The sequence below is a fragment of the Ailuropoda melanoleuca genome, chromosome 14, assembly GCF_002007445.2.
Source record: "Ailuropoda melanoleuca isolate Jingjing chromosome 14, ASM200744v2, whole genome shotgun sequence".
NCBI lineage: Eukaryota > Metazoa > Chordata > Mammalia > Carnivora > Ursidae > Ailuropoda > Ailuropoda melanoleuca.
The window spans coordinates 106,332,015-106,474,064 of NC_048231.1; the positions used below are offsets into that span (position 1 = coordinate 106,332,015).

General features: G+C 48.5%; 5 protein-coding genes and 1 non-coding gene across 20 annotated transcripts in view; 3 read left to right on the forward strand and 3 right to left on the reverse strand.

Moving 5' to 3' along the window:
• LOC117795922 overlaps positions 1-3,253 on the reverse strand; it is a 10,908-nt gene extending 7,655 nt beyond the window's left edge. Inside the window, exon 1 of the mRNA XM_034642120.1 lies at positions 1-3,253. This exon is cut by the window's left edge and continues 2,024 nt beyond it. The gene's annotated coding sequence lies outside the window, so the exon portion shown is untranslated.
• SLC66A2 (solute carrier family 66 member 2) overlaps positions 1-31,725 on the reverse strand; it is a 75,746-nt gene extending 44,021 nt beyond the window's left edge. For 3 of the 10 annotated variants that reach the window (XM_002920367.4, XM_034642127.1, XM_034642123.1), the window contains exons 1-3: positions 31,593-31,724; positions 30,758-31,102; positions 23,745-23,878 (exon numbers count right to left, since the gene is read on the reverse strand). In XM_002920367.4, the coding sequence (XP_002920413.1) occupies positions 23,745-23,878; positions 30,758-30,960 (337 nt within the window). In that variant the 5' untranslated portion in view covers positions 30,961-31,102; positions 31,593-31,724. Of the gene's footprint in view, positions 1-14,942; positions 14,997-23,744; positions 23,879-30,757; positions 31,103-31,384; positions 31,570-31,592 lie in introns of those variants that run through there. The other 7 variants (XM_034642126.1, XM_002920366.4, XM_034642124.1 and 4 more) reach the window with 5 other exon arrangements.
• Positions 31,726-42,377: 10,652 nt separating this feature from the next.
• Positions 42,378-56,338, forward strand: LOC105238129 (collagen alpha-1(I) chain). The gene is made up of 3 exons (XM_034643032.1): positions 42,378-44,399; positions 44,807-45,290; positions 56,240-56,338. Exons 1-3 carry the CDS (start codon positions 44,264-44,266, stop codon positions 56,280-56,282), a joined length of 663 nt encoding a protein of 220 aa, XP_034498923.1. The 5' UTR covers positions 42,378-44,263; the 3' UTR covers positions 56,283-56,338.
• A 1,137-nt stretch (positions 56,339-57,475) lies between these two features.
• TXNL4A (thioredoxin like 4A) lies at positions 57,476-72,258 on the reverse strand. Of its 6 annotated transcripts, none has more exons than XM_019800875.2 (4): positions 71,389-71,527; positions 69,148-69,217; positions 60,896-60,999; positions 57,476-57,894 (listed from the first exon to the last, which is right to left on the reverse strand). In XM_019800875.2, exons 3-4 carry the CDS (start codon positions 60,937-60,939, stop codon positions 57,723-57,725), a joined length of 216 nt encoding a protein of 71 aa, XP_019656434.1. In that variant the 5' UTR covers positions 60,940-60,999; positions 69,148-69,217; positions 71,389-71,527; the 3' UTR covers positions 57,476-57,722. The 6 variants fall into 6 exon arrangements, with proteins under 6 accessions (XP_019656434.1, XP_034497846.1, XP_002920414.1 ...); XM_034641952.1 differs by lacking the exon at positions 69,148-69,217 and adding an exon at positions 72,173-72,258 and having other exon boundaries at positions 57,723-57,894; positions 71,389-71,574; XM_034641953.1 differs by lacking the exon at positions 69,148-69,217 and adding an exon at positions 72,173-72,225 and having other exon boundaries at positions 57,723-57,894; positions 71,389-71,604.
• Positions 72,259-72,284: 26 nt separating this feature from the next.
• RBFA (ribosome binding factor A) lies at positions 72,285-110,132 on the forward strand. Its single transcript, XM_034641956.1, has 11 exons — positions 72,285-72,350; positions 88,120-88,504; positions 89,318-89,489; positions 90,905-91,083; positions 93,517-93,613; positions 100,260-100,302; positions 101,135-101,317; positions 101,860-101,972; positions 103,729-103,813; positions 108,142-108,215; positions 109,340-110,132. Exons 2-11 carry the CDS (start codon positions 88,123-88,125, stop codon positions 109,737-109,739), a joined length of 1,728 nt encoding a protein of 575 aa, XP_034497847.1. The 5' UTR covers positions 72,285-72,350; positions 88,120-88,122; the 3' UTR covers positions 109,740-110,132.
• A 30,645-nt stretch (positions 110,133-140,777) lies between these two features.
• Positions 140,778-140,884, forward strand: LOC117796242. Its single transcript, XR_004620608.1, has one exon. It is a non-coding gene; the product is annotated as a U6 spliceosomal RNA (small nuclear RNA).
• The last annotated feature ends 1,166 nt before the right edge of the window (positions 140,885-142,050 follow it).

A 142,050-nucleotide genomic window follows, 5' to 3' on the forward strand; every position in this document is an offset into this window, starting at 1 on the left:
TACCCAAGAATTTATGACAAATATTCTTTTGAAGATCAAGCCTGAAAGAACCCTAAAAATCCCCCACATGGAAGCCGTGATGAGGACAGCAGCCCCATGTACCTGTGTGGTCGGCCTCTGCACCAGCATTCCAGGCACAACGCACGCACTCCAGCCTGACCGCCCTACTGCCTGCAGGATGAGGCTGCCCAGTCCGAGTCCAAGACCAGCTTCTCATCACAGCCTCACCTGCCCGCAAACCCACAAACTGCACAGTGGTAAAGGGCTCCCCCGACCTGAGCCGCGATCGTGGGCATGCGGCACAGCCCCACAGCGCCAACCTGACGGTCAGGCTGCCGCTATGTCGCAGGCTGAAGCTCCAGCAACACGCAAAGGGAGTGGGGCACGCACCAGCATGCCAAGCTCTGGAGCTCAGCTCCCCGATGAGGGACCTGAGGTCAGAGGGCTCCCTCCAGGCCCCCTCCTCCACCGCCTCTGCCTTCTGCGCTCTGGAAGTCAAGCAAACCCCCCCTCTGGGGCATGTCCTCAGCACCTCTTCAGTGTGATGGCCAGAACCAGGGGACCCCAGAGAGTAGCCCCTGAGGGGTCCTGAGGACCTGGCTGGTCTCCACTACCTGCCCCCACACACACCAAGCCAGTCCCGAGACAGTTATCCTGAGGCCACTGCTGGGAAGAAGACACACGTCCAGGTCCATCTCCTAAGACATCAGTGCCAGGAAAAACTGAAACAACACTAACTTTTAATGCTCTACAAAATAAGCATCATTTCGAACTCCTAGGACAGTTGTAGAAGCAATATTCCTTTTGAATATATACGATTTACAATAAAATGACAATGCAATTAAAAAATGGGCAAGGGACCTGAAGAGACCCTTTTCCAAAGATGCACAAATGACCAAGAAGCACGAGAAAAGATGCTCAACGTCACTGGTCACTAGGGAGACACAAACCACACCACATGGGTCCTGCTTCACAGCCATGATGGTGGTAAAAAGACAGTGAGGATACAGAAAACTGGAAATTGGCTGTGCAGCTGGCAGGAATGCAGAATGCTGCACTTGGGAAAACAGTCTGGAAGTTCCTCAACGATTTACGTGGACTTACTACACGGCCAGCGATCCCATTCCCACGTATGTCCCCAAAAACTGAAAACATATGTCGTATAAAAACTTGTACATGAATATTCACAGCTATGTTATCCACAAAGGTAGAAACTATCCAAATGTCCATCGATGGATGAATGGATTAGCAAAACGTGGTCCAGTCATATCCGGAGTATCACGTGGCCTTGGAAAGGAATGAGGCACTGATGCCCACTACGGCACAGACAAATCTGAAAACGTTATACTGAGTAGGAGCCAGTCACACGAGACCACATACTGATCACTCCCTCACGGGAAATGTCCAGAATCGGCAAATCCAGAGACAGAACATGGACAAGTGGTTTCCCAGGGCTGGAGTCACGGAGACGTTGGGAGATACAGGGTTTCTATCTGGGGTGATGGAAATGTTCTGTAATTAAGCATTTTTTTAAATGTAAATAATCTCTACACCCAACGTGGGGCTTGAACTCACAACTCCAAGAGTCTCACGCTCTTCTAAGCCAGCAAGGTGCCCCAAGAATGTTCTGTAATTAGATAGTGGTGATGATTATACAACATTGTGAATGTACTGAAAACCACAGAATTGTATACTTTAAGGTGACCAAAATGGTGAACTTAATGCAAATTTTATCGCAAAAACGTTTCAAGGGTAAATTTTATGGTATGTGAATTACACCTCAAAAAACAAATTTTAATATGTAATAAAATAGTTTCAATGTGTACGATGTTTTATATAGAGAGATACAGGTATAAATATCCACTTCACTAAGCATATTTTCTAATGCTGAAGTTAAAAATACTTCCCTTAAACTTCAAGTATAAGGTGCTGTCATTGTTTCCTGGGCAATTAGAATAAATTCAGCAACCCATCCACCCATCACCTGTATGTGGCACACTGCATTAAATTAAGCAGCAGGGAAAGGAAAGTGGGAATTATATACAGAAAATGTCAGCTGAGGATAATACTGGATAAACACAGAAGGCACGAAATGAGATCTGCAGTTTAGTCAGAAAAAGAGGACCACAGAAGATGCTTAATAAAAAGTACAGATCCCTGAGCATTATCAGATAGGACCAAACTTCTGCACATCTGAGAGATCCCTACATCAGAAGATCTTTCATTAGTAATTTTGTAAAATAAACTAAGAGAGAAGAGAGTCTGGCTGCCCTCTCAGGAACACTGGCACGATACCCGGGCACAGGGGAGGGCAGCCCCACTCTTCCAGAGCCCCCAAGGGGACACCTGCCCCACCAGGAGTGCCCCGGAGAGGTGCAGCTGGGTGTGGAAGGAGGTGACGGACGCTCCAGGGACTGGAAGGGCTCCAGGGACTGGAAGGGCAAGGACACGAGAGCGATGCCCGAGGTAACCTACGGTGCCAACCAAACCTGCGTCTCCTCGATATTTTCACAACCCGCACACCAAACTCAGACGTGCCGTGTTTTCCAGACAAGGCTTGAAAACAAGACATTTAGCCCCAAACAGATGTTTCCAGGACTGGGGTACTGACCAGATCCCTCTCGGCTACTCTCAGCTCCTCCTGCTCCTTAACTGCCTCTTAGAGAACAGACGCTAGGAGCAACCCCCTCAGCTGCCTCGTCATGTAAAGGCCCCAAAACCCCCCGATTTGCAAACTCCTTCCCCTGCCACCAGCTCCCCAGGGCTTCCTACTCAGTCCCCTCCCTCCTGGGCTAAGAAGCAATTTTACCATCTGGGGAATGTGTGCAGGGAATCTGCACCAGGAGACTGTCCCCAGTGGGCAAGAGAGACCCAATTTCTGATCAGATGGCACTTCCAGGCTCCAAGGGTTAGAGATTCGGTCCTTCCAAGAGGATGCTGAACAGCCCCCCATGAAAAGCACCGGGACTCTGGGGGAGTTTATGAGTGAGGAGTGAGAGTGCTAGCTTCAGGCGTGAACACACAGCCCACCGCCAACGTGCACTCCGCCTGGGAGACGGGAGCAGCGGAGCCCCGAGGGGCCACGATGACTCTAACTGCTTCACAAACCCCAGTGCACCCCACCCACAAAGCAGGTCTGTGAGCTGAGTGGTACAACCCTCCCCTTAACTGTCTAGCCTCACCCCCACCCCACATCCCCCACCAACTACATGCTTCGGCCACACCAGACCTCCCTATCCTCAACAGGCAGCCCCTCCCCAAAGGCCAGCTCAGACCTGAGCCCCCCCCACCTGTCTCCCCACTTCTCTCTTCACTTCCCCCCAACCCCAGCCCTCTATCCCCTAGGTCCCCCTCTGTCCCCTGGTCCCTTCTGTCTCTGTCCCCTCCCTCTGTCCCCCAGCCACCTCAACCCCAGCAACCCTGCCCCCCAGACCCCCCCTCCCTCACACCCCTCCCTGTCCCCCAGCCCCATCTCTCTGAGGCAGGAGGTCAGGTTAGAGAAGGCTTCTCAGGGACTGACTCTAACCACCATCCCTCAAGTGTAGTGTGAGAAAGCACAGAAGCTATTTTCTGCAGCTGAGGGCTCGAAATTGGGGCCAGTTCTGTCCGACTGAAGCTCAGATGGTCACACGGATAATGGAAGCATGCCGGCAGGTGACCACGGCTGGCCCAGAGTCACTGCAGGAACCTGCCCTGTGAGGAGCCACACCACTGCTGACAGTCTAAGAGGTGGAAGGGAAACCCCAGACTCCCTTTTCCTTCTGCGGGCTCCTGAACCCATGACGTTTTCCAAAGAGCAAACTCTAGTCCTTTCTACTGCCTTCCTAACCCTTCCTCGCCAGGGAAGTCCTCTTACACCTGTGCCCTCTCCTCACCATAGCCCCCCACAGGCCCACAGACATGGCCGTGCCCTCAAGGGACAGCCAGGGTCCCCCCCGAGCCAGCCCCGCATGAACAGGTGGTCTGGGAAAGAGCCCCTGCTGCTGGGGTCATGGCCAGTCCCTCACAAGTGCTGGCCCCATGCCCCTTTCTCAAGGAAGAGGGCCCCCCCCACACCACGGTGTCTTCTGGGGATCATCACTGACCACCTTCATTCTAAAGCACCAAGCGGCTATGCAGCAGGGCTGACCATGCCTGATGCCCCTGGGGTGCCGAGACCCAGGACGGCCTCATGCCCACGAAGGCTCTTAATCACCCCGCTGGCTGACCGGGGCTGACGATGCATCACGGCCCCCTCACCCCCAGCTCTCTGGCTGGAGCCCTTCATGTCTCTCCCTGCGTCCAGGAGGCACATCTGTAGATGCCTGGCCCCTCTCCAGAGAGCCCTTTAGGTCAGCACCCAACGCCCCCAACCCAAATACCGGGGATACCGAGGCAGAGCCACCGGCTGGAAGCCCATCGTGCACAGCTGTCTCCACAGGTCCAAGGCTGGGAGTCCCGGGGACAGGCCACCCTCCCCAGCTGTGGGAGCCTCCCCAAGCCTCAGGGCAGCAGTGCCCACACCGCCCCCGCAGGCCCTGTGAGGTCAACCGTGGGAACAGACCAACGCGCCGACCCTCCCCAGCCCTCGTGCTGAAAATGTGGGTTCACACCCACACACCTGTCTCTGAGGAGACGCACAGACGGGCGCTCGGCCACCAGGCAGCACACTGACCCACAGTCCGGGGGCCCACGGCGCAGGCGGATGTCCCTTACCACAGGGTCCCGAGGGTCTCAGGCAAGGATGAGGAGGGCGGTCCGGGCCTCTGCGTCTCTGCAGGGAAGACAGCCACCGTCCAGGCTGTAAGTCTGGCCGCCTCGGGCCTTCTGCTGCCATGCGAGAATTACAGTCCCACCCTGGACGGCACCCCAGAACCTTGAGTCCCAACTCTTCACCGGCAGATGAAAAAGAGGGGCCGCCCTGATGCTTTTCTTCTGCGGGGTATCATCAAGCCACGCCCCTGGCTTGGTGCTGCCTGGGTCTCCACTCCCCACGAGGGGACCGGGTCGTGGGCACACGTGAGCAGCAGGCACCCCCTTCTAGCGCCCCAGGGACTACCCTCAGAGAGCACGCCCACCTAAATGGCGCACTTTGTTGTAGGTAAACTATACATCCACGGCCCCGGGGCGCCTGGGGGCTCAGTGAAGCGTCCAAATCTTGACTTCAGCTCAGGTCGTGATCTCAGGGTCGTGGGATCGAGCCTCGTGGGGGGCTCTATGCTCCGTGGGGAATCTGCAGAAGATTCTCTCTCTCTCTCCCTCTCCCCGCACACACACCCCCTTTCTCAAATAAATCTTTTTTAAAAAAGACAGCCTTCCATCGATCTCCATGACGAACGTCTTCACTCTCAGATCGTGAGGTCACGTTTCAAGGAGAAAAGGCATTTGTTGGCCGCTGCCACAGGGAGTTGCCCCTGACGAGCCTGGGGGAGGTGGCAGGACCCCCCCCCAGAGCCCCCGCCTGGGCAGGGGGCAGCTGCCAGCCTCCACACGCACGGCTGAGGGAGTCGAGGGCCCGGAGGTCTACGTGCTGCCACGGGGTTCTGCTGACTTGGTTTCACTTCTCGTCTCTTTGTGGAGAGCTGCAGAAGGCCAGCGTGCCCCCGAGGGGGCCCGGGCACCACTCCACACAGCCCCTGGGCCTCGTGGGGCTGCAGAGGGCCTGCCCGGGCAGGGAGAGAGGCCGAGTCCAGCCCCAGCTCTGTCCCAGCCTCTGCGGGGGGAACGGCAGCCCCCCAGCTCTGCAGCCTGACCCCTAGAGCAGCAGCGGTCCACTTTCCACCCCAAGGAGCAAGAGCAACAGAGACCCTGGCCCTCCCCGAGGAGGACACCCTGGACCTCACAGGTCACTTCCCGGCTGGTGAGTCCTTATTAGGGCTACACTGCAGACCCCATTCGTGATGAACAGTTACGTAACCTGGGGCGGGTCCTGCTCCTGCAATTTACACACAACTCCCAGACCTCGACCGCGAGCACCCCGTGTGGTCCGTTCCCGCCAGTTCAGGCAAGTCCTTCCTGCTGGAAAAAAGCTGCAAAAGAAAGCGGCCCCACGGTCCAGGCCTGGGCCCTGCAGGTGGAGAGCAGGGGGCCAGCTGTGTTCCCTCTGCCGTGGCCACAATGACAACCAGAAGGTACTGGAGAAAGCGATGGGAACCCCAGGGCTCACCACACAGCCACGGGCTCTCCACACGCACCATGTTCAAAAGCACCCCAGGTGCCCCGAGAAGCACAGAGTGCTGGGGACTTGGGCCACTGTAGCTGTTCCCGTCCCTCAGAAGCTACAGGTCCTGGACCACAGCTCCCGGCCTCCACCAGCCCCTGCCCCAGAGCCGGGGGCAGGCTGTGAGCTGAGGGCTGCCCTCCGGAGGGTAGAGGGGCTCCCAGGGTCCACGGCGCACACACTGCCACGTGACGAGGACAGCCAGGGCCGCGCTGTCGGAGAAGCGGGGCTCTCAGGACTGGGACTGCTAGCTCTGTCCCGCGGGACAGGACCCCCAGATTCCATGTGGCAAGCAGCTCCTGGTGAAGCCTGGCCACTCCCCAGGGACGAGGAGAAATGCAGGTTCCAAGAGGGCCTCCCACAGCAGCCACGGCAACATCATGCCTTACGTGGTGGCCGTGTGGTGGCCACGGCGGCGGCGTCAGCAGAGAGGGAGGCCCCGCCCCTCCACGAGAAGCCGAGCACCACCCCGCCAGCCTCCGTCACACTGCGGCCCCTCACACTGCCTGTCCCAGTGGGCGCCCCTACCACCGCGGGGCCAGGTAGGGACAGCAAGCCTAGTATCTGGTGGTCAGCCCCAGGCCCCACGGCCAACAGGTTGGCTGGGAGGCTCAGATGCTCCCACAGGCTGGGGTCCCCATGGGAGAGGATGGGGGGTGGGGAGGCACAGCCAGGCCTGTGGTGAGAGCCCATCCATTGGAGGGCCCAGCCCGCCTCGTACTGCTGCGTGCTTCCTGCCCAACGACCCAGCCTCTCTGTCCCTGTCTCCGTATCTATTAAATGGGGGAAGTCTCAGTACACTCCACATGGGCCGGCATGAAAATTAACCAAATTCACATAAAAGACTCAAAACAGCGTCTGGCAGGTACTGAGCACTCCGTGTCAGCTACGTCAACGACAAGGCCTATTGAACGAAGTCCATGTGGCTAGGGGTCCATGTCCATCTCCTTCCTGGCCACCCCACAGCTGGACTCCAGCCGCAGCTGCTCCGTCGGACTCTCACTGTGCTGCTCCCTAAGAAGCCCACCAGCCCCCAAGCCCAGCAGCGGACCTGCACCACCACCAGCTTCTGACGCAGAGAACTGCACAGCGGAGCTCGTGACCCGCCAGGCTCCTCCCCTGCACTCAGGTCCCAGCTCACGCCCAGCCAGGGGCTCACATCTGCAAAGGCACTCCCTTCCCCGGGGGCTGGGTGCAGGCCGCAGGGTGGAGGCCGCACCACACACCCCTGGACCATCCAAGGTGGCGGGATGCAAGGAGGCCCCCCAAGAATCACAGCAGGATGCAGGGACCCACAGCAGGCCAACCAGATGTGGGTGCAGTGATTGAACGAGGCAGGAAGCCATGCATCCCTGCCATTGCCATCAACGTGGGAAAGCGATCAAAGTCTGAGGACGAACAGAGTGTCTCCCAGAAACAGGTACAAACCACAGGCAGAGGCGTGGGGGCCGGGTCAACAGCCAGGAATGGCGCCACGCGGCCCCTGGCGGAGGCACTGCAAGCACAGGGGACTGTGAGACGAGCTACCCCAGGACCCCAGGACCCCAAGACCCCAGGACCCCCAAGACCCCCAGGACCCCACAGGACCCCCAAGACGAAGGTCTGGAACTGACCCTTGCGAGCGCCGGACCAGGAATGGCTCCCGACAGGAGGAGCCTGGGACGGCTGACTGCACAGGCGACTCCAACGGGACCCTTCCGCACCACGGAGCAAACAGGTGAGGCCGGTGGGCGGCAGGCGCCAGGCTAGTCTGATGGGGACACAGCAGTGTGGCTGCGGAGGCTCAAATCCCGCTTTCCAGAGGCAACACTGGAGGGTCTGGGCGTCCCCAAGCAGCAAGTCAGCAACTTACTCTCAAATAGCTCAAGAAAAAAAAGTGTACTTCTGCCTTCACTCTGTGGTCTTTCAAAAAAATTCTAAATGTTTAAACATCAACTCTCCATGAAAACAGAACAACCCTCAGTCCTTCCTTCAAAACCCTGGATCAAACTAAAATCTGGCTCTTGTCCCTCGGCTCCTCTGGACGCACCAACCCTCCCCCCCCACGCAAGGCATGCCTGCTCACTTATGAGACTCCGCTAAGAGCCCGTTCACTCTGGGGACACAGCCCAGATCCCCCACCACGCGTCCCTGGGCTCATGCTCCAAGAAGGCGGGGATGCCAGGCCCCATGAGGGAGCACGTGGTGCCTCGGGGGCCACCAGAGAAAGCCCGGGGCAGCAGCCTGCAGGGCTCCTGGTGTGAGGGAGGGGTTGGTCGGGAGGCAGCCAGCCCTCCAAGGTGGGGTACGGCCACTCCAGCTTTAACTCTGCTCCGACAGGGACACAGAGGGTTAGCAAAGACAGCAACGCAATGCGATCTGCTGTAGGGCTGTAAACGCCCTTCTCAGCCTTCAGAGCCGGGGCTCACCGTACTGACCCACCTTTCCCTGTCCACCTACACCACCACCCTTGCCAGGCAGGCCAGCAGACCAGCAGGCCACTGCGATGAGGGAGAGACCCAGGGATCCGCAGGCCCCATTCCACCCCAGGAAGCTGAGTATGACTAACCAGTAGGCAGGCACACCAGCCCTTGCTCAACAATGCTGTCACGGAGGGAGCCCACCATGTCCCCGTGGCTGACCCCCCAGCAGACGTGAGCCCATCGTGGGCTCTGTGATGGGCTGACCTTTGGCACCCCTAAACTGCAGAAGCCTTTTCCTTTTATCCTCTTGGATTTCTGGGCCTTTTTTTTTGCTGATAATTTTTGCTCAGTGGGGTACCCTACACTGCACAATGAGCAGTCCCGGGCTAAGGCCACACATGCCCTGCACCGCCCACCCACAAGCAGGCTGCTCACTTGGGCCCACGGCACTGCAGACAGGTGTTTGCTGACTCACGACACAAGATCCCGGGTTGTCCTCAGCAGAAAGAACACCAGAAAGGCCTAGACCCAGATGGACTGTGAAACACGGTTTTTCCCCAAATCAAAACAGCACCTTCAGTTAAAGTTTTAAGGCTACTTCTAAAAACTTAATGGAGGACATGACCTTCCATTCAGGTGAATACCCTACCCCCGGAACATTAAATGAACTGTGAACGGGCAAGGCCCCAAGTCCACCCTCCAGGCAGCTATAAATAAAAACAGAAAAGTGACTTGCTCTCCCAGCCTGAAACTTCCTCTGTTAACTCTGGCCACCAGAGACCCCGTCAGTTAAAAACTGAATGGGATGGCAGTCCCCCTCCCCAGCAAAACAACACAACGGCTGTGTCTTCTAAAAATCAATCATGTAACATCTCTGTAAAGTGTCCTAAGGCTATACAGCAATGGAGCAACATCTATTTAAGAAGAGTGTTTGAGACATGGCCTGTTGCCCCCCCCAAGTCCTGTGCGGTGAAGGTACTACTCCAGATGGGCCGGCCAGGAAACCCTCACCCACAGAGCTCCCAGCAGAGGGCCGTGGCTTCTTCCCATGAGCAGCAGGCCACCAGCGCTTCTCATCCCCCAGCTCAGCTCCTAGTCTATTCCAGGCAAGAAGGGCAGAGAAATCAGGGCGCTCTGCACCCACCCAGCCCCCACCCCCACAACAGAGGCTCCACCCCAGGCCCACCCACCAGGGAACACTGTTCTACCTCAGTTTGCTCACGGGATAGGGGTCCCACACTGGCAAGGGCAAACCGAGAAGACCTGGGGTTACGATCCCCTCGCTGCATTCACGTAGAGCAGGGGGCATCACTCCATCGAAGCCAGTGCTGCCCCAGCCACCGGCTCCAGAGCAGGGGTTCAGAGGGGCTGTCCTAGAAGTGGGGCGCGTAAGAACAGACAGCTCTGTAGCTCTCCCCAAAGGGAGTACCTTTGCTTAGAACAGAACAAGTTCAAGCTTAAGGCACTGATAAAAACAGTGGGGAACCTGGTAGTGGAGCAATTAAGAGGAAGCCGGCAGCTCCCCAATTAAGAGGAAGCTGGCAGCTCCCCAATTAAGAGGAAGCTGGCAGCTCCCCAATTAAGAGGAAGTTGGCAGCACTGTTATAGCAAAAAGTGAACAGCAGACCTGCTCAAAGTTTATGAGACAGAAACAGCCACAGAGAGCCCTCCTGGGGACACAGCAACGAGATCCCCCTGCCTGGCTCCACCTGCATCAGACCCAAAAGCACTGCACGCCCCAGGGTGTTATCAAAACCAACAGAGCCATCTACCAGGCATTCGTGGAGGCTAACAGGGGAGTGTGATTCCAACGGAGGCAGACCACCCAGAAGCTGCACAGGAGACCCAGGAGAGTCAAAGACTGCCAGACCCACAGCCTTGCCTGGGGGAGGAGAGGGTTGGAGATGACACTAGTCAAGCCAACTCCCGCAACACATAAGCAAACAAGCCCCCCCCCGCAAACCAGGGTGGGGGATCCAGTATCCAGAGTTGCTACAATATTTTACAATACACAGTTTTCAACAAAATATTTGAGAAATGCAAAGAAATGGGAAAGTGGCCCATACACAGAAGAAAATAAAAAGAAACAAGATTGTTTTTGAAGAAGCACAGCCACTGGGCTGAGCAGAAGTGACTTCAAAACGGTTACTATAAATATGTTCAGAGAACTAAAGGAAATCATAAGGTAAAGGAGGGCATGACGACAATGTCTCGTCACACAGAAAATCAGAGAGCCAAATGAAAATTCAGAAATTGAAAAGTACAACAATTAACTAAAAATTTCACTATGGAGGCTCAACACTAGATTTGAGCTGGCAGAAGACCAAAGGGGGCCTGGGTGGCTCAGTTGGTTGGGCGTCAGCCTTCCACTCACGTCACGTTCCCAGAGTCCTGGGATCGAGTCCCACATGGGGCTCCCTGCTCAGCGGGGAGCCTGCTTCTCCCTCTGCCTCTGCCCCTCCCTCCTGCTTGTGTGTACCCATCCTCTCTCTCTCTCTCTTTCTCACAAAAATAAATAAAATCTTTTTTAAAAACGTATAGTGAACTTGAAGACAGATCAATAAAGATTATGCAATCTGAAGAACAAAGAGAAAATAGAATTGAGAAAAATGAACAGACCCTCAGAGAAATGTAAAACAACATTAAGCAAACCAACATATACAAAATGGATGGACTGAAGGTGAGGAGAGAGAGGAGTAAGAAAAATATTCACAGAAGCAATTATTGAAAACTTCCCAAACTTTATGAAAATATCAATCTACGCACCCAAGAAACTCAAAACACTCCAAGTAGGATAAATACAAAGAGGTCCACATCCTCACATGTCGTAGTCTAAACGTGGAAAAGAAAAAGGTAAAATCTTGAGATCAACAAGAAAAAAATGACTAACATATTTGAAACATTAGAAAGAAAAAAAACCTGTCAGCCAAGATCCTTACATCTAGCAAAACTTTTTTTTTCAAAACAAAAGCAAAATAAAGACATTCCCAGATAAATAAGAACTGAGAGAATTCGTTGTTAGCAAACCCGTCGTACAGGAAATACTAAGAATACGCTCTTCATGTTGAAAGCAAGTGACATCAGACAGTAATGCTGACCTACATGAAAAACAGAGTGTAAGTAAGGGGAATTATGTAGGTAATTATAAAAGACAATATAAGTGCATATTTCTTCTGCTTTCCTCTCTTACATGATTAAAAATTAATTAGTAGAAATTAAGTTAGTAGAAATAGACACTGGTAAGAAGCACATTATAAGCCTTAAAGCAACCACTAAGAGAATAAAAATACATGCATAGTTTAAAAGATCACTAAAAGGGGCACCTGGCAGCTCAGTCGGTTGGGCGTCTGCCTACAGCTCAGGTCATGATCTCAGGGTCCTGGGATCGAGTCCTGCATCGGGCTCCCTGCTCAGCGGGGAGCCTGCTTCTCCCTCTTCCTCCCCCTTGCTTGTGCTCTCTCAAATAAATAAAATCTTTTAAAAAAAATAAGAGATTACTAAAAGAATTAAAACATTACACTAGGAAACATTTGCTTAATCCAAAAGAAAGCAGTAAAGGAACAGTTGGAGGGGGAAGACATAAGGACATACAGAAAACAAAAAAAACAGTAGACACATATCCAAGTGCATCAAAATAACATTAAATATGAATGAATTAAAGAACCCAAATCAAAGGGCACAATTGCCAGAATGAATTTTTTTTAAGTTCCACTATATGCTGTCTACAGATAACACACTTTAGATTCAAGGATACAAGTAGGTAAAAAGTAAAAGAATGGAGGTCGTCTGGGTGCCTCAGTCGGCTGAGCGTCTGCCTTCGGCTCAGGTCACGATCTCAGGGTCCTGGGACCGAGTCCCGCGTGGGGCTCCCTGCTCAGCGGTGGGCCTGCTTCTCCCTCTGCCTCTGCCCCTCGCCCCACTCATGTATGATGTATGCTCTCTCTCTCTCTTAAATAAACAAATAAAAATATTTTTTTTAAAAAGTAAAAGAATAGAAAAAATTATCATACTACAGCAATCATAGGAGGTCTGCGGTAGCTATACTAAGATCAGAAAAAAAGAGACTTTAGGGGTGCCTGGGTGGCACAGCGGTTAAGCGTCTGCCTTCGGCTCAGGGCGTGATCCCGGCGTTATGGGATCGGAGCCCCACATCAGGCTCTTTCACTATGAGCCTGCTTCTTCCTCTCCCACTCCCCCTGCTTGTTCCTTCTCTCGCTGGCTGTCTCTATCTCTGTCAAATAAATAAATAAAATCTTTAAAAAAAAAAAAAAAGAAAAAAGAGACTTTAAAACTAAACAAGAATTCCTAGAAATAGGGGGACAATTCATAACAATAAAGGGCCAATCCATCAGTCAGATAAAACTATAAACTTATAAACACAGATGCACCTAACAACAGTCCCCCAAAACAGAGCAGGCAAAACCTGACAGAAGGGTAAAGAAAACCAAATAATTCAAATATAGTGTGAGATTTCAATACATGCTCTTAGTATGCGTGTAACAACCAGGAAGAGGACTAAGGATCTGAACTCTGTGAAACTAACAGACTCTCTCCACTTTCACCAGCAACAGATGTTGTGCACATGGGACATTTCCAGGACAGACCTTCCGTGAGGCCACGAAACAAGCCTCAATGTAAAATGACTGGCACAAGACAAAGCATATTCTCCAACTACAATGAATTAAGTTAGAAATCAGTAACAGATGGAAATCTGGGCATTTCACAAATATGTGCAAATGAAACAACATAAATAAAAACAGGTCAAAGAAGTCATCTCAAAGGCAGTTAGAAAATACTTGTCAGACAGAAAACCACAAATACCATATGATTGCATTTATGTGTGGAATCTAAAGAAACAAAACAAAACAAGCCCACAGATACAGAGAACAGACTGGTGGTTACCAGAGGTAGGGGATTCAGGCTGGGTAACATGGGTGAATACGGTCAAAGGTACAAGCTTTCAGTTACAAAATAAATAAGTCACATCATGGAGACCGCAGCTGACAATACTGTGTTGCATGTTTGAAAGTTGTTTAGTGAGAGTAGATCTTAGAAGTCCTCATCATAAAAAAAATTTTTTTGTAACCATGACTGATGTTAATTAGAATTACTTACACTTGAAGCTGATGTTATCTGTCAATTACACCTCAATAAAAAAAAATTTTAATTAATAAAGAATTGATACCAATCCTTCACAAACTTAAAACAAAACAGAAAAGGAGGGAACACTTCCCATTCCCAGCCTGACTTATAAGACCAGTGCTATCCTGATACTAAAACCAAAATCATCACAAGAATTAAAAAAAAAGAAAAAGGGAGACCAATAGCTCTTATGAATATGGGCACAAAAATCCTTAACATGATGCTAGCAAACGGAATCCAGCAACTTATAAAAAGGATTACATGTCACGATCAGATGGGATTTATCCCAAGAACACGACGTTGGTTCAACACACAGATATCAGTCAACGTAGAATAAAGGACAAAACCATATGATCAACTCGACAGACACAGAAAAGCGCAACACAAACGCCAACATCGTTTCACGATTAAAATAAAGACAACAACACTAATAAACTCCAAGCAGAAAGGTTCTTGCTTCACCTAATATGAGGCATCTATGGAAACTTGCTTGATGCTGACAGAATGCCTTCTCATTAAGACCAGGAACAAGACAAGTGTATCCATGCTCACCATCCGAGCCATTTCTAATTCTAGGGTAATTAGGCAAGAAAAAGAAAAAGCCCCAGATTGGAACAGAAAAAGTAAAATTATATTTGCAGATGATGTAATCTTTTATAGAGAAATCCTAAAGCATACACTAAAAAACCATTAGAACTAATGAATGAGACCAGCAAAGCTGCAGGATACAAGATCAATATGTGAAAAACAATTTTATTTCTACAAGATAGCAATGAGCAATCCAAAATGAAATTAAGAAAACAATTCCATTTACCATAGCATCAAAAAGAACAGAACATTTTGTAATACACTTAACAAAAGAATTCCAAAACTTGTACTCTGATCTTCTCTGTTACCACCTCCATCTCCCTCCCTTCCTCCTCCCGTCCCTCCCTCCCTCTCTCTCTCTCTCTCTCTCTCTCTCTCTCTCTCTCTCTCACACACACACACACGCACACGCACGCACAACGGGCAGGTTTCTAGGAACTAGTTCATGCTTAAACACAGCAGGCTGGGGTTGGTTAGTTTGCTGGAGACACGGCCGCACTTAGTAAAAGGAACCACACACAGCAGGACAGTGAGGGCGGACCAGGGGACAGAGCTGCACAGAACTAAAGAAGCGAAGGGTCCAGGGAGCAGCCTCGCGCTGTGGTACGTACCCAGATACGACCGCCTGGGGGGGAACTTGACTTCTTCATCCTTATTATCTGCAGCTACATTTAAAGAAACAGAAAAACAGAAAAGAGGAAGAGACAGAAACAGACTGGTTTTAACACCGATAAGCAGCTATGGCTCCCAGCCCTCTTTGCATTTGTTTTAAAATCAAAAACAAAAAACACTGGAACAGAAGGACAAGATCTTGGTTTCTGTGTATTACGAAATTTACTTTCTGAACTATTTTTTCCCAAACCTACCCTCTTCCAGCAGAAGTGCCTGGGGCAGGAGGAGGAAATCTTGGGCAAAAATTGAAAAATGACGTTTCCTAAGGTCAGAGGTGGCATAAAGCCCATTACATGTCTGCTGTGCTGAGAGAGAAAGCGGATACAACTTGTTTTCCCCTAAAAACTCATCTCTGTGCAAGCTCTGATTGCAACAGTCGTCCCAGGGTCTAAGTCCTCCCAAGGCTGCTGCATAAAGCTGTTTTCAGAGTACACTCGACGAAATGCTCGCTGGGAACAGGGAGCAAGTTCAGCACGTGAACTTGACAAGCATGTGGCCTAGAGACAACGCCACGTTCCATCCCGTCAGGGAGTGCGAGGCCAGCTGTCTCCTCCCCGGCCCGTGCAGCAGCACATGACATAACATGCGATGACTGCACTCTGGGGGACCTCGCTCCTGCAGCAGCCCCGCGCCCACCCAAGCCCCCGACTCTGTGCTGCCCAGGACGGCAGCCCACCTCCCTTGAAGATACGCCAGAGTGCCTGCAGGCTGGAGCCCGGGATCTGGAAGATGGAGGGAGGGTCACTGGACTCAGTTACGTGCCGTCTGCCCTGGGGAATGAAGCTCTCCCCACAGAAGGACAGACTGCAAGCAAACAGCTAAAAGAAAACGCCCGACTGGCTCCGTGTTGGCAGCCAGCAGATGCCCACAGACCCTGCTTACAAGGAGTGGCTGCCCGGCCCATGTGACGGCTCCCCGAACCAGAGCACCAGAGAGCAAGCAGTGGCCTCATCTCCTCACCCAGCCCCTCCCCAGCTCCACCTCCTGGAACTGCTGGGCTGGAATACCCAGACTAAACCGGATTTCCTCAGCTTTTTGCTTCTATTTCTTGCTTGAGACCAATTTCACTGCTCATTGACACTTCTTCTAATGATCAGGTCCCAAAGTGGAATGGGGAGGAAACAGAGGGGACGCAGGACAGACTGCTCACAGGACAGACGGCTCGATGTGGTTCCAAGTGCAGGTCAGACACCCACACACCGTCTCCCCTCTCATCCAAGGCCTTATCATGCCCAGCAGACAACAGAGCTTGGAAGCAGGCCAAGGCAGCAGGGTGAGGCCAGGGCGAGGCCAGGGAGTGAAAAAACGTGGCCCATGGCGCTCTCCTGGCAGCACAATGGGGGAGGAAAAGCAGCAGCTGGTAGGCAGGCAAGGTCAGGGTGGGGAGACTCAAGTCCCTGTCGGACTCTTTCCGAAGGACAGCAACAAGCCACCTAAGGTCTCCTGGCTCGAAGGTAGAGAAACATCTCTGTGCAGGACAGACTGGAAGTGAGCCGGTGCTGAGGCTGGGAGCCCAGTCAGGAACACACAGTCCACAATCACACGCTTTCACGCGTCTGTGCGGAGCATGTAGCCCAGGCCAGGCACAACAGATCAGAACTAGCCTCAGCAATGTGTCCACACTCACGTCAGATCCTCACCGCTCCCCGCTGGACACGGCATCTGTGTCCTCGCCCCCCGATTCCAGGGAACTGTGACCGCTCCAGTCTGCAGAGACAATGCTGCATGACTTCCAAGACCAGATCATAAGAAAGACACAGCTCCCGCCTGGTCTCTCTCAGACACTCCCCTGGAAACCTGGATGCCATGTCATAAGGGAGCGGAGGCCACGTGAGGAGGCCACGTGAGGATGTGCCAGCAGACTCCCCAGACACATGAGCAAGGGAGAGAAAAGGAGGGAGGGAGGGACACGAGAGTGAAAGAGACCCAAGGCACCAGGTTTTGGGGTTACTTGTCGAGCCGCCAGAGAGACTGGAACGGAACACGACAAGACCGGAGTTCCAGCGTGAGCTCAGACAGAACTGGCCATCCTGAGTGCCAGAGGCCTGCTCGGGGACAACAGGAGGAAGGGCTCGTAAGCTGACGAGGGCCAGATCATCAGCAGCTTCCAGGGGCTTCTGGTCCTCGTCACGGTGTGAGATCCACTACTGTAGGCACGTGGAGACCACCTCGGAGGGGCAGGGCATGAGGGCCATAGAGGGGCGATGGTTACCGTTACAGACCGGGGGACCAGAAGGAGGTCCAGGCAAAATGCAGACAAGACCTACATCGGAGTCAGGGCTGTGGGCAGGACAGATACAGGGTTCCTAACCTAGTGTCCAAGGACACTGATTAACCCTTAGAAATGCAGACTGGCTTATAGATAAACATCTTCCAGGGGCTTGGCGGGGGTGGTCCTCAGCTTTCATTCTCAGGATGGTATGTGACCCTCCCCATTGAACACTTTTTTAGTTTTATTGAGACAGAACCACAGATAATAAAAGTTCAGCCGTTAAAGTGAGTGGTGTTCAGCATGTTCAGAGTTGTGCAACCACAGCCAGTCTAATTTTAGAACACTTTCATCACCTACGAAGGAACCCTGTCCCCACAGCAGTCACTCCCCATTCCCCCGCCCACCTCCCCAGCCAATTCCATCCTGTAGCGTGGAGTGCTGAGATTTGGGGAAAAGTCAAATGAAGGCAACACCTGATTTTGAGCCACAGACAATTTTCTTTCTTGAATAAAAAGGAACAAACAAGCCTGCTGTGTGTGCAGCTGGGGCCCCCCCCCATAAGGAGCCACTATTCCCAGGGACTCTGAACAAGGTAATCGATGGTAAGAATGCATCGTCCTGGGACCCCCAAGAAAACAAAGACCACCGTGAGCAGAGGGGGAAGTAAGTCCTGACATTCCTTCATCCTTGGGTCCTTGAGAAGCCCGTGGAAGAGCAGAGACGCGACTGAAGGGCTCCACGGAGTCAACCCGAGGTGTCAGCTCACCTGAACTCTTTCATCTGCCACAAAACCTCCCATCTCCCGAACGAGCCAAAAACAGCCCCCAATTTCACGGCTGTCCCAGTGACCAGAGTGTGGTCTCCAAACGCCACACCCAGCTACCACAAGGGCTCCTTGGAGAAACGGCCGGCTCCAGGTCTCAGGCAGGAAAAGATGATGATGACACACGCAGAGTGTCCTGTCCCACCAAGATCAGGGGTCTGAGGGGCCACTCGTCTACACCAGAAGGTCGGGAGCAACTGAAGAGGCTCCCGGGGCAGACAGGCGTCAACGGGGCCGTCAACAAACACAACAATGGCACTCAAGAGAAACACATCAAATAAGGATCTTAAATCCATACACTCAGAATAGGAAAACAGCATGAGCACTGTTGCAAGACGCTAGGGAACCAGTTTTGAAAACTGGCAAATAAAGAGAAAGAAGCAATTACCTGCCTTGAGTTCATAAATTATACCACTGGATTCCTGAACAGCATTTACAGGGGAGGTTTCCCTTCAGAGAAGCCCTCCAGTGAACAGGTGAGCAAAGACAGACCCTCAACGCTCCGCATCCTCACCACAAGCGGGTTTAGGCCCCGGGCACCCACCACCACCACCATCCGGAAAGAGACAAGCCGACAAGATGTGCGTCCTTGCGGAAGAACACAACAGTCGGCAAAAAATAAAAAGAACCGAACCTAGACTTGACCAGACCTCTGGATCCAATGATCTTTTTCCAACGTTCTTTCACAGAGACAGGAAGATGTGACCAGCAGAAGCCAGGCTGGGACCACCTCCGTGCAGGCCTCTCAGACGTCCCTGCTTTAGCAGGAACCTTGTCCACAAGCAGATGTGGCTGAGGTCTCGATTCGGTGTTCCCCACAGCGGAGTGCTGGGGACACGGCACGCACAGCACACACAGCAAGCTACCTGATGTAACAGCGGACAAGCTTCACGGGACAAGGGGACTTTGGGAGAACCTGCAATCAGCAGGTGCCTTGGTCTTGCTTCAGCTCAGGTCGGGCTCTCAGGGTCCTGGAATCGAGTCCTGCCTCAGGCTTCCTGCTCAGCAGGGAGTCTGCTGCTCCCTCTCCCTCTGCCTCTCCCCCTGCTCATGCTCTCTCTCTCAAACAAATCGAAAAAATCTTAAGAAAAAAAAAAAGACAAGCAGCTGATCACCGTGTGCAGCCTGTAACTGGACCCCGGCTCGAGGAGATAAAGCTGGGAGAAATGAGGAAGTGACGAGGCCACTAGAAACTTACACGTCAGCTGCGTACTTGATAATTAAGGAATTCATCTTTTATGGCTGATAATGGTAGGATGGTTTTGTTTTTTTTTTAAAGATGTTATTTATTTATTCGACAGAGATAGAGACAGCCAGCGAGAGAGGGAACACGAGCAGGGGGAGTGGGAGGAGGAAGAAGCAGGCTCATAGCAGAGGAGCCTGATGTGGGGCTCGATCCCATAACGCCGAGCCGAAGGCAGATGCTCAACCGCTGTGCCACCCAGGCGCCCCATGGATGGTATTTTTTTTAAGTCCTTCTCTTTTAGAGAGACATTATGAACTGTTTACAGACAGGGCATGGATGGAATTTGCTCCAAAATCGCAGGCGGGCGATGTGAACAAGCCTAGGGGAGCAGCGGGAGGTGGGCACAATTACACGGGGAGCTCATACACTCTCGCGATTCTGCACGTGCTTGAATTTCTCCACAATAAAAAGTGACAGACGGAAAGGAGAAACACCGCACATATAAGACACGTCAAGCTTCACTCCCAATCCGTAGTGACTCAGTGGGTCCACAGAGCGTCTCCAAAAGATTTCTTCCTGAAACACGTGAGCCGGGCCGTCCTCACAGGCAGAAGCCACTCTGGGACCCACGCCCCAGGCCAGCCTCCACGGTGTCTGAACAAGGACACAGAAAGAACCCCCGGTGCAAGGAGACATTCTTAAGAATTTGAGCCTCATTTTGAAATAATCCCCATTTTGTGACAGGAGACAGACTGCAAAAGTGTCCCCAACGTCCACAGACCCCACCTCCAGGTGGAAGTGCTTCTATACTCCTTTTATACTCCTTGCTTTTATACTCCTCTCTCTTCCCCAAAACGTCAACAATGAGAATGTACTGGTCTTTATACTCCTCTCTCTTCCCCAAAACGTCAACAATGAGAACGTACTGGTCTTTATAATCAGATAAGAAATTATATATTTAATTTTGTAAGTAACCTGCTTTCTCTCCTTTGAATCCACTTATTTCTTTAATTTTTTTTTAAGATTTTATTTATTTATTTGACAGAGAGAGAGGNTGGTCTTTATAATCAGATAAGAAATTATATATTTAATTTTGTAAGTAACCTGCTTTCTCTCCTTTGAATCCATTTATTTCTTTAATTTTTTTTTAAGATTTTATTTATTTATTTGACAGAGAGAGAGACAGCCAGTGAGAGAGGGAGCACAAGCAGGAGGAGTGCGAGAGGAAGAAGCAGGCTCATAGCTGAGGAGCCTGATGTGGGGCTCGATCCCATAACACCGGGATCACACCCTGAGCCGAAGGCAGACACTTAACCGCTTTGCCACCCAGGTGCCCCATATTTCTTTAATCTTAACTTCCAAGCCAAACTGGTGACCTTCAAAATTAAAAACCTCCATAAAAGACAGTTGTAAAACATTTAAGCTTTTATCATTTTTGAGGCTGTCTGACTATCCTATGAGAACACTGAAATACAGCTATTAAAGATTTCCTTCATAAAGTACTTGAAAGTGTGCATGGTCAGCCTGCCTCGGGCAACCTCCCCAACACCCAGCCAAAAACCGCCAGGAAGTGGGGGCCACCTGCCTTCCACAGGGAGCCCCACGGCACCGCGGTCACGGAGCGCAGAGCTTCCAGCCTGCGCTGGTCCACGTTTTCATCCCCCAGCCTCCTACTCCCGGCAGAGGACAAGAAATAAAACCGCGTTTCATTGAAAAGCTGTCCTTAGGGGTGTGCTGTGTGGCTCGTACATGGGAGACGCGAAAGTACGTAAATCTGACCGGATTCGAGAATTAAACAGGAGTCTCACGTGTTCTCAAGCACATTGAGCTGTGTCCCGGCATGCGGAGCTCAGGGGTGTGCTCTCCAGCTGAGGCTGTCTGGGGGCCCAGCAGCGAGCCCGGGGTCACGAAGCCCCGTCCTCCACCCTCCCCCAGAGCCAACTGCAGAGAGGAGGCCAGCTGGGCAGGGACAGGCCCACTCAAAGCCCACAGCAGCCGGGAGGTGGGGCGAGGGGCAGAGGCAGAGGGAGAAGCAGGCACCCCGCGGAGCAGGGAGCCCGACGTGGGGCTCGACCGCAGGACCCTGAGATCATGACCTGAGCGGAAGGCAGAGGCTTCACCAACGGAGCCACCCAGGCGCCCCCCGTCATTCTTTTAACTTCTCTATATCTTTGAACCTAAACTGTGTTTCCTGTAGAAAGCATATAGTGGAACCTAAAAAGAATTCATTCTGGCAGTTATGCCCTTTGATTTCGTTGTTTAATTCATTCAAATTTAATGCTATTTTGATGTGTTTGGATTTGTGTCTGCTGTTTTACTTCTTTGTTTTCTGTATGTCCGAGGCCGAGGTCCCCATGTCCTTACTGGCTGGAAGATGGGGTCGTTCCAGCCTCCAGAGCCTGCTGCGCTTTCGGCGCATGCCCCCACCCCACGTCCAAAGCCAGAACCACTTCTTCCTCCAGTCCATCCCTGACCGTCTCCTCTCTTCTACTGTAAGGTCCTGACCCAGACAGGCCAGGGCAACCCCCACTGGAGGCCTCAGCCCTCGTCCCCTCTGCAGCCCCCGTACCACGTGACGTGGCGCCTCCCAGGTTCCCAGGTGTGGACGTACATGGGCTCCGTTCATCTGCTCATCACAGAGGGGGTCACCTGTTAAAATTCAGATTGCAGCCCTATCCCTGGAAATTGGGATTCACTATTTTAACTCAATCCATTCAAGTTAACCAGAATTAGTAACAGTCCTTATGGAAGAATTTATATATGACACTAGCAGTCAAGACAGAATGAGAGAGGACGCTGGTGCCAAGAGGCTGCGGGAAGAGGCCCCGCTCCCTGCTCACGAGGTCTGCCCTTGCCCTCACCCTCACCCACGTCTCCTGGAGACCTGCCGGTGAGACTCCAAGAAGGGAGACAGCAGGTGCAGGCTGCGGGCCATCTGTCTTTCAACCAGGTCACAGAAAGGTTAAACTCTAAGACTCCTCTGTGGCCTGGAGGCCCACACCCCTGCTGTGTCCGGCACCCCCGTCATCAGAGCCTCACACTGTTGCCAACAAGATCATGAAACCTGGTCTCCCATTTCAGAGTCTGAGGCATAGGGACACCGAGCAACCGTGGGTACCAAGTGTCTCCTCCTGCCTTTCCTTATCCCTGGGGGAGCAGAGACCCTACGGATGAACCCCACGCCCCCCACCCCGCGGGAGCTGGTGCAGACCCCGTGCCATATTGAAGGTGAGGCTCATAGATCACAGACAAAAGGGGCAAAAGTCGCGCCAGCAGAGAAATTAAAGAGCCCAGGCCCTCCTCCTAAGGGCTGGCAGAGAAGCCCTGCTCTCAAGGCGAGACGGGGCCGTACAGAAAGCACCGCCTGGTGTGATTTCCCAAATCACCACGGCGAGAGATGAGAACAGACCACAGAGGAGAAAGCAACGGGGGAGGAAGAACAAAACCACAGCCAAAGCAGGCCGTGTGGTCTTGACGGTGAAAGTGACACGAACTGGTCAAGGCCACCCATCAGAGCTGGAGGCTGACCTACTTTCTACAAAGGCTGAAACCGGCATACCTTCATCTCTAAAAACAGAAGCGACACTGGGGAAAGGATCTGCTCAAACGGAAAGAAAATAACCATCAGGAATGAAAATACAGGAGCAAGACCTCAAGTCCACAGGAGCCCCAGAACTAAACACACGCTAGCAAAAACACTTCCCTAAGCAACATCTGAGATTAAACACACACCACTTCAGACAAAACCAAAGTGAGAGCTGTCGTCTATTTAGTAACTAGAAGAAAACCAGAAGTATGGCATTAACCCTCCTGTGTGTTCACACACAGAACATCAGCCCAGAAGGAGCTTTTTCAAAGGAAAAGGCAAAAACAAGAAGTATTTTCTATTTCCTGAGCCACAAAGTCACAGAGCAGCATGGGTGGAGCGTGCAATTTGTCCTGCCCAAGCGTGCAGACCCTGCCTGCCGGCTGCAGGGGACGACCCACTGGCCCCACAAAAGCGTGACTTTGGGTGAATGTTTAACAAGGTATGTGAGCAAGATCCCAGTTAACTCAGCCGCAGGAAGACGGTAACTGAAGGGAATGTTTACGTACCAGCCACACAAAAAGAAAAAACTGCCACACAAAGAGAAAAAACTGCCACACAAAGAGAAAAAACTGCCACACAAAGAGAAAAAACTGCCTTCTTGGGCAATAACTGTCTCTGACCTGATCATGTCAGAAAAGACACTGACAGAAACATACTCCTACCCCAATCCAGAATCCCCACGTAACCACCAGTGGATGGGAACACATTAAGATCAGCTCATAACCCGCCCAAATTCCAGGGAAGAAATCATCCCGTTTTAAATAAACATTCAGCACACTGAAAACACAAACACCAGTAACACATAACCGTGCGTTTGGTGGAAGGGGAGCTGCTCGGGGGACACCCGAGCGGCTCTTACTTCACCCACGAACACACCATGGGTTTTGCTTGTTGACCGAGTGCTTTATTCGCAAAGCTGCAGATCACCAACCTGCGAAGAAACGGCGTTTTACGTGCAGCTCACCGGCCACGCGGACGTCCGTGCACAGCTTCAACATCAGGAACATGGTCAAGATCATGACTACGCTTTGCCACAGCAGCGGGGACTCAAAATGCCTTCCAAACCTAGGGAGGTAAAGAGACGACGACATCAGGAGGGCCCCGGCCCCAGGGGCCGCGCCGCCTCTCCCTGCCCGGCTCCCAACCAAGGCCCCCACGGCTACCTTCTGAGCAGCCCCCAGATGGCCTCTCACGTCCATCACCGCCCAGGGCCCTGAGAGCCTGGGTCTCCAGCCTCTGCCGGGAGACACAGCTGGGGGGCGGGGGCCGGGAGCACCCCAGGACGCCCAGACCAGGGGCCGCAACACCCCCTCTGCAGGGACACCTCTCAGACTCATATGCAGGCCTTCTCAAAAGCCACACTCCCCTCCCCAGGAACCGCAGATGGGGGTGTGAGTGGGCCCCCAGCATCCCCTCGCCACACAGCCAGGCACCCTTCCGACAGAGGCCCCAGTCGCTGCCAGGCAAGAAGCCCACAGTTTCTAGACCACCTGATTCCCGGGGAATACTCACACTAGAGTCCAGGAATGACAGGAGGTCCTGCCTCAGATGAGTAGGGTCAGTGGGGCAGCCCACAGTGTGAGCAGACCAGCGGGGGCCAGGGCACCCCCCACCAGAGAAGAGGAGAAGGCAGCTGAGGGTACAACCTCCCACCCCAACCTGAGGCCCTGACTCCCTGCCCAGGCCTCCCAGCCCACTCGCTTTGCTAAGCCCCCAACCCTGCCCAGCTCTCACGGCCTTCCTGTTGATGTTTTTCTGGTGGTGAAGTGTCTCACCAACTCAGCCATGAGCTCCTGGAGGTGAGAACCACAATCTAGTGACCAGCACAAGCTGGGCCGGTCAGCAGACCCCAAACCCCAGGGAACAGCAGCACCGCCCTTCAAGCACCAGTTAGGGGTCTCTGCCACGAGAGCCACTGCTGACCCAGGCCCATCTCGAAGGCTAGGCTGGACATGGCACCCTTCAAAGCCCCAACCCTGACTCCAGCCTGGCTCTTGTGGAACAGGAATCCCACTAGGTCTGGCTGCAACATGGCCTGAAGGCGTCTCCAGAACTTGAGCTGGTAGTCAGTGCATCAAGTCAAGAGACCCTGCATGGCAGTCTGATTTCCCAGCTGCTCCTGAAAAGAAGAATCTACAGAGAAAACCACCCGGCCCACCTCCCCACCTCCCTCTCGCTCACTCTGGCTTGAGTCGACACCCTGCTCCCCTCCCCCCAGATGGAGGGTCACTGAGAGCTGACCCAAGGCTCAGCAGGAGCACACCCACGACACGGAGCTGGGGCAGAGCTCCCGGTGCGGCATGGGCCCAGGCACCCAGCACCTGCCAACACCAGATCAAGGAGAAATCAGGGCAAAAACTCAGCCGCCAGGCTTGCTGTGAAGGATAAGACCAGATGCGGCCGGCTCTCCCAGCTGAGGAACGTGTCTTTGAAAAGTGTGCTTCCCCAGTAAGAAAATGCACCTACGTGGTAAAGAAGGAATAATGTTCCTTCACGCGGAGAGATGATGCTTGTACCTGCCCCACGCCCTGAGTCAGCTCCTCCAAGCCCGTGTTTCTGAACGCACTTCACTGCCGGCATTCTAGCCAACCTGAGCGCCTCTCCGGAGAACTCTGCCCATCGGCTGGGCACCTCCGACCAGGATCTGCCTGCCGGGGTAAGCCGGCCCGGCAGGTGACAATGTGCCACCTGGAGGGGAGCCGCAGCCAGGGGAGAATCCCACAGGAGGTCAAGCGACCAGGAAAAGCCAAATATTCCCTGGAAAGTGGGGGACCAAGACACCAGCTCCAGGACCAGCATTCTGCACTGGTTTCAGAGGTCTAGGCCCAGCCCATGTCCTCTGAGCAATGGACAGAGGAGGCCTGAGGTCACAGAGGCCCCGGAAGGGCAGAAGGACCAGGACAGAGAGCAGACAGCTAGCTCCATGACCACCAGATTCCTCCCGCCTCCCCAGGAAATGTCACCTGGGCTCACCTGGGATCCTGCTGCCTCACCTGGGCCTCTCCTGAGCTACGTCAGGAGTGCACCGGAGAGGAGGTGAAATGCTAAATGGGTGGAGCGAGAAAGGGCTGATGAGCCAGATCTGAGTGAAGAGAAGATGCCCCAAGAGAAAGGTGATGGTGCCCTGGGGCTTCCTGAGCCAGCAGCACAGACTGGGGGTGCTTACAGACTCTGCACAGGCCGGCTCCAGGGCTCTCGCACCTGTGACCCACCACCTCGGAGCCTCGTCTCTCCCATAAAGTGCAGCTATTACCCCTAAGGTTATTTAAGGACATTTCTAGTCATTTCTAGGAACTGGATCCCACTGATTACCTAGCTGACCCCAGGGGTCAACTCCTCTACAGGTGAAGGCCAGATAAGGGAGCAGCGCAAGTTCAGTGTCAACCTAAGGAGACTGGAGATGCTTCCCTTCTGAGCAGGCCGGGGAAAAACCACAATAAAATAAGTTACTCTGGGGCTCCTCACACCCAGCTAATTTCCAGTTATAAGGCTGAAGATGTGCAATTTTGGCAGCTATGTGAGAAAGGCCACTTTTGTTCTTTAAATTCTCAACAGAAACAATGACTAGAAAAACTGGACAAAGAAATCAAGGTTTGCACTTCCCCTTAAACCATACACCAAAAACTGAATCCAGATGAACTCAATATTTACAATAAAAACAAGACCATTTAAAGTGAAGGGAGAGGGAGCAGAGGTGAACATTTAACTGATTTTAGAAAGACAGGCTAAACAAGATACAAAATTTCAAAAAGCACAACTTTCCACAAATATACGAGACAAAGTAAACACGAAGCAAGGCTCAGTGTCATTAGTAACTTTTAACAGCTAATTAAAATGGAAAGATACCATTTTTTACTTATCAAATTCATTAAGCTTTTTCTTCCTTTAAAGCTAATAATCTAAACTGACAGAGCTGTCAGCACTTTCTCCTCTCCTGCCCCTGAGAATGTGGGTTGGCACAACTTCTTCTTAGGGCAAATAATGGGACAGCCCACCAGACACGTGAACAGCCTGCTGCTCAGACAAGCCAGTCGAAGAGGGTTTGTCTTTCCCCCAGGAAGATACACATTGCAGAGGATACGCAATGTTTCACCAAGTCTGAGCAAAAGTTTCTACAGGGAACACCCTCTCATGTCTTCAAAGTAACAGAAAAGCTCAAGTAGAAAGAAGCTGTGTATCTACCACCCAGTGTCACACTGACTTCTATACCCTCAGCGGAATGTCACCACGTGCCTGACAGTGTTACATCTCTAAATACAGCGTTACTGCATCTCAGATACAATGTTCCTACATCTCTGACAGAACATCACTGCACCTGACACAAGGTTACCACATCCCTGATACAATGTTACCATATCTGAAATGGTGTTACTACGTCTCTGACATGGTGTTGCCATGTCTGATAGTGTTCCCTGATTTCTGATACAATGTCACTGCATCTCTGATACAATGTTATTAAATATCTGATACAACATTACCATCTCTCTGATAACAGTGTTTTCATCCAATACAAATGGAGCTTGAGAACTATCTCTATCAATGCACAAGGGTCTGGGTTGGAAGGTCTTAGGATACCATCTGTGCACCCTGGCCTCCTCCTTCCCCTTCTCTACAAAATCACAAGTCTTCAAATATTACTTATGAGGCATTATTTAGCCCTTCTCCTGGTTTCTCCTGACGCCACTCTTCTGAGGCAAAATATTATCCATCAGCACTTTACAGAGTATAAATCTGCTGAATGCTAGTTTTGCAAAAGGATGATAAGAATTGTAAGAAATAAAGGCACAAGAGGGGTGCCTGGACGGCTAAGTCTGTTAAGTGTCTGACTTCGGCTCAGGTCATGATCTCAGGGCCCTAGGGTTGAGTCCTGGATGGGGGGTGGTCTCTGCTCAGTGGAGAGTGGGCTTCTCCCTCTCCCTCTGTACTCATGCTCTCTCTCTCTTGCTCACCTTAAAGTTCTTTTTAAAAAATGTTTAGGGACGCCTGGGTGGCTCAGTCAGTTAAACGTCTGCCTTCTGCTCAGGTCATGGTCCCAGGGTCCTGGGATCAAGCCCCACATCAGGCTCCCTGCGCAGCGGGGAGTCTGTTTCTCCCTCTGCCTGCCATTCCCTCTGCTTGTGCTCATGCTCGCTCTCTCCCTGACAAAGAAATAAAATCTTTTATAAAAAGTTTTTTTTAAATTAAAAAAAAAATACAGGCACTAGAGTTCCACAAGTTTCAGACACCCCGGGTTTATGCAGTTCACTCAGCCTCTCCTACGGAAGCACAGAGCCACTCATGAGCCTCACACACAAATCCACAGGGAGCTTTCCAGACTGGAGTTCTGAGGACGGTGGTCTCAGCCAGCTTTGGGAAACACTCTTCAGTTCTAACTCCACCACTGTTCTAGTGTAGACCTAGCTTCCATCCCACCTGGAGCCTGCCAAAACCCATATATGTGTAGACGGGACATTCCATACAAAGCTTCTGCTAAAGTGTAAAACTCACAGCATCTGGACCAGTGTCTGGAACACGGGAGACCCTCAAACACCTATCAAATCAGATGGGCTGCTAGCCCATGAAGCCTGGAGGAGGACCCAGGAGTGGGGGCTTCCAACAGGCTCCAGAGAAGAAATGGAATGGAGGCTCTGCAACGCCGTCAGAGGAGGGGGATTTCGGACTAGGCAGGCAGAGGCGCATTACTTACAAGTCCTGGACGGAGTTCAGCCCACCTGCTGGGCTCCACATGTGAACCCCAAGTACTGCCCTGTGTGAAATGCAGAAAAAGCACATCCCTAGGCCAGAGAGACTCTCGAGGGACTAATGCCCCCTGCCAGCCCTCCCTTCATCCCACACAATGCTGCAGTCTCCTGGAATACTGACTGAGAAAAAGGCAGCCCTGTGTGTTCATGTGGTCACCACAGAACCTCTCAAGTGACCCAGTACAGTTCAGGGTGCTACTCTGGGAAAGGACCAATTGGATGTATAGAAATAGATTCTCCAATGGACGAAGTTTAGAATCCCACAAAAGGCCACTCTTGCTGCATTAGCAGAGACCTCCAGACTCTTTCTCAAAGTCTCAGGCCCTGCAGTGAAGAGACGACTCCTAGTCCAAATGCCAGCTAAATCCAGAGGCCCTGATGACTTGGCATTCAAGAAATTAGTTTAATTTCTGACTTCTCGAAACCAGATATTTAGAATGTAGATTAGATGTTCTATCCTCTTTTTGTGATTGTGAAGGATAAGCATACCTAAGGAAGAGACCTCTCAGTTGATCTTTTTTCCCCATAAGGAAGCCAATGTCAGGTACCTCCCCTCCACTGTGAGAGAAAACTTATTTCACAACCTACACCTGGGAGACTCCTGAACGCCCCTCCAGTGCACTCAGAGTTAACAAAGGTGTCAGATACAATTGTATTTCAGGACCTGCTTCTGTTCAACCTTAGACTTGATTAAAGCCGTTTTAGAAAAAGAAGCCATGTGTCACCCTGAAGCAAGTGATCTCCGCCCCCAGCTAAAGGAAAAGGAAAATCGTCAAAATGTGGGTTTTTAACTTGTGCAAAAGAAACAAATAAGCACCGACCGCCCCCCCCTTCCAAACTAGCCCAGCCCAGACACAAACCTGGTGATGTGACAAATTCTCCTGGGAGGGGCTGACTTACCAGCTCACCTTTGAAAAGCCCCAGACAAGGGCAAAACTACACAGAGTGAAAATGAATCAAAGGTTGCCTGGGGCCTGACACCACTGGATGGGCCCATCCTGGATGGCACACAGAGGAGACAGCAAACCCCTGGACTCAGAAGACTCCTATCTTGGTTGTGATGGTGATGGAAAGGGGATATTGTCAAAACTCATCAAACTGTGAACTTATTTAATCTTAAATCATACCTTAATAAGGTTGACTGAAAATGAATTAGCAAAAAACATGATTAGTCAGTGACCAAAAAGCCCAAAGGAGGAGCCAGAAACAGAGCTCTGGACACCAGCTGCCTGGAGCCCTCATCCCGCCTCCGCAATCAGCTGTCCTGAGCAACCTTCCTCCCTGTCTGTGCTGACAGAGGGTCGGGACCATCAAGAAGAAGGGACAGTCCCAGACCGTTTTGGTCTTAGAACAAGGCTATAATGGGGCGCCTGGGTGGGTCAGTCTGTTACGCATCTGACTGAGCTCAGGTCATGATCTCAGGGCTGTGAGATCAAGCCCCACATCGGGTTCTGTGCTGGGCATGGAGCCTGCTTAAGATTCTCCTTCTCTCTCTGCCCCTCCTCCACCACACCCTTAAAAAAAAAAAAAAAGAATGAGGTTAGAGGACATCATTTCATTTCCTCTAGAAATCCCCTCCCGGACACGCCTGGCTTTAGCGACTATTAAAGTAACTGCAACTTCCTATCAGACTGCAAAGGACAAGAGGAAGCTGGGCTGGGAGCAGCAAGAAAAAATAGTCTCTTAAGTATTTTCCAGAAAGTTGACTTTCCTATTAAAAAAACACAACAACAAAACCCTGCACACACACAGAGAAGGCTGAGGGGGACGGCCTTCCCTGCCCACGGCTCCGGGGCACTCTTTCCTGCCAGGTTCTGGCGTTCCCTCCTGAGGGGCTCGGTGGTCAGCAGTACGCCCTTCCTACAGCTCATCGTTTTTTGTTAGTCTTAATTACTTCTTCATTCCCTGTTTTTTCTCTCCAACTCCCATCCAAATTCTGAGGGCAGGGACCCAGTCCAAGGACTTCCCAGCACCCAGACGTCTGTGGGAAAATATCTGTTGATACACGACTGACATGAAATGAAGATTACAGGTAAGCTTCTCCACGCCAATCCCACCATTTCCCCTGGGAAATAAGCTCAGGCGTTTCACCAGCACCTTCCTAGGAAGTACAGACACTGCCGCCGCCGCCACCACACTCGGAAACCCCAAAAAGAGAAAGCCATCTCTCTGGAAGCACCCCTACAGAAAGCCCCCAACTCACCAGAAGAGGATCCGTAAAATATTAGCCACCAGGAGCACTAGACACACGTAGGTAGAGAAGCCCTCAGCATTCTGAGTCCTCCGGATGTCCCTGTACTGGGGGATATATGGCACCACCCCTCCGAAGACCATGGCCCCAGCTGCCCCCCAGGAAACCAGCTGGTGCAAGGGGACCAAAAGCCAATCCAAGCCTTCTGCTTCCATTCCGAACACCTGTGTCGCCCTGCCAGCCGACGGGCGTCCACCTGGCCCGGGTCCCCTCCGCTCTCACGGGCTCCTGGAACGCGCGCTGACGGTCACCCCCACATTGCCGGGGCTGCCCTGTGCGATCCTGCACCATCGGAGCCTGGCGGGAGAGGAGAAGAGGTAAGAACTCGGCAGCAGGGGCCTCGCGGCGCAGTGACGGTCGCGCTCCCCGGGCGCCGCCGGGGCTCACGGCTGGGGCACGACCCCCCCCCCCGACGCTGGCGTCCCAGGGAGCTCTCCGCGCGCGCGAACCGGCCCCCGCGGGGGGACGGAGGTGCGGGGCGCACGGCGGGGGGGCACGGGACGCGGGCCTGGGGGCACGCTCATTCTGGGGGGTGGCTCGGTCCGGGAGGAAGCCCTCAGCCGGGGGGAGCGCGCTCACAAGGAAGGGAGGTGGGCTGCGCCGGGGGTGGGACGCACGGCCGGACGGGGGAGGGGGGCACACTCGGTCCGGAGCTCGGTCCTGGGGCCCGCCGCCCGCCCGGCACCCCAAGCCCCGAACCCCGAGCCCGGAGCGGGGGGCCCCGCGCGGCGTCCGCGTCCACACACGGCCTGCGGATGCCGGCCCCAGCCCCGGCCCTGGCCCTTACCCGCCGCACCCACGCCCGCGCCCGCGCCGGCCCCGCCCGGTCTGTCCTGCGTCCTCCGTCCGTCTGTCCGTCCGCGCCGCAGCCCCGCCTCCGCGTGACGTCACAATGCATGAGCCCCGCCCACCCGGGCGGCGGGCCGAGCGGCGCTGGGTCCTAGAGCGCTCCGGTCGCCCAGGAAGGGGTCGGGGGTTGGGGGCGCGGTGGCGACGTTGCTCCGCCCGCACGCCCCGCCCGGGTTAGGAAGTACCCGCCTGACGAAGCCGCTCCTCCAGAGCCGGGGACCCACGTGGACGCGTCCGCACCTGTGCCGGGCGAGGGGCCGGTGGGATGGGGGGGCAGTGAGAACCCTCGTGAGAAGCCAGTCAGCCCCCTGTGCCCAGCACCTTTGCAGGCGGGACTCCGGGCAGAGGAGACCAACTGCTGGGCCCCAGGATTCTGTCTGCAGGGAGCTCCCCTCAGGGCTCCCATCTCAACAAGGGCAGACCTGAAACACCCCAACAGGGAAGGCCTGGTGGATGAGAAAGGGTGACCCTGGGGCCACACACCGGGCTGGCCAACTTCCCCACTCCCAGGTGTGGCCTGCCCTCCTGCTTCCTACCAGGCAGGTTTTGTGAGAAATCATGGGAATAGCTGCAACTGCAGAGACTAACTCCCAAACAAGCCTGGTGTGATGAGCAAGGCCTCAATAAAACACAGGCTCATTCTCAATCCCTTCCAACATCTGAGGCTGATGTCAGGTATCTCTGAGTCATGGCTGCTCAGAGTATCCCCAGGAAACAAGCATCAGGAATGTGTGGAGGGGAGAAAAAACAACCACAACCACAAACACAGACAAGGAAGCAGTGGCAGGGCTAGGAGGAAAACGTGGGTGTGCCTACCTAGCCAGTTCCTCCCCTGAGCACTAAAGACCCTAGAATGTTTCACTCTTCTGGAGGTTGGAGTAAGGCTGGAGGCTTCCCTCCTCTCATCGGAGCATCTGCAGTCACAGCTGCTGACCCCATTCCAGGAAAATTGGCCCCCAGCCCACAGCCACCTGGCTTGTTGGACCCATCAGAGTGTGTCAGGTGGGGTGTCCACACCAGACAGCATCTGCAGAGCCCAGCTCAGTGGCTACACTCCTGCATCCTTGGTCCAGGACTTCACCCCACAAACGTCTCCAGTAAGGGAGCTGATGACTGGAGAGTGAACTTGGAGTCCTTTCAGATATCATGGTCTGGGATTGGAGTGGCACTCACTGGTCTAGAACCATCAGTCGGTCACGCGGAAGGGAGGACAGCTCATCTGAGATGCTGCATCTGTTGCATGGCTCCCTGCATTCCCAAATAAAAGTAGCCAGTCCAGCTGTACAAGGCCAGAAAATAGCCCCCAAATGTATCGTCCTCTTCCCCAGGACCTGTGGATGTTATCTAAACAAAAAATCAGGGCACCTGGCTGATTCAGTCAGTGGAACATGCGACTCTTGGTCTGAGGTTGTCAGTGTGAGCCCCATGTTGAGTGTAGACATTACTTAAAAATAAAATCTTCTAAAAAATAAATAAGATAAAAATAAAGTCTTTAAGAAAAATGCAGTGTGATTGAGTTAAGGATCTTGCTATAGGGAGATCATCCTGGATTATCCAGGTGGGCCCTGAGTCTTTATAAGAGGAAGGCAGAAGGAAACTTGACACATAGAGAAGACTGCGTGAAGACGGAGCAGAGAGAGATGTGAAGATGTGGCCTTGAAGACTGGATTGGGGCCACCATAGACCAGAGGCTGGAAGGGACACCAGGGGATTTTTCCCCAGGAGCCTCCAGAAGGAGCGCAGCTCTGCCAACACCCTGATGTGGGCCTGGTGAAACTGATTTTGGACTTCTGGCCTCCAAAACTGTGAGGGAAGGAATTTCAGTGTGTGGTAACTTGTTACAGCCACCAGAAGGAATGCAGGAGTCCCAGTGAGTGACTAACAAGACGGTCAGGGTTGTGCCCAGAGAGGCAGACCCACCCACCACCGCTGCCAGCTTGGCTGGTGAAGACCACGTCGCTCAGTCCAGCCTACATGTGGGAGGTTGTCACTGAAGGCCACCAACTCTGCCAGGAGCCATGTCAGAAGCTGCCTAACCAATCGTGTTTCTAAAATGAAAAGTAAACCAAAGTGACCTTGGTCCTGTGAGTCGGGACATTGCAGGCTGACTGCAGGCGGCTGTCGCCTTGTCTCACGAAGACTGCAAGGAGACCGGTCAGGGGCTTCACTCTAGGACTTGGGTGGCAAAGTGCAGGAATACGGGACTTCCAGAGTCAGCTCCGAAGCACATGGTGGTCATCCGCTGATGACCCTCGTGCCCACATCCACCCCCCCCCAGTCCCGGGCACCAGAGGCTTTCATCATGGACCCAGCCATAGCCTTTGCCTGGTGAAGTGGGTGTAAAGAATGTCTACTTCCGTGCACTCGGAGCTCACGCCTCTCCTTTGGCAAGCTTCCCACCTGCGGCAGAGGCTGGGCACCACTGGCCTCCATTTCCACGCCCTTGCATTGGTGCTGCCATGTGGCTGAGCGCCAGCCAATAAAGGGAAGCAGAATTGATGTCTGCCACTTCCAGGCCTGGCCCCCTTGGGTCTTCGCCCAACCCTTTTTGCTCACTGTCACCTGCTGACCAGGTGCAAACAACACAGTGGAGAATCCACTAGGATGTGGCCAGGGATGTGGTTTCCTCCTGGATGGCCCCTGCGGCTTGCCTGACGTCCTCTGCTTGGCAGCATCAGACTGTGAGATCCACGAGAATGTCACTGGGCTCAACCACCGGGGTGTGGGATTGTTCATTACAGACAAGCATTACTTCCTGCAACATACAATCAAGTTCTCAAATGTCCACCACCTTACCCCTTCCCAAATGGCACTTAGCCACACTCAAACACACTGCACAAATCCCCAAACTGACGACTCCTGAAAATCCAGTGCAACCCATTTCTAATCTTTCAGACCAACACCTGTGTTGTTACCAGTGAAGGAGCCACTGTGAGCCCTCCAGAATTTCCACTCAGCCCAACACAGACCAGACACAGTCTTGACATAAATGGCACCTTCATCAAGACTCCATATAGATTCGCTGGAAACATAGCAGCTCTGCATCATTTTAAGTTTCATAAATGATGGTTCTTAAGATGAAGACCCCTGTAGGGACACCAGAACCATGCTCTAGCACCATGGGCCCACAGCATGTCCCATTTCCCCAGGCCTTAGAAAAGGCAATCATCCTTGCAGACCCTTCTATGGCCTCTTCTGGATGCAGGAAAGGCCTCTGGTATGTCTTCAGAGGTCAAGGATATTACCACCCTGCTCAGCCCTACTTGTGACTTTGAGAGCCTTGAGTGTGGGGGGACCCTGCTCAGCCTTTGGGGCAGGAGTGTCTGTGTGGCCTACAGATCACTGAGACCCTACACAGGAACATTGTTACCACGTTAGATTTTGAATGACAAAAATAGATAAAAGGACAACAAAATGGCGGAAATATTCGGAACCACAGAAAAGAAGAGGGAGTGACCTAAGAGTTCTCCTGTCCAGCTCCTGCTCCTGAGCCCGTGGCTTTTCCTGGTGAGAAGGAGCTGCCAGGGCCCTAAACCCATCCAGGCAGAGCCACCAGCCCCTGCCAAGTACTTCCCGTCTCCCAAAGGCCATGAGGAGAACAGTAAGCAGAAATGGCAAGTCTTCTTGCAATGAAATCAGGAGAGAGCAGAAACTCCAAGCTACAAACAGGTGGGAGGCTGCCACCTGCATCAGCCAAAGCAAAGGAGGATGGTGGGGGGCAAGTCTAGAGAGAGCCAGGACAGCACGTGCTCTGGGACGCCCACATGGCAAAAATGAAACCCCTAACTTGCAACAGGGGAACGAGGTTGACAGGCTGGTGCTAGGAACATTCTAGAACTACTTAAAGCTCCATCGGTCAAGGGGCGCCTGGGCGGCTCAGTCGGTGAAGCGTCTGACTCTTGGTTTGGGCTCAGGTCATGATCTCAGGGTCGTGAGATGGAGTCCCTTGTTGGGCTCTGAGCAGCATGGAGTCTGCTTGTCTCTCTCCCTCTGCCCCTCCCCCCACTCACCTGTGCGTGCGTGCTCTCTAAAATCAATCAATTGATCGATCGATCAACCAAGAGAAAATAGAAAACAACCACATGAGGGAGGCCTGGGTGGCTCAGTCGGTGAAGCGTCTGCCTTTGGCTCAGGTCATGGTCCCAGGGTCCCGGGATCAAGTCCTGCATCAGGCTCCCTGCTCATGGGGAGCCTGCTTCTCCCTCTGCCTCTGTGCTTTCCCTCTCTCTCTCAAACAAATAAAATCAGAAAGAAAGGAAGGGAGGGAGGGAGGGAGGAAGGAAGGAAGGAAAGAAGGAAGGAATAAGAAAGGAAACAACTGCACAAAACAGTGTCAGAGCTTCAGGAATCCTATTTCCAAAGTGTCTTGAAGCCTTACTGGGGAGGGGAGCAGGGAGGTGCCCTGGTGACGCTGCCCACGGATCAGGCCAGAGCCTGTTTTTCACAGAGCACCGGGGAGCTTAGAACCACGACTGCCTTGCTGGGAACCAATTGCTTTGCCGGTTTTCTTCTGGAAACTATCCAGGAAGTGTGAAAGGTATCAGTGACTCAACAACAGAGTGTGTGTTAAGTTTTGAAGCATTTTTAGAGAAATACATGCAATTCTTAAAATTTGTCAGACAATGATAGTATTATGTGAAAGGAGGGAGGGAGGGAAGGAAGCAGGGAAGGAGGAAGACAGACAGAAAGGAAGAAAGACAGCCCAGCTGGGAAAAATGGGTGAAATCTGAAAGAAGTCTGCCGTGTGGCTAGTAGCACTGCACCGCGTCCCTGGTGTTGCCAGCACCTGTGGTCACAAGATGTTACGGGAACTGTATACAAAACCAGGGACTCTCTGAGAAAGAAGAAACTAACCCAAGGCAGTGGGGATCTGCGTCTAAGTCGAGGACTAGAGGAAAGCTACGGGTCTGTGGAACTATTCCAGGTTTTTTCAAGGAATTGTTTGAAAAAACATTCAGAGAGAAAAATAACCCATAATGAAACTAAAATGATTAAAAAGAAGACAAAGTTTGAATTTGACCAAATCTAAAAAGAAAATACCGGAATGAGCATTCAGCTCCTAGCGGAAGCAGAGCCAGTCATGTGCAATATACAGAGGTCAAAGAACGGATGACATCATGCCAGAAGTCCCAAAGACCCTGAAAATATTTTACGTATTTTTTGAAAAGCAAAATGGAAGTTCTGCCTCATTGGTTTGTCCCTGCTGAATGGCAGGCAGATCACTCACAGGAAAGGTAAGAGATTGGAGGAGGCAGGTGAGGCTGTCTCGGGCTCCAAACTCCTCACTAATAATTGGAATAGAGACCATTTCAAATGCAAACTGAGTGATAAAATGCCAGCTGCACATGAGATTAAAAAAAATTGGGACATGACTTGTTTACTCTCCTTGGCTAAAAATCCACTGAAAAATGAATGCAAGATCTTGTGCAAAAAAGAGTAGAAATTTGTAATGAGCTCCATTTAGCAGAAATACATGACTCTGCAAAGGGAACTGTCTCAGGAAGAGTAGGAATGATACCAGAATGAGCTGAAGGCATTAGCAACAAAGGAAATGAGAACGTGGAGACAGAACTCAAGAAATGGAGGAAGGTGTGCAGAAGCAGGCTGATGTGTAGAGACGCCAGGTCACTGTGCAGGAGAAAGCTCACGGCAGCTGGGTTCCCTGCTCGCTCATTCGGCAACAAGGATCTTCCTGGACAGAAAATGCATGCGTGAGGGATACATTGACACCAGTAAAGCAGACCAGGGAGTGCACACAACTGCACACACAGGGCTCTCCGTCTCCAGAAATACACACTCCTGCTTATGAACCTCCCCCTTTTCTTACCTTTTTAAAATTGAAGCAAAATTCCTACAACACAAATTCAGCGCGGGTAAAGGGAAAATTTGATGTCATTTGGTACATTCATGATGCTGTGCCAGCTCCTTTCCTGTCCGGCTCCCAAACATTTCCTCACCCCAGAGTAAAACCCCACCTCCCCTGCTCCCCTCCCTCCGGGCCCTGGAAACCACCAATCTGCTCTCTGCTTTCAGGGGTTTACCTATTCCGGATATTTCCTATACATGGAATCCTACAATGAGGGACCTCGTGTGTCTGGCTCCTTCCACTGGCCTCATGTCAACGCTAAAACTTTAGGAAGCCGAAGGGAGGAACGTTCATTCTCTGCCCCCCAGGAGCTCAGCTCCGGCTCTTAGAGACCCCCCTTCCTACTGGCCTTCCTGGTGGGCTGCTTTTTAAAGGATAATTCATGTGCTCCAGAAATGCTTCAGGCAACTTTACTTTTCTGTTTTTATTCACATTCCTTCAAGTATTTTAAATCTTATGATCTTGACCTGAGTGTGACAGAGCAGCACAATGTTTACATTTGCAAAACCATTTGATAAAAGGAAAATAAATTATACTAAAGAGAATTTTTTAGAAGATTTTATTTATTTGAGATAGAGCGAGAGACAGAGCACAAGCGGGGAGGGGCAGAGGGAGAAGCAGGCTCCCCGCTGAGCAAGGAGCCTGATGCGGGACTTGATCCCAGGACCCTGGCTGGGATCATGACCTGAGCCCAAGGCAGACGCTTCACTGACTGAGCCATGAAGGTGCCCCTGAAGAGAATTTTTTAAAGTGTATTTATTTTGGGGCGCCTGGGTGGCACAGCGGTTAAGCGTCTGCCTTCGGCTCAGGGCGTGATCCCGGCGTTGTGGGATCGAGCCCCACATCAGGCTCGTCTGCTGGGAGCCTGCTTCTTCCTCTCCCACTCCCCCTGCTTGTGTTCCCTCTCTCGCTGGCTGTCTCTATCTCTGTCAAATAAATAAATAAAATCTTTAAAAAAAAATTAAATAAAGTGTATTTATTTTTTTGTAATCTCTACACTCAATGTGGGACTTGAACTCACAACCCTGAGATCAAGAGTCATGTGCTCTCCCAACAGAGCCAGCCAGGCTCCCCAAGAATTTTTAACTACAAAGTGTATATTAACTGGCTACCAAGTCCCCAAGACTCTTTATTCTTATAGGTTTCTCTCCCTCGCTCCCACACACCTCACTGGGGCCTTTCCTGGGGTCCCCATGCTCCAACTAGAAGAAGCCTCCCAGGGATATAACACTTGCCCTCAGTCCCCCAACCCACTGGATTGTTTCCTTGGCTTCTCCTCATTAAGATTGTGACTTGATAAATTGTTCACCTGAAAAAGAAGAAACTTCAGGTTTTCCTCAGATTTCTGGTTCTGTTCCCAAGGCAGTTGTGGGACACAGACAGGAGTCCAGTGCCAGGCTAGGAGGTACCTGAGGGAAGAGGGGCCACCGGCCAAGAGCCAACCCAAAGCTCCAGCGTCCTACCGGGAGACCGGCAGGGGGACACTGAGGTTTCGTAAGCACTGTGTTTGCGATTAGCAAAAAGAGCTGGGCCGATTGTATTTGCACCCACACAGAATGCTACTTTCGTCTATTCTCCTTGGGTGGCTCTGCGGGGAGACTGGGGCCACCCTTGGCGGTTCACGGCACGGAATAAAAACCAGATACAAGGCTGGTCAAGGTGAGAGATGGGGCAACCTTTATTGGGGACATTTGAAAGTATGTATTATAAGCTTTTCAAGGTGCTTGTGATGTGGGAAACAAAAGCAGGAGACAATTATTAAATTTCCTTACTACCTACAGCCCACTGACAAGTCCTTGAAACAGGCAGAGTGACATTCCTCTAGGGACTCAAAGGCCTGGATGTTGACGCTTTGCTAAGGGCAAAAGACAATTCTAGCCCGACCTCCCCACCAGGATCCTGAAAGCCTACTTTAACACATAAAAATTCTTTTGGAAACTTCCTTTATCTCTAAACGCCCCAACACACATGTTGGCAGTCATCCCCCAAGCATATGGCCCAGCGATACACATCTGAAGGGTCTCATGACTAAGGTTTTATTAGATGGTAATAAATGACCTTTACCCAATAATAGCTAAACCACTCCCCCCCCCAAGGTCCTGGAAACCTTGCTTCCAAAATTTCTTAGAGACTTACGCTATCCCAAACCCCCTCCCAACTTGAAAGTTTCTGCCCATGGGTCCTGTCGCCATGCTTCAATAAGACCACCTTCTTGCACCAAAGACATCTCAAGAATTCTTTCTTGGCCATCAGCTTTAAACCCTAACCTCTTCCCAACATCACTTGTAACCTTGAAGAGGATCCTGGGAAGAGGGCAGAGCAGGGAGCTCCAGGAATCTCTCCCCACCTGGGCCACGACGGCACGGGCAGAATCTGTCTGATGGGACTATCTGGGGACCGTGGAGTCTGCTGCAGCCTTGCAACTGTCCAGGGGAAGTAGTCGGTTTGGTCTCTTCTAGCTCTTAGCGCAGTCGCAGCTACCCAGCCATGCGGCAGGCAGCTGTGCACCTGCTTCTGGAGCAGCCCACAGACGCCAGGTGGGCAGAAAGGGCCCCGTCCTCCAAAGAGCAGGAGCCTATGCTCTCATCACTGACGGCTGCTTCTGATCACACAGGTGCAGACACACAGGCTGGCGGCCCGTGCTGTCGCCCCTCCAGCTCCAGCTTGAGTGACTTCAAGGGCATCGAGAGGGCGAGCGCCCCTTTATCCCCCTTTTCTTTTTCACTTTTCCCCTTTTGGGAGCCACACATTAGGACACTCAAAAACAGCTGCATACGTGGAAATTAGGAAGGGACTGTGCGTGCCCAAGGAAAGGCTCAGAGAAGACCTGAGAAGACACTCAGTTTACACCTCAGGCTGATCCTCGGCACAGAGACAGCCCGCAGCAATCACAAGTATGACAACAACAAAACAGCAAACCCTGGGGAAGGGGGAGAATCTGATTTCCAGAGTTACTCCATCATGAGATTCTAATGTCCGGTGGTCAGCCAGAAAATCACGAGGCACACACAGAAACAGGAGAGTCTGTCCGATGAAAGGAAAAATAGAATTCAACAGAATCTGTCCCTAAAAAAAGACCTGATGCCAGATCTGACTAGACAAACTTTAGAGCAACTGTCTTAAAGATTCTCAAAGAAGGGCACCTGGGTGTCTCAGTCAGTTGGGCATCTGACTTCAGCTCAGGTCATGATCCCAGGGTCCTGGGATCGAATCCTGCATCGGGCTCCCTGATCAGTGGGGAGACTGCTTCTCCTTCTGCCTCTGCTCTCCCCCTGCTTGTGCTCTCTGTCTCTCTCTGACAAATAAATAAATAAAATCTTTAAAAAGAAAAAAAGATGCTCAAAGAACTAGAGGAAGTTGTGGATAAAATCATGAAAAAAAGTATGGACAAAATGGAAATATCAGTAATGAGGAAGAAAACCTAACAAGAAACCCCAAAAAAGTTCCAGAGCTGGAAGTGCAGGGATGGAGATGAAACATTTATCGGATAAACAGATTGGCAGATTGGAACAGACAGAAGAAAGAGTATTTTGAAAATCTATCTCGTTTCAAAGTCTAGACAACTCAGAGTGGCACGTTAGTCTATATCCAAATTAGATAGCGGGGGGGGGGTGCTCAGTGTGCAGCCAGATTTGNGGGGGGGGGGGGGGTGCTCAGTGTGCAGCCAGATTTGCCGGCCACTGTTAAAATTGACACGCAGTGCAGATGTCCCTGTGGCTCAGGAAGGTGGCCCCCAGGAGAGAGCACCTGCTATAAAGGGCGCCAGAAGTGCATAGTAAATAATTCGTGGATCAAAAAATAGGGGGTAGTGTTGCATTAAAACATGAAAAAATTATGAAAACTAAAATAATTATAGAAATTTTAAAAATTGTGAAAATGTCGCAACTTTTAGAATAAAAAGAAGCAAAAATTCTATACTCACATCTGTGCACCCAAATCTATACCCCAAAAGAACCCTTCCTTTCTTACAGATTTTTATAAAGATTTTATTTATTTATTTATTTATTTATTTATTTATTTATTTAAGTGGGGAAGGGCCGGGGGAGGGGGAGAGCGAATCCCAAGCAGACTCCCCGCTGAGCACAGAGGCCAACAAGGGATCCCACAACCCTGAGATTGTGACCTGAGCTGAAACCAAGAGTCAGGCACTCAACCGATTTCACCGCCCAGGCACCCAATGTGGTAAAACATATGCGATGTCGAATGTTATTGTTTAAACCATTTTTAAGTGTTCAGGTCGTTGGCAGTAAGGACATCCATGCTGTTGCCCAGCCACCACTGTCTATGGTCTCCAGAAGTTTCTCATCTTCCCAGACTGAAACTCTGTCCACAGGAAACATTAGCTCCCGTCTCTCCCTCTCCCAGCCCCTGGCAGCTGCTGCTCTGCTTTCTGTAGTGTGAATTGGAAAACTCTGTGCTTCATGTAGGGGGACCCCACAGTATCGGTCCCTGGGACGATGGCTCCTTTCACAGAGCATGATGCCCTCCATGTTCATCCACGTGGCAGCCTGTGTTGGAATTTCCTTCCTTTCCACACACATAATAGTCCTGTGTGTGTATCACATTTTATTCGTCCACTCATCCATCCATGGACATGTGGGCTTCTTCCTTGCTCTGGCTGTTGGGAATAATACCTTTTCAAGTCCTTGTTCTGGGGCACCTGGGTGGCACAGCGGTTAAGCGTCTGCCTTCGGCTCAGGGCGTGATCCCGGCGTTATGGGATCGAGACCCACATCAGGCTCTTCTGCTGTGAGCCTGCTTCTTCCTCTCCCACTCCCCCTGCTTGTGTTCCCTCTCTCGCTGGCTGTCTCCATCTCTGTCAAATAAATAAATAAAATCTTTAAAAAAAAAAAGTCCTTGTTCTTACTTTCTGGGGTGTATGTCCAGGGGTGGAATTGCTGATTGATAGTCACGGACAGGAACCTTCGCTAGGACCAGCTATCAGCATCTGAGTCCTCCACCCGGATGGTCACACGGTCTGCCCTGCCCCAGCCTCAGCCAGCCGGCACGGGGTGTCAGAAATGCCCAGCGCCCCCCAGCCCGGCCCCGTGGGAAGGGGCGTCCAGGAGGCTGCTTGGTCGCACGAGGGAACCTGGCTTTGCAAAGAAGATGCGTCCTGTCTTCTGGAATGCTGGGCTGGCCCCTCTGGCCTAGCAGGTTTTCACTGGGTCCTCAGTGGCTGAGAGAGAACACAGATTACCCCGCATGAGGCCTCCTCCTTCTGCAGGTGACGCCCCACCTCTGCCTCCTCCAAGGAGAAACCAGAAGGTACCTGACAGGATTCCTCACCCGGTGCTCAGCCCATGACCCTCCCCGCCCAACCCCCTTCCCCTGAGGAGCCCAGACAGAACGCCCCCTCCCGTCTCCCACTCACCAGTGTTCATACTGCACACCTTTCCTTCTCAGCGCCTCTCGGAGAGAAGATGCTTAAAAAGACATGAAAAGTGGCAAAATGGCCATGCTTCTAAAAAGCTATTATTTTAACAGCTTTATTGAGATATAATTCACATACCATAAAATCCACCCATTTAACGTATACAAGTCAATGAGTTGTAGTTATCCCAAGGGTTGTGCACCCACCACCATAATCTAATTTTAGACTATTTTTGCCCCCCCAAAAGAAACTCCTTAATTCCTGTGCACTGTCTCCCATGCCCCCCCTCTCCAGCCCTCAGCAACCACCAGTCTGCTTTCTCCCTTGGATTTGCCAATTCTGGACATTTCATAGAACTGGAATCCTACAGTGCGTGGCCTTTTGTGACTGGCTCCTGTCACTCAGCATGACGTCCCCAAGCTTCATCCGTGTCGTGGCTCAGCGCATCACTCCTTCTCACGGCTGAGTAATACTCCATCGTATGGATGGGCCACATTTTGTCTGTCCATTCGTTGTCTATTGGTGGACATTTGGGGTGTTTCCACCTTTTTTTTTTAAAGATTTTATTTCTAAATCCCTGCCCTGGATGTGGGGCTTGAACTCACCACCCCGAGATCAAGAGTCTCATGCTCCACGGACTGAGAGAGCCGGGCGCCTGTTTCCACTTTTTAACTATTGTTAATAATGCTGCCGTGAACATTTGTGTTACATATATGTTGCCATTTCTCCTATATATGTATCCAGAGGTAGAATTCAAGTTATATGGTAACTTTGTGTGGAACTCTGTGGAACAGCCAGACAGTGTCCACACCGGGTTTATCCCACCAGCAACCTGTAAGAGCTCGAACTTGGCCACATCCTTGTCAACACCTGTCATTGACTGTGTTTTGATTCTACCCGTCGTAGTGGGCACGAAGTGGGATCTCACTGTGGTTTCGATGTGCATTCTCCTGATGATTAACGACGTTGGGCATCTTGGCATGTGTGGCTGTGTTTCACACACACATTCAACACCCAGGTATCCACCTAGTGTTGCTTGGCTGGGCCCCTGGGACACAGGGGTGACCCAAACAGACACAGTCCTGCCCAACAGAGCTCTGGTCCAGAGGGGTGCAGACATGTAACCAAGACAGGTACCTGCTAAAAACAGGGTCCTGGAGGGTCACCCATGAAGTGACTCACAAGCCACAATCCAGACAGGCCTGAAGAGCGCTGGAAGGAAGGAATGGGTCCTGAGATCTTCCTTCCAGACCTTCCATAAAATCAGAATAGGAACGTGAGTGTTGGCAGTGTGTTAGGACTTGGTCATGTTCTTGGTTTTAAGGTTGACCACAGAACTGGCAGAGATGAAAGAGATGGCGTCCCCTGGATGGGTGACGATGGGGCCAGGACGGGGATGCTCACTTGGGTTGTGTGTGGGCTGCAGCTGAGTTACCCAGCATCTCCGCGATCGCCTTGGAGAGGTGACAACACACATAAAAACCCAGGGAGCGGAAAGACAACAGGTAGGGTGGTGGGTGCCAGGGGCTGGGGAGGGGAGTTCACATTTAATGGTTGAAGGGTTCAGTTTGGGAAGATGAAGGGGCAGAGTGAGCCTCACCATAATCAGAAGGTGGAGCTCACTCTGCCCACCTCTTCCATCTCTGATGCAATGAAAACAAAGCAAACCAGTCTCGCGCAGGGTGAGCTGCCCGACAGGACCAGCTACCTTGTCCCTGCGCAGGGTCGCCCCTCCCTCCCCGGGAAAGGTGACCATCCCGCCTGGAGCGGCCATCCTCACGGAGCCCTCGCCTTCCCCCGCCTCCTCCCAGGGCCTGCCTGCGGGTTTTGTTTGCCGGTCCCGGGCAGCCACGCCCTGCCCCTCAATTCACTTCTGGGGACCTAAGCTGCGGCGCTCTTTCCCCGCGTCCAGGTGTCAGGAGCGCGGTAAGGCTCCTCCAGTATTCCCCTCCGCAGCTTGAGCTTCTGGGCGACCGGCCTCCAGAGCAGCCCTGCAGCCGCTGCCAGGACGTGTGCCGTGCAGCTGACGCACGGGGGCCACCGTGCGCTCCCGGAACCACCCGACCACCGGGACCACCCGGCCCACTGGGACCACCCGACCACCCGGCCCACTGGGACCACCCGGGCCCACCCGGAACCACCCGACCACCCGGCCCAGGGGACCCACCTGGGCCACCCGGCCCACGGAAGCCACCGCACCCACCCGGAACCACCGGGCCCACCGGGAACGACGCGACCACCCGGCCCACCTGGACCACCTGGACCACCAGGCCCACAGGCCCACCCGGAACCACCCGGCTCACTGGGACCCACCGGGCCCACCCGGCCCATGGGACCGACTTGACATGGATGCGCGGGGACCCAAAGCCCCCGGCGGGGACGCGCTGCGGGACGCGGTGAGTGGGGCCCCCTCCCTCCCCTCCTCGGTGTCTCCTCACCTGCGCCGCCTCCGGGACTGGGGCGGGTCGTGGGTGGGCGTGGCTAGGTGGTGGGCGTGGCGGGGGAACTCGGGCAGCCCCCAGCCCTGCAAACCCTTGGCGCCCCCACCCCTTCCCGCTTCGGATCTGCCGGAAGCGCTCGCGCATCAGACGCGGACGCGGCGCATCACGAAGCCACATTTCAAGGCTGGTTGGTTTGTCATCTTGAAAAGAAGTCGTTAGATGTTGTACATACTTGAGTCTACGTTTTCCTGACAACGGTTAAAAAAGCAAAGGATACCCCCCGAGGGGAGACGGCTGCTGGTTGAAGGCGCCGCGGGCTCGGTCTGCAGACGCAGCTCCGAGATCGCTGCCGGCTCCGCGGCGCAGACAAGGCGCGGTTGTGAGCAGTGACCTGCGCGGTGCCCGAAAGCCGCGCACACGCAGGGCTTCCTGTAAGGGCACCCGGTGTCGGCCACCCCCTCCCCAGCTGATGACCCCCCCCGGAGCCCAGGCTGTCGGGCAGGCACGGTGCCCGTCTGCGTGCGCGTCCAGCGCCGCTCGGCACTTCCTGAGGGACCCAAAGTTACAGGACACTGTGCTGTTCCCTCCTGGACGTTTGACAGCTCCGAGCGTATGTTTAGGTGTGTGACCATCCTCATTTTGAGTTAGTGTTTCTGCACGGTGTGAGCAAGGGGTCAGGGCTGCTTATTTCCTGTGTGTTTGGCTATCTCCTTGTGCCAGCACTATGTTGAAAAGATTTTCCCTACCCTTTGAATTGAAAGGCCTTGGCACCTTGCTGAAAACCTAACTAACTAAATAAGGATGGTTCTATTCCATGATGCTAAAACCCCTGCATCAATAGTAAATATTTTTAAAAAGGGGGGGGGCGATAGATCTAATTTAATTAAATCTGAGACATCAAGAGACCAAAAAAAAGTAAATATTACATTCAGTTGTCTTATGGTTCATTTTTCCAGGCAGAAAATCTATTTCAGGAACTTCAAGAACATTTTCAAGCTCTGACTACAACATTAACCCTCAGAAATATCCTTTTTTATCTTATAACAAATACTGTGATGCTTCTGAACTCTGAAATTATCATGGAATATCTCTTTGTCTGCTACTAGTGGGTAATTGTTGACCTAGGATTTCCTGGTGTTTACATGTGTGCCTTTCCATGGTATCCTGATGCAGTAATTACCATTCACAGGCAATTACTTCCTGCGGGACAGGGAGCATTTTGTATGACATTTACAAATACAGGGCAATACAATGCAGGGCATTTTGTATGACAACGAGAAAATACAAGGACACAAAGCACAATACTACCCAGTGGGGCATTTCCACTAAGCCCTAAATAAATCTGGGTAGTCTGCTGAATAACATTTATACTCTACCAAGCAATCAGAAACTTCCAACATAATGTGGAAGGTCTCCAACATACAGTACTACACGTGGCTCTCCCCACCTTTGTTTTTTTTGCAACTTTAGCCTCTCACTGTTTTGTTAAGACATGAATTCAGATAGGATAGGACATTTGTTTCCACTTCAAGCAAATCCAGATAATGGTAACATCTGCCCTAAGACTTGGCAAGCTAGAGCTCACTTTACACAATTAAATTCATTCCTTAGAAATTATATGAAAAGTATTTCCATATGGAACCATTTACTTCAACTTTTGATTCTGTAGATGGGTTCCCATAGGGAAAAAATATTTTTTTTCTTTTCTTTCTTTCTTTTTTTTTTTTTAGATTTTATTTATTTACTTGACAGAGATAGAGACAGCCAGCGAGAGAGGGAACACAAGCCAGTGGGAGTGGGAGAGGAAAAAGCAGGCTCATAGTGGAGGAGCCTGATGTGGGGCTCGATCCCATAACGCCGGGATCACGCCCTGAGCCAAAGGCAGACGCTTAATGACTGCGCCACCCAGGTGCCCCTCTTTTCTTTCTTTTTCTTTTTCTTTTTTTTTTTTGGTTTTCAGCTTTCACACTTTATTTTTTTAATAATAATCTTTTATTATGTTATGTTAGTCACCATACAGTACATCCTTAGTTTTTGATGTAAAGTTCCATGATTCATTACTTGCGTATAACACCCAGTGCACCATGCAATACGTGCCCTCCTTAATACCCATCACTGGCCTATCCTGATCCTCCATCCCCCTCTCTCTGAAGCCTTCAGTTTGTTTCTCAGAGTCCATAGTCTCTCATGGTTCATTCCCCCTTCTGTTCACCCCCCCTCCTTCTTCCCTTTCTTCTCCTACTGATCTTCCTAGTTCTTATGTTCCATAAATGAGTGAAACCATATGATAATTGTCTTTCTCTGGAAAAAATATTCTTTTTTTTTTAATTTTTTTAAAAGATTTTATTTTTATTTATGTGACAGAGAGACAGCCAGCGAGAGAGGGAACACAGCAGAGGAGTGGGAGAGGAAGAAGCAGTCTCCCAGTGGAGGAGCTCAATGTGGGGCTCGATCCCAGAACACCGGGATCACGCCCTGAGCCGAAGGCAGACGCTTAACACTGCGCTACCCAGGCGCCCCTGGAAAAAAATTCTTAAACATGATAAAATTAAACTGCAGGAAAGTTGGTTTTAAACAGAATCAATTTCCATTATATATACATGCTCATTAGAGTTTGGTTAAAACATAGTTAAACATACCAGACCATCTCATGTTCCTGAGTCTGTATCCACACAGGGGGAGCCAAGTGTTCAGAACTGAGCTCACGGTCAAAGGTTAAAGACACAGTACAAAAACCTCAGGGAAGCAGTTTAGTTGCACTGACCCTAAGGTGTTAGTACTTGCCGCGTTTGACTCCCTCATGTTAAAAGTTGCACTGCGGGGTCGTTTGTCAGTCGCCTTGATGAGTAGGTGCTGGTCCAAGTAGGGTCCTTCAGGACCTTCTGGCTGGTGCTCTGGACCCCATGTGCAACTTTCCTTGACGTTGTACTGGAAGAAATGGGAAATCGCATTGAGGATTTACAGAAGAATGTGAATGACCTAATGGCAGAAGCTGGGATTGAAAATCCTATTAAAGAACAAATGGTAAGGTCATCATTAGGAAACTAAATATGTTTGCCTTTTGTATATCTTTTGATTGCTTTCATCTTGAAAACTACAATCCCATATTCATTCACTGGGGATTACTGCCTTTGTACTACATGGAGAACCTTCAGGAATAATAAAAGACATTTACAAAGGCTCTTTTCTAAATAGACTAACTGGGGCATTCCTCATCATAATTCCTTAAAAAGTGTACATTTTAAATGACAAGCTCTATTATTTAAAAATTGGCTTTTATGAAACTACTTTTCACCACTACCTCTCAAGTTGGTCTTCAATCAAGACACAAGATAGGATGAATTAGAGATTGGGGAGTATAACTAGTAGTTTCTGTTTGAGACACTGTCCCATTTAAAGAAGATGCATGTGCATTAAGCCCTCAACCCATTTCATGGTTGTTCCTGAGGGTCCCACCCTGGCCCCCACAATGCAAACATTTCTTTTCCAGTGAAACATCGCACTTAATCTTGAAGAGGCAAATGTATGCTTGGCTTCGGGTCTCAGACTGGATTTATGTCCATGTGACATATGGAGAGACACAACTTTATTTTATGAAGATGCTTACCCATATTTTATTTCCATAATATTCTGATTATATAGGCATATTTTGATTGAACAGTTAGGTGCCTTTGTTTTCCCATTTTCTTTTACAACTGTTATCCTAAATCCACTGGCAAATGATCCATACTTAACCTGCTAAATCGGAGCTGGTTCACCTACCAGCGACTTACAAATGTCTCCATCTGGTCCGGTGAAAAAGGTAACAGGAAGCCGTGTCCTGCAGCTTAGGGTTTGCAAAACACTGCAGGGGGCACTCTGTCTCCAGGGTGCATTCGGGGTTCCAAAAAAAAAAAAAAAAAAAAAAAAAAAACCACAGGGCTGATTTGGTGATAAGATGAGAGCAAGAGGGCAGACACTGCCCACTGCAGGCTGGGGGTGGCAGCCCAGGAGCCGGTCCGTCCCTCCATCACCCAGACCCAGCTGCTGTTTTAAATTTGGTCAGAACCACGAAATATTAGGCATCAAGGTAAATGATTAAGTGGATGTGGAAACCTCCCTGTTTGATGTGCAGGCAGCATGAGAGCTCAGATATCCAAGTTTGTTTAAAAGGGGTCTTGCCTTTCAAATGAATAGAAAGNCCCCCGTCCCGCCTGCCCTGAGGCCTCCTGCCTCTCCAGCCTCCCAGCCACGCCTTCCTCCCACAGGGCTGATTTGGTGATAAGATGAGAGCAAGAGGGCAGACACTGCCCACTGCAGGCTGGGGGTGGCAGCCCAGGAGCCGGTCCGTCCCTCCATCACCCAGACCCAGCTGCTGTTTTAAATTTGGTCAGAACCACGAAATATTAGGCATCAAGGTAAATGATTAAGTGGATGTGGAAACCTCCCTGTTTGATGTGCAGGCAGCATGAGAGCTCAGATATCCAAGTTTGTTTAAAAGGGGTCTTGCCTTTCAAATGAATAGAAAGACCTAAATACATGAGATGTTTGGATAAATCTGTGTCTGTTGGTTGCACGAGGTCGGGGTTCACAGAGGGCTTGTGCCGGGACTTGAGGGGAAAGCCGTGTTCCTGTTGTGGGGAGGGGTAGTGGGAGGAGGGAGAGTCAGTGACCCCAAAATGTTGGAAACGCTCTATGTTTGTCTGTGTCCCCATTAACCGACACTGTGGCCCCTTTCCTGCAGTTAATTCCACGCAGAGAGGCAGCGTGTTGTCCTGGGTGTTCTCTCCCAGTACTCGGGCTGGTTAGTCACAGCGATGGAATGTCGATGCAGGAGTTGTGTTCTGTGGTTTCAGGCGTCCACACTGTTTATTCACCTCCGATTGTGAATCCACACTGACTCCGTCGGTGGAAAAGGAAAAGCATTTAACATTTATGTTCTTTTATATACTGGATTTTTCCTATCCACAGACGTTTTAATAATTATATTTTTATTGAAAGCTTTGGATTCCAGGTTATTTAACTGTGCATTAATTGGTATATAAATCAACCATTTCCTCTTCAAATTTTTTCTTACAGACCTGAGAACAGTAGACCAGTCAATTGAGAATGTGATAAAATCAAAACTGTACTTTTTAAATAATAATTTGCATGAGTTCTGATTTTTACTACTTAAAAATCCATTCTAATAAAATGAAAGATTAAAAGAACAAACATGGGGCGCCTCGGTAGCGCAGTCGTTAAGCGTCTGCCTTCGGCTCAGGGCGTGATCCCGGCGTTCCGGGATCGAGTCCCACATCAGGCTCCTCCACTATGAGCCTGCTTCTTCCTCTCCCACTCCCCCTGCCTGTGTTCCCTCTCTCGCTGGCTGTCTCTCTCTCTCTGTCAAATAAATAAATAAATAAATAATCTTTAAAAAAAATAAAATAAAAGAACAAACAATCCAATAAGACATAATTCAGAAAGTGATTAACAAAGATGGTCGTGAAACTTTTCAATGTATATCTTGTACTTATAAATCATGGGAGAAAAGCGTAAGCTATATTAGGTCAATTTTTTTTTCCTGAATTAAGTTCTATATAAATCTTTTTAAAAAACATCATAAGCTGTTTTCTGATTGAGATTGCTTTTTAAATAACTTCATCCCAACTCAGCTTTTCCAGTCACACAGTGTTTGGGAAGACTCATTTTAATCTGTCTAGTTCAAACAGATTCTTCTCCAAACCAAACAAAACCCAAGAAAACAGCTTATCCAGGAGCTCGGTGCTCAGTTCGGAGGTCAACCTCACCACTTCGCTCCTACAGGGCTAGTTACCAAGGACAAGCACAGAGGTCTCACTTCCCCTTACTTTGTAGGTCGTATAGAGACGATCAGATAATTGATTCACCTATCTAAGCCAAAGTAAAACAGCTGTGATCATCTAAAAAGGGGTTAGTAAGAGGCTCTCATTGTAAAAAATAACATTATTCCTGCATCTGAGATAAATGTTATTCTTCATACAAAAGTCAAAATCACCCAGAATTCTGTAATTTAGAATTAACCACTATAAACATTGTTCTGTGCATACAATTTTATACATGGTTGATCATGTTTATAATCTCATATCCTGTTCTCTTTTCATATCATAAACATTTTTTCCATGTGAGAATTTCATACACTTTTCATATTTTTTATGGCTGACTACTATTCTATCATATGGCTGTAATAATTTAAACTTTCCCGTAACTATCCCTTGGACATCAAGGTTACTTCCCACTTTCTTGCTATTATAAATAATGCTATAAGGAGCATTGTTACCATGAATTCTGTGCACATTTCATTAGGGTCAGAAGTGTAAAGGCCAAGTACGTTTGGTCAAACACATCTCAGAAAGGAAGCATCATTTTATACTCCCAACAGTGGGTGCATGTGTTTCTTTTTTATTTTATTTTTATTTTTTAAGATTGTATTCATTTATTAGAGAGAGAGAGAGAGCACGAGCAGGGGGAGAAGCAGAAGGAGAGGGAGAAGCAGGCTCCCCACTGAGCAGGGAGCCCGATGTGGGATTCGATCCCAGGACCCCGGGATCATGACCTGAGCCGAAGGCAGACGCTTAACTGACTGAGCCACCCAGGCCACCCATGTCTATCTTTTTAATTCAAAGTCTTAAAATGGCATCATTTAAATTCAGTCTTCTCGGTGATTTAAAATCATGATGGTCCCATTGGATTATGTGAAAAATCTTGATGTATCTTAGGTGCTGTTATAATTTCAGCAGAAACTAAAGTGGATATTTGAATTGAAGTAAACCAAACAGATTTGAGTCCTCATTAATAACATAGATCACAATTCAAAAGCCAGGATTTTTAAGAAATTAAATAAGTAGAAAAGAAACCTTCTAGGCATGTGGGTGGCTCAGTCGGTTAAGCGTCTGACTCTTGATTTCAGCTCAGGTCCTGATCTCAGGGTCCTGGGATCGAGCCCTGAGATGGGCTCTGCACTCAGAGGGGAGTCTGCTGGAGATTCTCTCTCCCTCTCCTCCTGCCCCTCCCCCTGCTTGCATTCTCTCTCAGAATAAATAAATAAAATCTTTTTTAAAAAGGGAGGGGAGAAAGCTTCTATTAGTTATTAACAAAAATAAAAACATTAGGGGCTCCTGGCTGGCTCAGTTGGTACAGCATATGATTCTTGATCTCAGAGTCATGAGTTCAAGCCCCACATTGGGCATGGAGCCTACTTAAAAACTGAAATAAAAACATTTATGCTGTCAAAAAAAATACTAACTTCTTTCTAAATGAAGTTCCAAGCTGATACCTTTCCTAGTCTGACATTTAACAACTCAGTTACTCACTCAAACCACAGACACCTACCTTTAGAGGTTATTTGGCATTTGATAATATCATACCTGTTTTAATGCCTTCCGAACAGTTTTATAAAGGATTGCTGTTTTCCAGTAACCTCTTACATATATTTAGAAGAAATCAAAATGCTTCCATAAGGAAAAAGGGGAAAGCAGTAGATGGATTTACATATGCTTAAACACAGTTATTCTAATATAAACTAGATTAATATGAACCTGTAGTAGCAAGCCGTCTACTCAAAGATTAAGTAAAATGTGAATTCAATATCAAATGCTGTATTCATATACTTGTAATTTAAAACTCATTTAACTCAAAATTTGGGAACTTATGAAAACATCAAGTTTAATAATAAAGGGCTAAGGGGCGCCTGGGTGGCACAGCGGTTAAGCGTCTGCCTTCGGCTCAGGGCGTGATCCCGGCGTTCTGGGATCGAGCCCCACATCAGGCTCCTCTGCTAGGAGCCTGCTTCTTCCTCTCCCACTCCCCCTGCTTGTGTTCCCTCTCTCTCTGGCTGTCTCTATCTCTGTCAAATAAATAAATAAAATCTTTAAAAAAAAATAATAAAGGGCTAAATTTGTAAGTCAGCAGTCTGGATGCAATTGTCTGAAGTTTTAAATTCTCACATTTAATTTCCTTTCTTTACAACTGTGGTCTCTTGCCTGATCTATCACCATAGACCTTTAACTCTTTTCCAAATCTCCTTTTAGCTCCTCCAAGGGGACAGAAAGATCTTCTCGGGACTAAAAATCTGATCATGTCACACCTGGTTCCGAGGCAAAGCCTCCCACCCGTGCCCTTTCCATCTAACCACACCACAGTTCCCATACAAGCCCACCTCCCTCCCACTGTGGGTCTTTGCTCCTGCAGGTTCCTTTCTGGAATGCAATTACCCACACACCCACTTAGTTAGCTTTTTAATATCTGACCTCAGCTTGAAAATAATTTCCTCAGAGATTCTTTCCCTGAATCCCCATCTGGGTCAGATCTACTTTTTATATGACCTCCTAGCACTCTAGCTGTTGACTATCACAGTTGTCATTTCACCTTTTACACGATCATTTAGTCATCTTCACAGGGCAGCAAGCAACCAGATTGATTGTGCTCAGCCCTGGGGCCCAGGAGCTACTCAAACTTCTTTAAAAAATAAATTAATGAATGAATTTCAAGAGTTTCGAAATTCTTTGCAATCTTTTATATGGTGCTTTTTGTCCATGGAGATGTGGGAGAGCTTAACCACTCTACTGAACAAGAAAACCCAAGGCCAGATGGAGGACATGGGCTATAGCAGTGGCTGGGGAAGACCAGTGGGGTGTCGCCCCCTACAGTGTGCAAGGCAACACAAATCTCATTAAGACGCTGTTGGTGTTTTTTGTATAGCTTTTGATGATGAGTGTAAAAATGCCACAAAGGAATACTAAAACCAGATGTATTTTAAAAGCCATTAATAAAAATGATGTAGAAAAAACTATTCAAAGTGACAACTATATAAAGTGGGTCCTCCCAAAGTTCCCCATTCTGATTTTCAAAGACATGGAACTTTCCCAACTAGCACCTCAACTTTCAGATAAGAAACCTGGTGAGGCCAGGAACACATCCTATATTTTACCTGAGCAACCTAAGGAACCAAACTCTGGGTGCAGTTTTTGTTAACATCGGTGAGTGGTTTTTAGGGTAGTGTGGCTTTGACTCTGTCAGCGCCCTGAACTCATTTCTTCTCTGCATGGGCTCAGAACAGTAGGAAAGAGGCCATCTACCCTAGCGACCCACACGTAACAATCTATTGCAAACACACATAAAAATCTACTAAAACTGCTGGGTGTTTTAATGTTTCTGATCCTTGTTTTGAAAGTCTGAAAACTGTAAGTAAATGACATCATGCACCGAGCTTCTCCACTCAGTACCCTTCTGCACCGAGCTTCTCCATTCAGTAGTTTGAAATCCGTCTATGTCGATCTGTAGCTCGACTTCAGTCACGACAGCTGTGTAATAACCCTTTGAATTCTGTTTTCCATTTGACTAATATTATTTCCAAATAATGCTGCAATACACACTCTTGCATATCTCCTCTGTGTCCGTTCCTTTCGGGTACTGGATTACTTACTGCATCCCTGAATCTATTCTGTGCCTCTGAGGCTTGTGGCCTCTGTGTCAGCTGCCAAGACTGATTCCTGGACTTTGCACAAAAACCATCCTGGGGAGGATGGGAATCAGAAGTCATCCAGTGCTCTGAGAACCAGGGGTATTGGTGTACTTTCTGCACCAGTTAATTTCAATTTGAATAACGCAGCATGGTGTGGCAATGAGGCAAGCTTCGGGAGCCATGCAGATCTGGGTTTGAATTCATGTCCTCTGAATGAGTTGTAACTCATGGGCAACCTAAGCTTGAGTCTCCTTCTCTGCAAACTATCTACCTGGCAGGTGGTTGGAAGGATTTGAGAAAATGGCTTGTAAATCACTTAGTTCAGGGCAAGGTAGACAGTAGGTACATAATAATAAGATATAAACTTATAAATACAACAAACTTACGGTAACTACAGGGGTAAATTTACAGATGTGGAGTGGTTTTTTTTTGCTTTTTTTTGTTAACAGCTAATAAAGCTTTATCAATAAGATATAATTCACATGCTATACAATTCATCCAATTAATATATACAATTCAATGGTTTTTGGTATAACCACAGTTGTGTACAACCATCACCATAATCAGTCTTACAGCATTTTATCTCAGGAAGAAGCCCCGTTCCCATTAGCTATCACCTCCCTCTCCCCCTCCCCCCGTCTTAAGCAACCACTAATCTCCTTTCTGTCTCTATGAATTTGCTTATTCCGGATATTTCGTAAAAATGCAGTTGTACAAAATGTAGTGCCTAGCCTCTTTCCCTTACCCTAATGTTTTCAAGGTTCACCATGCTGTAGCTGACATCAGTACTTCATTTCTTATGACCAAATAATACTCCGTTGTACGGATGGAACGTGTTCTGTTTATCCCTCCTGCAGCTGATGGACGTGCGCGTTGTTGCCTCATTTTGGCTATTATGAATAATGCTGCCACCGATCTCCTGTCCAAGTTCGTGTGGACAGATGTATTTAGCTCTCTTGGGTATATACTTAGGACTGACATTCGTGGGTCAAATGGTGTTTCCCTATTTTTTGAGGAACCGCCAAACTGTTTTCCAAAGGGTTCCCCATTCCACCTCTCCACCAGCAGTGTATGAGGGTTCCAATTTCTCCACATCCTTGACAACACTTGTAATAATCGGACCAGCGGGTGTGAAGTGACATCTCCAGGTTTTGATTTGCATTTCCTTGATAAGCCATAATAGTGAGTTTTTCATGTGATTCTTGGCTTTCTATCTTGGAGAAACGTCAGAAGTAGAATACTGAATGTCTGTTATATGCCAGGTACTTGGGGTCATGATGATTTTCCCACTAGCCCCTCATTTGATATGGCATTACACTCCCTATTTTGTAAATGGGAAAATTAAGGCTGGAGCAGTAACGCTGAGGATGTGCATTTGAGATTTAAAACCACTTAAGGCACACCTCATTTGTACGTCTGGTTTGTGCTTGTGTTTCCGCCGCAGTCAGTCAATGAGGCCACAACAGGGAGAGCTTTCCCACCACTGAGGGCCCACCAGGCGCTATTCTGAGACACACACGGGACAGCAGACACTAGCACCTGAGAGAAAACGGGGAGTCAACAGCAGAGCCTGTGCACACGAGATGTGCCTGGGTAAGCCCCCAACCACCCACCGGCAGGCTGTGGGGCGAGAGACTCGAGACCGATATGGAAACTAGCTGCACATACCGAAGGGCCATGGTTTCCGCAGGAAGCACAGCTTGCTTGAGTACATGAGATACGGTCTTAGGGGGAATAGGAAACAACTTCTACTCTTTATATTTAAAAGGAAAATTCCAAGAATCATTATTTTATTGCACTGTTTTTATAACCGGAATAAAAGACACTTCTTCCCTGAGTGAGTATTCTTTCTGAACTCAAGACTTTAGATTCTCTTGTGGGTTGAATTGTGCCCCCACCCCCCTGGTAAATTCCTATGCCGGGAGTTTTGCTTTTTGTTTTTTAAAGATTTTATTTTTGCGAGAGAGAGAGAGAGAGAGAGAGAGAGAGAAAGAAAAAAGATGGAAAGAATGAGGGGGGGAGGGGAAGGGCAGAGGGAGAAGCAGGCTCCCCGATGAGCAAAGAGCCCGATGAGGGACTCGATCCCAGGACCCCGAGGCGAAGGCAGACGCTTCACCAACTGAGCCACGCAGGTGCCCCCCTATGTCAGGAGTTCTAATCCCCAGCACAATGTGCCTTATTGGGGATAAGGTCATCACAGATGTAATTAGTTAAGATGAGCTCATACTGCTGCAGGGTGGCCCCCTCCAATGACCAGTGTCCTTGTAAGAGGAAATTTGGACACACACACATACAGGAAGGCCATGTGAAGATGAAGGCCAGGATCGGGGTGAAGCATCAAGCCAAAGGATGCCAAAGACTGCCAGAAACTAGCAGAATCTGGGAGAGGGGTGGGGAACAAATTCTCAGTCACAGCCCCAAAGGAACCACCCTGACCACACCTGGGTCTGGAGTTCTGGCCTTAGATTTGCAGGACAGCTTATGTCCGTTGTCACCCAGTCTGGGCTTCGTTGTTACGGCAGCCCTGGGAAGCTCACACGGGTCCCCACTGCCAGGCAAACCAAACACAGTGTCCCCACAGGACACACACCTGAATTCCACTCCAATGGGAAAGAAGACAAGTAATTTCGGACTGCCAAAATCAGTAATCTGTACGGCAAGTTTCTCAGGAAACAAGCAATTACGATTTTCCACCCCTGCATATTTTATTTATTTCAGCTAGATATTTACAGATATTTGCTAATATAAAAATACAACAGCCGGGCAGGCAGAGAGTTGAGGCCATGCAACCCGCACTGCAAAGACCCTCCAACTCCTTCAGCCTCATGTTCTCTTCCAGATGCTTTCTCTAAGGCTTTAAATAGTTTCCATTATTTCCACATGAAAATGACTCCACACCATTTTTGTGCACGGAGGCTGGGCTGAGCTCAGTATCTGTACTTCGTGGAGTAGTCCTTCGGAGACACGACCAGGCCGCGACCTTTCCGGGCGCCCCGGTACACAGTCTCGATGATGTCGATCATTTCCTGTTTGTCTTCCATGGCCCAGTTGATCTTGTTGTTGTTACCAGTGCCCAGGTCAATCATGATGTGCTTGTTCCTGCAAAGAGGAGACAGGGCTCAATGCTCACAAAAGCTTTCCAAAAAAGAGTTCCATGAAAAAAACGCCTTGTTTCCCACCATCACAAGCTCATATTAAACAGCAGTTAAGAACACACAGTCAAGAGGATCCGCCACTGTTTAGAAGATGGAAACAACCTCAGTACGATTGTAGAAACACACACCACGCATGGTGCAAGCCCTTTCTGCATGCATCGCTGCTCCCTCAGGACGATACCCTGCAGGACACAGTGTTAGTCACCTGGAAAGTGACACTGTTTTCCAGAGGGCTGAACTGACTTACCTGGGAAACACAATATACGACTTTTCCATGGTGCTCTCCCGAGCACCTAGTGTACGACTTTATTAAAGTCCTAATTGTGAAATTAGTGTATTTTGCATTTCTACAATTAGGGAAGTAAATGATACTTTACGAATTTGTTTTTAAGAAGCTACTTTAAAAAATGAATTTATGTGTACTTTACAAAGATATTAACCCTGTTGTCCTTGGTGCACTAGTTTTTCCAAGTTTGTTGAAGATTAGTTTTCATTTATTGAACTTTTCATTCTACAAGAATGAAGTACTCCAGCCTGAAGTCTCCAGCCCGGCCGCCTTTCAACCAGAGTGAGCATCCAAGAGGCAAATTTGATGTCTTTCCTCTGCTGCCAACATTTACTTCCAGGATAACATTCCACGTACTCACTCGGGCCCAGGAATCTGGGGGTCTAGACCCTGCCCCTCCCTGCTACCACTCTCCCTCCATCACCTGTCAGCCACTCCACGTTCCTACAGGGTCCCCGACACGGCCTGACTGTTCATGCCTGTGTGCAACCCCCTGCCCCCCCGCCCCGGAACACACGAGCTCATTCTAAACTTCCTCCAGCTGTCCTTCAGCTCCCCGCTGCCCTGACTCAGTACTTGTGTCTCTATAAATACCCATCCTCTGGCACCTATTTCCCTTTGCTCATTTACTCAGCTGTTGCCAATACGTGAAGTTCGGTGATGGCAGGAACTCGGTCTCATTTGACTTAATGTCCTGGCGCTAGACCACAAAACCTGGCAGGACTCAATATATGCATTTGGTGAAAAAATTAACTCAAGGACTGATGTGCCTTGTCTTAGAATTCTGGGTCACAGGAAGAGTGGAAGGGGGTTCATCTTCTCTTCTGAGAGCAGCGCCAGCCCCAACAAACCAGCATTGCCCCGCCTTCTTCCTGCAGCCTCCTCTTCCTCCACAGCGTCTGCTGTGCGTCTGCTGTGCCTCGGCGGGGCTGGCCACAGGCAGCGGGAGGCTGGACCCAAGATGGCTCTCCCGAGTTGCACCTGAAGGGTTTGGGGAGAATTCTGAGCAGCACGACAGGAAAGAGCTCCAAACCAAGGCATCCGCAGGGCCACACAGCCTGTGAAAGCTTTTAGGGAGAATGCCTCTGTGCATCTTCCCCGCGACTTGGGGAGCATGGCTGGTGGGGCTCCAAAGGAAGCCAGGAATGCGCTGCTGGGGATGGAGGAAAGGGGCCCTTGTTCCTTAGCGGCAGGACATCAGGGACACTGTCCTGCAGTTCTGTGGAAAGCAGAAGTCGTAATGATGCACCTGGATGTGCACCTGAGGAAATGTCCAGCCGAGTCTTGAAGAGGCTGCCTGCTTTCTCCCTGCTGTGGACGGTCACGACAGACAATGTGGCGTAGGAACTGCTAAGAGAAAGAATTAATCTCAGCCCCTCCAGATGGCAGAAGAAGCCACAAGGCAGAAACGGCACAGAGACGTGGAAGAGGCCACAGGACCTTGTGCTGAGCCCAGGAAAGCCCTCAAGGCCGAACATTCAGCCACTAGTGAGGGTGCCTTCTGATCTTCACAGACGAAAGGACAGGGACCTGGGCTGCAGGGGGCCGACGGTGCAGTGAGAGGAGACGACAGAGCCCTGAAATGCTACTGGCTGAGGTAGGCTGAAAAATGGCCCCGCTGCATCCACCTTTCCTGGAAAAGGCAGAAAGCCTGGGCAGGACCCTCCCAGGGCTGGGGCGTGAGCCCCCTTGAGAAACCAGACCTGTTTCCTATGCTGTCCCATGATGTGTGCTGGGAGAGCTGGGGCCACACACGAGGGGTGTCCAGGAGCCTAAGAAGCCTCATCCAGAGCTGATTTTTCATATGGGAAGGATGTGAATCTTTGGGGCCAGAGGGCAGACTGTGGTAGACAAAATCCTCAATCCAACCCCGCGAAGTTCCTGCCCTCATCCCTGGGGCTGTGATGTGATGAGACGCCAACCATCAGTGACATTACAGAGAAATGGAGTCTGGCAGATGTCCCAGACTTTAAAATAAGGAGATAATCCTGGATTATCTGGGCGAGTCTATGCCATTCTCAGCCTCGTAGAAGCAGACAGGAAATTGCGGAGATGGTGCGGGTTGTGGAGACAGAAGGGCCTCCAGGAGCAGGGAGGGCCCAGCACACAGCCAGCAAGGAGTCAGTGACCTCAGACCCATGACCACAGGGAACTGGATTCAGCTAACAACCTAATGAGCCTGGGTTCTTCCCTGACTGACGGCCCCAATAAGGGCCCAGCCCGTGACTGTGGCCTCGTGAAACCCTGAGAGGAAACCCACTGAGCCTGCCTGAACTTCGAGCAACAGAACGTGAGCTCGTGAATGTGCTGTTTTTAGCTACCAAAGCTGTGCGGATTTGTTACACAGAATATAAAGCCAATACACACCTTATACAATCCACCCAGACATTCCTTACCCGTTAGGAACGGGGTATGTCTAATGCTTAAATATTGCTATTTATCAACCTTTGCAGTAACAATAAACAGAAATTTTGACAAGTAAAAACAAAGCCAAATGGTGATTTCTTTCCGAATTAAATCTCCACAACACAACCTTTTTTGACTCATGATGTTACTCAACTTTATTACATAAATTCCATCAAATGTAAAGATATCTTGATTACATCAAACTCCCAGACCAACAATACTCAACTGAAGCGATAACTTTAGGAGAACATACCTGAAGAAAAACATGACAGTACACGGATCGTACAACTCATACATTTTGTTGAAGTCAGGCACTTCTGTAATATCCACAAGATAAATAACTGCAAAATTTTTAACCTAAAAGTAAGAGAGTGAAAAAAACCCTATAAAATAACACATCAATTTTTTATTCTGTAAAAGCACATTAAAAACAAACACAAGACTTTGTGGATAAGAGGACAATTTCAAACCAACTCCCCAGCATTTTTTCCCAGGAGCGCTAACACACCGGAAGGCAATTCAAGCCGTTCAGGGTCCTGACAACTGGCTGTCATACCTGCTCTAATGCTTCCAGAACAGCCAGTTATGCGACTCCCACAGAAATGCCCAGACACATTATTCATGCTGATCTAGTAGTAATCCATACGAACTTTCCCAAATCTGTACTTTTCCAAATACTTAATTGCACACAATCAACAACGGCTTTCAAACATGCCTTTGGAATTCAGCCATACATTCCTCCCACTTAGGTTTAAACACTGCAAATACTAATAGACTAGTACTCCAAGTAATATTGTGTAAAACAAATATTCTTTCATTTTTTTCACTAATTCCAAGTTCATCAGACAGGATTTAGAAAACTCAGAAAACTATTAATAGCATCACCTCCAATCCCAACCACCAGAGCTAATTGCTACAAATATATTTTTAGCAAATTCTTTCCCATTTTTTTTGTTATATATACACACATACACATATAAATCTGTCTATGCTGTTTAAATGTGATCATACCATAGTATTTTATATCCTGCTTTAATTATGGACATTCTCTTATACAAATTATATATTTTCCCCAAACACAATTTTTATGGCTACATAATACTTTATCAAATGGTTATGTCATTACTTTACCATTCTTCCATTATTTTCTGATTTTTCATGAAGATAATTCAGATTTTTCATTAATACCAATTATTCACCTGTAAACACTCTTACCCTTAAATCTGTGTACATATTTCATTATTTCCAAAGATGAATTCCTAAAATAGAATCTTTACAACAAAGGATGTGACATTTTAAAGGCCCTTATTTTATTTTATTTTTTTAAAGATTTTATTTATTTATTTGACAGAGAGATGGCCAGTGAGAGAGGGAACACAAGCAGGGGGAGTGGGAGAGGAAGAAGCAGGCCCCAAGCAGAGGAGCCTGATGCGGGGCTCGATCCCATAACGCTGGGATCACGCCCTGAGGCGAAGACAGACGCTCAATGACTGAGCCACCCAGGTGCCCTTTAAAGGCCCTTATAAACACTGTCTCAATGCCTTCCAGGAAGCTTATACCAATCTGCATGTTGCAGGCTGAGTTGTGTCCCCCATGCAGAGACCTGCTAGAGTCCTAATCCCCAGTCTTCAGAATGTGGCCTTATCTAGAAGAGGGTCCTTGCAGATGTCATCAGCCAGGATGAGACCGGCCATTCGGGACAGTGTCCTTTAGAGAACCGGCCATGGATGACTTTTAGGGAGCGAAATACCTGCAAGCCAAGAGCACCAAATATGGCGGACGACCCCATAGCAGGGAAGATGCACAGAGGCATTCTCCCTAAAAGCTTTCACAGGCTGTGTGGCCCTGCGGATGCCTTGGTTTAGAGCTCTCGGCCCCCAGAATGTGAGATGACAGACTTCAGTTGTTTTCTCTGCCCAGTTTGTGAGGCTCTGTTATTATAGCCCCAGGAAACACATACAAAACTAATTCTAAAATTCTGAATATAATTTGCAGATGAAATAATGTGGTTCCTTGGATTTACTTTAAATACTGCAGCATAAAAAATGTCAGGGGTCAGGTGACACAAGACTGACCAAGTATTGGGAGCTGTTGAAACTGAGCAATAGGCCCAGAGGGGCTCACTCTACCCTCCTCTCTGCTTTTGGGGCTATTAACAAAAACTCAACACAGAAACTTAAGCCACCAACACCAAAAAAAGTTGACTTCTAATGAGAACTCCTTTTGCCCCACAGCACTGGTCAGGGGAAAGCCTCACAAACCCTCAAGCACCAGCTCTCTGCGTGAGGGCGCTGACACCGCCATGTGCCCGCTGTCTACACATTGTTTCCAAAAAGCCTTAATGCAACTTCTTTATACGGTTGTATGGTTGATCCCGATCTCTGAACACATTCCTGAAGCCCTGGTTTCCTGTGCCAACAGTGAGATTGTGGTCACCAAGACCCAGTACTATTTTCATTCTGATTTTATTTAAAAATAAAACAGAGGGGCGCCTGGGTGGCTCAGTCGTTGAGCGTCTGCCTTCGGCTCAGGGCGTGATCCCGGCATTCTGGGATCAAGTCCCACATCGGGCTCCTCTGCTGGGAGCCTGCTTCTTCCTCTCCCACTCCCCCTGCTTGTGTTCCCTCTCTCGCTGGCTGTTTCTCTCTCTGTTGAATGAATAAATAAAATCTTAAAAAAAAACCCAAAAACCAGAAACTGCAGCACAGAAGTTAAGACTATAAAATCGTCAGTGTGTATAAATATACACAAGATGGTCAGGCAGTAACCCTGACTCATGTTTATCCCTTCAATGCCTTGCTCTGCTGACTGATGTACAAAACAAATTCCAATAACAATTATTATATTAAATATTAACTTATGGAATCACTATGTAAATATTCAATTAGTCTAAAAATCAAATGGGCAGGGCTATAAATTTTGTACTTGAGGAAAAAAGTAGAATCACAAATTTGTCCTTTTTATTATATGCAAAAAATTTTATTGTTCTGTTTTTTGGTTTTGCTTTACTGATAATTCTCCAGAAACCAAGAATCGTAAAGGACTAACAATAATTTACAAATTATTACTGCAGTCCACTGCACAGTCCCCAAAACTTTTCCTCCAAGATCTACCTCTGGCACCTTGTGTCCCATGGATTCGCTTTGCCACTTTGCAAATTCAAGCGCCCCTTCCTGCCCCTCCAAGAGGCCTTGAACTGCACTTCCAGGGGACTGTCAGCCTCAGCACACAAGAACCAACCACGGGAGTTTTAGCTACTGCATGGTTCTCACTAACCTCCCAACGTCATTTATTGAACCGAAGCCCTGCCCATGACAAATCGGACACCCCAAGTCACAATGTGAACTACAGCAAATTTCAAAGCACTCTCTACTCACCCATCCCCTCAACAACACTCAGGAAGCATGAAGCGCCAGGCACTGTTTTAGGTGCTTGAGGTAGATCTGTGAGCAACAGCAAACTATTGTATGCAAAAAATTTTAAAGAACATAAGGACTCAAACCGATGGACATTTCATAATCAGAAGGCAATCGAATAAAAGTAACTTGCTTAAAGATACAAGTCTGCATCTCCTTTGCCTTCTCATTCTCTCTGGTCTATCTAACCCCCAATCTGAACTCTAGCAGAAGCAAAGTGTCGTGTCAAGTTCACTTACCCCCAAACTGGAACATGTTCTTCCCTCACCACAGACTGAGAGCCCATTCTGTGCAAGGCACTCCTCACTCCTTAGTTCTGATTCTTTCAACACCCCCAAATAGAGACATTACTAATATTTTTTGCACAATGGAATTAAGGCTCAGAAAGACAAAGTGACTCTGAGCTGCACGGGGAAGCAAGCGGGAAAGCTGAGACTCACCAAGTCTGGCTCCAAAGCCCAACCTCTGGACGGGATTCCCTACCCAGGTGTCGAAGAAATTACTCTGCCCAAGGGGAGCAGGAGGCCCTGGGAGGGTGGGGAGTGTGCCCGGCTACAAGAGCTGCATAGGCAAGGGCAGAGGCAACGCGTGGGACGCGGGGTTAGAGGTGGAATGTGAGCCTGGAAACGCAGACAGAGTCCTTCTAGGCGTAAGTTCTAGTTATTGACTTGTTTGTTTCCACGTAAGGAGGGGCTGGGGACTCGAGAAAACTCAGGAGCATCTGGAGAGAGCATTACAAGTAATGCTGGCATGGCTCTGCTCTGGGCACCACTGCCGTCTGCATCCAACAGTGGCCGGTCCAGCCAGCCCGCTGGAGAGCCACGGGCAGAAAAGGGCTGGCCAGGGAGGCACACTCACAAACCAAGTCAAGGGACTCATCCAAGGAGGGAGTTGGGTCAAGTACCAGAGAGCCCATGTCAGACAAAGCCTGTGGGCATTTGTGATTCTGGCTACTGGAAGGTCATCAGTGACCGTGCAAGACCAACACAAGGCATCAAGTATGGACAGGCCCTGCAAGGAGCCTGGCTATGAAAAGGGGGACACCACTGAGGGTCTCAGCTGTAGAGCAGGGCCTTCCCTGGCCACCCCCAATTCCCTCTCTCCCTGGTGAGAGAAGCGAAAGCAGCTGTGCAGTGACGTGGCCCAAACAGCCTCTGTGCACAGTGTTCCTTTCACGTCACCACAGCCCCTCAGACAGCAGCACGCCCCTCTGGAGGGCTTTCCCGGGAAAAGTGACCCTCGAGTTCTTGACCTTCTGAATTTCACTAAGCACAGATACTTTATTACTTTTTACATATAAAACAAAGATACTGTAATTTAAAATGATAGACATTAACATTATAGTATAACCAAACAAACAGACCTCCTAAACCAGAAGCTGCCAATCCAACGGAAGCCCAAGACACCTTTCTGACTCAGTGCGAATTACTGAGCCACCTGGTTCTGGTTCTTCCACCCCCAAACCTCCAAGTTAAAGCAGAAACTGACACAAGAAACCACATCCTCTGAAAAGTGACCAAAATATATCTCATCTATGTTATACCTGAGGACATTCAACTATCCCAACTCAATGATATCACATAATTTTCACACTATAAATGCTGGTTGTTACAGTGAGACTTTAAGAGCAGGCCCTATTTCCTTTTGCCTCCAAAGATGACAAAGAAAACTGTAGCTCATTCAGGAGTAAGATAAACAGGTGCGCCTGGGCGGCACCATCGGTTTGAGCGTCCAACTCCTGGTTTCGGCCCAGGTTGTGATCTCAGGGTCCTGAGACCGAGCCCCGTGTTGGGCACCCTGTTGGGCACCGTGCTCAGCAGGGAGTCTGCCTGAGAGCCTCCCTGACCCTCTCCCCCTTCCACCTCTAGTGCGCTCTAAAAAGAAAAAAAGAAGTAAACAATCAAGGGACACCCTAGTACTTAACTGTTTCCTTCCCCTCCAAAGGAATTACATTATGGTTCTGCAGACAAACTTGAGGCTCAGAACCACGTCCGTTGTCTTTGCCGATGTGTTCTCAGAGCCAAACAGCACCTGACTCATACAGTACTAGTAAATGTTTACTGAATAAACTTTAACAATAAACTTGTATCTCAAAATGCTAGAAACACATTACTGGCACTAAAAATGTGTTTTTGGACAGCATGAGCTTAATTATGTAATCCTGAGTTCAGAGTTCAAACAGACCGGCCTCCAGAGACGGTCTGGTGCCACTTCTCCCTGACAGAGGTTCTCAAGCTCCTGCAGCTTAAGCGCTCGCAGAGGAAGGGGCCGCGCGTCCGGCCGGGCAGCACCGAGCGGCCTTCCTTCAACTCTGCGCCATCCCGCCAGTCTCTTTCCTCTGGAAAAGCCTCCATTTGCCCAAGCTTCTCCCAACATGGGCTACGTGGCTTCTGCCATGATGCCTTCCACAAGGTCTGAACTATTTTGTCTGAACATTTCACACCCATAAAGGAATCTGTGGTTAACTATAAGCCTGTGTATTTTTTATAAAACTGAAATGAAGCTGGGTGTCTACTATATTTTCTCCATTAAAAAATGTTCACTTCGAAAATATAGAAATGGAATGGAAAAACCATTCCATTCCATTGTCCGGCCCAGTATTTTTTTTTTTAAGTAAACTCTACCCCTAACATGGAGCTTGAACTCATGACCCCAGGATCGAGAGCTGCATCCTCTTCTAACTGAGCCAACCAGGTGCTCCAGCCCAGTATTTTTTAAACAAGTTATATAACTTAAAAATACATGACAGTCAAATAAAATTAATAGAATATGAGTGTCTTACAGTGAAAAGTGTTTCCCCTTCCCTGGACCCATATGTTCACATGTGAGGAAATCACATACGTTCTGCTTTCTCCAGCTGACATCATTAACAAATGCCCATGGTATTTAAAAAGCTTAGAAAATCAGTTTTAACGGCCAAATAATATTCCATCCAGTGAAGAGGACATTCCCAGTTCAAATCCCAACTGTCCATTTCCAAGTCTGGACAAATTACTTGGCATACCTATCTCAGGAGTCGTCATGAGGACCACATGAGGGGTGTTTCCTACACGGCAAGGTGACTGTCTAAGTGCTCAGAAACTAGAGATTACAGCCATCACCACGCTCTCCTACCATTAGACATTGTTGTTGCTTCCAGTTTTGCTAGAAATTATAGCAGAAGTCTTCTGGAGCACACAGCTCTGCCTACTGAAGAGGGGGCTGAGTTCCTAAGGCTTTTCATACAATGCCCAACTGCTTCCTAAAAGGACATCAGTATTAACTTTTCTACACCACAATAAATACCTTTTGATCTCTGATAGACCTGAGACAACAGTGCACTATTTTAATGGGTATGGGTCTGGAAGTTTACTTAACCATTAGAATTTCCTCTTTTTTAAGGTTCTTTGCCTCTCTATCCATGGGAGTCATCTTTTTAAATGGTACTTTAGGGGCGCCTGGGTGGCACAGCGGTTAGGCGTCTGCCTTCGGCTCAGGGCGTGATCCTGGCGTTACGGGATCGAGCCCCACATCAGGCTCCTCCGCTGTGAGCCTGCTTCTTCCTCTCCCACTCCCCCTGCTTGTGTTCCCTCTCTCGCTGGCTGTCTCTATCTCTGTCAATAAATAAATAAAATCTTTAAAAAAAAATAAATGGTACTTTAAACTTACTTGCATAAGTCTTCTATATCTAAAGTAATATTTTCTCTGCTAATTTGCAGTAATTTTAATTGGTTGTTACCAGTATTTTTTAAAAACCAAGAACTCTATGTACAAATTTCATTTCTATTATCAAGTTGTTTCTTAATGTATATATTATTCTGATCATTTGTAATAATAAACACCCTCTCCAGCCCTGTTGCCTACACATTCTATAAGCACGCCCCCTTTTTCTTCAGCAAGTCACTGACTAAGCTGTTCAGCAGTCCTTCTGCATTACATTCCACTAAATCTGTAAGTGAGAGTAACTCATGCGAATCATGAAGACTGAAGACCAGCCCAGGGTACCAACCACCATTCCAACCTTCTGAACAGAGCTCCTCCTCCAGCTAAGAATCCACCTCATATGCTGGAAAAAACATGTTCTGGACTGTTACTTGCTACTACGTATTTTATTTCTGAAGAACCAATTTTTAGGTAATTCATGTCAAAACCATCAAAATACTGCATAACTTTATTTTCCCAAACTATTTGCCTGATTAGCTCCATCGCGACAACTCCTGCAAATTTTGTGATGTGAATGATGCTGGCAACAGTGGCTAATGATTACAGAACATGTGACTTGCTATGTGAGAGAAGCATTCCGGAAGTCTGTTCTATTAACTCCATCCTCACGACTCCCCTACGGGTTAGGCACTACTGTCTCTTTCTTACAGATGAGTAAAAGGAGGCACAGAGACAAGTTATTTACGGTCATATAGGGAGTGAGCAGCCGGAGCTAGCTTGGTCCCCACTGCTAACCAGCGCTCCACATTGCCCCTCATAGCTTGCTGCGAGCTCCAAGGTTGTCATACCCAGAAACACAAATCCAGAGCAAACATATGCATTTCCTTGGCCCTTATGAGATCCCTCATTTGACTGAACATCAACTTCCCTAAGGTTCAATTTACTTTATGCAACGCTTAAGAATGATCCCTTAAAATCATTTCCAAAAGTTCCATACATATATTTGTCTTATATACAACTTTATTAGCATGTGTGATCATGAGTCAATGATAACATTGAGGTTTTGCATATTTTAAACTCTATTTGTATGGGTTTTTTTAACACATAAAAATTAAATGTTGCATTTATTCTTTCCCATCATGGAATGAGCTGTGACAAACTTCCTACAAAACGGCAAGACAGCTCAGAGGTACACAAACATTCTCTCTTTGAGGCTGTGCATAAAATCAGCTGCCGAACAGAACACTTTGTTATTATCACTCTACCAAATTCCAGACATCTGTGAAATCGTCACGCAGATCTCTTACATCTCCAGTGCAGCTCAAAACTAACCCAGCATGAGGTCAGGGTTGAGAGGCTAGCACTGTCAAAGCATCACGTCAACACACCACATTCCAGGAGAAACAATCGAATCAAGTCCAGCCTGAACAGTGGAACTTTTACTCACTTTAAAACAGCTGGGGTATCCAAACAGGGCTCGTAACAAGATGAGGAAGATCCCCCACTATCTGCCATTTCTGCAGAGGGAGATTTTTAAATAGAGAGTTAAGTTGTTCTTTATACTAAAACCTTAAATTTCAAAAATTCGTCTTGAGCTTTCCCAAAAAGGGCTTCCAGAATTTTAAACTCATATTTTGCCTAAGAAGAAAATAAAGCAATAATCTTGTGATGCATTTGAAGTTTGCATTTTTAATAACTATACTATATAATATTTTATTAAGTTTATTGAACAGAAATCCAAATTTTTGGACAAAAGAAAAAATACCTTAAAAAAAAAATCAAAGAAAAATACTCGAAGTGAGCCCAGTTAAGCTGTTCTTATCAACAGGTTCAATACCAAAAAGGAGTGCGTCCACCAACGACAGAGTGATTCAGTCTATAACTGACATAAAGGGATGAGAAAAGAACTGCTGTAAAAGTCCCTAAAAGCTTACGTTAACACACAAAATCTCGTCTCCTAGCGAAGAGCATTTTGCTAGCTTTGCTCAGATATGAAGAGCCAAATGACCCTCCATTTCTAAGCACCCTGACCTTGCGCTGAGGGCAGCAGGAGCTGGTCATCACCTGGTGTTTATGCCACCACCTGCAACGCAGAATTCGGAACACACACCCTAATTTATTTCAAAGGTAACAGAGCAGCAATGTCATTCCCAGAAAAGTGCTCGTAGGCAGTTCTTCACTGACCTTGGCAGTATCTGCCCTTGACCACCATAACCCAAGCAACGCATAAATGATTTCCTGGCACCACTTTATTTATGACTTCTGACCCCAACTGGGAGGATCCCCAGTGTCAGGAAACTGCTGCTCTCCTGAGTTCCCCAGGCACCTCCTCAAACTCCCTGAGGAAGGGAATGACTGGTAACCACAGCATGCCTACTGTGATCCTGACCGCCGCTGAGGGGTTTCTGAAAGTAACATCAGAATTCCCAGGACAGCTTCTTAAAAGGGCTGTTTCTGGACCTCACCCCAGACCAGCAGAATCAGAACCTCGGAGATGCACTTCAGCAAGTATTCCAAGTGATGCTCACAGTAACTGACACAAAGAACGGTCTCTAGTGTCCCCAAGGCCACCACCCCAAACCCTCACCTTGCCTCTCCTACCAAATAGGAGATAGTAAAAATAAGCAATGGACAGTCAAAGAGTTGTTTGTTTTAAGTAAACTAACCCCAATGTGGGGCTCAAACTCATGACCCCAAGACCAAGAGTCTCACGCTCTACTGACTGAGTTGGCCAGATGTCCTGGAAGGTCAGACAGTTTCTCCTTTCCTAAATACAAGATATATCCTTACATCTGTTATTCTACCAAAAGACGTTATTTTAACCCCTTATTCCTCTGAAATGTTCTAACATGGCTTCAATGTTTCCATTACTTTTACTCTTCATTAAAATGGCTTCTCAAATGATTTACGGAATATCAATAAGCTAGATATTTTAACACCCTAACATATTTGCTCTTTGTTCTATTGCTACAATTGCAAAAATCCTAATTAAAGTTACCTTAAAATCACCATGAAAAAACTGCAGAAAAAGCATTAAGCTCTTGGTTATATAAAAGTGCCAAGGACAGCACTTTCCTTATCAGCAAACAAGCACCACTGACAAGCCAGAGTACTGATATTAAATTCTATTTTCTAACATCTCCTGCAACTGAATCACTGGAAGCTATAAATCAAGTGACTTACAAAGAGTATGGTAGGGTGGAGGAGAAAAGACGAGAAGAAAAGGAACAGGGTTCACCATCCGATTAACAGGAATGCTCTGCTTCAAACACAAGAGACAAGAAACCAAACATGGACAGCCCTTTTCAACTAAGCTATTTAAGTAAACTCCATCGTTCTTGCCAAGGTCTCTAAGTGTGTTTTGTTCATGGCAGTGCAGGGGAGGACTCATGAACCTCTTCAAAACCTGAAGATCTACGGAACTCCTCCCAGAAAAAGGCAGAAGCTATTGTGTACAATCTTGGGGACCACATCCTCCCACCGCAAGGTAAGAACGCGTAGATGAACCCCGCTTCTTCTCTTTGCTCAGCGCGCTGCGCGTTAGCAATTAAGGCGCGAGCAAGGAGCGTTGGACGCACTTGCACCTCACTTTCAACTCCCCTGCCGACTGGCCAGGCGGAGGAGACTGACCACAACGAATTCCCAGGCTGATCCCGGAATGCCACGCGCAGCGGCCGAGCTGCGTTACCTTCTCAGCTATACTGTAGAGCACCTCGTCCATCTTCATACAGGTGGGGTCCCAGTCGTGTCCAAAGCGAATGACCACCACGCGGTCCTCCTCCGAAAGGATGGCCTGATCCACCTGCCAGCCGTTGTGCAAGTGTGGGAGCATATACGACATCTCGGGGGCGGATCCGGGGGTCTGCGAGGAGAACTGCGCGCACCGGCTCCTTCCGGCGGATTGCTGGGCAAGGGGGGCGCGGGGCTGCGCGTCACCCCGCCCGCGCACCCCGGTCCCACTGCGGGGAGGGGCCGGGACCAAGGAGACCTAGTCCCCCCGGCCCCTGAGACCTACCCCAGGAAGGGAGACCGGACCGAGAGGACGCCCCGCAGACCCCAGCCCCGGCGCGGAGACCCCTGGGGGTCGACCCTGAACGCTCCCCTCGGTCCCACTGCGGGGAGGGGCCGGGACCATGGGGACCTCGCCTCCCCCCGCAGCCCTACTCCTAAGCCCTACCCCTGGAAGGGGGACGGGACTGAGAGGACGCCCCGCAGACCCCAGGCCCGGCGCGGAGACCCCTGGGGGTCGACCCCGAACGCTCCTCGGTCCCACTGCGGGGAGGGGCCGGGACCATGGGGACCTCGCCTCCCCCCGCAGCCCTACTCCTAAGCCCTACCCCTGGAAGGGGGACGGGACCGAGAGGACGCCCCGCAGACCCCAGCTCCGGCGCAGAGACCCCTGGGCGTCGCCTCTTGCTTCCCGCCCCCTCCCTCCCCGTCCCTCCCAGCCCCCCAACTCCGTTGGCCCGCACCTCTGCCGACTACAGCGTCCCGCGCTGCGGTTCCTCCCGGCGTGGAGGCGTGCTGGACGGCGCGTGCGCGCCGACGTGAGCGTGCGCGTGTCCGCCGACGTGGGGCGCGCGCCCGGCGTTGGGAGGGGCGGGACAGCCGAGGTCCAGGTTTGCAGTCTGCGCCGGCGGTGTGCTTGCGGTAGGTGTTTGGCGGTGCAGCCGCGGTCGCGAGGGGCCCGGCTCTACCCGACTTGTCCGTCCCAGTCAGGCCGGTCGGAGAGACCCAGCTTCCCCGCGGAGCCACGGTGACCCGGGGGCGCGGAGGGGGCCGCTGGCTGAGCGGACCAACGAGGCGGGGTTCGGGTCCGGGCTGAGAGGACCCCTGTGACTGGGGGGAAGGGGGGACTGGACGGAGAGGACCCCTGTGACTGCGGGGAAGGGGGGACTGGACGGAGAGGACCCGTGACTGCGGGGAAGGGGGGACTGGACGGAGAGGACCCCTGTGACTGCGGGGAAGGGGGACTGGACGGAGAGGACCCCTGTGACTGGGGGGAAGGGTGGACTGGACGGAGAGGACCCCTGTGACTGGGGGGAGGCGGGCTGGACGGAGAGGACCCCTGTGACTGGGGGGAAGGGGGGACTGGACGGAGAGGACCCCTGTGACTGGGGGGAAGGGGATTAGACGGAGAGGACCCCTGTGACTGGGGGCGAAGGGCTGAATGGACGGAGAGGACCCCTGTGACTGGGGGGAGGGCGGACTGGACAGAGAGGACCCCTGTGACCTGGGGACAGAGGGGACCGCAGGGCAGAGAGGATGACATGGCTGAAGAAGGACTTGTTCTGTTTACTCCACACCAAGTCCCTGGAAATTAATCGTGGCAGTCATGTTTTCCAGACATATATGCAGTTGATTGTCAAACCAGTTGGAAGAACTCTCCAAGCTAAAGCATAAGTTATTCTATAAAATACGTGTAATATAAAAGTTACTATTCAACCATCACCCGTATCCACCTTGAGATGCATCTTTTTTGTGAACAGGCTTATTTGAGAATCATGTACATACTGTAAGATTCGCTCATTTAAGTGAAGGTGGTTTTTCTTAAGAGTGGCAGAACCACCACTGTAATCTAATTTTAGGAAGTTTTCATCACCCTGGAAAAAATCCTGTGCCCAGTTAGCATCATTCCCAGTTCCCTCTCTTCCCTTCCTCCTCTGGCAACCACTAACCAGACGTTTCATCTAAGTGGAAACATGTACGATGGAGTCTTCTGTGACTGGCTTCATTCAGCATCACGTTCTCAACCCTCATAGTGTAGCAGGCATCAGGATTTAGTTCCTTCTTATTGCTGGCTAATATTCCATTGTATGGATATATGCATTTTATTTATCCATCAGTAATTGACACTCTGTTTCCACTTTCTGGCTATTATGTGAACATCTGGTTAAATCTTTATATGGATTTAAGTTTTCGTTTTTCTGGATCTATGTGAGTGGAATACCTGGGTCAGATGATAACTGTGTTTAACGTTTGTGGAATTGCCAAACTGTTTTTAAAAGTGGCTGCTTTTTTTTTTTTTTAGATTTTATTTATTTATTTGAGAGAGAGAGTGAGCGAGGGAGGGCACAAGTGGTGGGGAGAGGGGCCAAGGAAGAGGGAGAAGCAGACTCCCTGCTGAGCAGGGAGCCTGACGTGGGGCTCAATCCCAGGACCCTAAGATCATGACCTGAGCCGAAGGCAGATGGCCAATCGACTGAACCACCCAGGTGCCCTGTGGCTGCATCTTTTAACATTCCCAACAGCAAAGTGTGAGGGATTTGATTTCTCCACATCTTCGCCTACACTTGTTATTTGTGTATTTTTTATTATGGCCTCGTGGTAGATGTGAAGTGATATTGTCGTTTTGACTTGCATTTCCATAATGGTTAGCGATCTATAGAGCATCTTTTCATATACTTATTCTCCATTTGGAGAAATGTCTGTTCATATCCTTTGCCCATTTAAAAAATTGGATTAGTTATCTTTATTATTGAGTTTTAAGAGTTTCATTAGCTACATGTTTTTTAAATATTTCTTTCTGTTCTGTTGATTGACTTTTCACTTTTTATTGGTATCGTTTGCAGCACAAAAGTTTTAAATTTTCATTAGTTCCAGCTTATCTGTTTTTCCTTTTGTTGCTTGTGCGTTTGGTGTAGTATCTAAGAAACCATTGTCCAACTCAAGGTTGGAACATTTACTTCTGCTTCCTTCTAAGAGTTTTATAGTTTTAACTTCTTTTTTTTTTTTAAGTAGGCTCTAGGCCCAGTGTGGGACTTGAACTCATGACCTGGAGATAAAGAGTTGCATGCTCCACAGACTGAGCAGCCAGGTGCCCCATTTAGTTTTACTTTTAAGTCTATAGCCACTTTGAGTTAACTTTTGTGTATGTTGGTGTTAGGTGTCCAACTTCGTTCTTTTCCATGTAGGTACCCACTTTCCCTATCAAATGGTCTTGGCACCTTTGTTGGAAATCAGTGGACTTTAAATGTAAGGATTGATTTCTGGATTCTCAATTCTATTGCATTGATTTGTAGGTCTAGCCTTATGTCAGTAACACACTGTCTTGATTAGTGTAGTTTCATAGTAAGTCTTGAAATCAGAAGTACAAGCCCCCCAACTTTATTCCTTTCCAAGATTGATTTGGCTCTTCTGGGTCTCTGGAGTTTCCATATGAACTTTAGGATTAGCTTGTCAATTTCTGCAAAAAAGGCAGCTGGGATTTTGATGGGGATTGTGCTGACACCGATTTAGAAAGTACTGTATTGCCATCTTAACAATGTTAAGTCTTCTATGGGTATAGGATGTCTTTCCATTTACTTAGGTCTTTTTTATTTCTATAACTTTTATATTTTCCAATGTTCACATCTTGTCCTTTTTTGGGGGGAGATTAAATTTATTCCTAAGTTTTTTATTTTTTATTTTTGAAGATTCCATTTATTTATTTATTTGTCAGAGAGAGAATGTGCGAGGGGCAGAGGGAGAGGGAGAAGCAGGCTCCCCACCGAGCACGGAGCCCCATGCGGGACTCAATCCCAGGACCCTGGGATCATATCCTGAGCTGAAGGCAGCCGTTCAGCCAACTGAGCCACCCAGGTGCCCTGGGGGTTTCTATACAAGATCATGTCATCTGCAAATAGGGACAGTTTTACGTCTTTTCTAATCTAGATACTCTTCATTATTTTCTTGCCTAACTGCCCTGGCTAAGACATGCAGTACAATGTTGAATAGAAGTGGCAAGAGAGGGGCACCTGGGTGGCTCAGTCGTTAAGCGTCTGCCTTCAGTTCAGGGCATGATCCCAGGGTCCTGGGGTCGAGCCCTGCATCGGGCTCCCTGCTCCACTGGGAGCCTGCTTTTTCCTCTCCCACTCCCCCTGCTTGTATTCCCTCTCTCGCTGGCCATCTCTTTCTCTGTCAAATAAATAAATACAATCTTTAAAAAAAAAAGCAAAAAGAGGTGGCAAGAGAGAGGTGCTTGAGGGGCTCAGTCAGTTGAGCGCCCGACTCTTGATTTCAGCTTAGGGTCGTGAGATTGAGACCCAAGTGGGGCTCCATGCTCAGTGGGGAGTCTGCTTGAGATTCTCTCTCCCTATCCCTCTGCCCCTCCCCCTGCTTGTGCATTCACCTGCTCACTCTCTCTCAAATAAATAAACCTTAAAAAAAAAATGCTTACGTGTTTCAAAGCAAGAAACCAGACTAGCTTTCTCCAGATTATGGAGAGGAAAGAGTAGTTTACACTTTCTTTGTCCATCATTAGGATATATGAGGAAATATGTTGGGGAACAGTGTGACATCATTTCTTTGGAAGAAATTGTGGAGTGCTGTATATTTCCACTTTCATTCTCTTCCCTTTGGAGAAGAAAGAGGTGTTTCCACCTAACCTCAAGCCAAGCAAAGAAGTTCCAAAAGGACCTCTCTGTCTGGGTGGGGTGTGGTCAGGAGGGGAAAGAACCTGTCACCCAGGACTGTAAGTTTGCTTAGCTGCAGAAATCCCTATGTCCAGACCTGCTAAAGGGACCAGAGTTGAACTCTTGGGAGGAACCCTCAGATGTATAGAGTATGGTCTCTGTGAAAGTGACCAATGCTCAACCTTATTTATAGTAAGAGAAATGCAATTATCCAACTGCAGAGCAATAGATAAACTGAGGTATACTTGTAAAGATGAATGACTGAGCCTCCACGTAAAGAGATGAGTCTCACATACTGATGAGCTTAGACAGAAAGCAGGTCACCAAAGACCACATAAGGTATGATTCCTGAGCGTAAAATTCAGAACCATGCCAAGCCAAACCAGATATTGTTTAGGCTAATTCCACCTCTGTCTTTAACTGTAGGCACATCTCATTTTACTGCACTTCACAGATGCTGCGTTTTTTCACAAGTTAAAGGTTTGTGGCAACTCTCAGTGCCACTCTTCCAGCAGCATTTGCTCACTTCCTGTCTCTTGTATTTTGGTAATTCTCGCAGTATTCCAGATGTTTTCATTATTGTGATGTTTGTTGTGGTCTGTGGCTAGTGATCTTCGATGTTAGCTTGTCATTGTGTCACGTCAACAGTAGTAACCAGGCTCAGTGAGACTACCCGCAGCTGTGGACAGTGAGGCACAGTGCGACTTTCCACTCAGACCTTGTTTGTGTGCCTTTAAATCTCTCTGACCCTCCTCCGCGGGGAGGTGGGCGTGAGGGTTTTCCTCCGGCTCCTCCTTTGGCTGCCTCTCACAGGCTTTCCGCTTTCCTTGCCGCATACTTGATAGCTGGGCATTGGGCTGACGAACTTGGATTCAGTTACAGTGTAAGATGGTGAACTTAATTGGTAAATGTGTGTGTTCTGACTGTTCCACCCACTGGTCATTCCCCATTTCTCTCCCTCTCCTCAGACCTCCCTAGTCCTTGAGACACCACAGTATTGAAATTAGGCCTGTTAATAACCCACATGGCCTCTAAGTGTTCAGCTGAAAGGAAGAGTCATACAACTCTCACTTTAAATCCAAAGTTAGAAGTGGGGATGCCTGGGCGGCTCAGTCAGTTAAGTGTCTTCCTTCGGCTCAGGTCATGATCCCAGGGTCCTGGGATGGAGTCCTGTGTCTGGCTCCTTGCTCAGTAGGGAGTCTGCTTCTCCCTCTCCCTCTGCTGCTCTCTCTGCTTGTGCTCTGTGGCTCGCTGTCTCTGTCAAATAAATAAATAAAATCTTTTTAAAAAATTAATTTAAAAAAGAGTTAGAAATAATTAAGCTTATTAAGGAAGGCATGTTGAAAGCTGAGATAGGCCAAAAGCTAGGCCTCTTTGTGCCAGACAGCCTAGTTGTGAATGCAAAGGAAAATTCTCAAAGGCAATTAAAAAGATCTACTCCAGTGGACCCACAAATAACAAGAAAGCAAAATAGCCTTATTGCTGATATAGAGAAAGTTTGATCTGGATAGAAGATGAAACCAGCCATTCTCTTAAGCCAAAGCCTTATCCAGAGCCAGGCCCTAACTCTCTTCAATTCCGTGAAGGCTGAGAGAGGTGAGGAGCTGTGGAAGAGGAATTTGAAGCTGACAGAGGTTGGTTCATGAGGTTTAAGGAGAGAAGTCATCTCCATAGCATACAAATGTAAGAGGAAGCAACAGGTGCTGAAGAAGCTGCAGAAAGTTCTCCAGAAGATCGAGCTGAGACAGTTAACAAAGGTGACTACTAACCAACATATTTTCAACGTACATGAAGCAGTGTTCTGTTGGAAGTGGATGCCATCTAGGACTTTCGTAGCTATAGAAGTCAATGCCTGACTTCAAAGCTTCAAAGGACAGGCTGACTCTCTTGTTAGGGGCTCAAGTACCTGGTGACTTTAAGTGGGAGCCAATGACCATTCTGAAAACCCAGGGCCCTTAAGTGTTATGCTAAATCGACTGGGCCTGTGCTCTAGAAATGCGACAACAAAGCCTGGATGGCAGCACATGTGTTTACAACATGGTTTACTGAGTATTTTAAATCCACTGTTGAAACCTACCCCTCAGATTCCTTTTAAAATACTGTTGCTCATTGGCAATACACCTGATCACCCAGGTGTGGTTGGATGTGTGCAGTGAGATTAGTGTTATTTTCACGACTGCCAACTGAACATCCATCTGTAGACCATGGATCAAGGAGTAATTTCAACCTTCAGATCTTATTAAATACGTATTGTAAGGCTATATCTGCCACAAATAGTGATTCTTCTGATGGATGTGGGCAAAGGAATTTGAAAATCTTCTGGAAAGAACTCAGTATTCTAAAGATTTTATTTATTTTAGAGAGAGAGCATGAGCTGGGGGAGGAGCAGAGGGGGAGCAAGATGGAAAGGGAAAGAATGTCAAGCGGACTCCATGCCAAACCTGGAGCCTGGTGCAGGGCTAAAAATCATGAACTTGAGATCATGACCTGAGCCAAAACCAGGTCGGACACTCAACTGACTGAGCCACCCAGGTACTCCAAGGATTCACTATTCTAGATGCCATCAAGATCATTTGTGATTCCCCAAAATAATAAAATACCTAGGAATAAACTTAACCAAAGACATGAAAGACCTGTAGTCTGAAAACTGTAAAACATTAATAAAAGAAATTGAAGATGACACACAAAAATGGAAAGACATTCCATCTCATGGATTGGAAAAACAAATATTAAATGTCTATACTACCCAAAGCAATCTGCAGATTTAATGCAGTCCTTATCAAAATACCAACAGCATTTTTCACAGAACTAGAACAGACAATCCTAATATTTGTTTGGAGCCACAAAAGACCCCAAATAGCCAAAGCAATCTTGAAAAAGAAAAACAAAACCAGAGGTATCATAATTCCAGACTTCAAGTTATATTACAAAACTGTAGTAATCAAAACAGTATGTTACTAGCGCAAAAATAGACACATAGATCAATGGAACAGAATAAAGTCCAGAAATAAACCCACATTTATATGGTCAATCTTCAACAAAGGAGGAATGAATATGTTGGAGAAACTAGACCACTTTCTTATACTATACACAAAAATGAACTCAAAATGGATTAAGGACCTAAATGTGAGACCTGAAACTATAAAAACCCTAGAAGAAAGCACAGGTAGTAATTTCTCTATTGGTCATAGCAACATCTTTCTAGATACATCTTCTGAGGCAAGAGAAACACAAACAAAAATAAACTATTGGGACTACATAAAAATCAAAAGCTTCAGAAACAAAACAGGATCATAGGGGAAAAGAGGGGAAAAAAATAAGATGAAATTAGGGAGACAAACCATAAGCGTCTCTTAACTATAGGAAACAAATTGAGGGTGGCTGGAGGGGAAAGGGTGGGGACGGGCGTTAAGGAGGGCACATGATGGAATGAGCACTGGGTGTTATATGCAACTGACAAATCACTGAACTCCACCTCTGAAACTAACAATACACTATATGTTAATTAATTGAATTTAAATAAAATTAAATAAAAAGCTTCTGCACAGCAAAAGAAACAACCAACAAAACTAAAAGGCAGCCTACTGAATGGAAGAAAATATTTGCAAATGACATATCCAATAAACGGTTAGTATCCAAAATACATAAAAACTTATAAACTCAATACCAAAAAAACCCAAATAATCCAATTTAAAAATGAGTAGAAGACATGAACAGACATTTCTCCAAAGAAGACATATGGACAACAGACACATGAGCAGATACTCAGCATCACATCATCAGGGAAATGCAAATCAAAACCACAGTGAGGTAAAACCTCACGTGTGTCGGAATGGTTAAACTCAGGAAGACAAGAAACAGCAAGTGTTGACAAGGGTGTGGAGAAAGAGGAGCCCTCATGTGCTGTGGGTGGGAAAGCAAACTGGTGCAGCCCCGGTGGACACAGCATGGAGGTTCCTCAAGAGATTAAAAATAAAAATACCCTACGATCCAGGAATCACACTTCTGGGTATTTACCCAAAGAGTATGAAAACACTAATTCAAAGGGATATATGCACTCCTGTGTTTATTGCAGCATTATCTACGACAGCCAAACTACGGAAGCAGCCCAAGTGTCCATCGATAGGTGAATAAAGATGTGGTGTATATATACAATGGAATGTTATTCAGCCATTAACAAGCCATTAAAATATTGCCATTTGCAACAACATGGATGGATCTAGAGAGTATGATGTTAAGTGAAATAAACCAGAGAAAGACAAATTCCATATAACTTCACTCATATGTAGAACTTAAGAAGCAAAGGGGGAGGGGCACCTGGGTGGCTCAGTTGATGAAGCGTCTGCCTTCGGCTCAGGTCATGATCCCGGGGTCCTGGGATTGAGTCCCACATCGGTTTCTTGCTCAGTGAGGAGTCTGCTTCTCCCTCTCTTTGTCCCTCCCCCCAACTCGTGCTCCTTGTCTCTCTCTCTCTCAAATAAATAAAATCTCAAAAAAAGGGGGGGGGAAGAGACAACCCCAAAACACTCTTTTTTTTAAGTTCATTTATTAGGGATGCCTGGGTGGCTCAGTTGGTTAAGTCTTCGGCCCAGGTCATGATTCCAGGACATTGGGATCCTTGCTCAGCAGGGAGCCTGCTTCTCCCTCTCCCTCTGCCTGCTTTGTGCTTTCTCTCTGACAAATAAATAAAATCTTTTTTAAAAAAGGTTCATTTAGGGGCGCCTGGGTGGCACAGCGGTTAAGCGTCTGCCTTCGGCTCAGGGCGTGATCCCGGCGTTATGGGTTCGGAGCCCCACATCAGGCTCCTCTGCTATGAGCCTGCTTCTTCCTCTCCCACTCCCCCTGCTTGTGTTCCCTCTCTCTCTGGCTGTCTCTATCTCTGTTGAATAAATAAATAAAACCTTTAAAAAAAAAAAAGGTTCATTTAAGTAATCTCTGTACCCAACATGAGGCTCAAACTTATGACCCCGAGATCAAGAGTCATGTGCTTTTTCAACTGAGCCAGTCAGGAGCCCCCAAACATTCTTTTTTTAAAAAATTAATATTATTTTTTTTAATCCCCAAACATTCTTGACTATACCGAACACACTCCAGAGAGAAGGTGGCTGGGGGATGGGTGAAATAGGTGAAGGGTATTAAAAGGACACTCGATGAGCACTGAGTAATATAAAGGACCCTTGAGATCACTATACTGTATACCTGAAACTAACACTGTATGCTAACTACACTGGCATTAACATTTTTAAAAAAGATTTATTAATTTATTTATTTTTAGAGAGAGAGAGAGAGTGTGTCTGTGCTTAGTGGGGGGAAGGGCATAGAGAGAGGGAGGGAGAGAATCTCAAGCAGACTCCCTGCTGAATGAGGAGCCTGACCTGGGGCTTGATCTCATGACGTTGAGATCATGACCTCAGCCAAAACCAAGAGTCAGTGGCTTAACTGACTATGCACCCCTGGAATTAAAATTTGGGGAAGAGGTCCAAATATCAACATTAACAGGAGTGTTGAAGATGTTGATTCCAGCCGTCATGGTTGACTTTGAGGAGTTGAGGACTTCAGTGGAGGAAGTCACTGCAGGTGTGGTGTAAACAGCAAGAGAATGAGAGAAGTGAGCCTGAAGATGGGACTGAGTTGCTGGGGTCTCAGGATAAGACTTGACAGGGTGAGGAGTTGCTGCTGCTGCTGTTTCTTTAGAGAGAGAGCACACGTGCACGAGCGGTTGTAGGGGAAGGGGCAGAGGGAGAGGGAGCACTGAGCGCAGAGCCCAATGTGGGACTCATCCACGAACCCCAGATCATGACCTGAGCCGGAATCAAGAGTTGGATGCTTAACCGAAAGAAAGCCCAGGTGCTCTAGGAAGTTGCTTCTTACAGATGAGCCAAGAAATTTTTAGAGATGGAATCTACTCCTGGTGAAGATGCTGTGAAAATTGTTGAAATGACAACAAAGGATTTAGAATATGACCTACGTTTAGTTGATAAGGCAGTAGCAGGGTCTGAGAGGACTGACTCCAGTTTTGAAAAGTTCTGCTGTGGGTAAAATGCTATCAAATAGCATCGTGTGCTACAAAGGAATTGTTAGTGAAAGGAGGAGCCAGTCGATGTGGCCAACTGCACTGTTGTCTGAAGAAGCTGCCGTGGCCGTCCCAGCCTTCAGCAGGCACCGTGCTGACCCGTCCACAGCCATCAACATCCAGGCAGGACCCTCCAGCCGCAGAAAGATTACGGCTCACAGCCCAGATGGTGGTTCTCATTTTTCTGGAATAAACTATTTTAAAATTAAGGTGTGTACATTTTTTTAGACACAATGCTCTTGCATAGTTAGACACAGTATTGTGTAAACATTTTTACATGCACTGGGAAAGAAAAAAATGACTAGCTTTATTGTCATCATCGCCTTATTGCAGGGGTTTGGAAGCAAACCCGCAACATCTCTGAGGTATGTCTGTATACCACTGCATTCAAGTAGGGGTGACCTCTGCACAGCAGGGAGCGGCCCAAAAAACTTCCCAAGTTGGGGTAATGCTATATTTCTTAAGCTTGGTGGCACATGACGGGCTCACTTATTACTATTTTTATAACTCACACATGTTATACATATTCTTATGTGTCTTTAGTAATAAAGCCAGTTTTATCAAATTCTTATTTTTTTAGTATAGTGACTTCCAACCGAACACAGCAGGGCTTCTGGCCGTCTGGATTGTTGCTGAACTGCAGTTGATGGAGCACTCTGGGTGGGTATTTGGATCCTGATAACATCTGTTTTTTGCAAGTCGGTGCCTGCTTAAGAGCTTCCTTATGATCTTGAGATAGAAGCAGTAAGACTCCATGTCCTCTTTCGGTCTGGATGTTCTGGGCATTTCTGTTTTGGGAAGCTTCCCTTCCTTTCTTCACATTTAATTCATTCCTTAGTAATTCAACAAATCTTTATTGAGTGTATATGTGTGCTGGACAGGGTATGGAATGCTTGAAATGGACTTCAGCACGTCTGAGTTCCTGCCCTCATGGAGTGGGTCTAGCAGAAGGCCTGATCTTACCAGAAAATCAAACATTTAACTTGGATCTGTGACAGAGTCTACGGGGAGAGTCCAGGGTGAGCACATTCAGCAGGGGTTTTGGGAAGGCTTCCCCTAAGGGATGACCTGCAAGATGAATGAAGACTAGGGGAAGGTGTGGGTTTGGGTCCAGGCAAGCTGGGAGCAAGTCCAGGGCCAGCCGCTGGCAGTTTGAGGCGACTGGCAGAAAATATGCAGCTGACATGGTAGGAACACACAAGGGGTTTGCAGAGGTGGGCAGGCCAGGAGATGGGGGTCTCCGAGGCTGTGCTCAGGATTTTGGACTTGACCTATGAGCAAGGCGAGCTGCCCAGGGGCTTTAGCTGGAGGTGAACATACTAGCTTTATGTATTTTTCAGTCACTTAGGCTGCCATCTTGGGGGGGGGAGGATAGCAAGGGGAGTCCATGAGGAGAGGGGAGTCAGGTGGTGTCCAGAGGTCGGTGAGACAGGGGGTAAAAACTTGAGAACCGTCACAGTAGAGGTGGCAAGTAAAGTCAGGACCGGAGGACATACTGTTCACTAAAGAGGCGATGTTAACCCCAACCCTAACCTGTTCTTAGTAGTACCATTTGGTCTTTAAAAAAAAAAAAACAAAAACATAATTAGCCTAGACGTTTCCCCAGATAATATTTTTGACTAAGTAAGTGAAAATTAATAAAGGGAAACTTCACTAAAATGGAGTTGGGAGGCCAGAAGGGGATGCTCCCTGCCCCCCCCCACCCTGCCCTGAAAGGTCAGTTACAGAAGAATCATCAGTTACAGGCCCAGCAGGAAAAGATGCGTGTTACATCTCCTACGAGAAATCGGCTTTTCCTGCAGCCTAACTGATGGCAAACTGTCATTTCTCTAAGGGACTTTGTCCGGCTTTCTCCTCATTTGTTGGACCAGCCTATGGTTTTTGCCATAGTTTCTTGTCTTCAGTTGCAATTCCTCCCCAAAAAGCCTTTTTTGCTGGCTAAGGGCTTGGCCAGGTGGCCTCTGGGTGGGTCTGGCATCCTGGGGGCGGGGTGAAGGGTGGGTTCGGAGTGGGGCCTGTGGACTCAGGGCGGGGCCGCAGAAGGTGGTGCTGGGGCGAGGTGGGGCCTGGGGCGGAGAGCACGTGCGAGATCGCTGCGCTCCTTGACCTGTGCTGTTCACTGTCAAGTAGGTGCTCCAGAGGCTAGGGTCTTTTTACCTTTCATCTTTTTTTAAAGTAGTCTCCACGCCCTCCTGGGACTTGAACTGACTACCCTGAGATCGAGTCGCTTGCACTACCCACTGAGCCAGCGAGGCGCCCCTGCCGTCTTTTGAAAAGGTAAATTGTGCCCCTGGGATTTGGCCTGGGCCAGAGACTGGATCAGACTCTGCCACATGGGTGTGGCTGTAACCTTGGACCTCACCTGGAGCAGGTGGGCCAAGTAGAATTCTGGTGCCCATCCAGACCTGCATTGCTCAATCCTAAAGATTTAGCAAGGAAAATCCGACCTCATTATTTATACCTGCCTGTTGGAGAGGATTTAAGGTAGCCTCAGGGACTCTGCCAGAATCTAAACATCAGTTTGGACAGGTATTTACTATTTTTCTAAGCTCTAGGCAATGGCAGATTAAGCTTTATTTTATTTATTATTATTTTTTTAAAGATTTTATTTATTTATTTGACAGAGAGATCATGAGCAGGGGCTCCCCCCTGAGCAGGGAGCCCAACCCAGGAGGGTCTCATCCCAGGACCCTGGGGTCATGACCTGAGCCGAGGGCAGACGCTACACTGACTGAGCCCCCCAGGTGCCCTGAGGGGCCATTTCTTAAAGCACCTGTGTTTGCTGGTAGTTGAGACACATTTTGATAGTATCGGTTTTAAGTCATGCTGGATTTGCTGATAACTGGTGACTGGAGAAAGCTCACAGAAAAGCTGTAAATGATGCATTTCTCACTAACCCTGAACCAGCAAGGAATCTGCAAGCCGTTTGGCATATCTTAACCTTTTTGGGTCCCCTTATCTAGTCAAGTGCTGATTAGATTATTCCCATCAAATCCAGAATCTCCTGCTGGGGGTAATAGGAAAGGAGAGGGGCTGACCATGGTACCACCTACCCCTCATTAAGGAGAATTCTTGTTTTTCAACCTGTTTTCTGAGCCCCTTTTGTGCACAAGCTGGGCCCGTGGTCTGTGTGGGGGACAGAGAAGAAAGGACTTTAGTTTTGGACTCATGGAGGGAGCGGGACTGCTGGTAGAGAGAATGGACTTTCACAGGGGTTGGAGAGAAGCTCAAAGCCAGGGGCATGGGTCTGAGGCGAATCTTGCACATTGGGGAAATGAGGATGATTTGGGGGGTATTGGGCCCATCTATCCAATGTTAAGGGAGAAAGACGCATGAGGAAATAGGATTTTAAGAAATTCTGCTGTGGGGGCACCTGGGTGGCTCAGTTGGTGAAGTGTCCGACTTCAGCTCAGGCTGTGATCCCAGGGTCCTGGGATTGAGTCCTGCATCGGGCTCCCTGCTCCCTCTGCCGCATACCCTGCTCACGCTCTCTCTCTGAAATAAGTAAGTTTTTTAAAAATCTTTTTCTTTTAATAATAATTTTTTATTGTATTATGTTAGTCACCATACAGTGTATCCCTAGTTTTTAATGTAAAGCTCCATGATTCATTGTTTGCGTATAATACCCAGTGCACCATGCAATACGTGCCCTCCTTACTACCCATCACCAGTCTATTCCATCCCCCACCCCCCTCCCCTCTGAAGCCCTCAGTTTGTTTCCCAGAGTCCATAGTCTCTCATGGTTCATTTCCCCTTCTGATTACCCCCCACTTCATTCTTCCCTTCCTTCTTCCGATCTTCCTATTTCTTATGTTCCATAAATGAGTGAAACCATATGATAATTGTCTTTCTCTGCTTGACTTATTTCACTTAGCATTATCTCCTCCAGTGCCGTCCATGTTGCTGCAAATGTTGGGTCATCGTTCTTTCTGATAACTGAGTAATGTTCCATTGTATATATGGACCACATCTTCTTAATCCAGTCATCTGTTGAAGGGCATCTCGGTTCCTTCCACGATTTAGCTATTGTGGACAATGCTGCTATGAACATTGGGGTGCATATGGCTGTTCTCTTCTTAAAAAAAAAAAAAGGAATTCTGTATCTTACGAATTCAGTCTCCCTCTTTGGTGTAGTCTGTTAATTTTTAGAGACTTGGGTAAATGTCCAAGTTGTTCTGTTTGAAATGTTAGTAACTTTTGTTCATTGAAAGCTTACAGTTGGTTCTCTGGGCTCTGCATGTTCTCTCGCGGTTGGGGTCACCAGCAAGGCTGTGTGTTGCCCTCCTTTTTTGTTTGAGGAAAGTGAGTTTCAGAGAAAAGCCGAGCCCAGCAGAGCAGTTGGTTTGAACCCAGATCCCAGCTTGTCTATATCTAATCCTTCTTTGTTTTCCTTTTGGAGGAAAGTTATAAAATATTAAAAATATCTTTAGTTAGGAACAAGGATCATAAAACCCTATTTAATGCATTTGGCAGACAATAACATATCTTTTACTTTCACAGTAAAAAGTAATCAGTTTTATTATTTAGTCACTGCTGCATACATAACAAATTACCTGAATTTCAGTGGCTGTAAAAACAAACTCTGCGACTTCCCAGGTTTTTTTGGGTCAGGAATCCTGGAGTGGCTTACCCAGGTGGCTCTGGCCCAGGATCTGATGAAACAATAATCGAGGTTGGGCCATGGCTGTGGTCACGTCTGTGCTCACCAGGCTGTTGGCAGGCTTCTAGGATCTGCTTCAAGCTCACTCACAAGCACAGCCCTGGCCTCCCCCAGGAGTGGGAGAAAGAGAGCCCATTCGGTGACCTCCGATTGCTTCTGCTGTATTCTCTTCACTAGAAGCACCAGGGTTGGGATCACGCAAAGATGTGGTTGACAGGAGGGGGATCTTCGAAGGTCATCTGAGAGGCTGCCACCACAGCTGCAGGGTAGAAATAAAGAGCCAAGTAGCATAGGGAGGAAAGTGGGCGTGATGGAGATATTGGTAACTTCAGAGGCGTGGGTGCATTGCCCTCAGGTATTACAGGGATTTGTCCAAGGAATAAAATGAATTCCAGGGTCGATGTCATTTAGAAAGTCTAAAGAGTAACTGCAATATAATGATTAATGAGAAATATGTATTCAGTGGTTCAGAGATCAAAATATACCTCAGATGTATTTGGTCTTCATCCAGTTCCTAGAAATGCTTATAAGTCAGAAAGGTGACATGGATGCCTTCATGAAGGTGACCTTGGGACCCCACCCCAGGGCAGGGCTGGCTGCCAGGAGGACCAACCTTGTGATCAGAGGTTGGACGTTTCAGCCCCACCCTCGACCTCTGGAGAGAGGCTGGTGGTGAACTCAGCCAAAGGCCAATGATTTCATCAATCCTGGCTATGCAGTGAAGCCTCCATAAAAACCCAGGAGGTCAGCTTTTCGGTCCTTTCTGGAGACCTTCCATGCTTAGGGAACCGGAACTCTCCCACGACGAGCCGGCCCCAAGCTCCATGAGGACAGAAACTCAGTTGTCTGGCACGTCCCTCTTGGTGTCCTTTATCATACCCTTTGAGGATGGGAAGCACAAGGCAGTGTCCCCTGAGTTCTGTGAGCTAGTCTAGCGAGTTGGAGAACCTAGGAAGGAGGTGGTTGGAAACTCCAGTCTGCCAGTGGGTCAGAAGCACAGGGAGCAGCCTGGTGCCTGTGACTAATGTTGGCAGGTGGGGACGGGGCAGTCCTAGAGGACTCAGCCCTCAACCTGTGGGATCTGATGCTATCTCTGGATTGATAGTGTCAGAATTGAGTTGAATTCTTGGACACTTGGACACTCAGCTGGTATCCTGAGAATTGCGTGGAGTTGTGGGTGGGGGAATCCCCCCATGTTGGAAATTGGGCACTCAGAACCCTAAAAGAGCAATAGAGGAGCCTATTGATCTTTTAAAGACTTTGACAGCAAAAACTGTGCTTGTCTTCCTGCAGACCATGGGGGATCAGGACTTACCTGGCGTTTTGGTGGCTGGATTGGGAGGATCTTATGGTATATGTGAAGATCATGTTGGAGATCTGCAGAAACACTTTAATCTCATTACCATGCAAGAATTTTTGGAAAATAAAATGCAATTTGGCCCAAAGATCCAAGCTGTATATATCTGGGGAGGAAAGCCGGCCGTTGACCAGGAGCTCCTGGGGAGCCTGCCATCATTGAAGATAATTGCCAGCGCAGGAGTAGGTCTTGATCACCTGGACCTGAAGCTCATTGCCAGCTTTGGTGTAAAGGTAGCCAACACACCACAGGCCGTGTCCAATCCCACGGCCGACATGGGGATGGCCTTACTGCTGGCGGCAGCTCGAAGAGTTGTGGAAGGTAAGCAGCCATTGGAGATGCTGGTTTTCCAAAGAGAGCAGATGACAGATACTTAATAACAGAGACGATAACATCATTTTGTCTTCAGACTATAAGTCTTTTCTCGGCCCTGACTTCTTCACACTGTATCCAGGACTTTGCTGCACTTGGGAATCGGAGCCATTCTCAGCAGCCCACTCAGGGCCCGAGCCCAGCTCCCCGGCACATGGCGGCCCGCAGTCTGTCTGACAGCAGCCATGTCCACCCCCACCAGGTTCCTCTCGTTCCCTTGAGGGGCGAAGTAATTTCAGTATCTCTGTGGAAATGCCCTTGGGGTCATTCATTTGTCAGTCAGCGTGCTCCCCTGGGGTGAAGGCCTCCAAGTGAGAAGGCAGAATCTGACCTCTGCACACCCTGGACATCTCTGGGAGGGTCCCCAGGAAGGGCAGCGTAGCAGTTCAGCCCTCTCCCCATCCTCCGGGTGGAACTTGGGGACGAAGGCGCTTGAGGAAAGAGGAAGCAGGAACCAGGCTCTTTCTGGTTCTGGCTGAGGACTCATGCGCACGCACATGTGTACATATACCACCAGCAAATTTTAACCACAAGTGCTTCCTTAATGTAAAAGATGTTGGCATTTTAAAGCTTTCTACCAGGATGTTCTGGTTTTGTTAGGAGGAAACTGCCATTTGTCCCCTCCCTTCAGCCCTTGCAGAAACCTTTGTTTGCAGTCGGGGAGGCGTGAGTGCTGCGGTGTCAAGAAGACCCCAGGAAGGGTGTGGGCTTTCTGTGTGTGGTGCCATCCCCACTATTCACTCTGTTCCTTATATATTTCAGGTCATATGTTGGCTAGTGCACCGGATACAGAGAAATTTTCTACAAATTGGATGGGTCAAGAAGTGACGGGGGCCACTCTGGGAATCATCGGCATGGGCAGTATTGGTTACAAGGTTGCTCAGAGGGCCAGAGCATTCGACATGAAGATTCTGTATCGCAACAGGAGACGCAGGTAAACATTCGAAGATGGGCCTGAAATTAACTGAGCGGAACTTGCAGCATCACTGCCTTCAGTATGGCTTGCATGTAGGATCTCCTCACTTTCATAGAACTTCCTGCTCTTTCCCTCCAAAAAATAAGAGTGATGGTCAAGAAAGTGATTGTGATTACCTAGGAGTGTGACTGAGACTTTCTTTATTGAAAACATTCACCAGAAAAGAGATTTTAAATTTTAACTCACAATTGTATTTTTCTAAAGTGAAAGGGAGAAGCTGTCCATACTCACTGAGCAACTTGACTGTCTCTTTAACACTGAAGGACGCATCAGCACTCAGTGAGGGACCCGCTTCCTTGACTGTGCGGGCTTCTCCCTCAGCCCAATGCCCAGGCTTATTGGTTCTGTCTCCAAACAGCCTTCAGACCTGCCTGTTCACTCTCACTTCATCAAGGCCACTGGCTCAGGCCCCGTCCTTTCTCACCTGAAATACATATCCTCCTATGGGGCTGCTCACTTCTGCTGTTGAAACTCTAGCCCTCCTTACAAACCAGCTCGATGATGGCCACTGTTCACACCCTTTCAGTGGCTTCCCACTGCCTGTGGACCGCATTCACAGCTGCTGAGAGACTCGTGGAGGCGTGCTGAGCTGGGAGATTGTGTTTGCAGTCGGTGTTTGCACCATGGGCAGTGAAGAGACTTAGGTGTGGTAACTTTCCTTGTGCTGAACACACATACCCAGAGGCCATGGTTCTTCCAGGACCAAGTGTGTGATGTGGGCAGGGTGTTCATCTCTCCTCGGGGCTGTCCCCTCACCCACATGGGTGTTAGGAGAGAATTTGTGTAGTTTGGAATTCCATATTCGTAGAGCCGTGGCGGCTGCCCAGGATGCTGTGACCTCTGGGATCTTGGGGTCTCTGCTGAATAACCAGAGCAGGAGTTAGGATTGGACCAAAACAAAACACAAAAGTCTGCCTGCATCAGACCCCGGATCCTTGCTTTCTGTGTGATAAGCAGCATTCCCAGGCCCTCTCCTGCTCTGTTTGTGTGTTTTCTGGAAACCCGATGTGTTTGCCCACAAGAGTGATGCTCTGTGGTCAAGGAAGTACATGCTCACGCTCTTACTTGGAGTGGGACCTGCTTCCTTTCAGTAATGTTCCGTTGCCACTGAGCGGGTGTGCACCGTTGGGCTTGTACCAGGTTCTGGGGGTGAGAAACAGCTCTTGGCCTCAAGGAGCCTCCGTCTGTTGAGAAATCCCACAGACCCCCCAGGCCTCCCCTTAGAGAACCCAGGGGTGCCCACGGGGTTCCCATGGGTCCTGGACCCGGCAGTGAAGGCCGCGTCCTTGGCTCCCTTCAGAAACTCCTTCCTGGGGCGATGTGATGAATTTCTGATTAGAGAACATGGTTTTTCTTCCTTGTTCCCTTCATAGGAAATTAGAGGAGGAGGAAGCTGTGGGGGCCACGTATTGTGAGAGTCTGGATGAGCTGCTTCAGCGATCAGACTTCGTGCTGTTGGCCGTGGGCCTGACACCCCAGACCCAGAGGCTGATTGGGAAGAGGGAGCTGAGTCTGATGAAGCCCACGGCCATTCTCATCAACATCGGCAGAGGTACTGTCTTCACCGAGCGTGCGCCCGCAGGGCTGGACAGTCACGTGGGAGGAAACGTCCCGGCGGTAGGGCTCCTCTAATCTGCGTTTCTCCTGATGGTGGTGCGTCCAAAAATGCCATGTAAACTGGCGGGGGTGGGGGGTGGTGGTGCTGAGTTTGAGGGAGTCTGCTTTCTGTTTAGAAATATTCCTGATTTTTGTTTTCACATCATTTTGAAACTCAAATTAGTAACAAGAAGGATGAGCATGGCACAATATAGGACTTTCACATCCCAATTAGGGCATCTACTTGGGGTAGAGGCATTACATTTGGTTTTCCAGGTGTAATTAAGCAAAATTCATGGGCATGAATTTTCTGAGCCTTCACTTTAAAAAGTAGGTAACTTAGTGTTAGTTTGGTTATTCAGCATTTATGTGGTGCTTCGTGTTTTTATCCAAGACAGAGTTGCACGTGTTGTGGGTTTGTCGGTGTGGCATTTATAAGGAATCGAGGGTCAGCGCTGACATCAGACATCCAGGCCACGCACCTTTGTAGGGCTCGGGGCCAGAGGACATGTGGCACCTGGGGCTACCAGCAGCCGCCCGTGTCTCATCTGTAAAAGAAGGAAAATAATGCTTGCCACCTGAGACTTGTAATTTTTTTTTTAAAGATTTTATTTATTTATTCATTTGACAGGGATAGAGACAGCCAGCGAGAGAGGGAACACAAGCAGGGGGAGTGGGAGAGGAAGAAGCAGGCTCCCAGCAGAGGAGCCTGATGTGGGGCTCGATCCCGTAACGCCGGGATCATGCCCTGAGCCGAAGGCAGACGCTTAACCGCTGTGCCACCCAGGCGCCCCGAGACTGTAATTTGTAAGAAATACATATTTGGTTATTCAGCGGTGGTCTTCATCCACAGTTCTAGCTCTCTGCTCCCCAAACCCTCAAAATTTTCTAAGCGTTGAGAGTGACAAAGGTGTCTTTTGTTAAGGATGGTGACTTCTGGAACCCACTCACTCAAGGGCAGGGGCTGCTGCCAGGAGGTCCAACCATGTGATCAGAGGGCTGGAACTTTCAGCCCCACGCCTGACCTCTGGGGGTGGGGAAGGGGCCTGGAGGTTCAATCAGCCAGTGGCCAATGATTTAATCGATGGTGGCCATGCAAAGAAACCTCCATAAAACCCCAAAGGACTGGGTTCAGAAGCTTCTGGATTGGTGAACACCTGGAGATTGGAAAGAGAGGCTGTCAGGAGAGGGCATGGAAGTTCCATGCCCTTTCCCCAGACCTCTCCCTGTGCACCTCCCCATCTGGCTGTTGGTTCTTACCCTCTGTCATATCCTTTAACAAACAGGTGAACGTGAGCGTTTCCCTGAGTTCTGTGAGCCGCTGCAGCCAATTATGGACGAGGTCACTGGAACCCCCAATCTGCAGCCAGTTGGTCAGAAGCACACGTCACAGCCTGGGACTTCTGACTAGTGTCTGAATTCGGGGGACAGGAGGCAGGAGGCAGTCTTATAGGACTGAGCTCGTAACCTCTGGGATCGTATGCTATTTCCAAGGTAGACAGTGTCAGAATTGAGTTGAATTCTCAGATACTTTGCTGGTATCCTGAAAATGGCTTGGTCTTGTAGGAGGGGCCCACCCCCCCATGTTGGAATTGGGTCTGGGAACCCAAAAAGAGTTGGTGACGGAAGAGCAGAAAACTGCACAGTGCTCAGCTAATACGCTTGAGAGTTCTCTAAAAATTCAGGCCTTCTAGGTGAGCAGGAAGGACCAGTGAGTTCATTAGGTGGTTTCAGTAATGTCAGAGGCTCATGAACATACCCAAGATTCTGGAAAAACAGCCTGGGAAAGGGCATGGGACGAGGCTTCTCCAGCAGCAGCTGCCGCACACCAGGGGCACTCTGTGTCCTGACCAGCGGGCCGGCCCCTCAGTCGGTCAGTGGAAAGGAGGCTGGTCATTGGGCTCCTTGCCAGTCTCTGCCTCAAGGAAGGGATTTTCTTCTCAGCTTCTCCTCTTCCGTATTTGAAGAGACAGTTGTGGATTGTGCTTGTGGCTTAGTTTTTAACGTGCGTTTGCAGATTAAACGTGGGGGTTTAACCTGGGGGCTGTGTCCCTAACCTGGGGAGGTGGTGTGTAAAGTGAGACAGGCCCAGGCCTGAGGTTAAACAAAGCGGGGCTCAGATCTGGGTCAATGTTAGGAGCTGTGTGACCTGGGGTCAGGCCTCACATGTGGGATTCAGTGAGATAGCGTGTCTGTGGGGCATAGCGTACTGCCTGTCACATGGCTCACCACATCTAATAATGAATTGGCAGAATGAAGCTTGCATGCTCTTTGTCAAGACGTTTGACAGAATCAAGACATGTTTGGAATAGCAGCTATGGTGACCAAAGCATCCTTCCTGGGTCCTGCCTGCCCGTAGTAACACAGAGGCCTTGTCTCATTGACTCAGGTCTGTTAGTTGACCAGGAGGCACTGGTGGAAGCTCTTCAGACTGGGGTCATCAAAGGGGCAGCACTGGATGTGACGTACCCGGAGCCCCTGCCCAGGTAAGGAAGCTGGACAGAACCACCATCTCTCTCGAGGCACGTACGGCACTCCTCCAGCAGTCACTGCTTTTGGCTTTGCAGCCGCGTTAAGTCACAGACTGGCAGGGTCTTGGCCATGGAGGGGCCTGAGCGGGCCTCTGGTGGCCTGACCAGTTCTGCAGATGGCCAGATGTCTGTTTCAACACCTCTGTGCACAGGGAGCTCTGGGCTCTTGGGCAGAAGCCCCCATGGGTGGACACTGCACAGGACAGTCTTGCTTCTGTCCAACCAAAACAGTCCTTGCCTTACCCAGTAACCCTAGTTTGCCCCCTGGAGCATCAGAGTCCCTGACCATTCTCTTTACAAACCTCGTTTATTGTCCGACAACCGCCATGTGTCTGAGGTTAAGTATCTTCAGGTCCTTTAATCACAGCCTAAGTGGTAGCATTTCCAGACACCTTGTCATTATTGTTGCTTCCGGCACTTTAGTTTTTTTTTTTTTTTTAAAGATTTTATTTATTTATTTGACAGAGATAGAGACAGCCAACGAGAGAGGGAACACAAGCAGGGGGAGTGGGAGAGGAAGAAGCAGGCTCATAGCGGAGGAGCCTGATGTGGGGCTCGATCCCAGAACGCCGGGATCACGCCCTGAGCCGAAAGCAGACGCCCAACCGCTGTGCCACCCAGGCGCCCCCCGGCACTTTAGTTTTTGAGGTCCTTTGAAAATGTGCTCCCAAGACCTGAACACAGCATTCATGTTGTCGTCTGACCACACAAGTTGGTTTAAAAATGTGCTCCCAAGACCTGAACACAGCATTCATGTTGTCGTCTTGACCACACAAGTTGGTTTCGCAGCATGTATTCCTAGCAGGCCTATTGCACCCTTAGTTCATTACGTTTTTAGTCAGCAAAAATTGAAGTTACTCCTTCAGTTGTCTTTTATGTGTAGAATTTTTTTTTTAAAGATTTTATTTATTTATTTGACAGAGATAGAGACAGCGAGCGAGAGAGGGAACACAAGCAGGGGGAGTGGGAGAGGAAGAAGCAGGCTCATAACGGAGGAGCCTGATGTGGGGCTCGATCCCCTAACACCGGGATCACGCCCTGAGCCGAAGGGACGCTTAACCGCTGTGCCACCCAGGCGCCCCTATGTGTAGAATTTTACATTTATTTCTATTTAATGTAATTTGCTTCTGTGTCTAGTTTTAAGAAAGGACATTTTCTTTTTATTTAAAAGATTTTGTCAGGGAGCAAGCGCAAATGCACGTGCACATGAGCAGGGGGAGGGGCAGAGGGAGCAACAGACTCCCCGCGGAGCAGGGAGCCCGATACCGGACTGGATCCCAGGACCCTGGGATCACCTGAGCCGAAGGCAGACCCTTCCCAAGTGAGCCAGCCAGGCGTCCCTGTTTGTTTTTTGAGAGAGAGAGGGAGCATGCATGCATGCATTGGGTGGGGGGGGGGCGGAGGGTGAGGGAGGGAGAGTCTCACGTAGACTCCAAATACTATGGACAGGTGTTGTTACAACTGGCCACGACTCCGTTATATCTGAGTTCTGAGTCGGGACAACCTCATACTGAAACTGGTGTCCAGCGTGTGCTGTTAGATAGTAGGGCCCACCTCCTTCCTAGCAGGAGGACAGAAATGTTTTTCTGAGTAGTTCCTGCCCTTGCTAAGCATATTATAGGCTCTGTCTTCACTTTGATCAGCCCTGGGGGCAAGGACAGTCATAGTGCATTGATATAAATTACAAGTGGCCCCAGAAAACTTCCATAGGTTTGGGCTCAGTAAGATTCCCAGAGGATGGAGGGTTACTGCTGCATGTCTACTTTGGCCTTTGTATTAAAACAGTCAAGAGGCCCTGCCGGGTTCAGGTCACTGCCCTTTCTTAGTGCTGGTTGCTAGGGTTACCATCATTGTTTTGAATCCCCCTGACGCCCTTCAGTAACACATCGTTCTTTTTCTGGGCTGACTCCCATCCTCTGCCTTCTGGGAAGAGAACTCCCCCTAATCTAATTCCAGTTAATAAATCTTTCCCCTCTGAATGCCACTACTCATTAAAGGCACTTCCAGCCTGTCCTACTTGTTTTTGCCCCCCCCCCCCCGCACTGGGGTTAGATGAGCGGTGGTCCTGCTGTAAGGCCACCCACAGCCTCCCCCTTCCCAGCATGAGGGTATCAAAACAGAATGTGCAGTTAGAGACAAACCACGGGGAATGGTTCTCATCAGCTAACCCCCTTTCAGAGACCACCCTTTGCTGAACTTGAAGAACATCACTCTGACACCTCACGTCGGAAGTGCCACTCACCAAGCCAGACGACTGATGATGGAGAATCTGGTGGAAAGCATCCTAGCTTCTCTCAGTGGCCTTCCCATTCCTAATGAAGTGCTACTTAAATGATCTTATGTGGGCTAATCAGTGCGGTGACAGATTAAATGGGGGAAAATCTTATTTTGTGTCTTTACAAGCGTCCATTATACAGAGTGGTTTAATGTTCCTTTGGCCAAAGGGTGCCTAGCTGGCTCAGTCAAAAGACGTCAGGGTCCCGTCTGAGCCCCACCTTGGGACAGGAGATCTCGTAAATTAATAAATTTTTAAAAAGTTTAATATTCTTTTGGCCAAAAAACCTTGAGAGCAGTAATACTGTGCCCTGAGGGCTCGCACAGAGCTTGTCCCCCTCTGGGCAGCTCTGAGGGAAGCTGGCGTCCCGTCCCAACAGCAGGCACGCACCCGCCTTCGGGGTGAACCCCGGGCTCCGTCTGCATCTCCCCGGGGCCCTGCCGCCGTCCCTCGTGCCGTGCGTCACAGTGCCCCCGACACTGACCAGCCAGCGACAGCGCCCGTGCGCCGAGTTCCCGCAGGGACTCCGGCCCGGGCCGTGCGGGCGGGAGGGGCGCGGGGCGGCGAGCCGGGCGGGCCCCCGGGTACGGGGCAGCCTCCTCTGGAGCGCGCGGGAGGCTGCTGTCCGCACCGCCCCTCCCCCCTCTCCCCACCTGCAGCAGGGTGGCGCGGGCGCCGCAGGCGCACTTCCCCGCTTCCCGCACCCGCCCGACCGCCTTCCAGGCCGCTCGCCTCGCGGCGCCGAAACCCACGCACTCCCTGCCGGCCACCGGGCCTGCAGACCCCGCCCCCCGACGTCGCCGCGGGGCGCCGCGGCCTCTAGACCCCGCCCCGCTCTCTTAAGCAGCTCGCGAGCCGCACGGCGCCCTGAAGGAATGTCGCCCCGCCCCTACGTCGCTCCGGACGCGGGTTTCCCCGCCCCAGACCACGTTGCGTCACCGAATTCCGCTTGCTCCGCGTGCTTCCGCTTCGTCCCACAGCCCCGCCCCGCGTCCCCTCCCGTCGCCCCGCTCCGGCGCTCTCGCTGCCGCCATGTGGGCGGTCACTCTCCGACGGTGGGGGCTTCGCGAGGGGCTCCCGGCATTACTTCGCGGTAGGCACGCGGCTCTCCTTCCGGGTGGTGCGCGAGGCCTGCATGGCTCGGCGGTCTCGTGCGGCAAGAACCTACTCAAGAAATTTGCTTCGAAAACCAAGTAAGGCGCGCCTAGTCCGGGTGGGGGCGCTGGGGGTGGGGGTGGTGCCCTTCTGGCAGAGGGCGACGCGCTTCAGGTAGGGGGCGGGGGCGATGTCCGTGGGGCTGGACGCAGGTGCGGGGGATCTGTCCGTGGGGGGGCGGTGCCCACGGGACAAGGGGCGTAGTCCACGGGCGGGGTTTGTGTGGCGCACCTGGTCAGCAGGACCTGGTCAGCAGGACCTGGTCAGCAAGCGCGGCCCTTGCACGCCAGGTTAACGATTATTGGAGAATTGCCAGTAATCCTGCTTGATGAGGGAACGGAAGGCAAGCTGAGGACAAAGCAGAAGCTGACACCCTGCAAACCCCCCGCCCATGGGATGTATGCAACAGTCCTCAGGCACTCCTGGCTGCCCTAAAGGACAAAGAAACAGTCCTTACTACCTACAGCCCACTGACAAGTCCCTGAAACAGGCATGGTGACATTCCTCTAGGAACTCAGCTGCCTCGATGTTAATACTTTGCTAAGGGCAAAAGGCAGTCCTAGCCTGACCCCCTCCCCTCCACCAAGATCCTGTAAGTCTACTTTAACTATAAAAATTCCTTTAGAAACTTCCTTTATCTCGAACCACCCAAGATACGTGTTGGCAATCATCCCCCAAGCATATGACCCACCGATATACATCTGAAGGGTCTCATGACTCAGGTTTTATTAAACGGTAATAAATGACCCTTTCCCAACAGTAGCTAGCCCCTTCAAGGTCCTGGAGACCTTGCTTCCAAAATTCCTTAGAGATTTATGCTATCCCTAGCCCCTCCCAAGTATAAAATAGGCCATTCTTCACAACCCAGGTGCAGGAGCTCTTTCTGCCCATGGGTCCTCTCCCAGTGCTTAAATAAACCACCATTTTGCACCAAAGACGTCTCAAGAATTCTTTCTTGGTTGTCGGCTCCGGACTCCACCCCGCTGAACCTCAGGTATATTCACCTGAACCTCATCACCACTCACCACTGTTTTTTGTTCGGTTTCCCACGCAGCTCTTTTCTCTTTATTTTTATTTATTTATTTACAGTTGAGGTATCACGATTTTAAGTTTACAAAAACCTAACAGTATATGTCAGGAGCGTTTCTGTCGATTCTTGTTGTTAGCAGTTTCTGGAAGTAGATTTGTCAGAGAGGGAAAGATACCTGAGCGTTTCTGTCCACCTGAATGCTTTTTTCTTTGGGCTTCATTTGACGATAGTTTTCTTCCGGTGAGAGGGGTATAATAATACAGTGATGTCTGCACCACACTTTGAACTCTGTAATAGATGTAGGTTTGTTTTAACGGACTAGATTTTGGAAACAGTTTTAGATTTACAGCGAAGTTGGAGAGAGTGCGGAGTTCGCAGATGCCCACATTGCCTGCTCTGGGATGGTTCGGGCGGCACGCTCGTCACGTGAATGAGCCAGTGTGGATACCCCACTGTGGACTAAAGTGGAGTCCTTAATTCCAGTTTCCTTCTTTAACCCAAAGTTCTTTTTCTGCCCCAGGATCCCCTCCAGAGACCACGTTGCACTGAATCGTCTTTTCGGGCTCCCTGTAAATGGTGGTTTCTGTGTCTGTGTCTGATGGCCTTGATGGTTTTGAGGCGCACTGGTTGGACATTCTCTAGGGTGCCCCTCTGCTGGGATTGGTGTGATTTCCTGTTTCCTTGTCGCGATCGTGCTGGCATTATGGGGGCTTGGGAGGAGGGCCACAGAAGGGTGTTTGTCACCCTTGCTGTTGGCCCTGATGACTGACTGCAGTCACGTGCGTCAGGTTTATCTGTTGTCGAGTTACCCACCCCCCATTGTGCCCTGTCTTCTTTAGGGGACTTCACGGTGGGCAGTTCTGCGGGAGAGGCACTAGTCTTTTTTTTTTTTTTTTTTTTTTTTTTTAAATTTATTTGACAGAGAGACAGCCAGCGAGAGAGGGAACACAAGGGGGGGTGGGGAGAGGAAGAAGCAGGCTCCCAGCAGAGGAGCCTGATGGGGCTCGATCCCAGAACGCTGGGATCACGCCCTGAGCCGAAGGCAGACGCTTAACGACTGCGCCACCCAGGTGCCCCAGAGAGAGGCACTAGTCTTGTCCAGCACTTACTGATTTACGTCAGCCTGGACTTCTGGGGGTTCACCTAATACTACTTTATTTTGCTCAGATTGTTTCATCTTTGACCATTGGGAGCTCTTTATTTAGCTCCTATAGTCTTTGGCACACTCATCATTATGGGGTTTTGTGGCGGCTTTTAAGTTTAAAAACTTTTTCTTCTTAAGATTTATGAGAGAGAGAGAGAGAGAGAGAGAGAGATGGAGCATGAGCAGTGGGAGGGGCAGAGGGAGAAGCAGACTCCCTGCTCAGCAGGGAGCCTGATGCGGGGGTCGATCTCAGGACCCCAGGATCATGACCTGAGCCTAAGGCCGACGCTTTACTGACTGAGCCACCCAGGCACCCCTAAAAACGTTTTTTAGCACTTGTTTTCTCAGCCCTGGAGTCAGCCATTTCTTCGAGAAGCTCTGTGATAGCAGGACGCCATCAGAGATGATAATCTGAGAGCTGGGGAGTCTGTCCCTTAGGCCTTTTCAGCTGACAAAGCAGAAAGTACATTTTTGTTAACCCCTGCGTGTACACTCGCCTGTAAACGTCTCTGTATGTGACCACTGCGTGGATACTCAGGGACACTTGAGTCCATACTGATGTCCAGCTCCAGTCCACCACCACATGGCTGGTCCAGATAGCGTCCCTTGCTTATCTGTAATCTCCCAGCAAAGCAGCGAAGACTCGCTCCCCTACCACCCGTTTTCCTTGTCCAGTCCAGCAAACGCATGGCTGCAAACCCTGGTATAGTGCTCGCGTGCAGTTTGGTAGGCGTTCTTTTGAGATTCGTTTGTCTGCCTTCAGGATTGAAAGTAGACCTTAAGTAAACATTAGGAGGTTGAGTTAAAACTGTCTTCTGTCTCCCTTATAATCCATGCTTTGATTAAAATTCTGAATTTCTTGGTCCTCCAGTAACATAATTTCTGTGCCCAAGTTTAGCCCTTTAGGAAGGGTTGTGGTATTGTAATGAGTTGGTGTATGTGATTTTGTTTTCTTTAATTTGCCACCAGTATCGTAGTTCTTATTTTCTCCCCATAGAAAGAAGTTTTGGTATGAAGGTCCTTCCTTGGGCTCTCACTTGGTAAGTACAGAGTAGCCGCAAGGAGCTACTTTAGATTCTGGTGGGTATAAGGTTCCAGCAGTCGGCAGAGCTCCAGCCTGGCAGTGCTTCCATTTCCATTCTTGAGGACACAGGGTCTGCAGGGGTGGGACTAGAGACATTGGGAGTGTGAATTTTTACTTTTTAAAAGATTTTATTCATTTTAGAGGGAGAGAGTGCAAGTGAGCAGGGGGCAGGGGCAGAGTCGGGGAGAGAGAGAGAGAGAGTCCCAGGTAGGCTCCCCGCTAAGCATGGAGCCCAGCTCGGGGCGCAATCTTACCACCCCGAGATCACGACCTGAACCAAAACCAAGAGTCAGACGCTCAGCCGAGTACCCAGGTGCCCCTTGGCTTTAAAAAAAAAATTATTCTGAAGTTTTCTGGAATGTTGTCTGTGTTATCAGATAGTAATATCAAAACGTCCATTTGGTTTTTAGCATCTGTATATGACGCACGTATGTGTGGATGAACTGTGAAAGTTTACGTAGTAAGTGTCTCTTGTTACAAAAAGTACATTCTAAACAACCACTAAATTGTTTAAGAGGGAGGATTTTACACTATGTAGATTATGTTTCAGTAAGATTTTTGGATGGAGAAACATATACTGATGGTACTTTTAATTCTGGGGGCGGGGGGATGCTAGGTAAAATCTAGAAGGACCCAGGTCTGTAAATTGTATCTTGATGAAAGCTGAGATGGCTGAGAGTAACGTTGGTTTTCTTATCAAGGTGTTAAGTCCTTCCCAGCCCCCTTTTTGTAAGTTAGAGAAGTTTAATGTATAGTTGTAATGTCGGCCTTTTTGTCTGTTCTTCCGGATGGAGATTTATAAGCCATCCCAGTTGGAGTCCCTAAAGAAGAGCACCTCAGAGAAGACCAGGAGGGATGACCATGTGCGCCTGAGGGCCCTGAATGGCCTCCTCTACAAAGCGCTGACGGATTTGCTGTGCACCCCTGAAGTGAGCCAAGAGATCTGTGACCTGAATGTGCAGCTCTCCAAGGTAGAATTGGTGGCAGAGTGGGAGGAACGGGTGAGGCTGGCAGCCTAGTGGTTAGGAAGGAGGCCCCGCATCAGTCATGAGGTCTTTGAGTTCAGAAGCCACGTTAAGTGTGACCATCTAAGTAGTAAAGACCGGGTGCATGTGTGTGTGGTGTGCGAGCACCGACGGCGTTGTCAGGTGCCCAGTACGTGTGTGGGGTGGTTGCGTCTGCACCTGTCTTCCTACGATCTGTGTTGCCCTAGAGTGAGTTTAGCCAGAGGGACGTACGGAGGATAAGAAGGGGCAGGTGAGGCATTTCTGATGCGTGCTGTGGGATCAGGGTCAGGGACGCTGAGGTTTTGGATTCGGGGCCCAGCCTCCTCCCTTGTGAGTGAGTGGCAGGAGACGGTGGCTGCGGCGGTACCCGCTGCAGCATCCGCCTGTGCGTGGTGGGTGCCTAAAGCTGAGGGCTGCTGACGCGTTCGTTTTTGTCTCCTGAGTGTTGTGTGTGGGAAACCCACAGGAGCTGAGAGTGATTCGCGGCTGGGGTGGGTGGGACTCAGGTCTCTCTGACTCCAGACTTCTCCACCTGCCGCGTGTACTGGAAGACCACGGTCTCTGCTGAACAGAACGCGCACACAGAGGCCGTCCTGCGGAGGAGTGCTGCACACATGAGGTGATGGCGCCTTGCTCTCTCAGCCTGTTTGCTTCTGCTTGGTCTCGGGAAAATGCGCAGTTGCGTGTGAGCTGAAGCAGACGCTCGTTTACTGGCAATAACGAGTGAGCTAGCTGTGCTTTTCAGATGCGGGTATCTGACCGACATCTTCTCTAAAATGAGCAAAGTGAACCTGTCATTTCAGGGGAAACAACTGACTGTACTTGTTGCCAGTGATAAAATTCAAGCCTTTTTTTTTTTTTTTTTAAGAGTTATTTATTTGAGAGAGGGGTTGGGGGGGGCAAGGGGAGAGAGAATCTCCAGCAGACTCCCCACCCAGCACGGAGCCTGACAAGGGGCTCGATCTCCCAACTCTGAGATCACGACCTGAGCCAAAACCGAGAGTTGGATGCTTCACCTACTGAGCCACCCAAGCAGCCCAGAATTCAAGCTTTCAAATGAGAATTGACTTTAGAAAACTTGTATCTACCACCGTGAGTCTGATGGCGTTTGAATACTTGAAGACCCTGGCTGAGACTGGTGGTAACGCTGACAAGTGTAGTGTTGTGCGGTACTGTGCCAGCACGTGAAATCCTGGGTCACTCGAGGAATCCATAGTCTCCAAGCGAGTCCAGGAGGCCACAAAATCGGGCATAGGGAAAGCCCGATTCAGAGTGCAGGAAGACCACTGGATTTTCATATAAACCAAGCGATGCTGGCCTGTTCCAGGTTCCACGGTGCAGCCAACCCTTAATAAGCCATCACTGGTTGACTTTCTGTGGGGTAGCAGAGAAGATCTTTCTTTTCTCAAGTGCTGTTCATGTACTCCTTTTCCAGTTAGGGATCTGTATGAGGCCAGATTTTCCTGTTTCAGCCAAAATAACAGAACAGCTTGAATGCAGGTGGAGAGATGAGAATCCAGCTAACCTAGGCAGTGAAGAAATTTGTAACTATGTAAACAATGCCATGCCTCTCTATCATTTTTTTTTTTAAAAGTATATTTTTCGGGTTGCCTGGGTGGCTCAGTTGGTGAAGAGGCTGCCTTCAGCTCAGGTCATGATCCCGGGATCCTGGGATTGAGCCCCTCATCGGGCTCCCTGCTCAGCGGGGAGTCTGCTTCTCCCTCCCTCTGCCTCTCCCCCTGCTTGTGCTCTCTCTCTTTCTCCCTCTCTGACAAATAATCTTTTTTTAAAGAAGCTATTTTTCATTAAAAATATCCACGTGAACACTTAGTGAGTTTGTTATTCGAAATGAATTAATGAATATTTTTCAAATTCTGAGTTTTAATTTATAGTTTGATAGATATGGATAGGTATAACCCACGTTAATGGAAGCGCCTTGGTGTCCTCAGTGGTTTTTAATGGTATAAACGTCTGCATGCACGAATGGCGACGCAGACGCTGATGTGCGTCTGACTCCGTGCTTGAGGACTTGGTGCGCTTCTGTGGCCTTGTTGCCAGGGAATGTCCACTGGCTGTTCGTGCCCAGGCCACGCAGCCCACCACCACCGCGATGCCCAGGAGGCATCCAGGCTAAGCTCCGGTTATTCGTAAGGATCTCAAGGGTCGCATTTGGGCAATTAGAAACAGTTGCGATGATGTGTTTGGTATCCCTTGTGTGATGTGGCAGTTGGCTAAGGAAGACTGTCCTGTGCTGACACGTTCATGTTTGAATAATGTGATAGCAGATCTCGTTTTACTCTCTGTGAGATGATTGCATGTTTTCCTTTCTGCTCAATGTCAGCTACAACTGCACTGTGTGCACTGTCTCTCTCCAGGCATCTTTTGATGTCCCAGCAGACTCTGAGGAATGTGCCACCAATTGTGTTCATTCAGGACAAAGGAAATGCAGCTCTGGCTGAGGTACGGCTCTACTTCCCGTAATCTTCCCGTACGAGTAATATTTTGTATTTAATCTTCAGATATTTGAATGGTAATGTGTATAGTTAAAAGAGGTAATCAATCCCCAAGAGTGTAAATGGAAGGTGAGCCTCCCGGGCACCTGTCCCAGCCAGATTCCCCAGAGGTAACCGATTTTTCTGGCTTTTAATGTTTACCACTCAATCTCTAACTAGGAGGGGCACCTGGGTGGCTCAGTTGGTTAAGTGACTGCCTTTGGCTCAGGTCATGATCCCGGAGTCTTGGGATCGAGTCCCGCATCAGGTTCCGTGTTCAGTGGGGAGTCTGCTTGTCCCTCTGACCCTCACGCCTCTTGTGCTCTTTCTCACTCTCTCTCTCAAATCAATAAATAAAATCTTTAAAAAAAAATAATAAATCTCTAGGAAACCAAATTTCGGTTTCTTGACTTGCAAACTGCCTTCCTCTCTGGATTCAACCTAAGTTACTTTATACTGAAGGTTACGTTCTGTTAATTGTAAGTTAGTTATAAAGGTTACAACCTGTAAGTTTATATAGGTTTTCTTTCTGTGTGGTAATTACCTGGTAGTTATTAAGGTGTGATATACTTTTAAAAACTTTACAAAAAAATCCAGTCAGTAGCATTTATGATATTATAGTTAGGTAGCTGTTACTCACCACGGGACTAGATGACACCTATTTATTTTTATTTTTTTATTTAGTTTAAAAATTTATTTGAGAGAAAGGGTGGGTGCACGTGAGTGGAGGGAGGTGGGGCAGAGGCAGAGGGGGAGAGAGAATCTCAAGCAGACTCCCCACTGAGCACAGAGCCCGACGCGGGGCTCAGTCCCATGACCCCAAGATCGTGACTTGAGCCGAAACCAAGAGTCAGATGCTCAGGCGCCCCAGGACTAGGTAGTATTTGGATCCACAGAGAAGAACAAATCTAATCGGATGTTTTCATTTTTTGTTATTTGTTACATAAGCAATACTGAAAACATTGTACAAAGAATAACCTTGATAGATGTGTGATTTTCCTCACTAGAGTAAGGTGACCAGTGCCAGCTTTAGAGAATCAAGTAGAATTTAGGTTGTGGGGTGTGCTGGGAAGATGCGCGCAAGGGACTCACCCATGCACGATTGGTGGAGCTGGCAGAAGGAGATACTACTCAGCTAAAGGAAGAGTCCTTTCCCTCGTGGCTGATCCCTCTCTGGGGAGGTAGGTGCTTGGCTCTGTGGACTCCTTTCTAGAAAAAGTCGTTGGAAGGAGGGAGGTGCAGGTAGTGCTTAATGCATCCTGGACCATTCTGTCTCCGAAGAGTGTGCTGTGGGCTGTTTGCCGTGGAGATCCCACCTGGGTCTGCCCAGCATCTGTCCTCCTGTGTCCTTCCCCTGCTGGGGGCAGAGGGAAGGTTGGGCTTCTACTCGTCTCGCTGTCCTCACGTGTCTGTGTTCCTGTAGTCAGAAGCAAGCAGAGGCTAGACCAGAGGGGGTCTCTGATTGGGGCAGGTGATTCATTGAGGGCACAGTCATGATTTGCTTGCTCTTGCATAAGTCAGGGCAGTGTTTTTTTGAAATAGGAGTTAAAGTCAGCCAGTAAAAGCAATTTGGATAGAGATACGCAATTGAAATTGCGGGTTGTGGTTGAAACGGAGTCTTGTACCTGTCAGCCGATTTCTATGTCTTATGTTAGTTGCACACATTGAAAAGTCGCAGGTAGTCAGAAATGCCAGGGGCTGGCCGTAGTCGCAGCAGCTTACTCTGTGTTCTCAGGGTAATGTCCACTGGTCTGAACATTTGAAAAAAGAGCAGTAATGAGCTCTGCCCCACATAGTGTTTAGCGGAGGTGCTCAGCGTCATGGGTGGTCAGGAAGGCGACCGGAGAAACCACCCAGATGCCAGAGCTCGCCCTTCCCCCAAGAGGTTTCCACTAGTGACCATACCGAGTGCGGGACCCCTCTGCGCTGTGGGCCGAGCAGCTCGCAGCAGAAGCTGAGGGTGCATACATCCTGCCGCCTGAACCGACTGTGTGCGCACGAGAGATGCGCCCGGAGTGCTGGCGGGAGGGATCCCTCAGTCAGACTCCCCAGTACAGACTCGCAGACTCCCGGGTACAGGTGGTGGGTGGACATGGTCCCCTTACCTTGCAGCTGATGCGGAGCCAGAGAAAAGGCCGTGTTCCTTGTGGTCCTGTTTATAGAATGTTCCAACAAGTGTGACTAATCTTTGGTGATGGAGGCCAAACTGATGGCTGTCTTTGGGGAAGGGAGTAAGCGGGAGGGATGTGAAGAGGCTTCTGGGGTTCATTTTTGCAACGTCGGGGATGGCCGTGGGTGCAGTCCATTTGAGAAACGTCATCGAGCTGTACATGTCACGATTTGTGTACTTCTCCCATGTGTTACGTTTCAGAGAGTTTTGTGTTACGTTTCAGTCAGAGGGTTTGTTTTTTTTTTAAGATTTTAATTTAATTTAATTTATTTATTTGACAAAGAGAGAGATAGCCAGCGAGAGAAGGAACACAAGTAGGGGGAGTGGGAGAGGAGGAAGCAGGGTCCCAGCAGGGAGCCCGATGCGGGCTCAATCCCAGGACACTGGGATCACGCCCTGAGCCAAAGGCAGACTCTTAACGACTGAGCCACCCAGGCGCCTGCAGAGAGTTTTTTAAATGTTGATTTTATCATGATTATAAAGGAAAAAATGTTAATTTTTAAAGAAAATGCTTAAATTACGGTACCGGTATTGTGATTTATCACACATTTGCTTGTCTTCCTGCTGACCGTCCAGCGTCTGAGAAGCAGGCGTCAGGCAGAGCACGCCTAACCATGCGGACTGCTTACTCTGGTGTAGTTGGGCCGGAGTCTTTCCTGGAAAGGGGGTCCGGGCAGACTGATTTCTCTCTCAGAGGTCAGGGTGGAGCCGCTGCTGTCCCTGAAGCCCGTGTGGACGTGTCAGGATTTGGTTGCATTTGCATTGAGTGCTTGGTTAAGGCTTCAAAGAGAAGCTTTAGTGAAGCTTGATTTCTAGGCAGTGCACCGGATGGAGGAGGACGTGCCTTTGTGCCCCCGCCCCCCAGTCCTCACCCTCCCCACCACCCGCCTGTAAATTAGTTCTGCCTGGTTAGATTTCTGGAATTGCACATACATAGGAGCAGACACCTGGCTTTGTTTGCTCAGCGCTGTTTTTGAGATTCATGTTGTTTCATGTGTAAGTGGTTCCTTGTTGCTAAGTGACATTTGTCTCTCTCCTGGGTTTTGGCCTCTGTGAGTAGAGCTGTCTGTGGTGAACCGCTGTTACACATCTTTGCGTGTTTTAGGTCGGTATGTAGGAGTGGCAGCTATGTCTGATTTTCAGGGAGCTGCAGGTTAGGTGGAACTGTCCGGGCCCCCGTGAGCTCCCGCGTGACGTTAGGGGTCTTGCTGCACTTGCGGTGGCCCTTCTGGTGGTCACATGCGTTTGCTGGATGACCGATGCTCGCGTCTTCCCACGCACCTCATGGCCACTCTTTGTTTCGTGAGGTCTGTCCAAGCTGCACAGGATGGTCGTGTGTCCAGGTGTGAGCGAGCGTGTTCTCTGAGCTACCCTGGGAGACGTCCAGTCAGTGCTCGTTTTGTGGCATCGTCAGTCCTGTTTCTGTTTTCTGTGGACTGATGTTCCTCCTGGTTCTGCTGCTTTTTACATTTGTGGGTTTTATTGGCGTGCTGCTGGTTTGTGATGGTGCTTTGTGTTGCTGTGGGGAACGACAGGTGCTGGTCCTGGACGTGGGCTCACCTGGGCTTGCCTGAAGCAGGGTAGGGTCTCAGGCACACATCCTGGGCATGTAGGTAGGCAGGTAAAGGTGTGAGCTGCCCTCAGTGTCCAGGGAGCAGGGCTCAGTGTGGTGCCGCCACGGAGGGAGAGCGTTTGTTTCCAGATTAGGCCCCTCGGTCACCGTGGAGCTGGATTCGCACGCCACACCCCAGATTGTGACTTGATCGCTACGCCGGGAGGCTTTCTTTCCCCAAACACAAATTCTGTGGCAAAATTGAAGTATTTTACACTTTGTTAGGAATTACTTATTTGGACTCAATATTTGCTTGGTTTTTTCATAAGTTTGATGTTTACAAGTTTAAAGTGTATTTTTAAAAAAGCATCAGTTGGTTATCAGAGGACGCATTAGCAGCAGGTGTTTGAAAGCGTCACCACTGTGAGGTGTCAGCAGAGGGCTGTGACGGGCACTCGGAAGACCTGTGTCCGAGCCAGCATGGCGAGGCTTCACACGGGCTCACTTGAGCCGGGCTCTGATGCTGGTGCTGGAGGTGTGGCTTACTGAGTTACCCTCCGTCTGTCCTTCTCAGGTTGACCGGTTACTGGCCAGTGCCGATTTTGGACCCCCGGATGAGAAAGAGGACTGTGTGCGAGATGACGTCAGGTATGTGGGGATGTGATTTTGCTACTTTGGGCAGACATCCAGGTGTGGAATTGCTGGTTGCCATGGCTGCTGCACAGTCCTGCACCCTCAGCCAGGGGTGCCGGTCAGGCCTGGCATTGTGCCCTCTGGCCTGTGGCCATTCCCAGTGGCAGCCTGCAGCAGTTCCTAGCACTTCAGCAAGGTGGCTGGGAGGGCCTCCATGGTCCCTGCCCAGACGTTGCTATAGCGACTTACCAAGGGAGGACAGGTGTCCCTTCCTCATCCTCTTTATCCACTCAGCACAATTTTCTGTATCCCTGTTCTAGCATCTAGGGTACTTACGTGAGCAGAACACACAGTGGGGTCTTTGGAGCTCGCATTTTGCTGGGTGAGGCCAACAGGGAGCCACAGATGATTGTAGGTCAGGAAGGTGTGGTTGGAGGAGCAGGAGGCGGGTGGGTGGGGCAGTGTTGCAGTTTTCCATCAGTGTTCTCATCATGGTCTGACAAGGAGACGTGAGGACTCGAGGGGTGTATGTGGAGGCCCCATCACAGGCGAGGGAAGAGCTACAGCAGGTGCTCAGCGTCTGTTCTGTAGACCGGGTGCCTCAGCATCCGAGGTCCTGTTGGGACCTTGGGCAGGGCCTACGATCACCAGCCTGAGGACCACGGAGCTAGGGCAAAGGCCCCGAGCCACAGGGAGCCCAGCCCTTGGGTGTGAGACCTTCCAGAGCTGAGCAGGAAAGGACTTAGAGGCATGACTTGGCCGAATTTGGGTTTTGAAAGGGTTGCACCAGTTCTGCTGTTTTCCTTCGGTTTCTCAAGTGACCTGAGTGATAGATCTAAAAGGCCCCAGCTGTAATTCTGTGAAACTGGCCTAGCACACTAGCCGTGTTTAATTGGGGAAAAAAAGATGGAAAACGCATCTCGTGGAAGGGCTGTGTGGGGACTGGGCTGGCCTGCACCACATACAGACTCCAGGAGCGCCAGCAGAGTGGTTCTGGGCTGGGGAGCCCTGTGCCGTTCTCCCCAGTTTCCCTCGGCAGTCCAAAGGCGAGTAGAAGGGGAAATGGCAGCGCTGGCCCAGGGCCCCACGCCCTCCTGCTGCCCCACTTGTGTTTCACCGGATGCCTCTTCTCCCTCCAGGGGCCCCGGGGCTCTGGACGCTCCTGCGCTGCAAGGCACCCCGGCCTCTGCCCCGTGCTCAAGTCTGTGTGGGATCGATCACGAGGTGCTCAACAAACAGATCATGGAGTACAAGAGGAGGAAAGGGCAAGGGCGTAGGACTGTGAGTCCTGAGGAGTCGCTGTTGATGGCTCATCTGGCAACGCAAACGAGAGAGGGAAAGGTGGCAGCGGCGCCCTGTGTGGATGGTGACCTCTCCCCCAGGAACCACCCGTTGGGGGCGGCGAGCAACAACCCCAGCTCTGACCTGGGTGGCGCCCAGGTTGTGGACAGTAGCCCAGAGCAGCAGAGCAGGAGGCGGCAAGGGGCGGAGGCAGGAAGGGTGGAGGTAACCGAGGGGCAGGGAGGGGGTGCGTCTTGAGGCTTCAGCTCTGCTGGCAGAACCGCGGGCTCCATGTGTGTGGTGCAGCCCGACGACACAGGTGGACTTGGAACTTGGGTTGAGAAGGAAGGTGGCCGTCGTAAGCGTGTGAAAGTCCTTTAGCGTGATGGCAGCAGTCGGTCCTCCTTACTCTGGGCACTTGCACACCCTTCTCGGACGTGCACAGCCGCGTGCTGTACAGGCTCCCCTTTAGGAAGGCAGGGCATCGTTGCCTTGTTTGCGCGTGTTTCAGCTCACGTCCTGAACACCATCCTCAGGGTCTACTTCAGAATGGCCCCAAGTCCAGGTTTCCCCAGGGCAGGGCAGCTGTGGGGAGCCTTGCCAGACGAGCGCTGTTGGAAGGAAGTAAAATAAATCCTTATTTAAGTCTGACCTAGAGAAACATGCTTATGGGTGTGGGGCACCTCTCTTTCCCAAGTATCATCAGTGTCAAGATGCTGAAAACGGTACCCACAGGGTTTACGTGATCAGACATGCGTTAGTGAGCCGGAGCAAGGAAGCTGTGGCTTGGCTCTTTGGGGAGCATGACTTGCACTTTTGTAAACAGCCTCAGGAAGGACCGTGCGGGCACGCCCCCTGCGAGCCTTCTGTGCAGGCAGGTGGCACCAGGAAGTGCTGCCTTTGCCACAGGGTGGCCCCGTCAAAGGGACGCATCACAGGTCACAGGCGGGACCACCGCAGCACTTCCGGGTGTGTTGGTGTCTGGGTGGTGTCTGCGTGATCCCACCTGTCCCGGAAGGCGCAGGTCTGGAGGCAGAGAAGGTGTGGCTCCTTCTGTAGGAGGAGCAGTAGGCTCCCGGCTGTGGGCGTGCTGGCCCTGGGGGATGTGCGGCAGAGAACCAGGTAGAGGAGGCGGTTGGAGTGTGGACTCTGGGTTGGTGGGTTTGCATATAAAAGGTGAGCTTACCGGGTAATTGTTTACTGTCTTTCGGAGTTAGCCCTGCGAGGGGCAGTCTCTCCTAGGCCAACATGTCCCCCAAGATGTTAAAGCATCATAAACACGAACATAAGAAACACGACTAACACAGGACCCTACAGCGCCAAGCTGCCTGCTTACTGATGGCCACGTCTGGGTCCACGCTGCAGGACGTGTACAGACCCCAAATGCAGAGCAGCGGGCGCAGGGGCAAGGCTCCTGCACTGTGAGGTCATGAATTATGCACCGCAGATTTGGTGTGCCCGTCGCTGCCTCGCAGAACTGGGGACTTGGGGAGGCCGGTACAGAAGTGTGGCTTGTTCTCTTTCTCTTCCCGCTTGTGCTTAGGGCTCAGTTCTGTTGAAAGTCAACAAATGGCCGGAACAAGGTGTGTTTTCAGACCCAGGAAGCTGTGTTCCAGGCTCTTAACACTTGTCTGAGGTGCTCCAGTAAGTACCAGTAGAAGCGCGGCGAGGGGGCCAGGACTGGAGTGGAGACGGAAGGACAGAGCTTCCAGGTCAGGAGGAGCCTGTGGCGTGGCTGATCCCGCCGGCGTCCTCCACAGACAGCATCCTCCACGGTCAGGTCCTAATGCTGCGGCACCAGCAGTTGTGTTCTCGAGGGACAGGAGCGCGACCACGTGATCACCTCTGCATTTCCTGCCACGTGCCCTAGGTGGTGTGGACCGGGCTTACAGGGGTAAAAAGGGACATGAACAGCATCCGTGTTAGCAGCTGGCGTGCAGCACTCTGCACATTTTTTTTTTTTTTAAAGATTTTATTTATTTGACAGAGATAGAGACAGCTAGCGAGGAGAGGGAACACAAGCAGGGGGAGTGGGAGAGGAAGAAGCAGGCTCATAGCAGAGGAGCCTGATGTGGCTCGAACCCATAACGCCGGGATCACGCCCTGAGCCGAAGGCAGACGCTCAACCGCTGTGCCACCCAGGCGCCCCTGCACATTTTTTTTTTAAGATTTTATTTGAGAGATGGAGAGAGAGAGTGAGCAACAGCACAAAAGCAGGGGGAGGGAGAAGCAAGCTCCCCGCTGAGCAGGGAGCTCCATGTGGGTCTCAATCCCAGGACCCCGGAATCACGACCTGAGCCAAAGGCAGACGCTTCACCGACTGAGCCACCCAGGCACCCCTCATCTCTGATTTTGTTAAAAGGACTTGGAATTTCAGTTACTTGATCTGCATTCACAGAGTTTCGGGTTGGTGTGCGTGGAGGTTTGGGGAGTGGGCATGGCAGCTCTGCGCCCTCCCCACCCCTTCCTCTGGCTGGTCCCAGGTTATTTCCTCTTAAGAATAAGCTGGCAATCTACACAGGAGCTTCGGGGCACGGTCCCACCCTTCCACCTACTGAGGGCTGACTGGAAATCCTAGAAAGAACTGAGTAGTCAGAGAGCAGAACTGACAATAAACATTAAGCATCTGAAACACCTAATAGGGAAGAAAACTTGACAGGCTTCCATGGGAGGATTGCCATGGAAGACAGCTTTGTTTCAGTCTTTGAAAACTCCATGTTTTCCCTCAAGTCTCCATCTGACATTTTGGCCTTCTGGGTCCTACCAGTAAAGTTCAGAATATCTCCTGCTTTTTTACGGCATCTTCTCCGTTCAAGAGTTTGTGATACACGCAGTTTTTTAAAAAATAAAAATTATTCGTCGTAAAATGTATTCAGAACACCACGTCTATGATGCCGCTAAGCTCTAGAGTAAAACGAAGGGTCTCATTGCTCCATATAATGCCACAGGGTTGAGAAAAGCCTGTGCCATCCCAGGACTGACTTCTGTTCTGCGCCAGCCTGTTGAGGTGTGGAGATCTGTTTCTGAGACCCGGTGTCCCAGGGTCTGCTCGTTGCTTAATTGAGGGTTATTGGAATTATATGAAGTGTAGCACTGGGAACAATACGTCATAGGACAACATAGAACTCGGAGTTGTCTTTCAGTAGATTGAGATAAAGAACCAAACCAACCAAATGAAGTTTGACAGGGATCCGTGTAAATTCCTGTGATTGGGGTTTAAAATATTACTTCCAGAACTGCAGCATTGCAGCTCCAGTGAGAAGTCTGGTGGTTGCAGCGTGTGTCCTAAGCAGAGCCTAGGGCAGGTGCGGCTGCCGAGGGCGGGAGGTGGTGGAGTGGTGCAGGTGGGGTGGCTGGCCCGACCTGCACTCAGGTACCCACAGCTGGTGCCTGACGTTCTGTTTGTGGAACTGTGTTTAAAGAGGCCTTTGGTTGTAGGAAAGGTTGCCCTGGGAAGGGTTCGTGGGGGAGGCGGAGTCAGGGCCCTGAAGTGGTATGGTTACTCCACAGTAGCAGGGAGCCATGGCTGGGACTGGCCTCAGACGCCAAATACAGGGCAGATTCAAAGTGCTGTCAACCCTGAACTCCCAGCCTGCCCCCCCGCCACGTCAGAGTCAGCTTTGCGTCCGTGGGTTTGCCTTGGGATGTTCCTTCTGTTCGAGTCAAAGGTTCCTTGCTAATCATTCCCCTTTCACGCTTACCCCCTTCCCCTTTCAGATGGGAGCCCCAGTCCCCCAGTCCCCCATCTGCACCAGCCCCCCAGCCAGCCTCTCTCGGGACTCTGATGGGGTCACCAGTGCCACAGCCTTACTTGGTCACCTCACTGCACGTAATCCTGTTCCTATGACTTCATCTTGGTACATTCTCTTCCCCTCCTTTCTGCCTCACCTGGGGGCCACCCCCTTTGGGGAGCTTTCTGTGAACCCCCAAGTCTTGGTAGCAGCCCCCTACATTCCCACAGCTGAGACCTCACCGCACGGACTGTTGAGTCAGCCTCTTGCCTGCCTCTTGAGTAAGGTTTCCCAAGCCAGAGTGTAGCACATGTTGACTGACTGACTAATGGACTGTTGGGATCTGCTCCGAGGCCGGGGCAAGTGTTGTTCTGCCTCAGAGGAAAACATAAGCAGCAAACGAAGGCACGGCCTGCGGCCCCTTTTCACCCTGGGCCTGAGAAAAGCTGCGGTAAAGCAGAACCTAGGGCCAGAAAGAAGACTGCAAAAGAGCCACTGTCCTTGGGATTGTAGCAGAAAATCAGGGTTTCGAGATAAGCAGAAGGCAAGGTGCGGGTTTCGTGTATTCAGGGAGAACACAGGCGTGCTGGACCTTCCAGATCCGACCATGGAGGTGAGGCCCTCATGCTGCGGAGAAGCGCTTTCCAGCCATCTGGCTCCTGAGCTGCGGCTCTGGGGTGAGCACTCGGATCTCCTGCCAGTGACCTCTGTTCCCCACGACCTGTCTCCCGAAACTTAGAAGCAGCAGCCTCCATGCAGCTTCTTTCCCTGGAAAAGCCCGAGTTCGCTACCCTGGCACCTGCTGGGGTGACCACGTGGCAGCAGAAGTACGGCTCGCAGCCTCCAGTGTCTCACTCTGCTCCTGTCTGTGGTGCACATGGTGCCGGCAGTGGTCGGAAACCTACTTGCTCTCTCAGCTCGGAGCGGTCTGCCGGAAGGGGGACGTGGATCATCTCACACCAGATAAGCCGAGGAGACACACAGTCGTTACACCGATGCCCCTGAGATCAAACCCAAAGTATCTGCTACATAGGAGAGCAGTCTAGTTTCCATCTATTTTTTTAAAAAAGATTTTATTTATTTACTTGAGAGAGAAAGAGAGAATGAGTGAGGGAGGGGCAGAGGGAAAGGGAGAAGCAGACTCACCACTGAGCAGGGAGCTGATGTGGGACTGGATTCCAGGACCCTGAGATCATGACCTGAGCCGAAGGCAGACACTTCACGTCTGAGCCACCCAGGTGCCCTCCCTCCATCTATTTTTTTTTAATAATTTTTTATTATGTTAGTCACCATACAGTACATCCCTAGTGTTTGATGTAAAGTTCCATGATTCTTTACTTGCGTATAACAGCCAGTGCTCCATGCAATACGTGCCCTCCTTACTACCCATCACCGGCCTATCCCATTCCCCACCCCCTCCCCTCTGAAGCCCTCAGTTTGTTTTCCAGAGTCCATAGTCTCCCGTGGTTCATTCCCTCTTCTGTTTACCTCCCCCTTTCATTCTTCCTCCATCTATTTTTTAAAGTAAGTTTTCAGCAACTGAAGGCAGAACAGAGCATTGTTGCCTCCAATATTTTGTTTAGATCTGGATAACACTTCCGAGTATTATAGAATGCCTGTCCCCGCAGCACCATTTTCTATTTATTTTCAAATTCACTTGTGATATCACCTCTCAACATGAACTGTGAGGTTAGGCACAGCCTTTTAGAGCATGCTGTTCTGGGAAGAGTATGTGTGCAAGAAACTCCCAGATGTCCAGTAAATCCTCGTGACTCAGCCCCAGACATAAGATTCCCTTCTGTGCCACCATTCTGCATGCAGACAGCTCACACACTGGGTTTGGAGAAGAGCCAGCACATCAGAATGACTGACAGGATGGTGGTATCCACCTTGTGGGCTGCACCTTCCGTTTGAATTCCTGCTGTTGGTCCCTGTTCAGGCCTGAGACTTGCAAATTGGTACATGGGCTGCATTCCTGCATCACGCATCCTTAGGATCAAGAAGGTTTGTGAGGAGTCAGTTGCCCTCATCCGCTCCCATGCTCGACTACTGGGTCTTCGAAGCAGGTTTCATTAGAGTATGTTAATCTTGGTCACAAAGCCAAGAATAATTGCGTGTATTTTAGTTACCAGGAGAAAATCAGAGGAAGAATCATTAGAAATGTCATTGAGAAATGACAGAAAATCTGTGGCAGGTTCTTGCCTGAATTCTATTGATAGAAACTAGCAGAGCCTGGAAGTGTGCCACATACCGCCTTAGAGCACTCTACTCAAATATGTGTTTGCACGTGTGCGAGTGCATGTATGTGTGAGTGCCTGTTCACAAGCAATTAGGCTAGGAGTTTGTCTTTTTTAAATATTTCTTAGAGAGCATGCATGAGTAGGGAGAGCAACAGGCAGTGGGAGAGAGAGAAGCAGACCCTCTGCTGAGCAGGGAGTCCAATGTAGGGCTCAGTCCCAGGACCCCGGGATCATGACCTGAGCCGAAGGCAGACACTTCACTGAATGAGCCCCCCAGGTGCCCCAGGCTGTGAGGTCTTAAGGCACAACATGCATAACAGGGCCATCTGGCCATTGCCACTGACATTCATCTTGTGCTTTTGGCTCCATTTCGAGAAGTCTCAGAGTCATCAAGGTTAGGGAGGAGGCAGGATTTGAAGATTAGGTCCTATATTGTTAAAAAGCTGTACTTTTTGGGGTACAAACACACTGGAGGCTTCTAACCCTTTTCTGTAATGAAATAATGTTGAAACTTCTGATACACAGCAACGTCTAGACACCCCCCGCCCCCAGGATCTGTGGTAACAAGTTGGGTCTGGAGTCTACCCTGATTCTTGGGTCACAACACCCCTCCTCTTATAGGGGCCTGGTCTTTGTGCACGTATGGCAAAATGGAGGACATGAGGGTATCAGAATTGAGAGAGGGCTTGGGGGAGAGAGTTTGCTGATCCTTGGTGCATAGACACCGCCTTCAACAAGGAAAAAAAAAAAACTCCAGGGAAAGGGGAGAATCTGATTTGCAGAGTTAACACATGGTTAGAGTCAAATGTCTAGTTTTCAACAAAAAAGTCACAAGGCACACAGAAATAGCAAAGTGTGGCCCATTTAAAAGAAAAGGGAAAAAAAAAAGCCTCCCTGAAAAAGACCTGATGGCAGATCTACTTGACAGACTTCAACGCAACTGTCTTGATCCTCAACTGATGAAAGATATGGAGAAAATCAACAAACAATATATGAACAAAATGGAACCATCCACAAAGAGAAAGCAAAAAGGAACCGTGAAGAAATTCTGGAGCCGAGAAGTACAGTAATGGAAATGAAATACTCACTAGAGGAATTGAGAGGCAGGTTTTAAGCACAAGAAGGAAACTGGATTGTAACATAAGACAAAGGAAGTTGAGGGGCGCCTGGATGGCAGCGTTGTTGGGCGTCTGCCTACAGCTTAGGGCGTGATCCCAGTGTTATGGGATCGAGCCCCGCATCAGGCTCCTCCGCTGTGAGCCTGCTGCTTCCTTTCCCACTCCCCCTGCTTGTGTTCCCTCTCTCACTCTCTCTATCTCTGTCAAATAAATAAATAAAAAATCTTTAAAAAAAAAAGACAAAGGAAGTTGAGTTTGAGGAATAGAAAGAAAAAAATATTAAGTTAATGGGACCTAAGGGACCTGGGGGATTCCACCAAGCAGACCAACCTATGCATTGTGGGGGTCCCAGAAAAGAGAGGGAAAGAGGGCAAGTATTTGAAGAAATAATGGCTGAAAAAAAGTAGCTGAAAGTTTCCCAAGTTTGAGGAAACATCCAGGAAGCCTGATGAACTCCCAAGTTAAGATGAACTCAGAGACCCACACTAAGAAACACAAAAGCCAAACACAAAGAATCCGAAAGCAGCAAGAAAGAAGTAAATCGATACATACAAGGGATCCCAAGCAAGGTTAACAGATTTCCATCAGAAACTGGAGGTCAGGGGGCAGTGGGTTGATATATGCAAAGTGCTAAAAGAAAAGTGTTCAACCAGCAATTCAATATTCAGCAAAATGTCCTTCAAAAGTGAGGGAGAAATTAAGACATGCATCAGTAAATAAAAGCTAAGGGAATGCTTTACCGCTAGACCTACCCTTCAGGAAATGCTTGAAGGAGTCCTGCAGGGTGAAATGAAGGGCAGCAGACAGTAACTTGAAGCCGTATGGAGAAATAAAGATCTCAGTAAAGAAAAATCCATGGCCAATTATAAAAACTAGTAACAACAGTTTGTAACTCCACATTTTGTTTTCTACATAATTTAAGAGACTAGTGCATTTAACAGAATTGTTAACGTTTTGTGACATCAACAACTAAAAGGCTGGGGACACAGATTTTAAAGTTGCAGAGTTTTTGTGGGTTATTGAAATTAAGCTGGTATAAATTCAGATTAGAGTGTTACAGTTTCAGGATGTTAAATGTAATCCCCACGGTAACCGCAAAGAAAATAGCTATAGAATATGCACAAAAGGAAATGAAAAAGGAATTTAAATGTTTCAGTACCAAAAAAAAAAATCTAAACACAAAAGAAGACAGTAATACAGGAAATGAGTGACAAAAAGAAGCTGTAAGGCACATAACAAATAGCAAAATGACAGAAGTCTTCCTTATCTGTAATTACTTTAAATATAAATGGATTAAACTCTCCTGTGAAAAGACAGATTGGCAGAATGGATAAAAACCATCCTCCAACTACATGCTGTCTTCAAGAGACTGGATCGAAAGACACAAATACATTGAAAAGTGAGAGGATGTAACAAGATGTTCCCTGCAAATAATAACCAATGAAAGCAGGAGTGGCTACACTAATAATCAGACAAAAATGAGTTTAAATTTTTAAAAATTAGAAGAGATAAGGGGGCACTGTATATTAATAAAAATTTCCATAAAACAAGATACATAATTAAAAACACACACCTAATGACAGGTCACTGAAATATATGAAGCAAAATTTGACACAATTGATGGGAGAAATAGTTTTAAAATAATACTTGGAGACTTTAATATCCTCATGATAATGGATACAAAACCCAGACAGAAGTAGGGAAATAGAGGACTTAACACAATAAGCTAACTAAATCTAATACATTCAGGACCCTCTACCCAGCAGGAGCACACACATTGCTGTCAAGTGCACATGGGACATTTTCTAGGATAGATCATATGTTAGGCCACAAATTCAGTCTCAATTTAAAAACAGCTGTTCTACAGTCTTCTGTGACCACAGTGGTATGAAGTTAGAAATCAGTAACAAAATTGGAAAATTGACAAATCTATGGAAATGAAATCAACACACTCTTAACCAGTAGATCAAGGAGGAAATCACAGGGAGTTTAGAAGGTACTTAGAGATGAATGAAAATGAAAACAACATACCAAGACTTATGGGATGCAGCAAAAGCAGTGCTAAAGGAACATTTATAGTTAGAAATGCTTACGTTAAAAAACCAAGAAGACCTCAAATCAACAACCTAACTTTAAGGAAATACAGAAAAACTAACCCTAACGCAAAACTAGCAGAAGGAAGGAAATAAAGATGAGAGCTGTAACAAATGAAGTCAAGAACAGAAGGGGCTCCTGGGTGGCGCAGTCGTTAAGCATCTGCCTTTAGCATAAGGCGTGGTCCCGGAGTCCTGGGATCGAGCCCCACATTAGGCTTCTTGGCTGGGAGCCTGCTTCTTCCTCTCCCACTCCCCTTGCCTGTGTTCCCTCTCTCGCTGGCTGTCTCTCTCTCTGTCAAGTAAATAAATAAAATCTTAAAAAAAAAAAAACAGGAAATCAGTAGAGAATATCAATAAATTAAATGTTCTTCAAAATGATCAACAAATTGACAAAACTTTAGATGAAGAACAAAAGATTGAAATTACTGAAACCAGAAATGAAAGTGGAGAAATGATCAATTCTACAGATAAAGTGATTATGAGTACTATGAGCATTTGTACACCAACAAATTGGATAACCTAGATGAAATGGACAAATTCGTAGAGACACAAAACCTGCCAAGACTAAGTCACACACACACACACACAATTAGAAAATCTGAACAGACCTAAAACTAAGATTAAATCAGTAACCAAATGTCTCTACAGAGAAAAATCTCTGAACCTGATGGGTTCACTGGTGAATTCTAAACGTTTAAGGAAACTAACACCAATCCTCAAACTTCAAAAAAGAAAAATGGAAGAGGGAACACTTCCTGGCTCATTCTAGGAGGCCAGCATTACCCTCTTAAAGCCAGGCAAAGACATTACACGGAAAGAAAACTACAGACCAATATCCTTATGATCATTGATTGATCCAGAAATCTTCAATAAAATATTAGCAAACAGTTCGGCGTATTAAAACGATTATATACCATGACCAAGAGGCATTTTTTCCTGGAATGCAAGGATGATTCAACACACAAAAATTGATAAATGAGATATGCCCCATCAAACAAAATGAGAAAAATACACAATCATCTTGATACAGAAAAAGCATTTGACAAAATTCAACACCTTTTCATGAAAAAAAAAAGCACTCAACAAAATAGGAATCGAAGAAAACTACCTTAACCTAAAAAAACCATATGTGAAAAAACACAGCACAATGGTGAAAGAAAGCTTTTCCTGGAAGATCAGGAACAAGTCAAGGGTGCCTGCTTTAACCATTTCTATTCAACACAGTAAGGGAAGTTCTAGCCAGAGCAATTAAACAGGAAAAAGAAATAAAAGACCTTCAAATTGGAAATGAAAAAGTAAAATTATATCTCTTTGCAGATGATCTGATCTTCTGTATAGAAAATCCTACAGACCCCACAAAAACACTGTTAGATCTGATTAATGAATTCTGCAAAGTAGCAGGATTCAAACAACACAGAATCAGTTGCATTTCTGTACACAATGAATGGTCTGAAAAGGAAATTACAACAATAACTTCATTTACAGTAGCATTAAAAAGAATAAGATACTTAGGAATTAATTTGACCAAGGAGGTAAAGACTTGTACAATGAAAACTACATAACACTGCTCAAAGAAATAAAAACATAAATGGAATCACATCCTGTGCTCACAGATGGGAAGACTTAATATTGTTAAAATGTCAGTATTATCAAAAGTGATGTACAGATTCGCTGCAATCCCTGTCAAAATCCCAATGATGTTTTTTGCAGAAATAGAAAAGCCCTTCCTAAAACTTGTGTGGAATCTCAAGGGATCTTGAATAGCCAAAACAACCTTGAAAAAGAAGACATTGGAGGAGTTATACTTTTGATTTCAAAACTCATCAGAAAACTACAGTAATCCAACACTGGGTTCTGGCTTAAAAGCAGACTGAGCGATTGACAGAATGGAATCAGGAGCCCAGAAATAAACCCTTGCGTATGTGGTTAAATGACTTTTGACAAGAGTGCCGAGATCATTCGACAGGAAAAGGAATCTTCTCATGAAATGGTGCTGGGGAAACAGGACATCCACGTGCAAGAGAATGAAATTGGACCCTTACCTCACACCATATACAAAATGTAACTGAAAATGGATCAAAGCCCTAAATGTAAGATTTAACCACTATAAAATTCTTTTTTTTTTTTTTTAAAGATTTTATTTATTTATTTGACAGAGATAGAGACAGCTAGCGAGAGAGGGAACACAAAGCAGGGGGAGTGGGAGAGGAAGAAGCAGGCTCACAGCAGAGGAGCCTGATGTGGGGCTCGATCCCATAACGCCGGGATCACGCCCTGAGCCGAAGGCAGACGCTTAACCGCTGTGCCACCCAGGCGCCCCAAACCACTATAAAATTCTTAAAAGAAAACATAGGTCAGAACACTTAGGACATTGGATTTGGCAGTGATTTCTCAGATACGACACAAAAGGCACAGGGAACAAAAGAAAAAGATTTCATGAAAAATTTTAAATGTCACACAAATACACTATCCGTACAGAAAAAAAAAAAAAAAACCCACAGAATGGGCGGAAATACTTGCAAATCATATATCTGATAACTAATCCATATTGAAAATGTACAAAGAATGCTTACAAGTCAACAACAACAACAACAAATGAACAACCCAATTAAAAAACAGGCAAAGGACTTGAATAGAAATCTCTCCAAAGTTGATATACACAGGGCCAATAATCACATGAAAAAAGGCTTAACATCCCTCATCATCAGGGAAATGCAAATCAAAGCCACAATGAGATACCACTTCACGCCCATTAGGGCGACTACTATTTAGAAAAAAGCAAAGAGGGGTGCCTGGCTGGCTCAGTTGAAAGAGCATGTGACTTTTTTTTTTTAAAGATTTTATTTATTTATTTGACAGAGATAGAGACAGCCAGCAAGAGAAGGAACACGGGGAGTGGGAGAGGAAGAAGCAGGCTCATAGCGGAGGAGCCTGATGTGGGGCTCGATCCCATAACGCCAGGATCATGCCCTGAGCCGAAGGCAGATGCCTAACCGCTGTGTCACCCAGGCGCCCCAGAGCATGTGACTCTTGATCTCGGGGGTCATGAGATTGAGCCCCACATTGGGGGAAGAGTTTATTTTAAACACACGGACACACACAATACAAAACTCATACTTAGAAGAAGTGATGTCAGGTCATTTGGAACCATATTTTCTACTAAATATTTGTGGTAAAGATTTAAAGTTTTTTTGAAAAACTACAAAATCTAAGTATTGGCAAGGATATGGACATATTAAGTGAAATAAGCCGGTCACAAAAGCACAAATCCTGTAGGATTCCACTTCCATGAGGTGCTTAGAGGAGTCACCATCATAGACACAGACAGTCCATGATCGTGCCAGGAGCTGGGGGGGAGGGGAATGCAGAGTTAGTGCTCGGCGGAGAAAGAGGGTTAATTTTACAAGACGGAAGTAATTATGGGGATGGATGATGGTGACAGCCACACAGCACTGTGTTTGAATACCACTGAACTGGATGCTAAAATGGTTAAGATGGTAAAGTTTCTCTTCTGTGTATTTTACCACAATAAAAAAATCTGAAGAAAAATGGGGGGGAAAAGTGTACAAATAGCTCTCATACAAAGATTAAAGAAAGATAAAATTTCATCTTATTTACATTTATAGCACTTCTTTTTTTTTTGTTTTGTTTTTTAATTGGAAAGGGCAGTTTATTTATTTTTTTAAATGTTTTTTTATTATGTTAGTCACCATACAGTACATCCCTGGTTTCTGATGTAAAGTTCGATGATTCATTAGTTGCGTATAACACCCGGTGCACCATGCAATACGTGCCCTCCTTACTACCCATCACCAGCCTGTCCCATTCCCCCACCCCCCTCCCCTCTGAAGCCCTCAGTTTGTCATTTATAGCACTTCTGAAAAATATACACAGGTCTTCAGTCCCTTATCTGAAATCCTTAGGGTCTGAGGCAGCACACTGTATCAAAAACATTAATATACACACAGTTAAGCCCTTAAACATTGACACTAAGTAGCTCAACTAGAGGAAGACCTTTGGGGGAGAAGGAGGTAATAATCATGCTAGCTGACATTCACCACGGACTGAGGCTTGACAACGCAGATCGTGTGCTCCATGGACAACCTCCTGTTCCTCACAGCAGCGTGTGGGTACTGGCAACCCCATACTTCGGATGAAGCTGCCGAGGTTCTGAGCTCTCTGCTCCTGGCAGGTCTGGGCTTGTCCCCCAGTCTGTAGCTCCACTGTTCCTGATGCGTTCGTTGGGGTTGAGGCCTTATAGCGAGTGGGGGGGGTCCCCTACCTTCTTCCTTGCTAACCAGAATCCAGTTGGGGCAGCATGTGTCCCTCCTCAAAGCCAGGGCATCAAGGCGCGCCATCCTTGTCAGCACTGGGTTCAAAAATGGGCACTTGGCCAATGAGAAGTGAGGGTACAAAAGGAGGGGGCCCCCTTTCCTACCTCTGGACACTGGCTTGGAGACATGCCTGGCAGACATGAGACAGCTGGGAAAATGCCTGGACGTGTGTGAGCCAAGAATGAACTTCCTTCACTCTCCTGCCCCTTTCCTCCTGTAGGGTGAGATGAGAAGTATCTTAAATTCACCTAATCCTGTTAGGGATCCATCTGAAAGCATCCTGACAATCACTGAGAATTCCCTAACTGAAACCCAAATGTGGCAGGAAGGGGTGTGGGGAACTCGTCATTAGCGTTAATCCCTGAGTGGTGGTGAGTCTGTGGGACAACCCACTTATCATCCGGGAAAGCAAAGACTGGAGCAAGCGTATATGGTACCAGAGGGGTAGTAACAATAGTCTGACATTCCCTGGGGGCTTACGGCATTACTCAGAGCACTTCGTATTAATTTACCTAATCCTGGGAGGCAGGTGCCAATATCAAATTTACTGTGAACTGAGGACACGGAGGCGGGGTCTCTGCTGCATCCCCTGATTTGTGGGTAGAGGAGCCCCTCACGAGGAGAAGCTGTGGCTCATGCCCCTGCCTCCTACGGCCAGCTTTGGGGTTCCAGCCCTTGTTTCAGAATTGTGGAGTGATGCTGGTGCTGGGCGCGGGAGACGGTGGAGGGCACCCGGGAGCTGCGGCTCCGGCTCCGGGTGGCGGACTGGGCGGGAAAAGGCCTCGGTGTGGGTCGGTGGCCAGGCTAGGGCTCGGGGGAGGGAAGGCCAGGGCGCTGGGGAAGCTGGCCCGCAGGCGTGTGCGTGCAGTGGGCCGGCCGGGCGTGCCAGGGTCCCCCGCCCCCCGGGCCTGGGAGCTCTTTCCAGGCTATTGGTGCGGGGGACGCCGCGAGTCCTGCGGGAAGGTGCGGAGCTTCTCGCGGCCGAGAAGCGTCAGCTGTGCGGGGCGGGGGCGGGCCTGGAGTTGTCCCCGGGACACTGGCGAGAGATGGAGGTTTGCAAGGATAAGGGGCTTGCCCCAGGTCACTAAGCCCTGAGCCTGGTCACAGGTGCGTCTGCTCCCCTGGCAGCGCCCCTGAACCCCCAGCGCACGTCCACACTCGACCCTCCGAGGCGTAAAGGGGAAAGGCAAGCTTCGCCTCCCTGGTGGGAGGTGTCTTGGCTGAGGCCACCTCTGTGCACGGGTGGAAGATCTCGGTTAGCACATCTCGGGTGCTTACCTTGGCCCACAATGTGGGGTCATTCTGCAGAGGGACCTGTGTCTGTCCAGTAGGGTCTAACCTTTCAGCTCCCTGACCCGGCTGTCTGGACTCCTGGTGAGGCCTGCCAGGGAGGGAACTTAGTAAACTAAGGTTTTTTCCATCTTCTTCCATCTGCTACATCCCCTACCCCAGTCCCTCCCCTCACCCTCTATTGGGGATTAAGATATACCCTAAGGGTCGCAGTTGGAAACTTCACATTGAGATAGAAACGTACAGAAAATATCTTCTGAATTATGAAGAAGATTTTTTTTTTATGGAAGATGTCTTCATCTTTTCCATAGCGTTTACCTCAAACCACACAGCCTTGCATAACACCTAAAATGCAGGAGGACTAAACTAGGTTCTATTCCAAACTTTGCCCTGAACCGATCAAAATCTTAGTGTCCGGGGTATTTGGCCAGCTAGCTGCCTGCTCCTTCTGCTTCTGCTGTTTCTGGAACGTGCTTGGGTAGCTGTCCCTCCCCTCCCTGTCCCTGAGTCTCTGGCTGTGTGTCTCAGGGCCTGTCCACATGTGGACACTGGTGTCAGTCTGAGAGAAGATGGGCAGAGACTTGCTCGTTGCTCCCCAAACGCACGTGTCCAGAGGCCTGACCATGAATTGGTGCAGGTTTTCAAGGACTTCGGGAATCCTTAGATGCAGCCTAACAGGGAGGGGAGAAATTAACCCACAGTCGGAATGTGCTTTTTCTCTTTCAGGTAACTGTTCAAGGGTTATGTGCAGTGTTTCTCAGGGTACATAAGGGTATGTTTTTAACGTACGAGTTCTGACAAACAGATCAGCTCGTGTGGCTCTCTGGTCAGAATAAAGCAGGGGCAGGGCTTTCTGTTTCTACAGGCTGCTCAGGGGGTCCCCTGTAGAGGTGGGGAGGGAAAGGGGGTCAGCTTGAGAGGTGCTTATTGCACAGTTAAACAGTTTGCCTTTATCTGCATTTTTACTGTGCTTACTTAGCATTGGGCAGACGGGTGCAACCAGGTCCTTTAAGTGTGAGCAGACCCAGGCCATGTCTGAGTTCAGGTGCATGGGCAGGAGTACATGCCTCCCCGTGCGTGTGTCCTGCTCCCTAAAAGGTGATGGCCTGGCATTTCCTTCCATTACATTGTGTCTGCAGAAGCGCTAAGACTAGCAGGGATGCTAAGTGGTATGACTAATTCAAGAAAGCCTTTTCCAATTATACAGTGAGATCACTATAGCTTTTATTAAAATTTTAGCTGATGGTTGACAGATACTTCCGTAGTGTCCTGGGTGTGAATAGGCAGCTCAGCATCGGCGGGTCCCAGGTCATCTCTCTGTCCCTCCCTGGGATAAGTGACGGCCCCGTTCTCGCGGTAGATAGCATCACCCTTCATTGCCAAGAGCAGCATTTATTTATGTTAGAGCGCGAGCGAGAGCAGGGGGAAGAGCAGAGGGAGAGAGCCCCAAGCAGACTCCACACTGAGCACGGAGCCAGTGTGGGCTCCATCTCATGACCCTGAGATAGGACCTGAGCCGAAACCAAGAGTCAGATGCTTAACCAACTGAGCCACCCAGACACCCCAAGAGCAGCATATTTTAAGTGAGCCCTAAAGTTTGGGCCAGCACCCTGATCTCAGCCCCTCATGAGAGCTTCAGGGACGTTTCAAAGGGGATTCCTGCCTGAGCTTGTGTTCATGTCTGTATGGTTGTTGGAATTAGGAGGGAAATAGGAGTCCTATAGACCCTACCACCGATTTCATGGCCTCCTGATGGAACTCCTACCCCCTAGAATCCTCCCTAACCTGGAGCTCAAGACCCAGATGTGTTTTAGACTTTAGAATGTTTGGGGCTGTAAAAAAGTGTTGTGTGGGGCGCCTGGGTGGCTCAGTCGGTGAAGCGTCTGCCTTCAGCTCAAGTCATGATCCCAGGGTCCTGGGATTGAGTCCTGCATCGGGCTCCCTGCTCAGCGGGGAGTCTGCTTCTTCTTTGGTTGCTCCCCCTGCTTGTGATCGATGCAGTGGTCGAGGGAGTGATATTTTATATTTGGCCTTTACCCAGGATGATTCTTCTAATAAGTGATGCTTTAAAAATTATCTAAATCTTCAGTGAAGCCTTTGAAGTGTGGGACTTTGTGCAGGAAGTTGCTGGAGAGTGGACTACAGTGAAGGGGGTGTCCCGGTGGACTGAGGGTGCTGACCTGGGGCCCCGGGGTGAGTCTGTGTTTGCTCAAGGAGAAACGTGGGCCTGTGCGCTCAGGATGTTTCTTCTTTATGCCTGATTCTTGTATGACTGAGGGGGCTTGGCTGCTGAAGCGTCCTCCTTGCTCACAGAACCTGTGGCTGTGGGTTTTGTTGGTCTGTAGCTTGGTTGGGTGGTTGGTTGGGTTTTGTTTTTTTGTGTGTGTGAGAGAGAGAGGGAGAGAGAATCTCAAGTGCACTCCACGCCCAGTGTGGAGCTCCATCTCACAACCCTGAGAAGGTGACCTGAGCCGAAATCAGGAGTTGGACCCTTAACTGACTGAGCCCCCCAGGCGCCCCCGTGGCTGTGTTTTCAGAGGGCTCTGTGGCTGATTCAGGGGTTACCCTAGCCCACCCAGCCTCATCCTACCCCTCCCCCGGTCCTATCCCAAATCTCCGCAGTACCCGATGATCACGGATGGGCTTCGTTTTTGTAACTGGACACTTTAGAGGCCCGTCTGCAGGTGACCTCCTGGCCAGCTGGCCTCCGTGACTCGGAAAAGGCCACGTTTGTTTGCAGTCCTTCGTGTTCCCAAACCTTGAGCTGCTACGGGCTTGTGAACATGAGTCTGCCCAGTTCCTCTCGTTTAACTTGTCCCTGACTCAGGGTCTCTGTCAGCGTCGGAGGACACAGAGCCGTTGGCCCCGCCGTGGCCAAGGCTTCCGAGTTCTATAGTGTGGGTGCACCTGAATCACTTTGATCACAGAATTGGATTTTAAAATGCAGCAAAAATGGTGAGGGTCCATGAGCCCCAAAGCAGAAAGGTTCTTGCACCCTTCATGCCAGGAGAGTTGGGGGAGCAGGCTTGTGGGTTAGCTTCTTAATGAATGCACAAACGTCTGCAGCTACCAAGAATTAGTCAAAGTTCGGAGAGCTGCCGGTGCAGACGGGGACCTGGGACGAACTTTATGAAGTTTGGGAGAAGCGAGACTCCGTAAGGCTCTGGGCTGGAATCCTAAGGGTTGGTGCGTGAAGGTGTAGGCAGCACCCATCCCATGTGCTCACGCAGGGAGGTGAGAGTGAGAGCAAGCTCTGGTCGTGTGCAGAACACTTGCACACAGACTATATACAAGCCAGGCTCGGCAGGGTTAGCCGGAAGTCTTGGTTGANGGGTTGTTTTTTTTTTTTTTTTCTTTTTTTTTTTTTTTTTTAAGATTTTATTTTATTTGTCAGAGAGCATGAGCAGGGGGAGCAGCAGGCAGAGGGAGAAGCAGACTCCCCACTGAGCAAGGAACCCGATGCAAGACTCGATCCCAGGACCCTGGGATCATGACGTGAGCCAAAGGCAGACACTTCACAGACTGAGCCACCCAGGCGCCCCATCTTTTGTTTCTCTATGTTGTCTGTGATGATTCTGCACTGCTTTGGAGCCTGGAGGAAGGCTGGGCAGTGGTGGGCGCTGCCCTGTGGGGCTGGGCGGGAAGGACTGGCTGCGAGACGAACACATGTTCCTGCCCCCAGAAACGCAGGCCAGGGCTCAGTCGTGACACTGGTGTGGGCTCAGCTGCATGGGTGCACACGAGGCCCACGGGAGTGCAGGAGGGGTCAGCCCAGGCCCCTCTGACGAGGCCGCCAGCCCCGAGTCCCGAGCCCTGAATCTGTGCAGATCGTGGAGTGTGGGAAGGGTGTTTGGCAGGGGAGGGGTGAGCCTGGAGCTCTGCACTACGCAGACAGCACCGTCAGAGCTGGCAGGTGCTCGTGGGAAGGGCAGCCAGGGCCAGACTGGAGGGTGGGGACCACAAGGGGCGCACCCAGGGGCCTGCAGCCAGAGGTGGACCCGCTGAGTCAGGCAGCCCCTCTCTGGCAGGTGGCACCTTCAGGCTTGGTGACTGTATGGAAACCAACATGATCTGTTTGGTTTTTGCTCTGGCTGAAGTTCTGAAAATCAGCATTTTAAAGACTGATTTTTTACATAATCCCCTTATGATGGCAGAAAGTTTTTTACTTGTCTTTTATTGTTTATTTGAAATCTAGTTTGCCGTTGTACATCCTAGGATCTGGGAATGAGAAACCTAGATTTCCTGTAATGCAAGCACGTGGCCTGCGTGTCTCCTTCTGCGGCTTGGGTTAGATGTCAGCCTCTGGTGGGGAGTCAGTCAGCTCCCACTGACCAGCTATGGCTTGGTGTTGTAGGTCTGGCTCCTCTGCAAGGCAGGGCGGAGGGGAGGGGCTGGCTCAGATAAGCCCCCCGGGAGTGTGAGTGTTTCCCTTGGAGACAGGAAGGTCTGGAGCAAGATACAGGAAGCCCTGAGGGGGATGTTTCTGCAGAATGAGATTGTGGACAAGGGTGGGGAAGAGGAGGGTCAAGTTCCACTGTTTTGGTGATCTGATCGTAGGTGGTCTGAATTTTTCAATCAAGTATTGTTTTTATCATGTAAAAGGTTCCATTTGAGGAATGAAAAGTTGATGCAACATTTGTGCTTGGTCTTAGGTATTGTTCTTTTTAAATTAAGTAGATATTCATTTAACTGAAACTCAAATATTTAAAATGTTTTCCTCCTACCAAAACATGCCATTAAAAAAAATCTACCATGTTCTCACTTCGCATGGTCATCAGCCAGGACACGACAGTCCCATCCTTGGTGTGGTTGCGGGGACGCTGAGGGTAAGGAGTCCATGTTTGCACTCTGTAGTCACCATGGAAACCACAGGTGGACGCATCTTCCTCTGCACCAACCTGACCCTTCCCCCAGTTCTAAAGCGGTCACTGTCTTTCTGGACTGACTTTCTGCCTCTCTGTGCCCTTGTCCAGGCCGGAGGCCCCCTGGAGCCTCTGGGGGTGGTCCCACCCTTGGACCTGCCTGTGCTGGCTGCAGGGAGCCCGCTCAGCAGCCCCGAGTGATGCTTGCTTAGGACAGGCCGCTCAAGAGCCTCTCGGGGGCCAGTGGTGGCTTGGTCCTAACTAGCAAATGCTTCAGGAGGTGACGTCATTAAAGAAAAGGAAATGGAATAATTTTTCTTCTGTTGGACAGGTAGCAATGAAAATGTGTGCAAGTCAGAGAAAGACAAATACCGTATGATCTCACTCATATGTGGAATTTAAGAAACAAAACAGAGGATCTTAGGTGAAGGGAAGGAAAAATAAAATCAGACAAAATCAGAGAGGAAGACAAACCATAAGAGACTCTTAATCATAGGAAACAAACTGAAGGTTGCTGGAGGGGAGGTGGGTGGGGGATTGGGTAACTGGGTGATGGGCATTAAGGAGGGCACGTGACGGAATGAGCACTGGGTGTTATGTGAGACTGATGGATCACAGATCTCTACCTCTGAAACTAATAATACATTATATGATCATTGATTTTAAATAAAAAATATATAAAATGTGTGGAAGCACCTTTTGTGGGTGATGTGTTCTCCCACACAGAAGTGGTGGGTGGGGTGCAGGCGGGGCGTCCTTGTGGGGAGGAGCTTGCCAGTGTCTGCTGGAGTCACAAATGCATTCTCCGTGACCCCCACCTGGCACGTGGGCATCTGCCCTGAAGAGGCTCGGGTCCTGATCTCAGAGTCCTGGGATCAAGTCCCTGTAGGGCTCCACGCAGGGTGTGGAGTCTGCTTGCGATCCTCTCTCCCTCTCCCTCTGCCCAACCCCCAGCTTGCACAGTCTCTTTCTCTAAAAAAAAATAATAATAAAAAAAACCTAAGAGTCAAATCTAAACCTGGCATTAGTAGCCAGGGCTGAATTCTGTGGGCGCCTAATACACGAACTTGCTTGCGTCCTTTGGGCTGATGGACCCAGTACAGAAAATTCCCATAAGAGCTTTTTCTACCAAATGGCATGTTTTTCTTCAGTGAGAGCTACTCTGCTCTCAAGTTGTGAAGCAGAATGTCGACGGGATGAGAAACGAGTGAGGCAGGGAGGCCACACACACAGAGCATTCTGGTGGCACCTCTCCGTCCTCAGAAGGCCGGGTCAGGTGCACCGTGGTCCCGGGCGGTCTCCTCCTCCTCTTCTGCCTAAGGTGGGTGAAGGGCCGTTGCTTTGCTCTTGAGAACTTGAATCACAGGTGGGTTTGCACTGATGCAGAGGGGCTCCCTGTAAGTGTCACTGATGGCTCTGTGCGGCTGCCTCACCTTGACAACAGTTGGGTTTGGCTTGAGAAACATGTAACGAGAACACTGTTTTCGTTTTTGCTCGGCTGCAGTTAAATAAATAAAGGAAAATGGATAGTTTCATCAAAGCAACATAGAATTACAGCTAGAGGGGTGGTGGGGAATTCCAAGTGCGTTCTCCAAAAATATGTGTGTGATCAGAAAAGTTTCTGCTTCTCTTGGTTTTCTAATAAGATGTGAGCAAAAGACTGCTGTGTAATGAACACCGTAAGGTGAATTTTTAAAAAAATTAATGGGGGGTATCAGGAGATATGGTGGTGTTATCAGGTAACTTGGAATGAATATTCTTTCCTAATCTTGGGCTCATAGAAAAACTGTCAAAACCTCAAAAGAAATTTCATGTTTTGAAATTAGGTTTTCCTCCTCAGGGACTCCCATTTGTGTTCAGTCAGAAATTAGGGGCAAAGCAGCTAACCGCGAGCCAGCTGTTTCTGTGGCTCCGGACGTCTGTGGGGGTGATAGCGGACACTGTGCGAGTTCTGGACGGTGGAGTGTGTGAGAGTGTTTCTTACCACTGCGTGTAATGTTCTCCGCTGGCCTACAGTGAACCAACCCCGCTCTGTCAAATATATAACTCTAAATACTTGAAAAGGGTAGTTCTGAAGATGGCAGAATTTCACGAGACTAAAACTTTGTATTATGGTATTGTGAACATCCTAAGTCCTAAATTTATTTTTTAATTTTTTAAAGATTTATTTTAGAGGGGCGCCTGGGTGGCTCAGTCGTTGAGCGTCTGCCTTCGGCTCAGGGCATGATCCCAGCATTCTGGGATCGAGCCCCACATCGGGCTCCTCCGCTGGGAAGCCTGTCTTCCTCTCCCACTCCCCCTGCTTGTGTTCCCTCTCTCGCTGGCTGTCTCTCTGTCACATAAATAAATAAAATCTTTTTTTAAAAAAAGATTTATTTTAGAGAGAGTGTGCAAGTGGGGGGAGGGGCAGAGGGGGAGAGAGACTCTCAAGCAGGCTCCCTGCTGAGCGCAGAGTTGACACGGGGCTCCATCTCAAGACCCTGAGATCATGACCTGAGCCAAAACCAAGAGTCAGACGCTTGACTGACTGAGACACCCAGACACCCCCTAAGCCTTCCATTTAAATGAAAAAGCAGGGAGTTTGGTCTGAAACCTCTGGAAATAAACCGTACGTGCGCTCGAGGGTTTGCAGTTTTGATACTTGGCATTTGGGGAAGTGGGCCAGAGGCAGGTGGAGGCCAGACGTTTGTGTCACACACTGTGACAGGTGATGTTTTCTTGGGGTGTGTTCTCCTTTTGGTCGTGCTCGTGATCTGCGGCTGGGCAAACCTGGGCGTGTTGTCCACACCTGCCGGCCCTTTGCTGTGCGTGAGGCACCTGGCGTGAGGTCTGGGCCCAGCCTGTCTGAGCCAGATGAGGAGAAGACGCAGGACCGCGTTTCATTGCTGCTCTTAGCAGGAAGCACGGTGCTCCTGTCTGCCCTTACGATGGGCTGGAAGTGGAAGCAGGAGCTTATGTAATTCTCCCAACACTAGAGGATGATATCTGTTGTCAAAGAGTATGGGGAGATTTGGGATAGACAGTGTTCTTTATTGTCAAGTATTCCCCAGATCTGGAGAGTTGCTTAGAATATTCTCCAAAGAGAATTACGTGAGGATTGAGTTCTGGGGTTTCTTTCTTTTTTTTTTTTAATATTTTATTTATTTATTTGACAGAGAGACAGGCAGCGAGAGAGGGAACACAAGAGGAGGAGAGAGAGGGAGAAGCAGGCTTCCCGCTGAGTGGGGAGCCTGATGCAGGGCTCGATCCCAGAACGCTGAGATCATGACCTGAGCTGAAGGCAGCCACGTAACAACTGAGCCACCCAGGCGCCCCTGGGATTTCTGAATGAAAATTTGTTCGTCAAGATCATTAGGCAGGGATGAAATGTGTATGTTTGTAAGTTTTGTGTCTGAGTGCTGGGGGAGGGTATCACCAGACTCCCTGTACCCACAGGACGTCATGATGACGGCCTTCCAATAACGCAGTCAGTGCAGCATGACTTGTGTTTCCTCAACTGCACACCGTTTTGTCCCATCAGTCCTGGACTCACTCAGCGCTGGCCCAGCTCTGCACACGGAGGGCATTTACGGCCCTTCCCTTCGCTGGGCCTCTGGCACTGTCCTGCACACCAGCTGCCCACCTCCTTTCTGCCCAGGCGCTCTGCAGCCCCTGCGGCTTTCATGCAGCCCTGCAAACCTCGTGATCGTGGGGCCCATGACCAGTCTTTACAGAATAGAAACGTCCGTAAGAATTATTCCAAGGCTGGGTCAGTCATACTTGGGCATGGGTCATTTTATTGTTTGTTGTCTCAAAAAAGAAAATGCACGTCCTTTTTGGTGTTTAAGTAGGCTCCCTGTCCAGCATGGGACTTGAACTCACAACCCTGGGCTCACAGGAGTTGCACGCTCTATTGACTGAGCCAGCCAGGCACCCCAAAATGCATGTCTTTTGTCACAAACCATTACTTTTGAGATGTTCTAATCTATATTGGGAATAGATCTCTTGAAAAAACTGGAACATTTGGCTTTTCATAGATTTTCAGCAATTTTTCTTGATGACCCAGATTTTCTCTTTTGTTTATGAGGTGAGGTTTTCCTGATGCAGTGGTTTCTCGGCATTACATACTTGCTTGGGTTGCAAGTAGCAGGGATTGCATTTTTTCCTTATTTCTGATTAATATACATCAAGGATCCCTTTTAGTGGCTTGCCTATAAGTGGCTTTTAGCATTGGAATGATGGCTTTCAGAGAGACAGTTTTGCCTGCAGTGAAGCCTAGGCCGTGGGGGGCACCCCCCACCCCGGTCTGGCCCAGTGAAAACTCAGAGCAAGGCCTGGAGGAGAGTCCACCTGCCAGGGAAATGAGGGTTACAGGCAGCTAAAGCATTCGTAGAGGTGGATGTGGGACTCTCCTGGGGTTATGTTGAAGTACTCTGTTTTTCACGGGCATACGCTGCTCCTTATGCCCCAAGGAACAAGGTAGGTGGTCCTCCACCCTCTTCCCTGCCCTCGAGTTTATGTCACCAGAGGAGATTGACTATGTTGTATGAACGGGCAAGGGTCCTCGTTGGCACAGAGGCCACGGCAGTCCTCCCTGGGTGAGCACTGCGTGCTCTGTCTACCCTCTGCTGCACGGAGGACTGTGGTGGAAAGGCCCGGCCCTGTTTCCTGGAAACAGGACAGGTCTGAGAGGTAGGCACCTCAGATAAAGGACAGTAAAGCTCAAAGAAAAGACTAGGATAAAATCACTGAAATAAAAAACAAATGAACAGACTTCCATATAAAATTATATTGCATTGTAGTGGTACCTGGGTGGCTCAGTCAGTTAAGCACTCAACTCTTGATTTCAGCTCAGGGCATGAGTTCAGGGTTGTGAGGTCAAGCCCCATGTTGGCCTCCACACTCAGCACGGACTCTGCTCGTCCCTCTCCCTCTGCTCCTCCCCTGCTCATGCTCTCTAAACAAACAAATTGTGCAAACAAGCTTGTGTGTGAAATATGTAGTGTTGGAGAAGGATGTGGAGAAATTGTTTTTATCTTAAAGGCTAAGTTTTGGGACCCTAGAAAGGGTGCTGCTCTGAAGCTGCTGCTTGCGGTGGCCCGAGAAACGTGCATTTGATACCTCACTGATGAAGGGCTGCTTTAGATAACAGCATGTTTTCACTTTCTATCGATAAGGAAGACAAGCCCACCCAAGTTAGGCTACAAGGAGCAAGAGTGACTGCACCCTACTTCTCTCAATCCGCTTCCTCTCTTAACCTCGAGTCTGCTCTGTGCTTTTTAAGAACGTTACAGCACATGTTCCTGCTTATTTCTGCTGTTATTTGTGATGCCGTTGTGAACTACTTGCTCCACATCCCTAAGCCGTGACCGTCCCACCAGGTGCTTAGCTTCTGCCATCTAAGCCATCACTGCTGTTGACTAAACACCGGACAATTTCAGAACTTTTCTCCTCCCTCTTTTCTCTGAATGGCTCTTTAATTCCTTTTAATAGGAAGCACAATTCTTTCTCCTCTTTCTAATGTTTACTATCTCACTTCCTAAAAGGGTCAGACCTTTATTCTGGCTTTTGAAATCTAACAAACCAAATAAAAGAAAACATCAATTGATAACATTAAAAAGGTGTGTTTTTTTTAAAATATGTAATTTCTCTGAGCTTCTGAGAGAAACTCATTGCACACCTCTAAGAGAAGCCCCATGAGGATGCCCCTCAAGGGTGAGGGGACTTCAGGGTCGTCTCAGATGACTCTCAGGTACTGCAGAGACAGAAAATGCAATGAGGACATAAATGAGGAGAAGGACCCAGAAAAGAGAGCTCAGATCAAGAAACCCTGAGTAATAGGGGCGCCTGAGTGGCTCAGTTGTTAAGCGCCTGCCTTCGGCTCAGGGCGTGATCCCAGCCGGATTCTGGGGTCGAGCCCCACATCAGGCTCCTCCACTGGGAGCCTGCTTCTTCCTCTCCCCCTCCCCCTGCTTGTGTTCCCTCTCTCGCTGGCTGTCTCTCTCTGTCAAATAAATAAATAAAATCTTAAAAAAAAAAAGAAACTCTGAGTAATAAAAGCAGGGATTGTTGAAAGGGGCTGAAAGGGAACCAGAGAGTACCCTGGGGAGACAGAGTCTTGCAAGTGCTATTGGGTAAAGGGGCTCAATAGGCTAGGCAGGGATTTCCTGTGCACAGAGTCCTAAGGACACCAATTTGTCTACACTTTCACAAGCTGTTCTAATTTATAGTCAAAAGCAACTGGGCTGGACTCCAAGCTGTTAAAGATTCCACCTGTTTGTGTTGGACCTAAATCTTATTTTTCAAGTTGTCAAAGAACAACACAAGTTGACACCACAGCCTCTTCAGGTATTTTACCAAAAGTTAGGACATTGACTGGGGAAGAGTGGAGCCCTAAGAATTGGAATGAGGATCTTTGAGTGGATTCTGATGAATATGAGAACCATAACTTCCAGTTTCACTGCACCTCTCTCTCTGTTAGAATCCAGTGCTCTTCCCCCACCTGAAGTCAGCCTCCCTTCTTGAAGGCTTTGTAATGTTCTCATTGAAGCAATTAGCTTGCAAGAGAATGCTATTCTCAAGGCCCACCCCACCACCTTTTTGCTGCCTCCAGACCCATTACCTGCACATCATGGGAGAGGAATCCAAAGTCTGAACTGGGTAAAGAGGCATATATGAAGTTTTTTTTTTGTAGTTGTTATCAAAAGAATTTTGAGTAAAATGTTTGAAAGTGATTTTATTGACATTATACAAGGAGGAGAACAGTGTTGGATTGAGCTGAAGTTACTGAAGAAATGTACTTAGCAAATATTTGGGATTCATTGTTAGCGTAAGCAGTTGATTGTGACTCCTACAGTTTGCTTTGTTGGTTGACTAATAGCTGGAGTAATTGGTGGCCACATTAAATGAATTTGAGATCCATAACTTCCTTGATTTAATGTAGAGGAAGGAATCTCTAGGCTTAAGGAGTTAGAAATGATGGAATAGATTTGTGATAGTAATGGAATGGAGTGAGACCCCTCATGCATTTTCTCACTTGATTCTGCTAAGAGGGCACTGAGACATTTTTTTTTACCAAATTATAGAAAAATATATTAGTGAAAGCAACACTAGTATCCTTGAAGAATTCATATAAACCATTTTCTACTTGATAATGAAATGCTACTGGGCATGTCCAATTTGATACCTCTCTTGCCCAGCCTGACAGCGGTCCTGAGGTAGACATCCCTGATCCAGCATTCCAGAGTCAAGCCTAGTTAGTGCTTTGTCCTTGGGTACCAGGAATTCTGGAGAAGATGATCATTTCAGGTATAACCAACAAGAGGTGGTAAAGCTTTTGTGCACACATGAAAAGGAGAAAAATTAAAGTTTTCTTGAGATGCAGGTGAACTAAACAACGTAGGGAATTGACACCATGATGTTAGTGTGTGTATATGTGGGTGCCTGTGTGTGGTTACAGATAAACAGCATGCCTGCCCCATCTTTGCACATGCTAACCCTTTACCTAGAAGGCTTTTACCCTCCTGTTCTGATGGTATAAAACTATTTCTTTTCAAGATTCAAGTCAGGCTTCATATTCTCCAGGAAAAGTTTTCCTACACCTCCCTTCTCCCAGAAGATACAGTATAAACATTTATCAGCACATTATCATTGTGTGTTGTCAACATGGATTCTTTTGACTATCTTTCCCACTGACTTCCTTCTCAAAGACAAGGGCTATTGGTGCTCAGTAATTGTGGATTGAATGGTTAACAAGATATGACAAACTCTCAATTACAAAAAGGTGAATATTTCAGCAAAATGGTGGGTCTTTTTGTTTGTTTTACTTCACTATTTGGGTAAAAGATTCAGATATGAAGTATCTGAAATAGATTTCACAGTTTATTGGAAACTAATAAACTGACTGCAAAGGTGATAAAAAGAGAATAAAGGAATAACAGAGCTTCTATTTTGTTCCATTTTAAATCTTCTAATCTGCTTTTCTCCTGTGACCTACTTTCTAGTAATGTAGAATTTGAATAAAGATAGTCATACCAAAATTGGCATTTGCTCTTGTGGAAAATATTTATGAGCAATGGGAAAGTAATTTAGCTTCCTTCCTATTATCACATTGAGCCTCTTTAATATGCTGGTATCAGTAGAGACAGTGGACTTGTCAAAGACTGACTTTTCCCATCCTCAATGTGAGAGGTATACCTCTCCCCCTTGAAAGTTGGCAAGTGGAAAAACATCAGTGTAATTTTAGTTCAAATACACTTTTTTACCTAACAATCATTCTACATGGGTTTCATGCACGTCAAGAAACTGTAGACCCAAGGAAATGCTTGTTTATGCTTGACACTGTACTGAATGCTGAGTCTTCAAAGCACATTGGAAGTATTAGAAAGAAGGACTGCACATGGCTCCAAAGACCCAAATAAGTAATTCTGTTTTATTTTTCTTGCCAATAGCCAACTGATCAAAAGAGCAGACATTCATTGTTGATTTAAAATTTAATGATCCACATACACTTCGGAATGTATATTTTGCTGTTGGTGAGTGGAGTGTTCTGTATACGTCTGTTAGCCTTAATTGATTTTTAATGCTGTTCAAATTCTGTTTGCTTGTTGATCTTTTGTCTAGATGTTCTGTCCGTTATTGAAGTAGAATATTGAAGTCTTCAACTGTTCATGTGGAGCTATTTTCCCTCCAATTCTATCAATGTTTACATGTTTTGGGCTCCACCTATTTAATGCATACATGTTTATAACTATTATATCTTCTTGATGAATTGACCCTTTTATCAATATGTAATGCCATTTTTTCTTTCTTATAACAATTTTAAAAAATATTTTATTTATTTGTCTGTGAGAGAGAGAGAGAGAACATGAGTGCACAAGAAGGGGGAGCAGCAGACAGAAGGAGAAGCAGATTCCCTGCTGAGCAAGGAGCCTGACACAGGACTTGATCCCAGGACTCTGGGATCATAACCTGAACCGAAGGCAGACGCTTAACCAACTGAGGCACCCCGGCGCCCCTCTTGCAACAATTTTTAACTTAAGTTTACTTTGTCTAATATTAGTATAGCCACTTCAGCTCTTTCAGTATCTATTTGAATGGAATATCTTTTCCTATCATTCCACTTTCAACTTACTTGTCTTTGGGTCTAAATTGAGTCTCTTAAAGCAGCATATAGTTGAATCATGTTTTTATTTTTTTTAATTTTCATTTATTTATTTTTAAAAAGATTTTGTTTATTTGAGAGAGAGAGAGAGAACAAGCAGTTGGGAGGGGCAGAGGGAGAGAGAGAAAGAGAGAAGACTCCATGCTGAGCAGGAAGCCTGATGTGGGGCTTGATCCCAGGACCTGGAGATCATGGTCTGAGCCAAAGGCAGACGCTTAACCAACTGAGCCACCCAGGCACCGCTGAATCATATTTTTAAATCCATTCTGCCATATCTGCCTTTTAATTGGTGAGTTTAATCTATTTACATTTAAAGTGATTATGGGTAATGAAGGACTTAGTTCTGTCAATTTGCTATTTCTTTTCTATAGTTACTATTTTTTAAAATAAATAATTAATTAATTAATTAATTTGAGAGAGGGAGCACGAGTGGGGGGAGGAGCAGAGGGAGAGGGAGAAGCAGACTCCCTGCTGAGTGCAGAGCCCAACATGGAGCCCAATCCCAGGACCCTGAGATCATGACCTGAGCCAAAGTCAGATGCTTAGCCAACTGAGTCACCCAGGCGCCCCCATTTTTTGTATTTTCTTAAATTCCAATACTGCCTCCTTTTATATCTGATTGATTTTTTTTAAAGATTTTATTTATTTATTTGACAGAGATAGAGACAGCCAGTGAGAGAGGGAACACAAGCGGGGGGCAGTGGGAGAGGAAGAAGCAGCCTCATAGCGGAGGAGCCTGATGTGGGGCTCGATCCCATAACACCGGGATCACGCCCTGAGCCGAAGGCAGACGCTTAACCGCTGTGCCACCCAGGCGCCCCCATATATCTGATTGATTTTTATCTCATTTATTTTTTCTATAATTTCTTAATTTTATTAGTGAAAATGGCGATTAGAGTTAAATACACTTTTTTACCTAACAATCATTCTAGGTTTCTTTGAAGAAACAAACTTAGCTTCAACAGCATACATCAACTCTGCTCCTATCAAGCATCATCTCCCCTTTTATGCTGTTGTTGGCACTAATTACATCTTTATATGTTGTGTGCCCATTAGCATAGATATATAATTATTGTTTTATGCTTGTGGCTTCTAAATCATATAGGAAACAAAAAGAGGAGTTATAATGCAACAATACCATTATACTAGCTTTTATACTTATTTGTATGTTTACCAGAGATCTTTATTTCTTTGTATGGCTTTGTGTTACCATCCTAGGTTCCTTTTGTTCCCTGAATTCCCTTTAGCATTCCCTTGTAGGACAGGTCTACTAGTGATGAATTCACTTAGTTTTTGTTTATTTGAGAATGTCTTAATTTCTCTTTCATTCTTGAAGGATAATTTTGCTGGATATAAAGTTTAGTTGACATTGTTTAAATATGTTATCTGGCTTCCATGGTTTCTGATGAGAAATTGGCTGTTAGTCTTATCGAAGATCACTTGTATGTTATGCTTTGTTTCTCTCATGCTGCTTTCAAGATTCTCTGTCTTTTGATATTTTGTAACATGTTCCATCGTATGTCTCTTAGTTTATCCTGCTTGGAGTTCATTGAACTTCTTGGATGTATATATGCATGTCTTTCATCACATCTGGGAAGTTTTTGGCCATTATTTCTTCAAATATTTTCTGCTCCCTTTCTCTCCCTGTTCTTTGGGATGCCCATAATGTGTATATTGGTACATTTGATAATGTCTTGTAAGTTCCTTAGATTGTGTTCATTTTTCTTCATTCTTTTTTTCTTTCTGTTCCTCTGACTGGGTCATTTCAATTACCCTATAGTCAAGTATGTTGATCCTTTCAGAAGGATCTGAACAACTCTGATGCTGGACTTCTCTAGTGAAGTTTTAATTTGAGCTATTATATTTTCAGATCCCGAATTTCTATTTGGTTCCTTTTATAATTTCTATCCCTTTATTGATATTCCCTGCTGTTCATGCATCATTCTCCTGATTGCCCTTAGTTTCTTGTTCATGGTTTCCTTCAGCTCCCTGAGCACATTTAAGACAGTCTTTGTGTAGTAAATCCAGTGCCTTGGTTTCATCAGGGATGTTTACTGCCAATTTATTTTTTCCTCTCTGAATGTATCATACGTTCTTGTTTCTTTGTACACTTTGTAAATTTCCATTGAAAACTGGTACTTGACATTTTGAATATTGCTATGTGCTATTATTATTATTCTTATTGCAATGAAAAATAACAAGCATTGGCCAGGATGTGAATAAATCAGAGCTTTCATATATTGCAGTAAAATGGTGCAGCTGCTATGGAAAATAGTTTGGTGGTTCCTCAAGAAGGTAAATCCATAATTACCCTATGATTCAGCAATTTCCCTCCTACATACATATCCAAACAATATGAAAACATACATCCTCATAGAAACTTGTACATGAATGTTTAAAACAGCATTATTCATAATAGCCAAAATATGGAAACAGCTCAAATGTTCATCAATGGATGAATGGATTTTTAAAAATGTGGTTCAGTGATCATTTCTACAGCACCTATACTAAAATTAGAATGATACAGAGAAGATTAGCATGGCCCCTTTTCAAGAATGACATGCAAATTCTTGAAGCATTCCATATTTAGAAAAATAAATAATAAAAATGTGGCTTATATATACAATGAAATATTATTCAGTAATTGCAAGGAATGAATTAGGATAGATGTAATTTGGATGAACCTCAAAAACATTATGCTAAGTATAAGTAGCCAGACACAAAAGCAATCACATACTGTATGATTCCTTTTATATGAACTGTCCAGACTAGGCAAACCCATAGAAAGAATGATTAATGGTCAGGGGTTGGGGGAGTGCGAATGACGAGTGATTACCTAATGGCTACAGGATGTTCTCCTGGGGTGATGAAAATGTTTGGAAATGAGACAAGGGATGGAACATACTAAATGCCACTAGACTGTACACTTTAAAATGATTAACTCTATGTTATGTGAGTGTCACCTCAATAAAAGAAAAACTTAGTAATCCATAGCTCATCTTCTGTCTTGCAGCTGATCATTTTCACTCAAAATTATCATTCATCTTATATTTTTAACCATAATTAAACATTGCCATGATATATTGATAGTTGTTAAAGTCTCTCCCTTTCCCCTTCTCTATTTATCATAAAGTCAAGTAATAAAGTAAATTTTTGGGACCCTTTTGCCATTTTCCAATCAATAATGAACAATTACAACTTGTCTTTATGTTACCATTCTCTACAAAAAAGGCTTATAGCAGAACTCAATTGGTACATATCTGCAGGTGAGAGGGAGACATGACATTAATTGAATGCTAGTTAGATTTCACACACTATGCTCAGCTACTTCTGTGTGATATCTCATTCCATTTTCACACAAAATCCAGAGATGATAATATCCCCAGTTTCTAAATGTGGTGATCTGCAGTGGAGTTCCAATGTGGCCCGAGGACATACACATATAAAAACCCATATTAAGACTGATCTCTGCATGACCCCAAAGCCTGTGTTCCCTCTCTTATGTATTATGTCATTCTAGCAAGTTCCTTAGAGCGCTACCTGTGACTGTATCACCAAGGATGATTTATCTGTTAAGTCAGGCCATATATGTCAATGCCACCATTTTAATATATGAGGGAAGCTGGGGATTTTCCATATTAGGACAATATAAAACTCAGCATTTTCTCTTCACCCATACCCATAGTTATGGTTCTAATCAATTACGAGACTTCAGACCAAAAGGCAAATGATAATAGTTGAAAATATTCAAGTTAA

Coding starts and splice junctions, on each gene's coding strand:
- TXNL4A (XM_002920368.4), bottom strand. CDS start 71,541: ATGTCGTATATGCTCCCACACTTGCACAACGGCTGGCAGGTGGATCAG. Junction 61,000..71,388: donor TCTACAGTATAGCTGAGAAG/GTAACGCAGCTC, acceptor TCTTACTTTTAG/GTTAAAAATTTTGCAGTTAT. Junction 57,895..60,895: donor ACTGTCATGTTTTTCTTCAG/GTATGTTCTCCT, acceptor TCCTCTTTGCAG/GAACAAGCACATCATGATTG.
- RBFA (XM_034641956.1), top strand. CDS start 88,123: ATGGGGGATCAGGACTTACCTGGCGTTTTGGTGGCTGGATTGGGAGGA. Junction 93,614..100,259: donor TACCCGGAGCCCCTGCCCAG/GTAAGGAAGCTG, acceptor TTCTCCCCATAG/AAAGAAGTTTTGGTATGAAG. Junction 100,303..101,134: donor CTTCCTTGGGCTCTCACTTG/GTAAGTACAGAG, acceptor CTGTTCTTCCGG/ATGGAGATTTATAAGCCATC.
- LOC105238129 (XM_034643032.1), top strand. CDS start 44,264: ATGGGTGACGATGGGGCCAGGACGGGGATGCTCACTTGGGTTGTGTGT. Junction 44,400..44,806: donor AGGGAGCGGAAAGACAACAG/GTAGGGTGGTGG, acceptor CCCCGCGTCCAG/GTGTCAGGAGCGCGGTAAGG. Junction 45,291..56,239: donor GGGACGCGCTGCGGGACGCG/GTGAGTGGGGCC, acceptor TTTCCGCCGCAG/TCAGTCAATGAGGCCACAAC.